The sequence below is a fragment of the Halichoeres trimaculatus genome, unplaced genomic scaffold (genome assembly GCF_033239565.1).
Source record: "Halichoeres trimaculatus isolate MK-OKI-2021-1 unplaced genomic scaffold, fHalTri1.1 fHalTri1_scaffold_9, whole genome shotgun sequence".
Classification (NCBI taxonomy): Eukaryota; Metazoa; Chordata; class Actinopteri; order Labriformes; family Labridae; genus Halichoeres; species Halichoeres trimaculatus.
The window spans coordinates 13,539,809-13,683,987 of record NW_027437188.1 but is presented as its reverse complement, the minus strand read 5'-3'; the positions used below and the strand labels follow the sequence as shown (position 1 = coordinate 13,683,987).

The 144,179-nt window shown below is 40.3% G+C and overlaps 6 protein-coding genes across 7 annotated transcripts; 3 read left to right on the top strand and 3 right to left on the bottom strand.

Annotated features, from left to right (window-relative positions):
* Nucleotides 1–42,300: 42,300 nt before the first annotated feature.
* snx19b (sorting nexin 19b) lies at nucleotides 42,301–96,166 on the bottom strand. Its single transcript, XM_074678934.1, has 14 exons — nucleotides 96,085–96,166; nucleotides 94,521–94,803; nucleotides 94,246–94,440; nucleotides 92,495–93,712; nucleotides 90,532–90,727; nucleotides 90,170–90,270; nucleotides 89,947–90,066; nucleotides 89,613–89,737; nucleotides 87,553–87,646; nucleotides 87,290–87,434; nucleotides 81,653–81,782; nucleotides 50,361–50,545; nucleotides 50,157–50,244; nucleotides 42,301–47,395 (listed from the first exon to the last, which is right to left on the bottom strand). The coding sequence occupies exons 2-14, from the start codon at nucleotides 94,779–94,781 to the stop codon at nucleotides 47,272–47,274; spliced, it is 2,982 nt and encodes a 993-aa protein (XP_074535035.1). The 5' UTR covers nucleotides 94,782–94,803; nucleotides 96,085–96,166; the 3' UTR covers nucleotides 42,301–47,271.
* Nucleotides 96,167–98,227: 2,061 nt separating this feature from the next.
* On the top strand, nucleotides 98,228–103,605 carry il4i1 (interleukin 4 induced 1). The gene is made up of 8 exons (XM_074679517.1): nucleotides 98,228–98,272; nucleotides 98,925–99,027; nucleotides 100,265–100,479; nucleotides 100,561–100,673; nucleotides 100,775–100,976; nucleotides 101,077–101,145; nucleotides 101,231–101,367; nucleotides 102,356–103,605. Exons 1-8 carry the CDS (start codon nucleotides 98,228–98,230, stop codon nucleotides 103,122–103,124), a joined length of 1,653 nt encoding a protein of 550 aa, XP_074535618.1. The 3' UTR covers nucleotides 103,125–103,605.
* Nucleotides 103,606–105,223: 1,618 nt separating this feature from the next.
* On the bottom strand, nucleotides 105,224–107,323 carry timm8b (translocase of inner mitochondrial membrane 8 homolog B (yeast)). Its single transcript, XM_074678936.1, has 2 exons — nucleotides 107,077–107,323; nucleotides 105,224–105,693 (listed from the first exon to the last, which is right to left on the bottom strand). Exons 1-2 carry the CDS (start codon nucleotides 107,176–107,178, stop codon nucleotides 105,526–105,528), a joined length of 270 nt encoding a protein of 89 aa, XP_074535037.1. The 5' UTR covers nucleotides 107,179–107,323; the 3' UTR covers nucleotides 105,224–105,525.
* Nucleotides 107,324–107,861: 538 nt separating this feature from the next.
* On the top strand, nucleotides 107,862–116,539 carry sdhdb (succinate dehydrogenase complex, subunit D, integral membrane protein b). Its single transcript, XM_074680015.1, has 4 exons — nucleotides 107,862–107,971; nucleotides 109,870–109,980; nucleotides 113,007–113,157; nucleotides 114,825–116,539. The coding sequence occupies exons 1-4, from the start codon at nucleotides 107,923–107,925 to the stop codon at nucleotides 114,988–114,990; spliced, it is 477 nt and encodes a 158-aa protein (XP_074536116.1). The 5' UTR covers nucleotides 107,862–107,922; the 3' UTR covers nucleotides 114,991–116,539.
* A 340-nt stretch (nucleotides 116,540–116,879) lies between these two features.
* LOC141798190 (interleukin-18-like) lies at nucleotides 116,880–121,683 on the bottom strand. 2 transcript variants are annotated; one of them, XM_074680013.1, is made up of 7 exons: nucleotides 121,607–121,683; nucleotides 121,374–121,417; nucleotides 118,956–119,034; nucleotides 118,803–118,817; nucleotides 118,477–118,611; nucleotides 117,606–117,748; nucleotides 116,880–117,504 (listed from the first exon to the last, which is right to left on the bottom strand). In XM_074680013.1, the coding sequence occupies exons 3-7, from the start codon at nucleotides 119,020–119,022 to the stop codon at nucleotides 117,286–117,288; spliced, it is 579 nt and encodes a 192-aa protein (XP_074536114.1). In that variant the 5' UTR covers nucleotides 119,023–119,034; nucleotides 121,374–121,417; nucleotides 121,607–121,683; the 3' UTR covers nucleotides 116,880–117,285. The 2 variants fall into 2 exon arrangements, with proteins under 2 accessions (XP_074536114.1, XP_074536115.1); XM_074680014.1 differs by having other exon boundaries at nucleotides 118,956–119,031.
* Nucleotides 121,684–137,733: 16,050 nt separating this feature from the next.
* LOC141798085 (carotenoid-cleaving dioxygenase, mitochondrial-like) lies at nucleotides 137,734–141,344 on the top strand. The gene is made up of 12 exons (XM_074679868.1): nucleotides 137,734–137,852; nucleotides 137,997–138,195; nucleotides 138,434–138,645; nucleotides 139,150–139,265; nucleotides 139,352–139,454; nucleotides 139,529–139,657; nucleotides 139,773–139,933; nucleotides 140,112–140,279; nucleotides 140,413–140,550; nucleotides 140,640–140,822; nucleotides 140,948–141,058; nucleotides 141,208–141,344. Exons 1-12 carry the CDS (start codon nucleotides 137,816–137,818, stop codon nucleotides 141,322–141,324), a joined length of 1,674 nt encoding a protein of 557 aa, XP_074535969.1. The 5' UTR covers nucleotides 137,734–137,815; the 3' UTR covers nucleotides 141,325–141,344.
* Nucleotides 141,345–144,179: the final 2,835 nt, after the last annotated feature.

The following is a 144,179-nucleotide window of genomic DNA, read 5'->3' as shown; positions in this document are numbered from 1 at the left end:
AATTTGCACAAATGCCTCTACTTTGTGAACAGACCAGTGATGATGATTAGGAAGTGATTTAAAGAGGGAAATATTCTTCTGTCCCATATTGTAAACATAGATATTAAGTACCAATGCTGGATGTTCAGACTAAACGTGCAGTTTTCAAACCTCTACGTAACAATATGCTGTAGAAATCCCTGAATCTGTCTGTAAACAGACTAAAAAAAACGGCTCTTGCCAGATCATCATGAGATTTTCATGAGGCTTGATAAAATGATGAGGTCACCACATGAGGATCTCCTTATACCAGTGTTTCCCAATCCTGGTCCTGGGGTACCCCTGCCCTGCATGTTTTGGATGTTACCCCACTCCAGTCCACCTGATTCAAATGAATGGCTCGTTATCAGGCTCGAGCAGAGCTTGATAACGAGCCATTCATTTGAATCAGGTGTGTTGGAGTCGGGAACATAAAAAACATGCAGGGCAAGGGTACCCCAGGACCAGGATTGGGAAACTGCCTTATACGACTGGTTCATGACACTTTGGAGGGGTGGGCCTCAAACACTTAGGTGTGCACGTAACTCTGCCCTATTAGACGTCCAGAGGGCTGACCAATCAGAGGGCAGGGGGTTTGTGGAGCATAAAGCCTTAAAGAAACAACGTTCCAGACAGAGGAGATAAGGTTTTTTTCTCAAACACTGGAGAGAGGATTCTAAATCTATAAATCATTTAAAGCTACTTAAGGGGCACCGGGGACAGAATTGTGAACACCTTTTGATGGAACAAATGATTTAACTGAGGAAGAGTCCAGAATCAGGTGGGTATCAGCAAGCTCTGAGACTGCAACACAGTCTTTCATATTATTGTAAAGTGATGATAGGCCATTCTGAATCAGTCCCTCTGTCTGTGGACTGAGATGTACCTATGTTTGAATTCAGTGAAAAAGAATAACTTCATGCATGTTGAACTGCTGAATTCAGGAAAAAAAAACAGAGTATTTGTTTCTGGGGCTTGAATTTATTGCAGAACAGCTGAGGCTGCAAAGTTGATATAGAAGAGACCTCTAAATCCTCATGTTCTAAAAACTGAAGCTTCTGCCTGAGCTGTTGAACCACAATGTGTTCAAGGCGACAGGTCAAAGGTCATAGTCACGTGTTCTCTTACAGCATTGTTCAAAACGTTTCATGTTGGGTAAAAATGAGCATGCACGGCTATGCACTTAATCATCAATCACATGATGTCAGGAGGACAGAGAGAGGTGTCTAAATTGAGTCAGCTGTCTAAATACGGGCTAATGGTGTGGTCTATATCTCATCCACATGGTACTGATGGAGAAACATGAACCTTCTACACCACCCTCTATTAAAAACACATCAGATACATGCATGCAGCTGTAGGCACACACACACACACACACACACACATATACACACACACAGCTTGTAGCATGAGCATGTGCTTCAAAAGCCCCTGACACAAAAGGACACCTAATTTCTAAAATATTCACCCTGGGAATGAGGTATAGTGTGAAATATTTACATTACAATCAGCCGCTCTGAATCTCATTCACACGCCCTGATCAAACAAACAGACTGTGTTTCACACGAAGGGAACATTGTTTGCAGTTGTCAAGGCTTTGTCTTAGGAAACATGTGTGTCATGTTACAAACACACAAAAACAAGCAGTACCGAAAGATATAAGATATGAAACATTTCTTCTTTTATTTAAAATGAAGAATGGTAAGCCAAAAAAAAGATGAAAAGCTCAACAAAGAGACACAAATCCTAACAGAGGGACAAAAATAATCAGGCATTAAATGTGTGACCATACAACCCAACCTAACGTCCTGCTTACCAGTCTGTACTGAACTCTTGTCTCATGTCAGATGTAATGAAGTTTGATTGATGGCGTTTACCTCCGTTAAACTCTGTCTTCTACCTCAAGATGTTTTGGCAGGAGGCTATCTGAAAAATGTTCAGCCGGCCTATCTTTGAATGTTGTTTTATGTGGAAAGCCTCCGTGCTCATAGTTTGGGAATGAAATACGGCTTCACCTTTGAAGGCTACGACAAAGTCTTGCCTGTTTCTGGAAATACCCTCCAGCTAACTGCTAACAGTTGCCTCCCGTCACTCTGGCTCTTGTAAGGCTTTCTGCTCACATGACCACGAGTCTCTGGGGGATCGGGGATCTGGAGCAGGTTGTTACTGGACACTGTCCATGCCTCTGTCCCCGTACAGCTGTGAAAACCTGCAGCAGCCTCACATCTGGCGGTGACCGGGATCCAGCCACCGCTGTGACGTCACTGAAGCTGAGGTCATCACTGCTGACTCGGAGCATCACCCTCCGCCCAGATGTCCATCACGCTCCAGGTGCAGACGAGGAGGAGGAGGGAAACTATGGGTGGGGATGATGTACTGGAACTGGAAATATGGATTTAGTTGAATTATGAACTCCAGCTGAGGATCATTAAGACTAATTTATCACTGTTTCATTAAAACCTGAATTTATCAACATTTTTATGTCAACACTGAACAGAGGCTGAGTGTAATGTTTAAAGGTTGTTATGGCAAATTTCCCAAGAACACCCTGCCTCCTGTGCTTCCTGTTAGAGCTCCTGAAACACTTCTTTAATTTACATTTTATGGTTTTGAACAGGTCCAACGGAGCAGAAAAATGTGCACAATGTGTATGGCCTTTGGTAATTTATATGTCTATAAGTTAAATTACTTTGCCTCTGGTTGTCATAATGACATGGTCACTGACTTTCTTTGATTTGATGTAAAATAAAAGCAATATTTTCTCAGACAACAAATGAATTTTACAATACATAAATAAATAAAACCCAATTTATTTCTCATAATGAGAGAAATAGCAGATCAAAGCATGTAAACCTGCTGAGGGGGAACATTTCCTGTGAAACTCTTTGAAGACCATAGTTTGATTCCACGAAGAAAAATAGTTTTGGCAAAAGAAAGGAAATTGAAAAAAATATGAGCCTCATTCACCTGACAAATCCAGAAAAACATTTTATTTCAAGATATTAACCCTTTAACACGACTATATATAAATACATATTGTAGACATAAAGCATAAAGGCTTAAAAGACACCTGAATTGCTTGAAGTAATTAAAGAAATCTGCCTATAAAGTATGCTTGTTTTTCACATTTCTTGAAATATAAGTAGTTTCAGGGCGCAGATGACCTGGCAGTCTAGGTTGCGCCCTGTGAGGTTTGCCCGCACACAGGTGGCCTGGGCACAAATCCAGCCTGTGGCCTCTTTCCTGCATGTTACTCCCCACTCTCATCCTGTTTCCTACTTTATCCATTGTCCTCCTCTATTGATTTAAATTCTTAAACCACCTGCCTTAATTTCTTAATTTTATTTCCAGAAACTAAGCCAATCCACTATTTTACTAACTTTAAGCAACTCTGCCTCTATTTTTGTAAACAGTACATCTCCCTGTACTTGTCAGTTGAGTGGAGCTCAGAATAAGACAGACTTGCTTAGATTTTAGTTTTTGCAGTGCTTTCTTCACCGTCATACTACATTACACTCAGAGGAATTGTGGGCATTTGTGGTTCAATGGCGGAGTCGTTGTCCCTCGATCATAAGGTCTACGGTTTGATCCCAGCTTCTGTAGAATTGACGTTGTTACCTTGTGCAAGAAGACTAACGGCCAAAATACACCAGATGCATCTGCAGTGCGTCTGCGTTCTGTTACGGCAAACAGATCAACTAGGTTTCATTTACATCAATCTGTCAACTTACAGGATCCATTCTGTTGCAGTGCGTCTGCATGGTTGGTCCATCGTGTTGCAGGTAGTATGCAGCCATCCTATTTTTGACGGAGGCTGAGCTGTGATGCATAAATTCAGCTTAGGGAAGATCGAGCGGAACAGGAAGCCGTTACCAGAAACTACCTAAAAACACCCAGTGATTTTCAAAATGAAACCGACTGTGTCAAAATCAGTTTGTATTTATCTTGACTAAGATGATAAACAGACATAATGAGCAGAGCCAGACCAGGAGCCAACATGTTTGAGGTTCTATAGCCCAACATGAATGAAGAGAGACTTATTAATGGCATGGGAAGTGGGAACTCCTCAGTCTGTGACATCAGTTGTCTGTCAGTCATGCACTGGGGTGTAAAATGGTTTGTCAACCGATGTGGAGGAGTTAACCCCCCAAAAAACACATTTTTTAACTTAATGTCATCACTTTGACGGACAGCAAAATGCTCCCAGGTTTGTGAAATAGCAGTGAGTGGACAGAAGAGATCAGCAGGTGGACAGGTATTAGGTGAACAGATGTTTTTAGCAGAGAAACCTAGCGTGTACCCAGAGAGGAAACACAACTGTCACTCGATGCTCATGACTGCTTTTTCCGTGCACACTTATTAGACTGTGACAGACCAGGATGTAAACATCATTTCATAATATTCCCTAATTTTACTTTGGTCATAAAATCTGTTTCTGTTGATCATAATTTATCGGTTCACTCATTATTTACTGTCCATATTGAGTCAATTTTTGGTCAGAACCTCAGCCCCAAACCAACTTTTTCATTAAATAAAGTCAAATCTGTATTTTGAGTATCAGCAGTTATTATTTCTTGTTTGCAGTCAAATCTGGTTAACTGAGGTTGGATAAAGAATACTCATTTAATTACACACGCAGACGTTGCTGGTGTAAAGTGTGACCTTGTTAACTGGTGACTCTCTGCCGTTAATCATGACTGCCGTCAGCTGAAAGTCACCAGTTAGCATGGTCGCTATTAATGCCGAAACACCAGTTGCGCTGTAATGGTTGAAACTTGACAGACGTTGCCTCTATCGTGAAGTATTGTTTTTGACAGCTGTCCATGAAAAAAACATACATTTTGATGTTGATAACAGGTTGAATTTAGTGTTTAAAAAAAGCTAACTCGTCTGAATGAATAAAGCTAAATGCTGCTTCTGCGGTCGAGATGTGTGCGCATCTTTATGATGACATGGACTGATAATCTCTCTACAATTCCATATATAGAAAGTCAGTGAAGGAGTAGTTTTTTTCAGTTCCAGGAGGATTTTTCTTGAGTTGCAGGCACTTATTGGCATCTTTGATACACAGACAAATGTTTCTGAGTAAAGCCTCGTGCGTCTTGAAATCTCAACGGTTTGATGACGATCCAGAAAAATAAACTGAATGTCCAGTATTAGCTGTACTGATTAGATAGTTTGTACATTCATAACATTTTACTGGCTCTCTGTAACCATTACATCACTCAGTGGACAGCTTGTGTTGGGCCAGAGACAGAAAACACCATGATGTATGACTTCCAGTTTCTGATTATTAACAGACGTACGTTAAAGAAGTCTCCTCAGAGGCGTAAGAGCCGCTTTGAATTCATTACACAAACATTTAAGTCTAATGAGCATACTGAGGCTGATGTGCTTTAAACTTAATCTACCTTTCTATTACACATTATTGATTGTGTGTGTGTGTGTGTGTGTGTGTGTGTGTGTGTGTGTGTGTGTGTGTGTGTGTGTGTGTGTGTGTGTGTGTGTGTGTGTGTGTGTGTGTGTGTGTCAGAGAGAGAAATGAGTGAGATGGGAGAGGGTAAGAAATCTCCCCTGGGGGCCAGACCCACCACATTAGTTAGTAACCACACAGCATGTTGGCCAACACTAACAGCTGAAACGCCTCACTGAGTTTAATGCTCAGTTAGACACCATCATCCAACCACCACACCCCGAGCCAGAGCAGACCCAAAATCCCCTTCCTCTCTCCCTCCTCTCCCCCGCTGCCTGCACGTTCCAGGTAACACTACACTAACAAGGCACACATGGGTCCAGCGTGCTTGTTTTTATGCTGCATTGTCTCTCAGCGCTAACAGCATCATCCACATCCGTCCTGACAGGTCTGAGCTGTCCGGCTCTCCAAATATAGATGCACCACTCACACTGCATTTGCACGCTTTTTGCTGTGGTGAAGTCAATTACGTCATTATGTTGTTGCCAGTGTTTGGGACCTAAGTACAAGCAGATGTTCTGAATTAGCATCTGAGCTAGCTTGCAATCCTGGTGGAGGAAACTTATAACCAGGGTCTGCATGATTGAATGCACTTTAAATAGAAATGTGTTGCTTTTTTGGAACCTGTTTTTGTTGCTCTCTAGGACACAGAAAGAGACTTATATTCATGCAATGGTTAAAATTAACTGAAAACAAGTGCACAAGAAACATGTCTGCATCAGCGTGTGGCACAGATCTGTGCATTCCTGCTCAGTCCAGCATGAAACAAAGCATGTCAGCCTTCATTTTAATCCTTATAACACACTATGGCAAAATTCTGTAAACTCACATTCCAGCAGTTTACACAAGCTTTAACTCCTGTACCACCTTTGAAGCCAACAGCTTGCTGCAACACTTTGTGCAGGATAACTCAGCTTAAAACCATAAACAACCAAGGCTGCTTTTCATAGTTTTTTACTCTTGTATGTGTCTTGTACACAAAAAAGCTATTTTTAAACTATGAGCTGTTTTGGAAACACAGACAGAAGCTCATCACTATGATCTCCACGTCTAGAAAACCACATTGGTCTGCAAAGCAAACCGTTTTTTGACTCACAGTCTGACCTAGGGGTGGCCAACCTGTGGCCCGTGAGCTGCATGTGGCTCTTTGCCTTTCAGTGAGTGGCTCTTCGATCCATTCCTAAAAATTATATATAGAGAGAGAGAGATTTATATATAGTTATGAGTAGTGGTGTGCTGATCAATCTAAAATATAGATGTCTTGATGCCTACGTTCGGATCAGTATTGATCAATACTTGGGTGATGAGATTGATACTGAAGTTTCAGTTTCTCTTCTCTACATGTGCTCCTCGTAATCGCTGAAGTGCTCATAGATAGATAGATAGATAGATAGATAGATAGATAGATAGATAGATAGATAGATAGATAGATAGATAGATAGATAGATAGATAGATAGATAGATAGATAGCAGTGGCGGTTTTTCACAGAGGCCAAGGGAAGCCTGGCTTCCCCAAAAAATATTGCAAGAAGGAAAAAAAATAGCCTATAAACAAGCTTAACCACAATGTATTTTATATTGTCATTTCCTTGTCAAAACACTACATTGGCGCACTTCTGCTTTGGCTGAGCGTGAGAAGCAAAACAGCGCCCTCCTGTCAAGCTCTCATTGTGTATTACACTACGTGTCTCATGCCCTCTGCCCTGTCAGTCAGCTCGGAGGCCCGCTTCACTTTGCCTCCCTTTGAAAAAAAACTAGCCTGTATTAGCCAATCAGGTTGAAGCAAGGCTCATCGCTTACTGGTTGATGCTTCATTAGAAAAAATGTGAGGGAGGCCAGATCGAATCTGGCTTCAGCCACAAGAAAGAAAGAAAGGAGTCAAGAGCCGACTGCGCATGCGCAGTACTCTCTGGAGAGCCGACTGCACATGCGCAGTACTTTCTGAAGCGCTGACTCCTTTGAGGGGCAAGCGTAAACAAAGTCTTCGTGAGTTCAGAGGTCAGTACAGCCGCACAGCGCTGTCTGGAGTGACACAGACTGACGCAGAGGACTATCTTGGAGCGGACCATGAAAGAATATTGGTGAAAAACACGAGTTTTCGGACGATAAATGCAGTTTTAGGAGCGGTGCTGTCTATGCCCCGATGGATCCCATTATACAGACGTCCGCTGCACGATTTTGGATCTAAATATCTCCCGAAGTACTGCTTGGATCAGGAAAACCTTCTGGGTGAGTATTTTGTTCTGCTTCATTCTATAAACAATGTAAAAGCTGTGTAAACCAAACTTATCCTTCAACGAAGGGTAGAGCCGATGGAAAATTCCGCTCTGAACACTGAATTAAATTTGTTGTCTAAGCTGGCTTCCTCGGTAATTTTTATCACGGGCCACCACTGATAGATAGATAGATAGATAGATAGATAGATAGATAGATAGATAGATAGATAGATAGATAGATAGATAGATAGATAGATAGATAGATAGATAGATAGATAGATAGAAATGTATTGCTTTTCATTTTATGTCATTTCTTTTATGTGTGAGAGGAAGTGTGTTCTTAGACCATGTGTGTGATGTAGCTCTTTCTAGTACCACGGTCATTTTTGTGGCTCTGGGTCTCTAACCATTAGCCTGCACAGAAGAAGTTGGTCAGCCCAGCAGCTTCCTGAAAGTGAAGCTGAAACTTCAAGAGCTTCCTTTCTTACAAGCTGCAATAGAGGCCATTACACCCACCCTTTTCTGACAGATGGGACACAAATAAAACTGAAATTACACATCAAATGTGTTTTTTCAAACTTGATTTATGTTATTCAAGTTAGTTCTTTTTGCTTATGTTTCAGAGAAGTTTAGATGAAATTCCTCATTCAATGCTAAAAAGAAGCAGATGTGTCATTAAATTTGGCAGCTCTTTGTCAAAATCTTTACCTGATTCGCAGAAAGGAGAGGAAATGTTTAGTGCCGTCACTAACACTAGTGTCCATTTTGCTGTGGATCAGTGACACTTTAACAGTCTCTCTATGCGTCCTTTCTTTTCTTCTTTGAAATACTTAATGTATCAGCACGCATGATCCCCAATTTATCAATACACTCAGAGTCGCTGTGAAAAAACGAGTAGAAAACTTAGAGGACTGGAAACAGGCGTTTCCTTATCCTCTCATTGTCAGACTGGTGTTCAAAGAGTCATCACCTTGACATGATTTGACAGCTGACCTGCTGCAGTCTTCCACTAAAGAGTCACGTGATGTTGCTGTGACGTGTCATCAGCTTTGTACCGAGACAAGGGGGCTTAAAAACCTCTTCACACTTGGGATGCAGTCCTGGGGAGGCTGACAGACAGCAGGGGGAGTGGTCATCCTGGCAAACCAGATAGGATGACCAGGTGTAAAACTGCATAGGATCAGCTGATAACACATCACAGAAACATGACACTTCTGAGGAGGAATGTGGCAGGTCAGCAGTCAAAACATGTTATGGTAATAATACTTAAACCACCTGCCAGGTGATAAGAATATAAGTTATATGTTCCAGTGAAGACAGTACCAACTTTTCTGGACTCTGGAAACAGGTCAGCTGAAAATCAAAAAGAACACAGTCCTGTCAGAGTACTTCAGAATGATACACACACACACACACACGCACACACACACACACACACACACACACACACACACACACACACACACACACACACACACATGCACACACACACACAAACACACACACACACACACACACACATACACACACACACACACACACACACACACACACACACACACACACACACACAACAAAGCACTGGTATTTAGAGCTTAAGATGGCCTCGACTGGGTTAACACAAAAGTATAGACCAGGCTTTGCTTCAAAATATCACCAGCCTAAGATTTTGGCCTTGCCTTTTCTATAAGAAAAGATGAAGGCACATTTTCAATGCTTTTTACAAGCAGTGTTCTCAACCTAGGATTAAGAAACAGCTTCTGCAACAAGTAATCAGACTGCAGAATTCTCCACCAAGAACTAGAAAAAGACAGATACAGTTTTTCCAGGGCCAATACTGAGGCCGATAAAAAACATTTTTAGCAGATATTCATTTGCAGTAAAAGTGAAAATATTGGAGTCAAACTATACAATAACACAAACTTCAACACTTAAGCACATGTTTATTAAACAGCTCCTGGGCTCAACAAGATGTCTTATAAAGGGAAATGAAAACTTAACAAAATAAATAAATAAATAAATAAATAATGGACTTGGGTGTAAATTACAATTTCGGGAAAGTTTGCTGCCTGAACTTGCTTTAAAAACATGTATCTGCTCTACAGAGCTTCTCCACTTGGCAAAAACTTTGCTCCTCTCTGCTGTGTGTGTGTGAGCACTGTGCACAGCTTTCACTGCTGATTGGCTGTTGTCAGAGCCTCGGCTCTGCATGTAACCAATCAGAAAATACTATGGGTGCGACAATGCTGAAAAGTGTTGTGCCTATAGACTGTAAAAACAAATGGACATCCACTTGCTCGGCTCGAAGTGAGGTCTCCACAAAAACTGCTCCCCCTGGTGGCTGGCTGCAGTATAGGTTAAAAAATCTTTCCAGCAGCTCCAGATGGGCTGTGATCAAACTTTAAAAAATTAATACACCTCGTAGAAATGTTTCTCATGTCCGATTGTTGTGGTGATTTGAAGATGTCATTTGGCTGTCTTGTATTCAAGTCCTCTTTTTTCTGCAAAGTTTTGTTTGCATTAGTTATAAGATGTTAAAAACAAGGCCTTACGTAACGTTTTATGATGATTGACAGCTGCCATTCTTGTGTATTTTTTTTCGGGGTTAGTAAAATATGTCGAGAGGGAGAGTCAAGAAGTGATTAGACTCTTGAAAGAAAAATAAAAAATAATAATTTTGTCACCCAGCTCCCCTCAGATTCTCTCAGAGTCCCTTATCGTTGTTACTGCGCAGACTATGTCTCCACAACTGCTGCCAATGGCTGCTCCTGTGACGCGGGCATCTTGGCTTCAAAACCGCACAATGAGAAATGGCGGAGCCACGCTGTCCACTCTATGGTTGTGTCTTGAAAAAATAACCCAGTTTTAAATCGAATCAGTCATCAGAATTTTAAAAATGTCAGATGCCAATATGCCCCAAATTGCTCAATATAGACACCAATAATTGATCTATCCCAACTAACAACCCCCCAAAACACAGATACTACTCCATCTAAAGATGTGCACACAGTCCATTATCCTCTCTAGAAGCAATGACTCAAACACATCTGCTGCTCCTGCACTGCTGCCAGGTTATAGTCTAATAAATAATTGCACTGTTCTCTTTTTGTTGCTGTTTTTCATCTCATGTGCATGCTTCAGTGACGTTTTTGTCCTTCTCTTGCTGAACTGTTGTTTGTTTTTGTTCTGTTGCACTGAGGACTTAGGAAAAACAAGGTTACCAACCTGTTTTCCTGCACCAATGGGAAGCTGACAAAGAAGTTGCATGCAGGGAACAGACATGGATAAAATCAAGACCAAATAGTTGGTCCAAGATGATGAAAACACAGCTCATCATTTGAGGTTTTATTTGTTCATGTATGTGCTAAGCACAGCAGCAATTCCCACACTTGTTTGCATCGCATTATGTAACCAAAGAGATGATCCATTAGATTTGATCTGTCAGTTTGATCATAGTTTGATCAACGAGGCGTAAAGTGAACACAGTACCCTTCCAGGACAATGTGATGTATCAGAATCACTGACTGCACATATAGATATGTGGTTATGCAATGATAATATTCAGATCTATATGCATGTATAGGTTTTGGGTATTGAGCTGGAAATGGCTCGCTCTGTGAGCCAAACAACAACACACCCTCCTCTCCCTCTCGGGACATTTCCCTGTCATTGTGAGAAATTTCTCAGCACTTTGCCCAATGTATTGACCAGAATCTGTGGTGACAATCAAGTCAAACAGAAGAGGAATGTTAATCTCATGAGAGAAATACTACAATGACCAATCAGATAATCGGATTAATAGGGGGCAGGAAAGTGCTGCCCCGCATTAGCCCCCTCAGTCTGAGCATGAACAAACGCACAACTGTTTAGAGACGTTATCATCAAAATCATATGCCCCCTCTATTCCTCCTCGCTGGATTGTTGTCATGAGGCCTAAGCCCAAGCAAAGCAGAGCATTCAGATCGGGAATCTGTCATTAACCTTGACAGTTATCAGCGTGAGGGTATTTAAAAAATACCAACAAATAGTTAGAATATATGGTATGCACGTCAGCTATGTCATGCATGTGTTGAAATGGGGCTGAAGCAGGATTGGAGCGCTAACGTCTTCCAAATGTGCTGTCACACGCTGCAGGATGACATCATGAATGCATAAACCATTTCGAGTTGGAGCTCTGAGCACTGGAAAGTCCCTCTGTTTCTGAATGCAGCGATCACAACACTGCGTAACGCTCGCCTCCGACCTCAGCCACCTCCAGAGAGGCAGTCCAATCACACAGGCATGTTCTCACCAACCTCTGGAGGTGTGCGTGTGTGTGTGTGTGTGTGTGTGTGTGTGTGTGTGTGTGTGTGTGTGTGTGTGTGTGTGTGTGTGTCTGCTGTTCCTACATGCATTTGTGAATATAAATGTGTGTGTGAATGCCGGTGTGTGTGTGTGTTCCCACCAAGCGGTCCCAGAGTCTGCAACAGGTGCAGCTGATTAACTAATCCCCCTCTCTCTAAGAGGAATTTTGCAAGAGGAAAAACTGCACTCCGCTGCTCTCCCAGTGGGAACATTTGCTTCTCGTCCATTTGGCGTCACTCCAGATAAGACACAGAGACAGAGAGATCTCAGCTGCTCCCTAGAAAGACGCTCCCTGTCCATCAGCCTCTCAACTCCAGGCTGCAGAGATGGAGTCTGCAAATTGGTCTAAGTGAAGCTGTCGCGATGAGTAAATCAAAGCCTCTGAAATAACTTGAGCGGTACGATATTTCAACAAGGTATGCTTTATTAGTGTCCTAAAACACAGGGACCCAGGCTATGAAGAGCTTTGGCTGACAGGGTAAACCAGCCTGTGACAGCATTTATAAAATAACATGCAGCAAAATAAGGGAAGACACAATTCTTAAACACACTAACATGTCTGAAAGTAATGCAACAATGGAAAGTAACAGCAATCCAGAGACACGGAAAAGAGACACCTAAAGAGAGAAATAAAAAAAATACAACATCAGGGGGGAATCCCTTGGAAAATACCAGACTTCCCAAGCCAACTTCCCTCAAAGAATACAAGAGAGGGGGTCCAGAGTGCAGAGTTTGTCTGCAGCCTACAAACTAGCGTGGGTCCTGCACGGTCTAACAGAGAAGTGACCCACAGCAGCTTCCCTCTCTGGGTCATGAATTCTGGCTAAAAGGAGCAGCGAATCACAGACTCGGAGAATGCATTCTGGCTTTTGAGGATAGAGAAAATCCATGCAATGATAGACAACATACTGGTTCCATTTTGCACTTTAATGAGCCTCTGCCAGATATGTAGTCAAAAGTGTTTTATTCTAAATGTGAACAAAAAAGAAATACATTTCTGTACATAATTTGATTTATTTGCATTTATTGTAAGTTTACTTTACTTTATCCTTATCTTCAAATCTTTGTGAGTATGATAAATAAAAAATAAAGATAGAATTTAAAAAAAAACTGCTTTAGGTTGTAAACATAAAACCAAGATCAAAAGGTCAAAAAATTGCAGTTCCTGATATGGCCACTTGAGGTTGGTCCTTAAAGCGGGTCAATCACTATTAGTCTCCAAAATAAGATAAGATTCTTTTCATTGAGCCTACAGTAGGGATATTTACATACTAAAATGTCCAATAGAAGGATTTGACATTCTTTAACATAGTACAAATGGTTTTTGACTCAATTTAAAAAAAAAAAAATTCTCCATGCTTATTATGTAACTCACCTATTTAAAGCTACAATTGTGCAAAATAAGGAGTGTGGCCTTCTACTTTGATGGACAGATGGTGGCTGACACAGGTCTTCTGAGAATCACCCAAGTTTCAGTTACTGAACCTAACCATCTAAGCCATATTTAAGGTCCCATATTATGCTCCTTTTCTGCAGTTTAATATGGATCATTGATGTCTTTGTGAAATGGTAGTAACATGTTTTGGTCCTTGCTGATTAAGTGGGTGTGACCTTCATATGTAAATGAGCCACAGATGATACAGCCCCGCTCTTCCACGTCACTGAGAGCAGCGCCAAGAGCTCCAAGTGCACAATGTTTAGAAAACAGCAAAGCTCGTTTACCGTAACATTACAGGCTAAAACAACAGGCTAACCGCAGGTAGAGTTAGCATCCTGAAGCTAACACAGAGACAGTGGGGACACTGAGGAAAAGCTCTTACATCTGCTCCACGTTACACAGCATTTAAAATACTCACATTTCCAGGGTCTGAGGTTTGTTGGTGGATGGTTGGTAATGTGCCTGGATTCAGGACCAGTCTATTCGCTAGCCCTCTGTTGAACTGTCCAAAGTTAGAAAAGCAGTCGGCCGTGAAGTGACTAGCACACACATGCACAGTTTTACTGAGTGTAGGTGGCACATTTCCCTCATAAATGAACTCTAGCCACTTAGTCTTGTCTTCTTCCGAGACGGGAAGCAAGTGCATGGAACTATGTGGCTTTTTACAGCCAAAAACAAAGCAGCCCCTCAACTTAGGCATTCTGAACAGCAGGAGTGGGCAGAGGGGTATCTGCTCTGGTGGACCAGTCAGGTCAGACTTGCTACTGATTGTTCAAAAAAAAGGGAATCACTGACTTCGGCAAATCCCGGAAATTCCAAAAAGCTCATTTTAGTTCAGGATTTTACATTCACAAGCCCTAATAAGTACAGGTTTTGTCATTAAATATCACATTTTGCTGACCCACAAATTACTGAAAGACTTAGTAAAGGGATTTTTGCACGATATGGGACCTTCAATACTGTTGGTGCCTTTAAGCAAATATCAGACAAATAATATGGCTGACTCTGTGGTTTGTCTCCAGGGTCCCTCTCTTATACAATAAAGTCCCTTTTTTTCCTCTTAATACGAAGATAACGGTGAATAAATGCTGAACTTATGGCATAAAAATGTACACTACAAAAAAATGGTCTGGTTTGATGTGAGAGAACACCCCATCTTCTTTATGGCTCTCATCTCATGAAGTAAGTGATGAAAGCCCGTAGCAAAATAAAACCCAGGGTCATCTCCTGAGGTCAGCTAATGAGGAGAAAACCAGAGGCCATTGTTTTACATTCAGTGGCTTTAAACATTTATTCTTTAGTGTTTGACAAAGGCCTTAAATCAGAGCCCAGCAGAGCCTCAGCCAACAATGCACTTACACATGTGAGAGTTCCTGGAAGTTCTTTCACTCTGAGATTACAGAAGGAAAACAAAGGTAAGATGATATATGGGGAAATTAATGACTTTGCTGATAATCCTGGGCCTGGGACTGACCAGACAAGCCGGGTGATTAAACATACAAATAGCTGTTAAATTAACCCTAAGCCCCGTCATTCATCACAGAGGACATGAGGAGGAGTGTTTCACTGAATACTTTCCTCCTTCAGGCTGCGCTCCTCTTCCCCTCTTCTTCTCCTGCCAAAATAAGGCCTCTTTTTGTTCCCTGCTCCCACTGCTTCCTCCTCCTACGTCTGCCCTGCTTGTTTTAGTACAAGTGGTGGTGAAAGTATTACCTGAAACCAGCTGCAGCTGATGAACACTCCCTCTATGACTGATATAAACACACTCTTCTGACTGAAGCAGACCACAGGGAGGAAAACACAAGGTCTCCATGGAGATGAGCTAGATGAAGTGGTTGTGTTGGTGAGGTATTCAGTGTTGATGTGTGTGATAAGTCTGTAAACTGATGAGATGATGTGACTTTCCCATGTGAAACCATGCGATGAAGTTTCAGTGGCTCATTCACCAAAAAATGACATCAAGAGCTGCATCTGTTCAGTCCCATCAGCACCGATGATTTCAAATGCCACATGAAGAGAAGCATATCATCAGCGTATCATCAGACAACTTTATATATAAACATGATGGCAGAGATAAACAGCAGTCCTCAAGGTTTTTGGATTTCTTCACATGAGAAAGAGACTGGTAGAAGTTAAATCATCTGTTCCCAGAGTAAAACCTCTCAAAGCTCATGCAAGTGCTCAGAGTTATGTTTCTTTAAAAAAAAAAAAGACTTATCATTTAAATCATGGTTTGTTTCAAGGATCAGCCTCTTGATACAACATGGTCCATTTTGTTTTTCAAAAGTCATTTTTGGGGCATTTTCTCCCTTAATGGATAGGCTAGGCGCTACCCAAGTAGCTGCCTGTTGCAGCAGCTCTCTCTTCTTTGTCCGTGTCTTGTAATTTTTTTTGTCTCTTTTTCGTCATCTTTGTATTTGGAGTGGATCATCACTTTGTATGGTTCATTGTCGGTCACGGACACCAAACGTTTTGTGTCCTCAGTGATATTTTTTACTACTTTTCTCCTGTGTTTGTCTGGAGATCCTACATGTAACCATGGCTGCATTGTTTACATGTGAAATTAGCTGTTAGCAGCCTGTAGCATGTCAATGCTAACTAGTGTAGGGCTTGATGATTTCCCTCGAGCTGAGGAGGAGGAGGTGAGGACGACGTGCTGGTTCTCGGATGTGAGCTGGGAGGTGATGACGTGGACCTGTCCTTCCATCCATCGTTGTTGGGAACGTGGGATCTAGCCCCGGGGGATGGACGAGCTAGCTGTGCTAACCCAGCGGCATCGTGCTGTTCATGGACGTGGCTGACGGAGCTGACATCGGACGCCGGTGCCACATTGGAGGAGCTTCGCCTGCTGTGAGCAGACAGGATCCAGGAGACAGAGACTGAACAGACTGCTGGGGAGGCTCAGTCCTGGACCCTGTGGAGGTGGAGACTGGCTGGGCTGGAGAGTGGTGGACGAGTGGTGGACGGGATGTCGTCATCTATTTTCTTATGGACTTTTTTGCACTTTCTATACACTTTCTTACTTTTGTTTTCTTAAATGCTGCGGTGACTCCTGAATTTCCCCTCTGGGATAAATAAAGTATTTTCTATTCTATTCTATTCTATTCTATTCTAATGAGACAGGGAATGTGGGACATAGAGAGTGGAGGGTGACATGCAGTAAATGGTCAAAAGGGGTGTGCCATATCATACTGCCTCTGATAATACCAGTGTAAATTTTTTGACGATATAAATTTGTCATTTTGCAATATTTACAGTGCAGATACGCAATGACATATGATGCTCCCCGCTGCATACAAACCAACAATGTCCAAGAGCGAAAGTAGCACGGCAGCATCAACTTCGTCCTCACATGAGGAGAGCCTAAAAGAGGAGCTACCTCAGTGATGTGGAGGTGGTTTGGCTGAACAAAGATCAGACACACAGCAAAACACATTAAATGAAAAATGTGCAGGAGAACTATTACCGCGAAGGGTGGAAACACCACAAACATGTTCCACCACCTAAAGCTAAAACACACGGACAAACACAACCAGGCTCTGAAGACATGTAAGGAGGACGTGAAAGCTTTGTGTTCATCAGTGGATATTCTTGCCTCTACGACAAATATGTGGTCGAGCCAAACGTCCAAACTCTTGATCAGAATGACCTCTAAATCACACATAAAGTGTGAGCACCACATAGTGCAGTTACATGGATTTTGGACGCACACAGCACAGCATCCATAGCAGCTGGATCCCCGAGATTACAAGATCACAGGGGAACCAAATGTTTCTGCGGGAATTCCACTCATGACAACATACTTTTATGGTAATTAATTAGTATAGTTGTGTTGTAAAGAATTATGAAGTTTCTCACTGCCAAGATTAACTTTTCCTCCTCCATATGTCAGATATCTACTGGATCTGACCTACTTACTATGTTCACATTTCAAGCTTGTGTAGTAGTAAATTATTGGAAAAGTGACTTCCATACTGTGTGTGCAATAAAAATGCTGTTATTCAGAAGCAGCAACCACTAATAAGTTGTGATGATGTGTTTTTTTCCTCCCCATATCATCATAAATAAATATCGTTTTCACAAATTTCCTTAAAATATCTTGATATAATTTTAGGCTAAATCACCCACCCTTAATGGTCAAAGCTGGGTGTCACACCAAATGAGAACCATAGCCCTGTACATGGGGCGCATGCTCAAAATGCTTGGCTAACAGCACCCCAATGTGGTCACCTCTAGCTCTCCAAACCAATATGGGAAAAGACAACATGTCTACCTCCATAATGCAAACATGCAGCCCAGAAAAAGGTGAAATCAAGTGGTAGAAAAAGCTGTCAGAAGCTGCATTCACACATACACAAAACTCCTGCATGTGTGGTCGCAAACAGCAGAAATTCTCCATGACATAACAAAAAATTCTCTCACTGGCCCTTTGGACAAGCAAGACTGTGCTGATGTAAGAAAGCTGCAAGAAATTAACAGAAAAATGCAAACAACAAGGCCAGGGTGATATTTATATGGTGCAACAGGGAAAAGGGAAAGCATGTGCAATAAGATGATACACACGCACAAAAAAAAAAAAAGAGGTTGATAGAGAAACATTTTTGAGGAGTGAAGCGCCAAACAAATCTGTCAGTTTTCAGGTTTGTAAGTGCAAAAACTGTAGTGATAGTGTTGCTTTATAAACATCACACTGTGGCTCTCTCAGCATGCTGATGATGTCTCATCCTGGTGTTAGAGAAGACTCTTTCATTTAAGGGACATGTCCGAACAAGCAACTTTGGAAAGTTTTCAGAAATGGATCCCATAAAGAGGCTGCACCCACCTTCACATGATAGTTAAAACAAGTTTGTTTGTTTGTTTTTTATTGGGATAATAGAAGTTCTCTGCGGCTGGAGGTTGAAATCAACCCTACGTATCACTGTGGTGTGTGACTGCTCCATACCTTCTCTGCTCTTGCACCAAGAAAGGAAACTTTGGAAAACCTATTGTGCTTTTTCATTATCTTTCATCTGCTTTAGTGCTTGAATGACAGAGCGGTTGGCTCTGCTCGCAGCCAGGACACATGCTGCAAATATCAAGAGTGATAACTCAGAGTATTTCTCCTATCTTTGAACACTGGACCAACCAGGTGTCTTTGTTTCACGGAGGAAAAGTCATCTTCATCATTGACCAACAAACTGTAAAATACTTGGCAGTGCCCACTTTACCATTTTCCACATTTGTCTTAACCGGTTAATCAGGTCTGAGATTAGCATGATGAAACATCTGATAAATAGATGTTTTATTTACCAAAAACCAGAAGCGTAAATATCCATGTTTTAACCTTTGAAAAACTGTGTTTACAAATCAAATAAGCTTTGATTTATTTGTTTCTGTCACTGTTCTTGTTTGTTTGTTTTTTTAGTTTTTGTTTTTCTCTTAACACAAATCAAATCAGCCATTGTGACAGCTTTCTCTGCTACCCTGGTACAGAAAAACCTCCACTCCTATCTGGTCTAAATCCAACAGTTTAGAAATAGAAAATACTTTATTTTTCCCCGAGGGGAAATTCAGGAGTCACCGCAGCATTTAAGAAAACAAAAGTAAGAAAGAGTTTAGAAAGTGCAAAAAGATCCATAAGAAATTAGATGATGACATCCCGTCCACCACTCGTCCACCACTCTCCAGCCCAGCCAGTCTCCACCTCCACAGGGTCCAGGACTGAGCCTCCCCAGCAGTCTGTTCAGTCTCTGTCTCCTGGATCCTGTCTGCTCACAGTAGGTGAAGCTCCTCCAATGTGGGGCCGGCGTCCGATGTCAGCTCCATCAGCCACGTCCATGAACAGCATGATGCCGCTGGGTTAGCACGGATAGCTCGTCCATCCCCGGGAGATAGATCCCACGTTCCCAACAACGATGGATGGAAGGACAGGTCCACGTCGTCACCTCCCAGCTCACATCCGAGAACCAGCACGTCGTCCTCACCTCCTTCTCATCAGCTCGAGGGAAATCATTAAGCCCTACACTAGTTAGCATTGACATGCTACAGGCTGCTAACAGCTAATTTCACATACAACAATGCAGCCATGGTTACATGTAGGATCTCCGGACAAACACAGGAGAAAAGTAGTAAAAATATCACAGAAGCCACAAAAAGTTTGGTGTCTGTGATCAACAATGAACCATACAAAGTAATGATCCACTCCAAATACAAAGATTACGAAAAAGACACGAAAAAAATGACAAGAAACGGACAAAGACGAGAGAGCTGCTATTCAGTTTGTTTACACGTTTCTGTGACTCAGTGACTCCAACATTTCTTTATACCTCTATATCAAAAAAGCGGACTATGACAACAGGTGAAAAGTGAAGAAACATAACGAGTTATGCGTTCATAAAACTCATTATGTTTATATGAAAGACAATGGTATAGCGGTTAGCTAGCCAGTCCTGTTGTTGGCTCAAATGATGTCTAAATTATATCTGTCATTTCTTGCAAGTATCTTTGAATCATGCCAGCCTTGTCTAGCCTGTTACACCTGAAATATACCATATACGTCTGCAGTGCGACACCGTTGAGCTGCGTCTTGACTGTGTTTGTCAACTTACACCAGCTGCATGTTTAGTCCAACAAGCCATATGACTGACAGACAGCTGGAGTCACAGACCGAAGAGTTCCTGCACTTCCCTCTCCATTGATGAGTTTCTCTTCATTCATGTTGGGCCATAAAACCTCAAATCTGTTGATTCCTGGTCTGGCTCTGCTCATTATGTCTGTTTGTTGTTGTAGTCAAGCTGAATATGAACTGTTCGTTTTATTTTGAAAGTCACTGGGTGTTTTGGGTAGTTTCTGGTCACAACTTCCTGTCCCACTCCATCTTTCCGACGCTGAATTTATGCATCACAGCTCCATGTCTGTCAAAAATAGGATGGCTGCGTATTTCCTGCAACACAATGGACCAGCAACGCAGATGTACACCAACAGAACACATACTGTGTACGTTGACGGATTGAGTTGATCTGGATCTGTTTGCCATAATGGAACAGGGATGCACTGCAGACAGATCCGGTGTATTTAAGTCGTTAGCCTTGTGGCAGACAGCTCAAGCCAGGATGTTTACATCTATTTACTGCAGTTCTGATCATTTGTATGATGACAGCTCTGTCAGATTTTTCATTTTGTTGTTAGTAAAATACAGAAACATATGAGTGAAATCACATGACAACAGTCCAATTGAGTTTGACACTGGCTGCAAATCTCAACACAAGCATTTGATTCAAATTCATTTGCAAAACTCAAAAAGTTGAGCCAGTTGAAGAAACATGCTTGAAAGCCAAAACACATGCAGCAACATCACATGCACTGCATTTATATTAACACTACAAACAACATTTGCGAAGAATAATTCTTCAAAATCATGACAATAGAAGAGCTGCAATTGATCAGTTTTTATTTAGAGCACTGAATCACAACAAGTTCAGGGGTCGAACCTGCTAATGTTTATTTACCAACATCAAGACAAGATCACCTCACACAACGCCGTGGCTCCGCTCTGCTACGAGATCTGTCCTTTGATCTGTTCCGACTGCCTCGCTTGTCTGCATGCTTTATCCAGGGTTAAATCCGACATCATTTGCAACCTCTGGGACAAGTCTTTATCTAGGATGCCTATCACAAGTCTGTCCCTTATATTCTCGTTTTTCACGGCCCCGAAATCACATTTCTCGGCCAGTTCGTGCAGACAGCGTATATATTCCTCCACACTTTCTCCATGTTTCTGTGCTCGTTGGTGAAACCTTGCTCTCTCGTGGATTACATTCACTTTAGGCACAAAATAGTGGTCCAATTTATCCATAACGGCTTCATACTTTTCCGCATCCGCAGCGTTATCGCAGACGAAAGTCTTAACTATTTGTTCGACCTCACCTCCAAGGGAATACAACAGAGTCGAGACCTGCACGTCTTCATCCTCTTTGTCGAGCTTGGTAGCTTTTCTGTACCTGCGGAACCTCTGCTTCCATTCAGGCCACAGCTCCGGGTGGGTGAAGTCAAAGTTGTCTGGCGGTGGGAACTTTGCCATGGTCGACTTCTGACACCATGTAATGTTCAATAAACAGTCCGGGTGTCCGAGTTTATGAACTTTAATGTGTGACTTCGGTCAGGAACACAAAACAGGAGTTTCCCTCCTTCTCGGTTGTAAACAGTACTCCTGCGCATGCCTGTACTACGGCTCTCATAGCCTACAATCCAAGATCACTGCGCAGCCTTAACTAGTCCCTACTTCTGGACATTACACACCGGATATCCGTCATCCAGATCTGCTGTACTACGAAGCTCATTATCAACTCAATAAGTGAATCCAGCTGGGATCTGTGCGCGCACATATAAAATGGGCGTGGTTAGTGGCCCCAGAGCATTTTCCACAATGGAGAGGAGAGCAGCCTACTTTACGGCGGAGGAGCAGCAAATAATCCTGTAAAAAATACGAGGAGTACCGCGGTATAATCCAGGCCAGGAGCAACATGACTCTGGCCGCGAGAAGCCGGAGAGATTGCTGGCAAAAAAATTGAGACTGTGTGAACGCGTAAATTTCCAAAATGCTGATATTAATAGACCTATCTCATCATGTGACGACACGGGCAGTTAGGTCCTTATTCATTCATGTTGTCAGCCAGTGTGTGTGTGATCAGCATCATATCTGACCTCATAATTAAAAAGAGTCCACTTTCCTACAAATCCCAGGGAAAATGCTCATTATAGGCAATTTGTATTGCAGATGCAATAGCAGTGGAGAAAAAAGGAAGTGGGAGCAAATAAGAAATAAATATAAAAACATCCTTCAGAGTGGTCAGTATGAAAGATTCCATTTGCACACATTTCTACTTTTCCCTGACGATGTCTCAGTTATGATGATCAGTAAGATATTGTTTGTTCACAGCCCATAAGAAAAAATATTGGGCCAAAAAGACAGGGGGCGGTCCCGCGCTGGAGGACTTTACTCCGGCTGAGCAAATTGGTGACTGAGCGGCCTTTCATGCCCGCCCGAGAGAACCGATTGGTCAGCGGGGGGTCTGTCACACCCCGTGAGCTCTTATCCTGGAACTTATCCTGCTCCAGACCAGGTTTGGCGTTCAGCATCAGTTACCGGGGCAACGTGTCTGGATAAAAAGAGATCCACATTCGTAGTACGGACAACCCGAAACTTATCCAGGAAGTTATCTCTCTAAGAGCTAATCCAGCTTCGCAGTACAGGCCCCAGGAGTCTGATCTCATCTAAAAGCGCATACTCTCATATGAAAACGTTAACATTCTTTTTAAGCAATTTTACCATCACTGCTTACTCACTTCCATGCATCCTTTATGTTGGCGTTGCTGTTAACCAAGACATCCACCAGGGGGTGGCAGCCCAGGGTCAAAAGTTTATGACAACAAGAAACTCAAAACCAAGCATGGCGGCCGTGGAGGAGGCATTGCTTTCGTAAAAGACAAAAATGGACGCAGGTGTTTCTCACCAACTCTTTCTTCAAAAGTTACATCATTGTTATTTCTTCTTTATGTCTCACTAGAGCATACGAATCATGTGGTAACAGCAACACTGCCCCAAAGGGTTCCAGTGGTACTGCGGTACTGGGAATTTTGGTATTGATCCGATACCAAGTAGATACAGGGCTAATATCGCTGATACTGACACTGATACCAATACTTTTAACATGAAATGTAATGATCATTGAATAATTTTGTGATTTTTCCATTGAGTTGGTTGATTTTGATTATGATTATGGTAAAACACAGCACAAAGATTTTAGGCAATAAAAATGCTTTTTATTAACTAACCCCAACAATAGAAGAAAATTATAACTGTATAAAAATAAAAAAATAATTATTCTACCACCACAATTGTTTTAGGGAAAATAATCACAAGTGCAAAATAACAAAAAGGTCCCTCCAATTTGCATAGAGAAGCGCCAGATGGAGGAAAGTAAAGTAAATTGCTGGACGACATAAGCAAACCTGGAGTATCGATCTCATCACGCTAGTATTGATCCGATACCAATACTGGTCTTCTTATCGATACTATCGATATTTAGATTGATATGCAACAGGCTCTGTCTGTATAAGAATCCATATTTAATGTTGGGCATAAATGTCCTTTAACCCACCATGAGAAGAAAACTTTGCAGCATTTAGGTTCATTTTAGTTACTACGGTAAAAACAAACTTCCCTCAGCAGACAGAAACCATGAGCAGAACCAGACTCATGTTAGACATCCACTGAGACCGTGTTGGAGTTTGAGAGATGAGGGGCCTCATCGTGTTTCCTCCCAGAGAATTTCAGAACAGTTGTATCTGTGTGTTGCCTCAGTTAAACCTCCTGGCATTAACAGTGAAAACTAAGTCACAGTTTAATCATGAAAATTTTGGATTTGATCCTAAACAGAATCAAACATTCATACAAACCATTGAAGGTTAAAAACACAGGATCACATTTGACAAATAACTCAAAGAGCTCATTGCTGAATATTTGTTTTGTGTGTGTCTTACTGTCATAGCTGTCCTTCTTTGACAGGTCAAAACACCCTCTGTGAAAGCCTTAACTGTAGTCTTAAAAACAATCACCGTCTTCTGTCTTTCAAAGACCACTCATGCTTCAACTGAGGCCGTTTCACTTCACGTCCTCCCAGCGATCAATCTAACTGAATGTTATTGCACCATAAATTTTCTGTTCAGCATTAAAGCCGCAGCTCCTCTGACTGTAATCTTCACAGTGCCGGCCTTGTTCATTTAATGATCCTAACACTAACATTTTAGAGTCACTCTGGCAGTGATTTACTGACGCCAGGAGGTCATAAATGATGCTCCTGTCTGTGTGACCTCTGTGTGTGTTGCAGCAGCGTTGCCCTCGGGTCCTGCAGCTGATTTTATCTCCAGGAGCAGAAGAATGTGAGATGGCTTTACAATGAAGGGATTTGTTAAGTAACAGCTGTCAAAGAGAAGGAAGTGAGGAAGAGCAGCGATGAAGAAACACAGCAATACTGAGCGGTCATCAAGCCCTGGAGGCTGCATTGGATAAAACTTGTGAAATCACCCTTTAATGTGCTCAGGTTCAGACTCTAAAAGAGAAATCTTTGTCAATAAGGATGAATTTAGATCTTATATTTGTGTGACTACTATGATGCATTCACCTTTACTCTGACAGCAGATGATAAATGTGCTGGAAAGAGAAAATCATTGCATCATTTTGAGCGTGCAATAAGAAATACAGCAGACTAACATCAGCCCACGACACTGCAGGTGTGCCAGCGACAATGAGAAAACACTCAGTGATGAATTCAACATCTGATGGAGCTCGTTATCCACCCACACAGGCAATAAAATCTCTGTGACGCTGCAACATTTAAAAAAAGTTGCTCGTCATTGATGGCAGGTTCGAAGCCGACGTGTGTTTGACGCTGGCCTCTGCAGATTTGATCTCTGCCAGATTTATCTTCATTCTTTCCACAACAATCATAAATCAAATCATAAATCATATCATCTCCTACTTTTCGTTCAGAAATCAATCAACCCTCAGGTATAACAGTCTGATCAGGTTGAAGAGTTCACACTTTGATGAGAACAAACTTAATAAATCCAACAAACAGTCGTGTGACCGTGAAGCTGTCGACCTGTTTTTCCTCTTAGGAAAACCAAGAACATCATGGCTTCAGCAGATGCAGCCTTAAAGTCTGCTTCAAAAGAGAGGCTTGTTGGATCGTTTTACTTTATTAAAAGCTTCCTCTTCTGAAGGTGGATTTGGTGGAAGCTGCTTCCGACATTTTTGTAGCTTGAAAACTTTGCCAAGATATCTTACAGAGTGTATGCTTCAGCTGCTGTTGTTTTTTTACAGGTATAACTGAGTACAACATGCCTGTGAGGAAAGACTGAAGCTTTGTGTGTTTAAACAGAGTTTTATGGTTGTTGCATCCTCTTTGGATCAGTTCCTTTACTACAGGTGCAGGCGAGTTCACCTCTGTGTATAAATCTGAGTTTTTATGTGTGTTTTGAAGGTGTGACATGCTAATTGACTGATGACTGACAGCTGTACACATTAGAGAGACTGTGATGAGTCAAAGTTGGTCTGTTTTGTTTGTTTTTTTTCAGTGATGTATTAAAGTGAAGCACAGACTGGGAAAGTTTGATACACATTTAACAGTAGAGGGTGGAACGACCCTTAAACCGAATCCACTGTGACAAAGATGACGACACAACCACAGGTGGCTGAACTACATGAAGTTTTTGTTACGCCGACTCATCTCTGTTGGCTGCTCAGACTCTCTGCTCTTGAGGAGATTGTCAGTGAAGTATCCCACACTCCCAAGACAAATAATCTTAATGATTGATTGAAAAACAGTGCCTCAACAAAATGTCATGTGTTGGCCTGTTGTGTGTGTTCTTTGTGTTTATGTGTCTTGTGAATATTATCACTAATCCTCTGAACTTTTTGTTCCCTGTGTCTGGTTTAGTTTTACCCTATAGACTCTATAATTGATAGAGATGGTCTCCCTGATGTCACCCGTCTGTTTCTGGAATAGATTTCTGAAGACACTTGGCTGTAGTGGCCATATTGATTGATTGATTGAAAACATTAATTTAGAAAAACTGTAAAAAAAAAAAAAAAAATTAAAATAAATAAATAAATAATAATAATAATGTTAAAAAAAAATATAGGTAAGAAGCAAGAAAAAAACTTGTCAGAAGTGATGTGAGCTTCGAGTCTCCACGGTAACAGCTATAGAGCACCCGTCAGCCACATGAGCTGTGCCTCTGATTGGGCAACTCACGTTCTCTATATCTTCTAAACTACAGAGTTAGAAACACACACACGACACACACACCCCATACAGTGGTCACATACCATACAGTATGTGCTAATAGTAAAAATTGCTATACAATACTGTTTGTCTTGTCTCCCTGTCATATTCTTCACCCCTGTTTAAGAAAGAGTTTTTGTGCCTGTTAGATTTTGTTTGATTTTTTGGACTTCTTGTTTGTTTATTTGCTTGTTTTTTTGACTTGTAGATTTTGGTTTAATAAATGTTTTCGTGTATCTGCACCATGGTTCTTCCTATTTTGGTGTTCTCTGCTAAACTTTATACTTACCACTATTTTCACTGTCCTTACCTTTTGTTTTTGTTTTTTGTTTTTTTTTTCATTGTTTTTTAAATTTCATGAAGAAAGATCTACAATAACATCTATAATTAAAGAGTATTTTATCATTTATGCTCTTGTAAAAAAAAAATAATTAATAAAAAAAAATAAATAAATAAATTTGGCCCAATAGGTAAGAACATTTGTAAGATGTTTCTCTGTTCCAAAAAATGACAATAAATCTTGAATGCTTGTTTATTTTAAGGAAAATGAATTTGAGGGATGAGTAGCAGAGCTGAGTGTGTGGGTCACAGCCATGTGAAACTTAAAGAATCTCCTCTGCCAATGCCAAACAGCTTGCTCTTCTGTTGTTACTGACCCTTGTGCTGTGTTCCCAATCACACACTTCTATAGACTTACAGTTAATACACTGTGTACACACTGCACTAACTGAAACGGTACAGGAAATCTTACAGGATGTGTGTTGTCCCAAATAAAATGCTGTGGCCTCACACATACTGGAAATTACGATTGCATTCCACAGCCGTTCCAGGTGTTCATCTGCTTTTCACTGATTACATTCATCGACTGTGTTTGATCCGTTTCCGCCCCTTTCTCCAAATGGTCAATATGGCGATCATTGAGTGTGAGAAGTGGTCCACTGTTCCACACTCAACTTTCTGACCATTTTGAATGCGCCAGCCAAGAAATCAAGTTGCCCCTGTGTTTTTCCATACTGTCAGTGTGAACGCACTTATGCACTCCAAATGGTAAGCTTAAGTACAAACTGAACTGGAGAGGACCGTGTGATAGAGCAAAGCAAGCCAAACCATGTTGCAGCAATATCATAATTTGGAGTAGTGGTTCTCAAAAAGGGGTAGATGTACCCCAGGGGGTACGCCAGATTCAAAAATGTTTATTCAAAAAACAGCAACCAAGCAAAATCCCTTAAACACAATTTATTCAATCAATGTTTGAATTCTATATAAGTAGGGATGGATACCTTTCACATTTGAAACGATACAGTACCGATGCCTGATACCTGGCAATCGGTACCAATACTCCACGGTACCAAGTTTCGGTACTTTGTTGTGTTTATGTGGGAAAAAAATTTCAATTTGGTTAATTATGAAATTTATTTTTTTCTTAATTTAACAAATTTATTCTTCAGTATATAACCTTTCAATGCTGTGTTCCTTTCTAGCATGGAAAATCAGCTACTTTCCCCCCGCCCCTCACAGTCACAAGAATACATTTAGGTACCTAAACATGGTACCTTTTGGTTGTACGTCTACCTATAAAAGAACCTTATTCGGTACCCATCCCTATATATAAGTTTACGTTCATGAACTGAGTACTGTATCCGATTAACGCTTATAGTACAGCACTGAGTGTTACGTCCTTTTTGCCAACCAAAATGCTTTGCACTTGTTAGGGGGTACTTGGCAGGAAAAAAAAAACATTTTATAGAAGGTACATCACTGAAAAAAGTTTGAGAACCACTGATTTGAAGCATGATGTTGAGGGGTCTTTGGTCCTCTTACACCCCATTGTGCTTTTTATTTAATCGTATCTTTTTATTTTATTGTAACATTGTGTACCACAATCTATCTTGTGGTTTAAAATCATATCTGTTGAACTTTTTGTACAAATACTGAAATGATCTGTGACTTTGAATCCTTTAAAGGTTGTGACTCTTGTCAGAAATTGAAGATAAAAATCTCCTTGGTTTTAACAGCCTCTTTGTTTTCTGCTGCATCATCCTCACAGCAGCAGCCTCTTATTCCTCCAGAAGATGAGATGAGATTTCACTTCATCTCTTGCTTAGAGATCAAACAGACGGGACTCCTTGTGTCAGAACAAAAACCTCTAATGTTTTGCATAAATATCTTCCCCAGAGATGATTGAAGAGAGGTCTCACAAACTGCTTTTCTATTAGTGATTATGACGGAGAGATGAAAACAACAGCAGCCTCTCCCTCTCGTTGCCTCCTGCTGTGGATGAAAGATGGATAGATGGAGAGGTAGATTGTTAGCAGAGTTGGTGGTCTGGTCTTTCTCCACAGGCTGTCTTTCACTATCTCATCTGCACATTTTAAATTGGGTCTTCGACATGTTCCTTCCATTCCCCTTTGAATGATTAGATCTCAGAGAGCAGCTGAGGCCTGACAGAGGGTTTACGGACACAAGCTGAAATGAGAGGGTTTCTGGTAATGAGAGACAGAGACAGAGAGCAGGGAGACATGGAGAAGCAATGCAGTGAAATAAAGAAAGAAACAGGCAGATTTACAAAGCGTTAAACCACTTCAAAACCTCTTGGGTTGCTAAAGTTTCCCCCCTCTTTGTTGATGAATTAGCTGTGGAAATCTGCACTTTTCCAAACAGCTTAGACTAATTTATGATCTTATCCATCTGATACAGGGTAATGAGCTGGAAACAGTCATGTGATGAGACTGTTGTCCACCCTGAATTGATTCTATTTCAAGTATCTGCTCTCTCATCATCCCTTACATTAAAAACAAAGACAGCATACAGGAAGCGTGCTACTGCAGGGTTACAGCTGAGAGCTTGAGCCGTCTTGTTAGTCCTGATCAGCTTTATCCACATCAGTGAGAGTCAGTGCTGAACAGTCGGATCAGCTTCATGCCTTTTGTTCTGAGCTCTGCAGCTGACACAGACTAACACATCCAGTGTTCAAAGACTTCAGATCGACTTTCACAGAACAAATTGTTTTCACTGGCCTCTCAAATGAGGCAGAAGCTTAAAACAAAGTCCTCTTGTGATTTGTAGCTACAATAAATCCAAGAGCCAAGGAAATATTTTACACTCCTAAGATGATCTGAATGTAGATTTTATTCTCTTGAGAAGACACGGAAAAAACTATGAGAAGAGAAAAAACAAAGGTGTGTCTCAAACTGCAGTTCCTCAAGTGTCCTCTTGAGGCTGACTCCAAAGTTATTAATGTCCCATAAGGCCTTATGTAAAAATGACTGATTATAAGACGGGATTAAAAAGTTGGGTACAAACAACCTGATTAGTCTTTAAAGCTTATTTTCCATTCATGAAAATTCTGCAGGATTAATGTCTGTGATAACTCTACTTACAAAGGTTTGATGTTTGCATGATTCAAGGTGTTGACAGTGAAAGTTTGACAATCTGTCTGATGGGTATTACCGAAGCTAACTTTGTCATTAACCTCTCAGCTGAGGTGATAACTTGTAGGGTGTTTTTTTTATTATTTAACTTGAGACAATCTTATTTTCTGTGTGGTTAATTGTTAGTTGTTAGCTCTTACTGTTAGCATAATGCTATATAAAGCCTGCATTAGTTCTTGTAGGACATGGATGTTATACCCAAACACACCACTCAATCAATCAATAAATCTCTTTCTCGATTCTTGGCTAAGATAAATATAGCTGTAATGTTAACATTTTGACTGATTTATAAAGCTAGATACAAGATAACATGTTTTTTCCAGTAAATAAAGGAAATATAAGTGCTATGAAAGATGTCACAACACCAATATGAAGTTACATTCATCATAGATGGAGTTAAAAAAAAGAAAATCGTTTACTTACTTTCACAACTTTCCTGTGTCCAATGGGATAAATAACCTCTTTCAACTCCTGTTGTGTTGTGGCATTTGCGTTTGTGTTGTTGCTTTTGAAAATCGTCTGACACCTACTGGCCACCGTACAAGAAAGTTCCTGAATGGTATTTTCACAGATGTTAGCGGGCAGAAGAGTCAGGTTTTACCACATGTTGCTTAAAAGCTCATTAAGTGATCGTCACTATTTTTCATTGCATGTATGGAATCGGCAAAACGTCTTGTGAGTCAGGATTTATGATGGGATTTCTTCCTGACTGCTAGTAATAAAAAGGCTGCTTCATTGTGGTATCCTTGTTGATTCATTTTCCCCCTCCTTGTTTTTCCACTGAAGATGTGAACCAGTTTGTGTACTTCAGTCCTATAACAACTTTCTATTTGCATTCATTAACTTTTCCTTCAATCATAAAAATGATTATCAAAACCTTCAACTTGTGTTTAAATCAGCTCTCTTTTACAGCATTTTCTGAACACCTCATTTGACAGCGAGGACAATCTTGCGTGGCAGTAAGCATCTGCGCTAAGCTGAGGAGTAGTCTGCTGAAAGATCACCTGGATCACCTCAAGGTTTCTCAAAGAAACCAAAATCCCATCATTAGAAGCATTTATACTGAGGGTGTTATCCTGAGGGAATGAAAAATCCAAACTCGATCAGTCTTTGTAGCCCTGAGGCAATCCATGGATCTTTATGTGTGTTTGTATTAAAGCTTTAACTGGAATTGGATCGAGGTCTTTGCAGCAAAAAGGCAGGTACACTGGTGGCCTTTTAAAACATTTTATTGTTGCTGAATTTTAATGGATAAACTGTCACTGAAGTTAATGATTGACTGTTAATTTTTTTTTAAGTGTGCTCACCTCTGCCTGAAAATGAATCTACTTTAATGAATAGCCTTTAGCATCTCCTGTAGATTTTTAGCATCAAAGCAGCTTCAGCTTTTCATCCAAAACTGATCAACTCTGTCGTCATTTATCAGAAATATCAATGTCAAAATCGTCAAACTCCAAATTTAAGTCAATAATCCCTAAACCAGAGGTTGAAATCGCAGAAGTCAACACTTATGAGCATTGAGATAACATTTTCACTAAGAAAGTCTAAAGAAAGAACACCACTGATGGATTATATCTTTGTAAATCCTGGTCAGATTAATTCACATTAGTCAGCGTGATACTGTTACAGATTAACTCAATCCCTCTCTATACACAGCAGCTGACACAGACTAACACCATGGAGTGTTCAAAGAGGCCTAATCTGAAATTAAAGTTGTGTTATTTCTGCAGAAACACGCTGCTTTAATAAATCCTCAGAGTTGGAAAAACATTGTTAATCCTTTGTTGTGCATTTTTCAGGTAAAGATACAAAAATAAAGTCTCACCTGTCCAAACTTGTTCCAGTAACCTGTCAGGTGCTGACCTGCAGAAAGCCTCTCATGCACCTGTGGTTTAGATTTACAACACTCCTGTCTGTTCACACGTTTAGCCTCATGTTTCTTTCATTCCCTCAGTTTTCTGCTCTGATCAGATTTAACTGAAGACCAACATCCTGTTTTCCTGACAGACACGTTTGAGTAAAGAAAGAGAATAAACGTGTGTCTGTATCTCTGATTTATTGTTGTTGAACTGTCCGACCCTCGGGCTCTCAGAAGCATCAGGTCAGATCACCGCGCGACCTCGAGGTGGACTCTGCCCGTTAACCTTCAGTTCACCTCTTCCTCCAACCTCTCTCCTCAGTTAAGTGTTTTTCGGAAGTGATGCTAACGGCCCCTGGAGGTGTGTGTGCATGTTTTTGCGACAAGGAACAAGGGAAATGAAGTGTGTGTTGCCTTTTTTCTGCAGATTTCCCCTGTGATGAGCACTTTGTGCTCATGTAAGGTTCACGTAGCGAGCAATCAGCCAAAGTGCATGTTTCTGCTGCAGGATCAGAGCCCTGTTGGTGTGTACGCCTGAGTGTTAGGGTGTGTCATACCAGCCCCGTGTGTGAGGTTTCATTGCCTGCATTGTTTAGAGGTCTGTGAAACAGATTCATGTTGTGTTTATTCTCCTCCTGGCAGCGCCAACGTTAGATTTCCTCTCGTCTTCATAAAATCAACAGCTCTGCTAACAAAGAGGCGTCTGTTGGCGTGATGGAGGCAAACAGAGCGTCCTGCTGCTGGGGACAGCTGCACATTCAGCCTCACATCTGATACAGGAACAGAAAGAGGAGACGAGCAGGAAAGGGTCTTTAGTGTGGGAACGAAGGCAGCACAAACATTTTGTATAAGATTAAATTTTGCAACAATGATTTGCAATAATTACATTTTTTCTTAACTTTTACTTATTTTACAATCTCAACTATCCCCCACAAGACTCTTAGAGGTGGTATTACAAAGTTGTGTCTCATTTGCTCAGGGCTCTCATTGGCTGATCCGTCTGAGTCAGAATCATAAATAGCTTCAAATGTAGGCTGAGAGATTCTTAGAGTTTACGGTCTGAGATATTAAGGCTGTATTCAGACCAGAAAAGTCCTTTGGTCCACTTGTTTGGTCCGGACCAAAAGCGGACTTTTTTTTCCGTTTGGTGCGGTTCGTATTCAGATTGTACTTTTTGTAATTGGACTATATTCTGTAAACACATCCACGTGTGTGACTATCGGTGCTCTCATTGGACAGCACTGACAAAGGTGACACACAGAATACAGACCAGGACATATGGTAAACGTGTGTTTGTGCTCTTATTAGAGCTGCAAAATCATTTTCAGTTTCAAGAGCAGCTCCTTCAAAGCAGGCTTAACAACACCGTTTACAATTTTGGAACAGCGGAGACGAATGCGTGCAGCAAGGAGACGCTATGCTCTGCGTGTCCTGACCCACAACATGCCAGCAACAGCGTGGCTAAACAGAAGACGGGGGATCAGGTATGAACCAAAGACGGTCAGGTTACAGTGGCTTTATAGGCCCAAAAGGCACATGTATCCTGTAGTTCGGATGGACCTTGGTTTGTATTCAGACCTGCACCGAAGAACCACGAACCGCACCAGAATTCGTTTGGAAGCGGACCAAGACCACCTCAAAAAGTGGGTCTCGGTCCGGTTGTTTGGTCCGCACCAGGGTTCGTTTGAGTCTATTCACACCTGCATGGAAAGTCCGCACCAGCGTGGGAAACGAACCCTGGTCCGTTTAAAGTGGACCAAACAGTCCAGGTCTGAATACGCCCTAAGTCTCCTGATTTATGATCGTATAAAACACTGTTCTCTATTACAATTCTCTATTTCCTATATCTGTAGATCCGGATCCTAAGCTTGAGGAGAGAACTGATTTCTGTATGTAGGTATTTCTCACCATGACGTAACAGCAGGCCCATGTGGAGAGCAAAAGCAGGCAGCACACACTGCCCTGTTATGACATTCAGGCTCCAATCTGTGGTAATCTGACCATTTATTCTTATTTCTTGTTGGTTATGTTAAGTTTACACTTTTTACTTCAGTTTTCTTTCATTTTTGTCATGTCTGCTTTTATTTTTTATTTTTTTTAGATATGTCTCTCTTCTCTTTCCGGTCACTTCACTCCCTGCCTTGGTGATTGTGATCCCTGCCCTTGTTGTTTTAAGCTGTGCCTCGTTACCTCATGTATTAATGTCTGTGTCTCCCCTGTTTGGATTTTTTTTCTTTTTTTTTTTTTCCAGTTAGTGCTTTTTTTGTTGCTTGCTAAGCTGGCATTTTTTGTGTTTGTGTTACTTCTTTCTTTCTTTTAGGCTGTGATTTTGTGACACCCAGAGAGATGTGTGTTTGGCTTTTTCTATATCATCTTTTTTATTTATTTCTCTCAATAAACACATATCCTCGTGGAAGTGCAGCCAACATTACATCAAAGTGTCAAATGAAATGGGCCTGCTCAATTTTTTTCAAATCAGCACAGAGCTTGACTCTTTTAGTTATTTTGAAATTTTAAAAATTATTTAAATATTCCTGCAAACTTTAGACCCATCAATTGTGACTTAAGCACCAAAATGTCTGTTTTTTTTTCCTGTAGCATCCCACTAAAATAAGCCAGAGTGAAGCCTCTGTGTAATTTACTGTCTATGCAAAGCAAACTCCTCCTTGAAACTGATTAAAAGTTACTACTTGGGATTTATCAGATCAAGAAATGACTGGGCAAATGTTGCACATGGGAGAAGAAGGTCTTAGCTAAAGCTGAAAAAAAAACAGATTTACAGATAATTGGCATTTATTGCCAGGTGATGAAAGGTGATTGTTGCTGATTGGTTGAGGTTTTTAAGAAAATATAAATAAAAACCTTATTCTTCAGTTAGTTTAATCTGTTTTAGTTACAAAATAAATGTACTGCAGTAAACTTGTGCTTTAGGAATGTATTTCCAGTTTAACCTGCGAGGCTAACTGGTTAATTTTACTTTTATTTCATCATAGAGGATTCAAACAGATAATGTTTAAATACTCATGACAGACACACATGTGCACATATATTCTTTTATTTATGTCTGTATATTGCATCACTTTACTGGTGACACACTGCAGACCCACTGGCATACATCAGGCTCACTCTTTAGCCTGTCACAGGACACGTTTTAGTCCCCCTGTCACTCCACACTCTGACATGTGCAACATCCTGACCTCTGAACTCAAACCTCCTCACAGGAGCTTTAAACCTGCAGCTTTTCAGCCTTTGAGGGAAAACAGTTTAATTATTTTTTCCTAGAAATGATAAAATGATGATTCATGTTTTTGAAGGGTCGTGTGTGCAGCCAGGATGTCATTTTTTCCTTTTTATCCTCACCATGAGCTCACCGTCTGTAGCTCAGAGCTGTTAAACTCTTCGTTTCATGGGGTTTGGTGGTTTGACAGATGCAGGCTGATTTCTCCTCTTTCTCTGAAACAATAACAAACACAGAGTCAGATTCACAGGCGGGACCTTCATTAGGTGTAGGAGGAGGAAGATTCTGGTTACAGCTGTGGGAGATGTTGCGATGGCTCAGCGGTTTAGCTACATTGCGACAGCGAGGTGGAGAAGACATGAACAACCAGATAGATGGGGGGGGTTAGTCCTCTCTTCTTTATTTGTTTTTCCTCCTCCAGACAGACTAGAGTTAATAAATGTTAGCCATACTGAACCACACCTCCTTGTTAATGTTTCTTTATCCAGTGATTTTCTTTAAGAGGCTTCAATATGTGCTAATAATAATAATAATAATTTAAAAAAAAAACTCTTTTATCAAACATTTTCACCTCAGTGTTCCTGTTTTAAGTTCATCAACAGATTGTTTTTATTTCCTATGATATAATAAAGGTGTGTATGATCCTGGAGAGACACCTGAGCTCCTTCTCTCTGCTCATCCCTTCCTCTCCCTGGCTGGTAACAGGTGGATCCCTGTGAGTTTGACATGCGGCGCCTCCTTGTGGCCTCTGCATGAACTGACATTTTTTCATCACTTAGGTTATGTTGCCATCTGCAGGTGAAGGATTCACCAATTTTACAAGTTTCCTGAAATATTCCAAATCAGGTGTTGATAAAGAGGTTAAATATGGTGAAATATTTTGTCTGAGGGGAGACGAGTCAGAGGTTAAAATGAAACAACTGAGCACAAAACGAAAGACACTTTTGGGCTCCTGGTTTTTACGTATATACATAAGACATAAGCATGTGTCTTTAAATAGTAATGTAAACAAGGTGTCTGGGGCGAATGTAACTATTAAAGGGATGACTCCTGAACTGTATCTCACATCAGCTGTGAACCTTTGAGTGCAAATTCTCTAACCATCAGTGGATGTTTCTCACAAAATATTTTGTGAAAAGTTGTTTATTTGTTGACAAAAAGCTGTCTTTTGTCAATTTTAATGCCTGAAACTCAGATTCTCACTGTAAGACTCAGTCAGGACACTTAATCAAAAGTGGTTTTTCTCATCTTCAGACTTATCTCATGGTTTAATTATGATTTAAATGACGAAATGAGGCTGTTTAATGCTATTTTTTTTATTATTTAGAATTAATTCATTAAATGATTTTGAATTAGCACAATGCTTCTGAAACTGCACTTGTGTTTAAAAGTTGCTTAAAAAATACAGTCCTTTTCACTCTGCACCACTAGAGGGCGCGGTAGAGAAGCACAGAGACACTGATGTGGATCTTTGTTACCTTAAGACTTTATCTAATTCATTTTTCTGAATTAAAATTATCATCTGTGTGTTTTTAAAAAGCAGATACTTCATGGGCAGCATTTCTATTCTCAAACAGCCTCAGAGTGAGGGGTATTTAAGCTCATGAATCAACCTTTAGACATTTTTCTTCTTGGTTTTTCTCTGGTTTTGGCAGAGATTTCACAAACTGATTTCATTATCTTGGAGATGATTTTAAAAAGAGACCACACTCTGTCAGGCTGCGTGTTTCCTCTGATCCCAGATATAATTCTTCATTTTTGCTGTGTTTACTTATTTGAGTAACTCCAAATGAACACTAATGCACTGATGGAATAAAGATGAGCTTGATTTAAAAAAAAAAACAGACTTCCAAAAATTCTCTGAAACTATCAGACGAGGGGGAAAAAAAAGTTCGGTTCTGGAGTTTTGTCCTTTAAAGGGCAGTCTGCTCCAACATGTATGTCCTCAGAGCTGCAGGCTTGTGTGTGTCGGTGTGTGTGTTGGTGTGTGTCTGTCTGTATTTTATTATGTAAGACAGAAAAGAAAACAAGAGTCAGACAGGGAACAGTACCGTGTGCCTCCAGTAAACGACCGGAGACTGAAGACTGTCAACAGGCCTGGAGAATGTGTGTGTGTGTGTGTGTGTGTGTGTGTGTGTGTGTGTGTGTGTGTGTGTAAGGATTGCATAACCAGCTGAGGATGGAGAACATGTGGTTTCTATGTAAATCAGATGCAGACTGATGCTAATGTGAAACTTGCTTTTATTCATTTAGTGCCTGAAATCCCCGGAGGCTGCTCGTCAGGAGGACGTGAGGGAGCTGCAGGAACTCCCTCTGTCATGGCAGAGTGATGAAAATAATGATGATGATGATGCAGCTCTTTTCAATTTTCTAGATGTCGCATCAACAAGTGCAGAACATTGACTGTACATGGAGATGGATGATGTGTCTCTAACTCCTCTTGTTGTTCTAAAGTCTCTCTAAAGACTCACTGATAATCTTGGTCTCCCCCTCAGGTGGGTCCAGTCCATAGCAGAGCAGTTTCTTGTGTGGATTTGAAGCTTATGGTGATGTAAGGTTCACTCTAATGTTAGTGTTCCTCCACTGCTCTGATCATCTGGTGCCCACAGCGATGCAGAGCCTCAATGGTTAACATTTATCAGCGCCAATATTACAGATTACAGGTTATTTCAAAAGGCTACTTCTTAGCTTTCCTACCAGGTCAAGCAGGACCCGATTGAATTACAGCACGTCTAAGTCTCTATGACAACACCACACCAGCTGACAAAGTTTAGAAGGGAGAAGACAGATCTGTGTTTTTATCAGCTGAAACTGATTTCTGTGATTAATTTTGTAGTGATGGTGGACACAGGAGCCTAACAGTCAGACAGAAAAAGGAGAGAAGAGCAGAAGAAAGCTAAACTGGAGAGTGATAGAGCTCAAGCTAAAGGCTAACAGGGTTAAGCTGTACGTGATAATGCTCATTCCAACCCATAGTCAGCAGTTATTCTGCAGTGGTCTGTTCAAACTTGAGAGTCTATCAATAAAATAAAGAGTTACGTTATCTCTGATTGGTAGATGACTGGTAGGACATCACCAGGATTCACTAACGTTACACATTACCGACATATCTTAGAGCACCGGGCTGTTTGCTGCAGTGAATAAAGCCAGCTACCACGATGTTTGCTTGTTTTCATGTTTAAACCGTAGCGTTATGTAACTGTAGTGATAAATACCTCACCTCAGCTCGTAGTATCCAGTAAAAAGTTGTCATAAACAAAGAAAATTTGTTTTGATCTGATCTTCTTTCAATTCCAAAACAAACACACACTTCACTTAAAGTAAGTTACGACAGCATGCGTGAGACTCCAGACCAGACGGTGGCGAGGCAGTCCAATTAAAACAGCCCCTCCTCATAGCATCTTTAAGCATTACTTTGTGCAGCACTTCAGTTGCTTTCAAATGTGCTTCATAAATAAACTTTGACTTCAAAATTTAACCCACGTCCTATCTGTTAACACTGACGATGTTGGCTTTAAGACTCATACTGCAGCCGGCCAGCAGGGGGAACACCAAATGTTTTGGCTTTACTTATGATCAAAATGAGCGCTTTTCTTATCAGCTGGTATGGGCTGCTCATCCTCGGAAACAGGAACAGGTTGCAGCATTCATTAAAGTGTGTAGCAGAATTGCTGACACCACACTCAGTGACCTGACTGTGTTGTACCAGAGGCGGATACAGTGTTCCTAAAAGTAGGATCAATAAGATGAGAAATTATTTGCTTTCAGCAGCCATTGTTCCGCCGAATAACTCTTTGTAATGTTGTTGCTGTATTTACTGTCTTAAATGGACTATTTATGGTATTAACTGTTTTCTTGTTGACCGTGTGACACTGCTGACTGCAGAACAAATTGCTCCTCGGGGATGGATAGTAAAGTTTACCTTGACCTTGACCTGTAGCTGCCAGCATGGCTGGAGTTAGCGCCTGCCTTAAGATCAGAGTTGTTGAATTTGATTACCAGGTGTGGATCGTCCTCACTCATATGATGTCGCTCAAAAGATGTCTGTTGGGAAGAAATTGAGGCAATTTCTTCAGGAAACTTGTTTCACCGCCGCCCAGACTCCTATAGAGCTTTAGGAGTCAGCTGCCAATGTCATCCAACCAGCTGAGAAACAGCTACACCAAAGACACACTCAGCAGACTATAAAAAAGTGTTTCTTGTTTCCATTAAGTTAAACTGTTAGTTTAAAATTTTGTTTTAGGCTCATAAGTGATGGAGAGTGGTCTAAAGTAATTGGGAATTTGTTTGTAAATAAAAGAAATGTGAAGCAGAAATAAAGTTATGTCTCCACCCGAGATCAAGATCAGTTTTTGTGTGTCTGTTCCCTGCCTTGGATTTCTCTGGAAGAGCTCAGAGACAAAGGAAGCTGAGGAGGGATGGGTCCTCTCCATGGTGACTCACTCTTTCTGTGGAATATGTGTCCTCAGCAGCAGGAGACCACAGCCCACCTCTCTCCTCCCTGTGGGAGCAGTTACGATGGTGACACAGAGGGTCTGTCTGCTTATCTGTGTGGGACAGCAGCAGAGCAAACCTGTCAGGATTCTGCACTCCCTGGATGAAACATTCACTGATTTAATGTCTGGTAATCTTTGATGAATCTTCAGAGTTCCTCACGTCACAGACAGTTTCAGATTCTGGAGAAGCTCTCTTCTGTTTCTTCATGATGTTCTTCCAAACCTGCAGAGTAATAACTCTCCTCAGAGTTTAACACTGTGATAAAATGCAGAAAGAACACAGCACAGCTCTGATTTCTGCTCATAACATTTGTTCAGTGTGAGGTCAGCGCGGTTCATCTGGAGGTTCATCAGGAGGTTCATCAGGAGGTTTGCATCTTTCTCACAGATATGATGATTGTTCTGCAGAGACGCACTCAGCACTCAAACTCAGGACAGAGCTCTGAATAGACTTCCAGGAAAGAGCCCCCTCAACACACACACACACACACCACACACACACACACACACACACACACACACACACACACACACACACACACACACACACACACACACACACACACACACACACACACACACACACACAGTGGCTGTTACTGGCATGGAGGAACTGTTTGGCACTTTGTTCTCTGAACTGTGAGGACTTTCCAAAGTCTGAACACATCACACAGGGTGATAGGATTTACAGGATTACACTGTAGAAAAAATCCTAATTTGTGGTTTATAAACCTACATTTTTAATGTATTTTTTTTAAGTATTATGACAATAATTACATACTTTATTTGTTTCTCATTTTTTAATGGAAAAATAATACTGTTTTATCTTCCTGCTCTCTTAAATCACAGTCAGATTGTTGTAAAATATGTAGCTGGTTTTATAAGGGTTTATACCCATACTGATAATCTAATGTTTTAACTGGAATTTGCAGGTAAATCTTTTTTATTTTTATGTAGCGTATGCAGCTGCTCACCGTTCCCTCCTCACTCATGGTTGCAATAATGGCTACACTTCAACAATAAACATTTCTTTGATTAATGACAGATAATTAAAACCAAAAAACCTCAAAACAGACCACATCGTTCCTCTCCTGAAAACACTTCCCTCTCATGCTACACTGGTCACTTCGTCCTCCACCAGTCTGTGTCCTAAATATCCTTTTTCCTGTTCTTTTACAACAAAGTCATTTTTGTTGTGACAGTGCTTTGTAACCATGAGTGAGGAGGGAACACTGTGGATATGAGACCCCGCTGCACAGAGGGCACAGTTTGTCTGTGCTCCATGGCACGGAAGATGTATCTCGTGATTTTCACAGTGTTTTGTCTCGATAAACAAACTTAGTTGATGGACTGTGCCATGTTGGTCACTTTCAAAATGCAGTGTAAAAAAGATCACACAGCAGGCCCATGCAGTGTTACACAGACAGCCTGTTCCCCCAACGGAACACCTGAATGTACAGCAGGGTCTAATATTCACTTTATTCCCTCCTCATACATGGTTACAAAACGCCATCACAATAAAAAATGTTTTGCTGTAAAATAATAGTATTTTTTTAAGAACTCTTTGCATTGTCACTACATTAAAGGTGTTTGATCGCAATAATTTAGGAAAAATCTGTTAAATAATGGTACTTTTCTGCAGAACTCTTGATCAAAATTCCTGTAAATGTAATGTATTTGCAGTTCATTTGAATTGGGATATTAGTTTATTTACTGGTGACCTTATGCTGCAAGGCTACAGCGCTAACCACTGCACCACTGTGCAATTTGGTCTCATTCATGTGAAAAAATATATGCTGCTCATAACAATGACATTTTTATATAGCATTCCTAAAAACTAGCATTTAAAAAGTGCTTTGACTGACAAAGACGGGGACAATAAGGGAGAAAAAAAGACAAATGAAGTCAGTTAAATTTAAGTACTATCAAAAAGGTAACATCACCGCATTTTTAAGTTGCCTCTCAAGTTTTTCTTGGTATAATTCCATGTGGTCTTGCCCCTGTAGATATTTCTGTTTAATTTCTTATTGAAGACTTAAGTCAAGGTTTGGATAGATGACCAACTTCAGATTTGAGCACCTACTTTGGAACGACCAGAAGAGCCCGTACTGAGGATTTAAGGTCACAGAATCATTCATATGGTGTCCGCAATTCTACTATGTAACCTCAGACCAGGTCCAGAGGAGCTTTAAAAGTGATCAGTTCAAAAAAAGAAAATTTTCTGCTTTTATTCAGAGGAGAGGACAGGACAGCAGCTAGAGCAGAAAACAAGTGAGAACAAGTGAGTAGTGAGGGAAAGGTCACAGGTAGGAGTCAAACTTGGACCAACTGATTGAGGGATAACCTCAAGGGGCACAACCCCAGGCTGCAAGGCTATACCAGCATCCTGATATGTAAACACTTAAAACCAATCCTGAAGAGTGCAGGAAGCCAGTGACGAGAAGAGAGGACTGGAGTGATGTGATGTCATCTGCTGAAACCAGTTAGAAGCCAAGCTGTTGCACTCTGGACCAGCTGCAGGTGAGAGTGGGTTATGGCTATGCAGAAGGGTTTGGATTGTCACCTTCAGAGCTGATTTTATTTCAGATTGGTGTATGTATAAAAAAATGACTATGCACCTTTGTTTCCTTCCACTGGTAAAAGAGAAGCCAAGATATTACCGTGATGGGTGCTCATGTTGCAGCATTGGATGTGAGCATGCACCATAATGAAAGCTCTGCAGGCTGCAGCACATTCTTTGTGAACTTATCATAAAGAGGTAAAAATCACGTTTGGAGGTAAAAATAACAGTTTTTGTGCATAAATGAGGCTGGATGCTGGCGGACCTCCCAACAGTTAAAAAACACATCTCTGTTACATTTAAAGAAAATCTCATAAAAGATAAGCGAGCAGCTCAGCAGCCTCACATAAAACCTCTGAGCTGCTTCAGGCTAAGAAAATAATGAGAGAGAACAACAGTTAGAGATTTAATAACTCATGTTTGCTACCTTTATTGTTTTTTAAATATGCACAGGAACAACCAGCAGAGGTTTTAAAGGACAGCTTCACAACGTTTGACATGCACATCACGTGTTTACGTTCACAGGAGAAACTGCAGACACATGAGGTGAGAAAGAGTGCGAAGAGGACAGAAAACTGGGTTTAAATTAGCAACAAGGCTGTACAAAATCAATTCCTACAGAGTTAACCTTTACTGTCTGTAAAACGTTGGCTTCTTTTGTTACAGTTTGGCATAAATAGAGAAAAATGACAGTGCAATATGGACACAAACAGCTGCTAGTTAATGCCACCATCACAAACCTCTGCCTCTTTAAAAAGAACATGTTATCGTTACATGAAGCCAAATCTCTGGAGTTATTACGACTTGACTGTTTTTTATAACCGTTAAAATGTGCTGAACATCATGTCCTTCGTGTTCAGTTTCAGAGGAGCCTGAAAGAATTAAACGTCTCATTAAAGCTGAAATGTTTCTGACTTTCATGTCAGGGTGACGGGGTAAAATCCAGTCAGTCTTTAAGATTCTGCTGCATCCATGAAGATTTTACAGGAGTTTGAAAACACTATTTTCATCTGGTTTTTATTTATTATATTGTAAATTTTAGTTTTTGTTTTTGGAATGCTGTTAAAGAGTCACAACATCAAAAAGAAAACAGACTAAACTGCAACTAAAACACATGCAGTGTATGAACAACAGCTTGCTGAGGCTGACACTGCTGAACGGAAGAAAATGAGTTTTTGTGAGAAAAGTCATAAATTCATTGAATAAACTCACAGTCTATGAGATTAAAGACGTATATACACGATTATAAAGTGATAATAAAAGCTTTGTTCGCTCATATGTTGTTTGAGCCAACAGATAAACTAAAGTCTGAAGTTAGAGTTACTTCTGCACAGAATTAAAACTTTGTTCTATGAGATTTAAGCTTTTTATTGTCACAACTTTCTTCCTGTAAGTTTAAAACTTTTTTCTTCAAACTGGTTGTTTTAATATGTTTTAATATATATCGTAAATAACTTAAACTTCAAACCCAAAGTTAGCCCTGTTGAACATAACTTTGCTTCAACAAATTGAGTTGTTACAGATCAACAAATCATCTACTGAATGTCGTTTTTCTTTTAAAATCTCTCTGAAGCTTTTGGCCATTTTGTTTTTTTTTTAAACTCCTAATGATTTCTCTTCAAGACGTGTAAACTCTGAAGCTTAAAAAGTGGTCCATCATTGATGAGGAAGATTTTCAACAACAAAAGTTAAAACAAAAAGCTGTTGCAGAGAGTGAACGATCAGATCAAAACACTGCAGCATGAAGAGGCTCTTTAGCAGATGTTTGTTGTAACAGTGGCACTAACAGGCAGCAGAGAGGAGTCTTGGCATATAACTCACAACTTCCCCAAAACAAGAAACTAAATGAGCTTCATCATTAAAGTGTAATCTTTAACAGAGAACTGGAAATGTGTGCTTACATTAACTAACTAAGGCATAATCAGCTGATCACAGAACAGACGATCAAACTTCATCAATACGTCACCTCTTAAGGCAAATCAAGTAAAAAGCACTTCATTAAAGAGAGGGCGCTCCTCTCTGTCAGCACCTCACTCACTCTTCAACGGACGGAGGTCACAATTAAGGAAATCAAACAATAAATAGCTGAATAAATAAGATGACTTAGGAGGAAACAAAGGCGTTTAAGACAAAGGTGAGACGAGTGCAAAACACAGGAATGGCTTCAATGTTAGGAAATGACTTCATTTGGGAATGTAACATTTCTCAGCTTTGACAGAGACAATTTCAGAAACATTTTTTAAGTCTTTGAAATGAAGGAATTCTGTTTTTTTCGTCTCAGTGCAATCAATTATGAGCTTTGTTGTTTTACAGTTCACACTACGACTTTTTCTCAACTGGATGCTCGACATATCTCAACCTCAAAAGGCCGCCAGGAAAAAAAAAGCAGGTCACACACATCTATGAGGAATGAATATTTATGTGTGATGTAAAGTATTTTACAATGATAAAAAATATTTAATATCCTCTGACTTCATCTGGCTGTTGAGCAGATTTTGATTTTTTTTTAGGCGTTAAGGCGAATATGCAAAGTGCAAAAACATCTTTAACTACATGTTTGAGAGACAAGGCCCCTTGAAACTCTCCTCAGATGGTTTCAGAGCTGATCAGAGGTGATCAGACCTCACTGAGAAAAGGAAAGACAGGACAGGACAGAGGGAGATGAATGAGCCAACGTGTAATTGAGAAATCAGAGAAGCAGGAGGAGCTTTTGAAGAGTATTTGAGGGAAAGTTATTCCACTGATTCATGTGACGTCAGAGCCTCCTTGATCAGGAATCATGAACATCAGAAATGCTTTATATTTCTGATTCCTGGTCAGACTGCTTCTGCCTGAATACCTGCAATAACCAACGAGAGGAGCAGAGTGGCGAGTGTCACTAACATCATTGGCCCAAATGTTAAGACAGTCAGAGGATTGTCACGTTAAAAATCATTCTGAGCTTTCCTTATGAGTGTTTTCAAACCAGTTATAATCCGAAAGTCCGAAGGCCTTGGTTTATTCATAAAGGTCAATGCGCTGATCAGGTTTTATGCTCTCTTTGACACAATTCAACAGTCACAGCTGAAGATGCTCTGATGCACTCCACTCATTCAGAAAAGACACATCCAGGTTTGATTTGAGCTTCCAGATCTGCATTCTGGTTCACACTTGAAGAAAACTGAACAGAAATATTCAAACCACATCTCAGTGTGGTCTGGATTTTATTTTATTTTATTATCATTTGTTTTTGGTGGTGGTTTTCAGTCAATGAGTCTTTCTTTAATCAATATAGATAAAATCTGGGAGCACTTAAAAAACAGATTTGGTATTTAAGCAGGAACATGGACTTCTATTAGTCACATAATGTGCTGTGAAGAGTGTAAACAAGGTCCAGAAAACACAGACTTCAATTTTCATCAAATTTTCAAAGGAGTTTTTTTTTTCTTCTTTTTTTTTTAAATCAGATGTAGAAGGAAAAACTAAAGCTGCACAATAAAACCCATTTTTGATGTTGTTGTGATGTTTGCATGAGTAACAAATATGTGTGAGGGACTGCATGAAAAGCTCTGGACCGGGACAAAATGCACAACTACTGGTGGGCATTTAGAAAGGCATGCAACCAATCCACCAATCAGATGCAGACTCAGCTACATGCTGATCGATGGGGAGAGGGTGGTCAACTAGCATGACAGATGATGAACAAGAGCTTAAAGGAAAGAATAAGACCTCTGCAACTTAAAATTTGTGAATAAAAAAAAAGTGACAACATGTAAATACTTTGGTGAAGACTTTGAAGATACATCAGGAACACAAGTAAAGCCCAAAACGTACACTTGGTGCCTAAAGTTGAACCATGTTGTCACCAATCTCCAGTTTTCCTCACAGCGTGCAGGCTTCAATCTGTGCTTTAACTGCTAAGAGAGACTAATTACCCTGAAAATTAACACAAATAACATATGGCTATGAATTTTCCAAGCTTTATCACAGCTTCTTCCCCTGCCTCTCGCAGATAACTGATCTTTAAGACACACACACACGCACACTCCTGAAACTGTTTTACAGACACCAACAAAACCTCTCCTGGATGGACCCAAGCCAAAACCTTCCTACAGCCTTCATAGAGCTGTTTTTGTGGAGCCAGCTTCCTATAAAATGCAGACATTAACTGCACAGATAATTCTCTGAGGGACCTGTTAAAGAAAACGTGACGTTTCTGTGAAACCAGTAAAACATCACATGGACAGCTCTTCACTGCGCTGCGCTGCAGGATGTACTTTTACTACACCTGGATCTATAGGTTCAAATCACTACCAGAGCCATGTGATCCCCAGGACGGCTCAGGTTTAGGAAGTAAAGCTCACTTTGTATCAGATTCACATGTGTGGGATGCTGAGGAACAGCTCAGGAGAGAGCAGAAACAGTGACACCAAATCCCGACAGAGCGTCCTGAGAGTGGAGAGGAGAGTAAAGCAACAGGTGTGTGTGTTTGGGACAGAGTGTGAGGACCATCTGAAGTGAGTTCAGAGGAAGCCGGGGATTTTAGGAGGCAGGAAGAAGCTGGATGTGGAGATCAGGTGAGGATTTGCCACATGTTTAGACGTGAACAGCACGTCAGATGAGATCTAACACAAACCAGGTGCTCTCATGTCAGCAAAGCTGCTTCCAATGAAGGCTGTGTTAGAGCGTTTGTGTTTACAGGACACCGTGTTCAAGAGCAGCGTGTTTGAACACATCAGCAAAAAGATGAAGACTGAGGAAACCCAGCTGACCAGCGGTAATCTAATCAGAGTGAAGCTATTGAGAAGGATCAAACCCTAAACTGGATAATCCAGTCTTTATCTGAATAACACGTCATGTTGTGTTTCTCAAAACTTTTGAGCAGAAGTGGGACATCTTTGGTGTGAAAAATCAGGATTATCCTGATCCTGTTGGAGAGGTGGAATCATTTTTAAGTAGGTCAGACAATACAGCACGGGAACGATGATGCTGATACCTGAACATAATCAGTGAAACAGACATGACTGTTGTCAAAAAAGGATTTTTACACTATATTTAAATCCACACAATTAATCTAAAGTCAAATGTTAATTTTTATCGAACCATATGTAGAGATTTTTCTTGCTGTGTGACTTTAGCGCCTCCTGTGGACAAAGTATATAATGCAGACTCTTATTTGTAGTACTGGTCAACTGGATTTGGTTATTTTCAAACATGGAATGGATTATCAGATCCTGGAAAGCAAATAAAACTGTCAATCTAATCTGGATTAAACCTTTTGAATGATACAGACCATCCTGTCTGTCACAAATCACACCGATGAGTTAACACAAAGGTTTATTGGAGATGGACCTGCAGGTCTCCTCAGACGAGAGTTGGGCATCCTCTCCTCATGCCAGCATCTTCTCAGGGTTCTTGGAGAGGGTCTGTAACAGGCTCCTCTGGAAGTCATCCTCTGGGATTTCAGGAACCAGGAACTCCAGCAGGAGATCAAAGATGCAGTAGACCAGATGTCTGTTGGAGCACATGAGCAGCAATCAGCACAGTTTCTTCAGGGTTCAAACAAATTCAAGAAACTTAAAGGTAGAGTCTGCAGGAATTTTTGTTACTTTTTTATTAAACACAACATTCAAACTGGGCTCATCCTCCTTGGATCAGTGCCAGTGGCAGCGCACACCCACAGCCTCCGACCATGACTATGTGAACACACTCACTAACCCAGAAACTACCTGCTGCATCACGTTTCTACGTGAAAGACTCAAGAGCCGTGCACCTGACTTGGCATGTTAGCGCAAGTTAATCACAAGTATTTGACACACACCTGCGCAGTGGAAAGCCAACTCACGTTGCTCTTTGCCCTGTGCTGCTCCCCATGTGCACAAAAGTGAGTGAAAGGTGAGCCAAGCTTCACCCTTGTTTAGTAAAACGACTTTCTTCCCCCGTGTTACATCCTCTCACTTGCCCACTGGGCACTCTGAGGTTGGCTGATGTAACCATGCTAACTCCCCGCCCAGAAACATCCTAACACAGCCCAAACATCAACATACAGGATGAGAAGAGGGTTGAGACAGACACAGACACTGACACACATGTATAGAGGTCTGTAGGAGATGATTGAGCAGGAATGTTCCTGTAAAAGTTGACATTTTTTAGAGGAAAATCCTGCAGACTTCACCTTTAAAGATGAGGTAATCTGCTTTCCCATATATTGAACATGGATACAAAGTAGTAACGCTGGATGTTCAGACTGAATGTGTATAGATTTTCGAACCTCTACATATTCATATGTTGTAGAAATCCTTGTATCTGTCTGTAAACTGATCAAAACACTCTGTTCTAAAAATAGCACCAGGTCTTCACGAGATCATCACAAAACTTGCTGAAGGATCAGCTAACTTGTTCATGAAATGTAAGGGACAGGTCTCAAACGCCAAGGTCTGCCAGTAGCTTTGCCCTTAACAAGCCTCCAGAAGGCCAGCCAATCTAAACAAAGGGAGTTTTGAGGGTGGGAAGCCTTAAAGAGACAGCAGCTCCAACAAAGTGTTTTTGACAGAAGCTGAAATAAGGGTTGTCTAAAACACCAGTGCGTTAAGTGTTTTTTTTCTTTTTGAGCTGTAAATCACACATTATCAAATCACTGGTGCCAGAGAGACAAAACAAAAACTAAAAGAAGCACAGTTCCCCCTCTTTAACGGTTGGGCATGCAGTTTTTTAGTGAAACAGACTTGGTAGAAATTGAACGTAATCTCCATAATAGTCATTTTGTTCAGTTAAAATGAGCCTTTTTCTCTAGATATAGTGGGGCCACTTTCTTTCAGAGGTTTTGAAGAATCCAGTCTTGATTTCTACCAAATACGGAAGAAGAAAAGTGTTCTGTATTCCTTAGTCGATCTCAATTTCTGTCTGGATCTGTGTTTATAAAGTCTAAACACTTCATTATAATACACAGACCTTCAAACTCTTGTTTACTGTGACCTTGTTTGGTGAAGGAATCAGCCCACACTCCATGAGTCCAGGTGAGCTGCTTTTCCGTGTCTAAGTGCAATTGAGCACGAACCCTCCCTGACATTTGATTGGACACACCTGCTGCTTAAAAAAAAGAGCAAAAAAAAGAAAGCAGCACACCATGTGAACCTGAGCAGACAACACGCAGCAGATTTAACGGTACCATCAGGTAACGTTTAACCATCAGGGTCGACGTGACCGGTGAGCTCTGGCCGGTGACATCATCGTGCTGGAGGTGCTTTTCCAACAGAAACATTCCTTCAGATTTTTGACCTACATTGAGCAGCGTGTCCTGAGAGTGAGGTGATGAGCAGAAACACATGCAGCTGAAGGTATTTCAGAGGAGAATATAGGCCAGAGGAGGACAGCTACACTCATTAAAATGAAGAAGGAATCCATCTTGAATGAACTTTGAGGATGATTTGTGACTGCATACGAAAATGTTGGCTGGTTTGATTTCTGCAAGCGAGGAACAAACACAGAAATCACCGAACTTTGAGACCTGAACGTAGGAATCGACATGGTTCAAGCTTTCTGAAGCGATTTGTCTGTTGTTCAATGACGTACACAGTCCACAATAATTAATAATAGAGACAACTTTTGGCAGAACAAAATCAATTTTTCTGATGTTCTTTTAAGACTTTCCTTGAATGTGACGGATGTTAAGAGTGAAATCACTTCTCCTGATCTACTTGGACGACAATCATGGCCACACTGATTGAAACTGTAAACATTAAGCGTTTAATCAGACATCCTGTTGTGTGAGTGAAACCTGAAGGACAGCTGAGCGTGCAGTCTGTGAATTTTATGCAGAACAGATACAAATCGAGACACAAGCTGGATGAAGAAGGCAGCACAGCAAACACAGCCATGGTGACACCAGTGTGGCTACTGCTGGACGCTCTGACAAAGTGGCCACGACGCAAGACTCACATCAGATCTGAGTCTGTTCTGTTGTGTGCTCTCTTATCAATCAACTCACATCCTTGGCATGTTCAGATCGGCCTGTTCATGTTGAGCTGTAAAACCTCAAACCTGTTGACTTGGGCCTGGCTCCTCTCAGTACGTTAAATACGATCTACCATCAACACGGTGTATTTTATTTTGAAACTCACTGTATGTTTTACAGTGGTTTCAGTGCCTGACTTCCTGACTTCCTGTCCCACTTGATCTGCTTTGAGATACAGCTGAAATGCATCAGAGCGGAGTCAGTGTGAGTTCACATGGTGACTTTACCTAATCAGATCCTATCAGTGGAGTGAACACTCACCTGTTTATAAACGGATCTTGAAGAGAGTCCAGCGCAGTTTGCCAGCTGAGTTTGTATTTGTCTGAGCCCAGCATGTCTGAGACCAGGTCTAGAGACAAAAACACATGAAAACTTATATTACAGTTTTTTTTTTAGGATTTTGAGACACCACAATCTTTAAAACCTGACTGAAGTTTCTCCTTGCTGGGAGTCAAGTTTTAGTACCTGGTAGGAGTCTCATCAGACAGTTTAAAGCTTGTTGCCTCGTGTCGTCCTTCTCCTGCTGGCTGCGCTCCAGTCGAGGCTCTCGGGGCAGAGCTCCTCCAGGCCACACGGCCTCCTGGATGACCTGCAGGTACGCCACCCAGTACGTGGTGCAGGTCAGGTTGGCCACGCTCACATCCAGCCATCTGAAATTCACAAAGAAGGAACAGAGATCTGAGTTTAGCACAGATGATGAAGAGATGCTGAAAGTGGTCCCTGCTGTGGAAGTTATTGCTGAGTGGAGTGGATTAATCCTCCTCATAAAGCTTCGTCAAACCAGGACTTATAAAGTCTTAATCTGCAGGATTTAGTTGTGGGAGCTGAGTCTGGATGACTGAGTGCAAACTAATAGTATCAAGCAGCAGAAGTCTTAATTGGAGTAATCTATCATAGCTCAGCTGGTTTGTTGCACCATTTGCTTTAATCCAACCACTTCAGAGAGAGATGTTTGAGACTAAGTGTGGTTTCAAACCAGGACATGAGAAGTGAACAGGCTCTCTTAGTTTAAAAAGTCAAAGGAATACAAAGAGTCATAAATCTGGAGTATTTCTAATGGCAAACATGCAAGGACCCCCTGCTATTAAATAGATTTATGACTTCAGTAAAAGTTCCTTTAAGGAGTTTATGGTCTCAGTCTCTACTTTCCAGTCTCCTAAAAAGCAGCATGATGTTTGTTTGTTAAATTTTTGAGACATTTAGAGTAAAAGAAGGTAACGAAGAAGGAACAAAGGAGCAAAAATGAAGCTCTTCAGGCAGAGGCCGCTTGGAGCTGAAATGAAGGATTTCAAAGACGGCAGTGTAAGATGGAGAAAGAGTTTCCTGAGCTGTAAATCAAGCAAAGCTGACAGACAGTGCTGTTTGCCATTTTATCTCTTGTTAAAGTCAATGAGGATCAACTAGTTATGATCCTTTTTTCCCCACTTTGTCTACAGCATAAACAAATAACCAAAGAATCAATCCAAATAAATCTAATATGAGCTCATATTTGGTGGCATTTTGTTCTGGGAGCTCACTGCTCCTCCATGTGAAGACTAAAGCCCCGTTTCCACCGAGCAGTCCGGTTTACATCAGTAAAGATTGTTACTATGCCTTTTTCACGATTCGATTCTAAAACAGCCTTTGGGGTGTCGATTTGATCCCAAATGCAATTTTTCAATATTTACGATTTCTGGTTTGCTTTTTTAAAACCAGACCATGAGAAAAAGTTAAATGACAATGATGTCTACAGTCTCTATCAGGAGCCATATTTTCCCATAAAATGTACATCACATGAGTCAGAGAGAAACATTTCACCCTCTGCTGAAGAAAAGTGGTAACTTTTTCCAATCCAGTTTATAAACAAAGACTGAAATAAAGAATTTTAATTTGAAAAAGAAAACTTAAAAAAAAAAAATCCCAATTTTGATATTGTCAAACAAAAAATCCTGAAATATTGATTTTTTGATTTTTTTTTCCCCACCCCTAATTGGTGCAGGTTGGATTGGTAAAGCCTGATCTTGTTTGTGGTTCCACAGCCAACTTCGCCTCCTTGTGGTAGGCGGCATGTAAGCCAGATGCTGGTGGACGCATCAGCATGACGCCACAGCAGTGGGACATAATGTACCTTGCTAACAAATTCATTGAAGAAGGAAAATGCGACACAACAACAATAGAAGACATTCAGTAATTCAACTTCTTTGTGATTTTCACGTGGCTCTTTGTTACAAAGCACAATCAACCTTTCAGAGAAGACTGTGTGCCGCAAGGAGAAACACAGCCGCTGTCCCACAGGAAGTGACGATTCTGTCAACCAATCAAAGGTCTGCAGTGCTGTAGCTCCACCTTCTAGGATCAGCTCAGTTAAGTTTGGCACCCCAACAGAAGGGTCCCAAAAAGTGGGGATTGTTCATCTGAGTTATTTGGGGTCTGTCCCGAAATCAGTCAGTGGAAACACCACAAAATGTGTGCCGTACCAAGACAAACCAGACTAAACCACTTGGTGGAAACAGGGTTTATGACTCCCCTTTCTTTTATGTGCTTACATGAAAGCAAAGGCAGGGAGAGCAGCAGCACTTTCAGGGCACAGAACAGAGCGAGAATCAGCGAGGATAGGTATGACACTGATAAAATCAGACATAGCATGAAAGGAGGAGCTGAGGTAGAGGTGGGCTGGAAAGAGGTTTGCAGGTGAAACAGGAAACACATCAATAGAATCTTGTCCTCATGCTTGGCCTGATCAGAGGTGATCCTGATCTCAGACAAACCTCCAAACGTGCTCACGCCTCACTGATTTCTGAACTGGTCTCAAACTGAGCCCTCCAGACTCCCTCCTAATGGCTGGATTTAAGGTCTTGTGATGAGTAAATTCAATCAGCTGAGTGAAGCTCCGAGACGTTGACCCTCTTTCCTGACCTGACCTTTTTTCACACAAAGATTTACCGTCTGAGGGCTGGAAACACAGCCAGTCGCCACCCAGACTGGAGGAGTGAGGGTTATTTAAAGCACAAAGTGAAGCTAAAAACAACATCTCAGTGAAGCTCAAGTGTTCGAGCATTGTGCAGGTCAGGCTCATAAAGCCGGAGGTGATTCAAGCTGGAGGAAAGGTTGCACAGACATATTACTTAAGATTCAAGATTATTTAAGGCCTTGAAGATATAAATTTAAGTTTGGTAAGAGTTTCCCAGAGGTTGCAGACACCCTGAAATGTTTAACACCATGCAGATGCTGTTATGCAACGTTGTTCAAAACCTCAGAGGTCTGTTAAAGAGAAGCAGGGACCTCCCTCTGGGCCTAATGTTCTGCTTCTTTTGCTCGCTTCATGTGGCTCCTAATGAAGTTATTTCATTAGCTGCTCTGGACTCTTACCACATCGCTCAGCTGCAGTCGTGTAAGCTATGGATAGACGTGAAGTGCCAGCCACGTTACATTCTCTTTCCTTTAGGATTTCATAACAGAGCACCAGAAGCCAAATCCTTAATAAAGATGGTATTTTAGATCTCTTGAGTTGTACAACTGTGGACGGAAAACAGGAACCGTAGTGCATCGGATCACTGGTTGGTAGGTAGAATCAAGAACTTTCCAAGGAATGGGAAACTAACAGTTGGATGAGCTGAGGCCCAAAAGTCTCAGACTGTTTTAAAAATCCTAAATTCTTGTAATGCAGCTCCTAAAATAATCTTAAAATGTTTAACAGAAAGAGAAGATACTGATGTGTGATCTGTTGAAGCAGCATTTTAAGGTTAGACATAATTCAAATATTAAAATTTAAGAGGATCGGCTGCACTGACAGACGCGACTCCTTTGAACTTTTTACTTGAGCCGCAGCCGTACCTCTTGGGCCTTGTCCACACATGGCCGGGTATTTGGGAAACCACATATAGTTCAATGCGTTTACGACTGTCATCCACATGAAACCACACTTTTATGTCACTAAAAACAATGTTTTCTAAAAACTCCGGCCAAAGTGAAGATTTTGGAAAGCACGTGTTACGTGTGGATGCCAGTAAACAGAGTTTTTGGTTTTCAAACGTCACAGCTAAATGACGGGAGCTCATTCCGATTGGCTGGCATGGGTTTTACGCAATGAAAACACTGCTTATTATGGGTTTGGCATGCCAAGAGCCGCACTCACCAGTGGATTTACCCGCTGTGTGTGGACGAAAGCATTTTTTTAAACAAAGGGGGGGGATACTTGTTTTTGAAAATACCCGGCTATGTGTGGACATGGCCTTAGTCATTCATTTAAAAACACACAGGTCAATTCAGCATTCAGAGACTCATTAAAAAAAAGTTAACCTGCAACACGTTTTAACCTGATATAGATTAGGCTGTGGCTCAAGCTTCAACCTGATCATTTCTTACTAACTCAATTCAGACGTCAAATTCTGAGAAAAGCACGAAGCTCTGGCTGGCCTCAAAGTTTCTGAGGGACGGTTCATCAGACTTGAAAATGATTTCCAGACACTGAATCAGAATCCTGAATCAGCTCAGTGTTTCCCACACACACACACACACAATACATGGGTAGGCCATTCATACACATTTTCAGATGTCATGGTGACATTGCTGAGCGATTTCAATTTCTATTTTTCACATCTTTATAAGACCACCAAGAAATACTGAGTGATTTATCACACACTTTGAGCTAAAATAAACATAAGATGTATGCCCTCCACCAGGTTGAGTTGAGTATGTTGCATTGCTCTCACTGCATTGGTTTGCTAAGTTTTGTTGCGTTTGCTGCCTTGCATACGTTGAGTCTGGATAGCTGAGTTGTGTTTGTTAAATTGTGCAGCCATTGTAAAGTTGCGCTGTCATTGTTGAATCACATTGTGTTTGTTGAGCTGTGTTGCATTTTTTGAGCTGGACTCTTTGTGTTTGCTGTATTTGTTGCTTTGCTTTATTTGAGATGCTGCCATGTTTATCGTGTTATTTATTGCATTGCGTTGCATTGCTTTAGTTGAGATGGATTTGTTGCCCTCAATTCATTGCATTTCATTTTTTTGTGTTGCAGACATAATGTTGCACTGATAGTGATGCATTTGTTGTGTTTGTTGCTTTGTGTTTTTTGTGGTAGCTGCATTGCATTAAGTTCCATTGGGTTGCATTAAGTTGTGTTCTGTTGCATGAAGGTTGCATTGCATTATATTACGATGCATTACACTGCATTGAGCACCGTGATGCATTGCATTGTGATGTGTTGAGTTTAAAATTTTCACGCCATTGTTTTAAAGCTAATGTAATCTTACACTGCCTTTGTTTATAGTTATAGCTATAGTTAGTAAATAGTTCTCTGTTTGGTCATCAAACTCTGAAAGGAACGTATATTTATCTCATGTTTGTGGTTTGTTGAAAATAGCAGCAGCTTTCGGAATATCCTGAAATTATTAAAAGGCAATAATGATGGTCCTGGATAAAATCAGCGTGTTGACGTTCAGTGCAGCCAAAGCAGGAACCCGATACAGTAAATAATGTCTGAAATGAGGCTGAGTCCTTAAATTTATGGCTTTACTTTAGTGACCCAGAATGGAGAAAATCTTCTTTGAGAAATGAACGTTATTAAGGAATTTTCTGCCTGTTGAAATATCAGTAATGACACATAAACTAATTATGGACAATCATGATGATTAATGAGCTGCAGCTGTGCACAGAGTGAGAAAACAAACTCAGATTTCAGTTTGAGCTCCTGTGAGGAGTTTGTAGGTGGCTGTGATTCAGACTGGAGTTAATACCGAGACAGTATTAGTGAAGAAAAAACACTTCTTTACGGATAAATATAAATCCTTTAAGGTTTGTAAGAGCACAAACACCACCACAGAGTTTGAACACTCAGATAAGAAGAAGGGATGTATTCAGTCTCCCTCCAGCTGGAGCTCACAGGGTTTCCACATTATAGCAAGCGCTGATTTCTACTGACAGTGCAAAAATATAAACAAAATCACTTACACCAAACCCCAGCTGGAAAACGACTTGGCCTAATTAACAATCGTTCTGGAAAAAGTGACAGAGCCAGAGGAGTCAGGTTAGGTGGCTGTTTGAAAAAAGACGAGGGACGCCAACCTTCATTTGGACAATTAATGAAGTGTCCACACGCTGGCATGGGAGGCTGAAGGCTGCTGAGCGGCTGCAGCGTAATGCTGTCCATTCAAAATAAACATCAGGTTTAATGGATGTGTGTTGGCTCAGGTTTTGTCACACTTAGATGAAAGAAAGATCTAGCATTGAGCGACACACACACAACCCAGAGAGACACGGGGGCACTAACTTGCTGTATAAAGGTGTTTTTCGATCCCAGGAACTAGGGTCTAAATTTAGTTCTGGGGTAAGTGATCTACCACTTTCAAAAGCACTGTCAGGGGGGTTGTACTTTCCAGAGTCCCACTTTAAGAAAAATCATTTGATCTCTGCTGTCTTCATGCTTTTGACCACAGAAATCCACTGTTGCTTTGCCAAAAGAAACAGTTTGAAAAAACAATCCTGCAATTGGCTTTTTAGAAATGTTTTTGCCACTCACGCTCCTCTCCTCTCAAGTGTTGATTCAACAAATCCATCTCCAGTGCAATAAAGCCAAATCAAAACCAGCACCGGCTGAACCTCCCCCATGCTAACAGGCTAACTGTGTTTCTACACGAAAAGATGCCGAACTTGGCTTCGCCTTCTATGGTGTCACTTTGGAGTGGCCTCTGTCTCTTTCTGACTGCCCTCTACTGGTCTGGAGGTGCAATGCAATGACTTTAATTTTTTCTTCACACATCCTTGAACTGGTTTGCATAAGTTTACCAGTCTTAAGGCCTTGGTGGAAACCAAGACAACAGGAACCATGTTGTTTCTGGAGGAGTATAGAGCAGTTTCTGGTCAAAAATAGGACCAAAGTGCGGCAGGGTGTCATTTTTATGATACACTCTAACACAACTATTTAAAATGTGCAGCAACACTGGTTGTTGTAAATGCTTCTGTATAATACTGATTGAAGCATTCAGGCCCTCTTAGTTAGAGATATTATGAGGAGGATCTGTTTTAGTTGCACTGCACTTTGGAATTTAATGGAGATCGGATCTAAACAAATTTTCTTTGTTCAAGACAACTTTTTACTGGATACAACTCACCGGGGTAAGGTACTTATCAGTACAGTTACATTGCGTAGGCTAATTAGCCTTTAGTTCGTGTTGTTTCACTCTCCCGTTCAGCTTTCTTCTGCTCTTCTGTCCTTTTTCTGTTTGACAATTAGGCTCCTGTGTTCACCATCACAACAAAATTAATCCCAGAAATAATTTTCAGGAAATAAAAACACAGATCTCGGTGTTTTTTCTCTTCTCACTACTAAACATTGTCAGTCGGCATGGTGTTGTCATAGAGACCTAGACGTGCCGTAAATCAGTCCAGTCTTGGGTGGCCTGATAGGGAAGCTAACAAGTAGCAATTTAAAATAACCTGTAACCAGCAATATAGGCCCTGATAATCTCATTTAAAAGTGTGGATTAAGGTCAGGTATATATCTAGAAGAGAGACTTTTTCAACCTCACTATCAAACTCCTCACAGCCCCTTTAATGTGAACTGGTGGTTTCTTGTCTTTCTTTACCATATTATTAACAGGATCGCAAAAAAACAACAACTACAACAACAACAAAAAAAAAAACTTAAACACCTTACCCACCTTGGGTAAAGCCATCCTCATAAAATTCCCAAAGCTATTGTAAACCCTTCTGCCTGCTTGATGCAACCAAATTTAACATTTCTATCTGATTAACTAAAAGCTACAGCTGTTAAAGTTATGGGATACATAGTTTTTACAGATTAAAAGTCTGAAATGGAGCTTGAAAATGATTGGGTTTGATTTTACGTCCTGTGTGTTCATTTAAAAAATGGGAGCTCCAGGTTACAGGTTATAATACTTCTAATAAGCTGCATGTTCGATGACTTCATGTGAAAACAGACACAGATAATAAATAAAACCAAAGAACATTAAGACTGGAAGAAAGACAGAAGGCTAAACGCTGCCTGTTTTATCTCAGAATAATGAAGTTTCAGTTTGGAGGTCCAGAGAAAAACCTCCTCGGGATCTAAAAAGACAAACTCAGACCCTCAGACCAAAGTGATCCATGCAGGATGTGAAGTAAAACACAGCAGATAAACAACTTTTTAATGGCTGTGGTCTTTGTGAATGCATCACATGGACAGGTCGGCCTGTTATCTGAAATCACCTCCACATGTTCGAGCTGCAGGCGGAGGCTTTGTAGTGCAGAGCGCTCCTACAAACCAAAAACTCCTTCTTAGATCTGAACACGTGACAGAAAACAGGATGAACAAATAAAACCTCCTCTCTGCTTTCATCTTTGATCACTGCTTCTTCTGCTCATGTAAGCGCTGATGCTGCAGGACAAATTTCCCCCGACGTGCCGGTGGTCTGAAGTCGACGTAACCAGATAACATATGTTGTGAAAATACAGAGTTCTTGGAAAAAGGATTATTTCCAAAAATGTAGCACCACTTGATTTGATTTACACCTTTTGATTTCCAGGTCTGAGAGTTACATAAGAGACCTTTGGGTAAGAAGTGGTGTGCCTTTCAGGAATACATGTGAGGGAGTTTTCCTGTCTGACATTTTGGATTAGTGCAGATAGAGACAGTCACGAGGCTTTTAGGTAATTTGCGGTTTTACGCTCTTTTAATCTCAGGAATTTAAACCAAAACTTTTAAAGATTAAACATCTCATGTTTGGGAAAATATATCCTGACTTCTGGTCTCTTTTAGCAAGCGCACACTCCCGCACACGTCAGTGCATTACCCAGACACAGCTGATTTGCTAAGTTCACGTAGTATTGGTTCAAATAATAAAACATTCATCATTACAAACACGTCACTCTCCTCCTGCTCTCAATGCTCTACCCATCACCTAACAAAAGCTGAAAATTCCCAGAAGTTGCTGGTGTCAGAGATGGAAAATCTCCCACCTTGTGCAACATGTGAAGGATGATGATGTCGGGACCTGATCATCCAAACATAGTCAGGAATTCATTTACAAACACAGCAACACACTGAGGCTGTGAATCAGTTTCATGAGACAGGGATGTAATAGCATCAGAAATGTTTCAGTCTCTGTATGGAAGGTGTTAGATGAAATCCCACATTATTTTAATACCCCACCTGCACCTGTACACCTTTTCCCAGCATGCTGTCCTTTCAGTCATCTGGAAAAATAACGAGTCAGCACTTCTCCTCATGACTGTATTTCTGAGTGTCTCACTAGACTGAGAGATACAGACTTTACTCTCACTGTCTACTTTATTAGGTTCATCTGCTCGTTAACTAAATATCTAATCAGCCAATCACATGGCAGCAACTCAAACTGAGCATTAGAATGGAGAAGAAAGGCGATTTAAGAGACTTTGAACATGGCCTTGTTGTTGGTCCAAGTTTTTGACAAACTGCTGTTCTACTGGGATTTTAACCAACAACCATCTCTAGGGTTTACAGAGAATGGTCCCAAAGAGAGCAAATATCTAGTGAGCGGCAGTTCTGTGGGACTAAATGCCTTGTTGATGCCAGAGGTCAGAGGAGAATGGACAGACTGGTTGGAGATTATACAAAGAGTTAGGGTTAGGTCTGCAGTAGACCGTCTCTGAACACACAACACGTCCAACCTTGAAGCAGACTGGCTACAGCAGAAGAGGGGACCATGTAAGGTGACCTTTCAGTCAGCTAAGATCAGAAAAATGAGGTTATGATTCACGCAGGCTCACCAAAACTGGACCATAGAAGACTGAAAAATGCTGCCTGGTCTGGTGAGTTCCCTCATTCAGAGGCACAGCTCAGCTCACATGACTGAAAGGCACCCTATAGCTGTTAGAGTGGAGACCTGAAGCCAGCGCCACTTCCAATATGACTGTGCCAGCCGATCTGCTTCAAAAATCTTTTCCAGAAACAGACAGGTGACATCGCAGAGGCTACACCCATTAGTTACAGTCTATGGAAGAGACAGACGACCATTCTCAGACTTACATCTACAAGTCTTAATAAACTTGCTGAGGATGATTTTGGACTGTGAGTGGAAGCTGCAGAAAACCCATGAGGAACATGCAAACTTCACACAGAAAGGCTTCTGTCTAGCCAGAAACACAAACCAGGAACCCTCTTTTTTGAGAGGCAACAACGCAAACCACTCCAGCACCCTGCAGCTCATCTTTTTCATGATTTTCTCATTTTTAAGACACACCTGTACTTTCTGAGAAACCCGCTTTACCGTGACCTACATCCTGAGGTGGGCACTGAACTGTAGCATCTGTTAATTATCTCTGTTTATACTGGTTCCCATTAAGAGTACCACTGTCCTTAAATGGTCTTACATTAGAGAGAACCTCAGCAGGAGACCTGGGTATCATGAAGACTGTTTACATGCCCACAGATGAGATCATTTATCTGCAGCCTGTGAGCAATAAGGAGGAATCACCACCATGATATGGACACGGTGTGAGGGCAGACTGGAGTCATGAGGAGACAAGCTTCGTGCTCCATGTACGAAGAATTCAAGAGTTCAAGAACACCCTGCTGGGTCTCTTGAAACAAACACGCCATGATATCTCCTCAGTCGAGAAGCTACAAGTGAATGAGAGCGCAGCTGATATAAAAAGTGTCTGCTACTGATGAGACGATTTCTTCTTACTTGCAACATGAGATCATCTTGATGATCGGTTTCCTGTGTTTGTCTGAATCCATGCACAAGCTGACATAATGCAAATTTCTGCTTGTGTTAACATCCTGAACAACTTATGATAGTGCTATAAGAGAGCATTAATTCTACAGAAAACCAAAGTTGGAGCCTTGCAGTTCAATCCCTTACCCAACAAGTCAAGGTACAGTTTCCATCATTCATGAGGTGGGTTTTCATGTCCACTGTGGGTGCCATCTTGAAAAGCTTGACTCAACCAACTTTTTCAAGTTAGGATCAGGAAAAAAAAGGCAGAACTTAACACAGTTTTTGGACCAGGCAGTAAACATTAGTAGGTTGCAGCTTGACTGTCAGTAGAGTGACAGTAGCATGTCTGTTATTTAGATTAGACGCTTTCATCATAGTCTTGTTTTTGATGATGAATGATCAAAATAGCTCATTATATTTGTCTGAGCAAATCCAGAGAAAAGGACAACAAGCTTTATTTTTCTTTTGCCCAACAAGCTCAGCAACCATCCATGTGTAGTACTTCTAAAATGTCTAAAAGGGCCATCTTTCTTTCATTCTCAGACCAGTTTTGCGCCATCATGTGGACTTGAAGTGCTGTTGAGCAACTCCAGAAACCAGAAGCAGGCACAAAAACATCTTCCATTGGAACTTAATGAATGCATGCATGGGTGTTTACTAAACATGCACCGATCGATCGGCTGGCCGACCGATCGGTGCCAATTTCTTAAATTTAGGGTGATCAGTGATGGGTGATTGGTAATTGGCCCATTCTTGCGTATGAAACTGATCTTATTTACCTCTGGGAAGGTCTGACAGCCAGCCATTGTTGCTTTTTGATCTGAGACCTAAAACTCAGGACACTTTATTGGTTCCTAAGGCTAAAACATAAAGATTTTATTGTTTCACAAGTATTGTATGATGATTTTCAATGGAATAAGATTGGAACATTGAACCTTTATTCTGTCAGATATAAAAAATAAAAAATAAAAATCAGTATCAGCCCAAATCGGTATTGGCAGTTCGGGCTTTTTAAAGATCGGTGATTGTGATCAGCCAAAAAACTGTGATCAGTGCACCCCTAGTGTTTACCTATAAAACAAAAGGAATACATCAACCCTTGTATTCAGATAAAAAAAAAAAAAAAACTAAATAAGGGGTACCATTGACAAAGTGGTATGAGCATGTGCCTGATGTGCAGTGGTTATAATCCAAGTCACAGTGGTCGCTGGTTTAGCTTCTCATTCACTCCTATGAAGGCAAAAATGTCCAATGAAAACATGAGCCATTTTATTCTGACTGTGCCACTGTCCAGTTATAACCTCATTATAAGTGGTTTTATAGTTTCCTAATAATTCCCTGTAACTCTTTCATATTGGGAATATATTGAAAGTAACATATTTTCCTTAAAATCAAACCAATGACATGAGTAGAACTGTATTTAACAAGTGAAGCTGCACCACATTTTTTCACAAAAGAGACATCACCAGACAAAATTCCCTGAATTTGAATGAATTTCAGCAGATCTTTCTCAAGAAAGCAGGCAGAACCAATAAACCATGGCAAAGCAGGGGTAGACTGTTGACTAATCTGTCACAGAAAATTCCCAGATTAAAAAAAAAAATGATTAAAATAAAACCAGATGCAAAAAGCTTCTGGGCTGCTGTTGCTGTATTTTTTCAGCTTAAGAGGATGGAAGCGGTGTGGGACCAGTAACCTTTGACCTCTGGCTATTCAATGCTGTGAGTTGATCCCCAAGTCAAACTGAGACTGATATATGTAGTGTCCAGTTTGAGCTTTAAAAACAGCCATCCAGAAGTTATTATCCAAGAGTTTTGGAAAGATTGGACACAAATGTCTTGTGAACAGGATCAAAACCAGCACACATAAAATCAGATGATCCAATTTATTCTGAGCGCTGAATCTTTCCAAATAGGGTAGAAAAATATGGCTCCCATTCAGAGAAAGATTTACTCATGGATCCCAAATTTAATTGCATAAACTGTATCAAATTTACCCAGCTCTCAATATATCTCTGATATCATCGTACAGCTCTAAAAGCAGAGCAGCGCTTTCCTTTTTTTCTTTTACGAGAAACGCCACGGCGGTAAAAATAAAGCCAGAGCCAGGTGCTCACCAAAACCAGCTCTGTTTGGTTTAAGGAGCAGGATAAAATTAGAGGTCAGTGGATATTATGAAGTGTTAATTGTGCGGCATTAACAGCCCAGCCTTGCTCAGAATAGTCCCCGGCTGTGGTCAGACTGTGATTAATGCTGCATCTGCTTATACATTTCACACTATTTGTGGCTGCAACACCACAGGGTTAAAACAACATGGTTCCTAAAAGCATACAGTCACTGGGAATCCTCCTACATCATTTTCCACAGCCAGAAAGATTCTTATGAATAGCTTTTTACGACAGCTCAAGCACCCTTAGGTATTTCACATCAGAGTTATTCTCTCCAAGCTTCTTTGATTTAAATGGGAAACAGAGGGGAAAGGGAGAAGTCAGAACTGAGCAACATTTATCTAGAAGTGTGACGATAGTTGAGGCGTTAAGACACTTAAAAAAAGTCTTGAAGCTGAATATTTCTGATGCATTTGGTAGTTGTAATCAAATCGTGCTTCCAAATACATACAAAGGAACTAGAAGTTTAACTTCCAAAAAACGCCTGCTCTGAAGCCTTTCCTTTATTCAGAGTTTCTCTAGAACTTTCAGTCCAAGAACACAGTCTTACACCAAGCCAATAGGGTTTGTTCCCTTGGTCAAAGAGAAGCACGACAGTGTCTGAAACACTGGGGTCAACACTGGCACAGCATGTAATTCAACCAATTGGATAATGTGAGCCTATTCATGCTGACCAGAGGCCAAAGTGATTGCTGCTGTGCACAGAAGATTTGAACGGATCGGATTCTTACAAAACACCAGGCACATGAACATAGCTCAGATATTACTAGCTAGCTAACCGGTGGATCTTTTTTTGATAAGCAGTTATTTTGTGGCTTTTTCTGAATTTATTGTCAGGTCAGTGGATAGAGTTAGAAACAGTGTGAGAGTGGGGAGTAATTTGTGGCAAAGAACCACAGGTTGAATTTCAATCTGGGCCACCTGGTCAAAGGCTATCCTCACAGGAGTGTATTTCATCCGCTAAAAGGCCCCTTACCATGGCACTTTAATATTTCTAAAATTGAAAACCAAGACGTCAGGGAATAAAATATTTTGTTGTTTGCTTCTAAAAACTGGCTCCCTGTCATGCTTGCTCTTAGTTTTTGCTCAGCGCTGAATGCAGTGTCAACTTTAGGGTTACTTACAGCAGCACATGTGCATAAACTGTTGCACTGTTTAAAGGTCCTATATTATGCAAAAATCTTTCTTGAGTGAAATTTGTGGATCTTCCTTTCCTCCCAGCCCACAAAATGTGATATTTAATGACAAAACCTGTTGTTAGTAGTGCTTGTGAATGTAGAATCCTGACCTAAAACGAGCTGTTTGGATTTTAGGGATTTGTCGACATCAGCAATTCCCTTTTTTGACCAATCAGGAGCAAGTCTGACCTGATTGATCCACCAGAGCAGATACCCCCGAAACCCCCTCCCCGCCTACTCTCCTTCCCGCTGCTGGAGAGATAGGAGAATGCCAAAGTTGAAGAGCCATCACTGCTCTGTTTTTGGCTGTAAACAGCCACATAGTTCCATGCACAAGCTTCCCATCTCGGAAGAAGACAAGACTAAGTGGCCATAGTTCATTTATCAAGGAAATGTACCAGCTACACTCAGTAAAACTGTGCATGTGTGTGCTAGTCACTTCACAGCCGACTGCTTTTCTAACTTTGGACAGTACAACAGAGGGCTAGCGAATAGACTGGTCCTGAATCCAGGTGCATCACCAACCATCCACCAACAAACCTCAGACCCTGGAAATGTGAGTATTTTAAATGCTGTGTGCTGTGGAGCAGATGTAAGAGCTTTTCCTCAGTGTCCCCCTGTCTCTGTGTTAACTTCAGGATGCTAACTGTAGCTGTGGTTAACCTGTTGTTTTAGCCGGTAATGTTTCAGTAAACGAGCTTCGCTGTTTTCTAAACATTGTGCACTCGGAGCTTGTGGCGCCGCTCCCAGTGACGCGAAAGAGCAGGGCAGTATCAGTGATGGCTTATTTACATATGAAGGTCACGCCCACTAAATCAGACCGTTCTGAACAGAGCGGCTATGAGAGCCTGGAAACAATGCTGCTGCTCTTGATTTATTGGCTTTTTGGACCAAAACATGTTACTACCATTTCATGAAGACATCAAAGATCCATATTAAACTGCAGAAAAGTAGCATAATATGGGACCTTTAAGCGGGGAGATGCACAGACACCAGCATACTGAGACAATGAGGGTCCTGATGCTGTAGACTGGAGTTGAGCTATGGCCTGATGACAACTATGAACATGTGTAGCTCTGGTTTATGTATGTCCCAGAGAGTCGGCATGGTTTGAAGATGATCTGAACTTTTTTGGTATTTCTGGCTTGTTGATTCTGTAGTTTAGAGTTTTGATCGGGGAAACCACCATGATGGCCACCTTCAATGAAGTAATCAGAAATGAAACATAAAAACAGAAGAGAGAAAAGCTAACTCTTGGTCTGTGTAACATCTAAATTCAAAAGACCGAGGGCTGATGACACCAGAGTCAAATGCAAACTTTATCAGACTTTATCTTTATATGACAACTCCTCCATTTGTTGGAAATTTAAATCCTTAATCGCAACTGTAGAAGCTCACTATCTGCTTATCTTATATAATTTTTCCCCATGAAAAGGTTAAAGTGATGGGAATATTGGTCTGGAATATGTCGTTTCAGGATATACCTTAAAAAAATATAAACTGTTAGTGCTGCAGGTTGAGCCTATGGCATGACACATGGGTTTCCCAATACTAATACCAGAGGCAGTTTTGTCTTCACGTGTTTAGAGGAATCATCTGTCGTCTGTCATATTTGCCATCTGTTAGGTGCACAACTAAAAGGATGCAACTGTTGGTCTTTGAATGCCATATCTGTAATGTGATGTCTTCAGTTTTGGCAGCAGTTCTGGGGGCAAAAAGACAACTTGGTGCCATAAATTTAATTTTATTATCATCAGATTTTAAACTGAGAAGAAATAAAGACAAACTTCAACAACAGAGGAGGAAAGAGACCAACTAGAATTTGAATCTTTGCAGTTTAAAGCACCACAGATGTCAGCACTGAGTTTTCACCGAACTGTGATGAGTCTGCTCTAAGTCAGGCGTATGCTTCAGTCCAAGCCTCTGACTCGGGTCTCATCACATCAGCACCTCCAGTCCGGCCAAGGTGCAGACTTTCAGCCGTCTGCTCGGCTGTCTACGGTCACTCCTCCTCCTCTGTGTATGTTTGAGTGTGTGCACATGGTCCAGTTTTATTAGTCCTGCCGTGGCGCCTTGTTCCCCATGGCTGGTCAAAACACAGACATGTGACGTTACAGAGCCGGGCCAGATTTTAATCACATATGGTCCACAGAGGTTTGACACTGTCTTGGTTCTGTACGGGTCACATCAATGCACAAACTTGCAAAAGTAGCACAGAGGGAAAAAAAAAACACGCAAACACAGAAAACACACAGGAACAAAAGGTCAAGGTTCCTGCGTTTGCTAGAATAACATCCATTGAACTTAGTCTCTGCTGTCATCACCATCGCAGACTTATGGCAATCACCAGAGAGATTACTTTTCCCTTTGGATCACTCAACCACACACAGATTTAGACCCTCCATGCACACACACACACAGAGCAGAGTGCTTCTAACCAATTAGAGCTGACAAATGCCAAGTAATTCTATATGAGAGATTGTGGTCTGGTAAAGTATTAAGACTGTGCAGCATTATTGCTACCATGAAAACCACCAGAGCTGTTTTCCAGGCCGACTCTGTCAGAAAGATATTTTTCAAGCAGGAGGAGAGCGACCAATAAATGTTCTGCTTTTCTGCCTGTGGGCTAATTGTGGCTTAAAGTCAGCAAAACATGGAGTGTAACTTTATTAAAGTCGTATTAAAACACAAGTGTGGGTCACCTCAGGAGAAGCATGCAGAGTGTGTCACCAGTGTCTTCTATCAGCCTGCTAATTTTACAAACCTCTTCCAGATGTTTGTGCAGCACATTCAAATCTGCACTGATCATAAAGAAAAGGGCACATGCAAGCACAAAGACAGTGACTATGAGCAGTCCAGCAGGCCTGTGCAAGAGGAGAAGAAGATGGGTTCTCCTCACCCAGGAGGTGAAAAACACACAGCTCTCACGAGAGAACACAGGGACCTGGCCTGCTTTCCTCTGTGGTTGTGATTACTCAAACTCCTCTGTCGGGTCTGCCAGGAAGGAGATGTTTACAGTGCAGGTGACATACTTAAACCCTTGGAGGAAAATCCTCCTGAGCCTTGCCCTTGAGTTTCCAAAGATACACAAGAAGCAGGTGTAGAAAGCAGACAGTGTTCGAGACAGAGGAAAGATCCACACAGGAGATTTTTCTCCCACTCTTATTCTTCTAGGCTGGATGGGATCCAATGGTCCTTGAAGCCAGACATTTCCAGCAAACAAAAGGTAGCTGTAATGTAAGTTTAAAAACTGAAAATTTACTTCTTTCCTCGGGTCAGAACACATAAACCCAGACTGTGATTCTGCTGAATTCATCTGCTTGTTTTTTGGCAAACCTTGGTGTGTTGCTGTGATATGTATTCCTTTTTATTTATTTATTTATTTTTTGGACTTTTTAAACAAATTCCCTTCTCAGCCTACAATCATCACCTGCTTTAGCTGTAGGATGCTACAATAGCAGAGGTTTGCACAAGCACCCAAACCTCTGCATAACCACGCAGTGAGCCACATGCTACTGGTACTGGCACAGGCTCTCCTGGAGCGCTCACCATATGAGTTTTGGTGTTTTTCCACCTCTGCATCTGTCTGCACCAGCATCTCTAACACACATAACTACATCAGAAACCGAGAGGCTGCAGATCCTTCAAAGAGGCTCGATTTGTGATGTTTCTGCCAGGACATGTTGTACACGTCTAAAGCGGCCTCATACGGAAGCTTTGAGTCCCGACAAGGGAACTGTTGGCTGTAAGCACCACGCTTCAGTGACTCCAGTGATTGACACACTCAAATGTCCCGTACACAGCCACATGATGAGAAAATCAGAGAATACAGACAGAGGGCAGATTGTTGGCAGATACAAACACCACCACACACTTAAACTGGATTATATGTGATGACAGAGAGGGAATATTTTAATATGAGTCTAGACATTTTTTTTATAAGGAAAATTGTTTAGTTCAGCCTTTCTTTATCGTCAACTGTACGTTGGAGGTTGATCTGTGTTTAGTGACTTTAGTGACTCAAATTTTGTCGCAGTGAGGAAGTACAAGCTCAAATTTCTGGTTTCATGACAACCCTAAGCTAGACACTCAGATATTTAACCAAGGAGTTCTTTATTGGAGTTTTAGTCACACCAACAACATTTCAGAGGATGAAGGACATTAGCTTGAGCTAAAGTTGTCTCACAGCCCATGCAGGCACTTTAACATGCTTCACTGTTTTTTAACCTGCTCATATAACAAGTTTTAAAAGCAATTGTGTCGTGCAACTGTCACTTGATTGTTTTGTAGAGATGCAGCTAAAAAACAGAAATTCAGAGATTTGAAAAACAGTATTGAAGTCAGATTTGATTCAAATCTCTAACACTGAAGGGTCAGCAATTATATTTAAAGAAATTAATTGGCATTTTAAAAATCCAGACTCATCATCATATTGATCTTAGTGCAATTCTGACTCCCAAAATACCAAACCCAAACCCATAAGACATGTCTGTTACTTTCTCTTTTTCAAAGACTGACTTTAATTTCTCACTTGAGAACAACACATGGCACCTTTAACCTCCACAGGATACTCACTGAGACAGAAGGAGAGGTCCAGCTCCACTCACAAGCTCAGGGGCAGAAACAGCTGATTAAATGAACAAGCACTGGGCTGCACTCCAACAATCAACCGCACACGACCATCTAGATGAAGCAGAGATGCTTCGAATACTTGGCAGCAAATCAATTATCAGTGACGCAACAGAATCCAAATACACGCAAAATACCTGCTGACCTGAGAAAAGCACAAGTTGGACTCGGCTGGGATTTATCTTGAGTTTCCTTTTAAGGTAAACACACACAAGTGTAACCAGGTTGGACTAAAATAAGCCTTCAGGCGGTTTTCAGCAGACAGGATGTCACTGCTCGAGTATGTCTCTGGAGACAGAAAACCAGCTATGACTCTAGAGGCACATCTCAGGCCCAGAGGTTCAGGTGAGCATAGAAAACAGACACCAGAGATGTGCAGAGGCCAGAGGGTCACTTCATCAAAGTCATTTTGCAAACATGCAAACAGCTTTTTAGGACACATCACTTGTCTCACTTTGTCAAGAATGGGGACAATAATGAGCCGTGTTATCTTTCATGTGCTGCCAGGGGAGGACTTCTATGTCCCTACAACTCGCTAACACTAAATAAGGATAACTGGACTCCCAGGCTGGCAGGCTGCGATGGCACTATGGAGCTGGGATAAGTGTGTTTCATAACCTTCCCAAGAAGTGACCTAGGTATTTGACCCATAATGTCCCCAAGAGACGATTACATAGAGCTGCAGGAATTGGAAGCAACTGCAGACTACTATTAGACTGTAATAGAAGACAATATTTATATTTCAGAAGTCTGTAGATGTAAAAAAGGAATAATGCCTCGGGCGAACGTGATGGTGACATGATGTGGGGCAGACTTCCAAGCAAAACACGGAGGGTGAGATATAAACCACTCAGACAGCCTGATCCCACCACGAGGAGTGCGTCTGAATCCGTCTCTTCGAGGGAACAGCCTGTCCATGGATGTCACACCTCCTCCACTCTGCAGAGGGTGATAGATAGCCGGCATCGTTACATAACAAGCATCTTTTCCATCCAACACTCCCCTCCTCTTCTTCCCACCAATACCAGATCTGTCATGTACAGCCCACCCATCCGACCACCGGCACACTCACAGCCTCACAGAGAGTAAATTCCCGCTGACAGAAGAAGCCTAGAGCTTCCAAGCTTGGTCTCCTGTTTGTAACCCCCACGCCTGGCCCCCAGGACCCATATGTCAAAGAACCGCACCAGTGCAGAAAAACAACCCGCGATGTCAAAAATCCTCCTGAGCAGCAGAAGCTGGATCTACATTTTTGGCCAGTCATCTACGGGAGAAAGACTTAAGCCCCTGGATTTGCCACATTGCTGTCACTGACAATCACTGAGACAGCTTCACAGGATGAGGTCTTCTGTTATTTTAAGTGGTGATAAAAAATGAACTCTGACACTTGCAGAGTCAGGACGTGGTGCCAAAAGAAACACGATGTCCAAAAGAATCAATTTTGGGAGCAGCAGCGTCTCAAGTCACCACTAAATGAGTAGAAATAGCCTTTCCTTCAAGCCAGACACACATGACTCCTCTACTATAATATCTCAACCTAAATATCTGCTGATACATGTTGTAATGTTAGCCCAGACTGCCTGAACACATTAATTTGAACTGCATTTCTCTGTCTTTGGAGGAGATGGCGGCAGGCCTGCAGCAGTAGACTATAGAATTAATGAGCCGTTTGACATGAGTAAACATGGCTGCATATGGATCTGCTCAACACATGACAGCAGCGTGCAGCTAACCGCTGTCCTAACCTAAACGGTACAATGTAAAATGTGATTTTGCACATTTGTTCTAGCATATTATTCTCTGTCAGTATGAAGAAGATTTCTGAAGTTGTTGTGATAACTCTTAATAATAAATTTGCATCATCTCAACCACAACAAATATTTCAATTTCAAAATCTTTTTCCAAATGAATAGTTGTCGATATGACAGTGAAGGAATTCAGGTGGGTGTGAGATTAAAAACACCTATGTCAACATGTTTCTGCAACTGTTACCAAGGTGCATTGCGGTAATGAGTGACTTAAAAAAAACTTGTATTTTTCTTGTAAGCAGTTTTCGTTGGTAGTTCACTCTTTTTTTAAATAAACTTTTTTGTTAACACTCGCCTATGGTCCTAATGGCCAAATACTACAGCTGAGAATCACTGTCAGGGGTCTGCTGCTGCACTTTGTTTGCTAACTTCCTGCACACCTTAGCCCCTCCAAGCTGTTTAGTAAAGCTACAGCTTTCAAGTTATTACCCAGAATGCCTATGTGACTTGTGAGCTAAAAGTTATTGTCACCGTGAGTGAGGAGGGAGCACTCAAACTGTTTCGTCAAGCAACAGCCCCCAAGGTAATACCCAGCTTTAGTGAATTACAATTTTTTTTGTCACCATAAATATGGAGGGTACGCTATGAGTATGAGACCTGACCACAAACCCTTTGAGTTCCTAGTTCTTCCAGACTTCCTGAGCTACATGTTACAAATGTTTAATACCACTGATTTCCTATCCAATCCAATACTGAGTAAAATTCAGGCTGTTATCGGCGATACCAATCCTGTATCAGCCTTGGTGTGAATACACCTAATGTGTCTAGAAAATCAAGAAAAAAAAGAAAGAAAAGTACATTTCAAATAATACCACTAAATTAAAACTGCCAGAACAAAATTTAATTAAATAAATAAATGCCACAAAAATTGCACAAGTTTGTCAAGGCCTAAATTTTGCATTATTTATTTGACAGTTAAAGCAAATTGGACGGGTTGTAAAAAAAATGGATATATTTCATAGATAAAAAGTAATTTTGCTTTTTATTGATTTGTTACAGTATACATTTTTCTTAACTCACCATGATTTTTTATTTCAATTGTTCTGTGTAATATACTGACTCCTGGTGTTTGTAATCCACTTTAAGTGATCATTTCTTTAGGGAACCTTACCTGTATCAATCTAGGCTTTTTTGCCTGTGAGATTATCTCCTTGATACTCAGATTATTACTCCAAGTGAACTCATGCAGCTATTTTATTTGAGCATGTATTTATTTTGTTACTTATTTTATAGGCATATCTATTAACTAGAACGATAGCAACACTGTTTAGCAACTCCTTCAGCACCAAAGGACACAGCCAGAGACGTCTGTGTCGTCCTAGCAGCACCTGAAGCTCAGCTCTCCTCCTCCTCTGTCCCCCTCATCATAAATGCTGTGTGTCATGTGCGCAGCTAAAATAGCTCCACACATGACTTGTTTTGCGCTCTGTCATTCTGTCCTGTACAAACAGCAGTCTATAGGCTGAGACTAAGTGAGTGGGTGAGTGACAGACTGAGCAGCATGCAGCTGCACTTATGCATTACGCACTTGCCCAGGCGTAAGGAAAGTAGTTCCTACCAAACGGCGTATCATTCAGATACGTTGTCAACAGTTCGGTTACTTTTCACTATGTTTCTGAAAATGATCAAAAGTATCAATATTTTGGTTTAAGAATCAATTTCCATGCAGTGAGAGCCAGCATGGACATATTTTGATTGGCTGTCTTGACAGACAACCAATGGCAGTCTTATTGGCAGTGTCTTATTGTCTCACTGTCTACTTTAGCAATGATGACACATTGCAAGAGGCCTTGATTATGCAAGTCAACAATCTGACCGCATTCAAAGAGAGAAAGGGTTTTTTTTGCCTTTACCATCAGGTCATGACAGAGTGAATACCTGGCATAAAATAACACTGAATCCACAGTGTTGCACAGATTTTGTCTTTTAAAGGCTGTGGTCTTAAACTCCTTACCTGCTGATAAACAAACTATTTCACTTGAATCTTTTTTTCTTTTTTTTGCAATATTTCTTCTTCTTCTTTTTTTTTTTTTGGTCTGACTCTCATTTCTCCTCTTTGCATTTTGAAACTCCACTTGTAACCTTCTTCAGATCCAACAGTGCAAAATGTAAATTCTTGCAATTTTTCAACTGGTTGTTAATTTTTAATCAGGTGTGTATTTTGTATATTTACACTTTTATAATTCATTTTTCAATCCTTAGTTGTTCACTCAAATTGGCTCACTGAAACTGGACAATAGAAGACTGAAAAAAGTTGCCTGGTCTGGTGAGTCTGGATTTCTGCTCCACATTCAGATGGTAGGGTCAGAATTTGATATTTCCAAAATAAAAGCATGGATCCATCCTGCATTGTATCAACAGTTCAGGCTGCTGCTGCTGGTGTAATGGTGTGGGGGATATTTCCTTGGCTCACTTTGGGCCCCTTAGTACCAACTGAGCATGGTTGAAATTCCACAGCCTACCTGAGTATTGTTGCTGACCATGTCCATCATTATATGACTACAGTGTACCCATCTTCTGATGGAGACTTTCAGCAGAATAATGCTTCAGGTCACAACGCTCAGATCGTCTCAAAATTCTTTCTTAAACATGATAATGCGTTTCCTGTACTCCAGTGGCTTCAAATTTACCGGGTCTCAGTTTAAAAGAGCTGCTCTGGGATGTGGAGGAGTGGGAAGTTTTCAATATGGATGTTCAGCTCACAAATCTGCAGCAGCTTTGTGATGCTATCAGGACAATGTGGAGCAAAATCTCTGAGAAATGTTTCCAACACCTTGTTGAATCCATGCCATCAAGTAAAGCAGTTCTGAAGGCTAAAGGGGGTACAACCTGCTACTAGCAAGATGGCCAGTGAATGTATGTGATCCTTCCAGCAAGCTCTTGGTCTGCCCTGCGTGTTCTCTCATGTGTAACCTGTTATCAGTGCACTCTGAGGACTAAATAGTTTGTAGTTCTCTCAGTGCAGTCTGAAAAGAAAAGCTGCAAACAGGGGACCAGGGGACCAGGGGACCAGGGGACCAGGGGACCAGGGGACCAGGGGACCATTAGAAGTGTTCAATTTACAGTGAAGTCACATAAAATAAGGTGATGAAAACTTCTTTTTTGGATATTTGAGTATGAACCATAGACTGTAAAAAAAAATGGATGCCATCTTGCTCAGCTCGAAGTGACGTCCCCACAAAAACCGCTCCTCCTGGTGACTGGCTGCAGTATAGGTAAAAAAAACAGACTCTCCAGTCATTCCAGATGGGCTGTGGTCAAAATTTAGTAAGTTAATACACTTCTTAGAAATGTTTCTCATGTCTGATTGCTAAGGTGATTTAAAGATATCATTTGGCTGCCTGTATTCATGTCCTCTTTTTTCTAATGAGTTTTGTTTTCATTAGTTATATGAGGTAAATATGTGGTTTTACGAAACGTTTAACGCTGATTGACAGCTGCCATTGTTGTGTATTTTCAGGGATCGTATAATATGTCAAGAGGTAGAGTCAAGAAGTGATCGGACAGTCGAAAGAAAAAAAAAATTCTGGGAGAATCTGGCTCCACTCAGATTGTCCCAGAATCCCTCACAGTCTTTACTGCGCAGACTCTGGCTGCACAACTGCTTCCAATGGCTGCGCCTGTGACAGGGGTATTTTGGCTTCAAAACCGTACAATGATAAATGGCGGAGCCAAGCTATCCACTCTATATACAGTCTATGGTATGGACACAAGAGCACAAAATCCACGCAGCTAAAACCTTACTAAGCCAATTTTATTTCATCCCATAATTTCTGTACGACACTCCCCATAATTGAGTATTTGTGAATATTTCACCTCACAGTTAGGTCTCAAAAATGCTGTTTTGGGTCCAGCTCTACAAAAACATCACATTAGGAGAGCCTGCAGTAACCGCATTAACATTCAAGGCTGTTGTTCTTGGACACAGCGTGCTCCAGCCCTCAGAAGCAAATCACCTGCCTGTCTGTCGTGTGCAAACTCTCTGCATCCAGAGGCGACCAGCCAACTCTCAAACTTGAAAAACAATTATGAAACAGCATGCAAGTGGACTAACGCTGAATAAAACACACTACTTAGAGGAGTCACTGAGCTTTATTTTGTTAGAGTTGTAGTTCTGACCACATCTTCACGGTCTTCTCCAAGCGCCACAATGTGGTCACAAGCTAAATAGCCAAGCAGTGAGACAGAAACCGCTTTCTCTGAAGCCAAACAACTTGTTGCTCACCGCCACTGAAACCTGAGCAGGCCGGTGTGTGTCAGATGAGAGATCCCTGGGTGTTAATTAGCCATGTAGAGAGAGACAGAGTGAGACACACACTGCGACGGCTGCTGACAGGCTCTAAACCCTCTGTGCTGCCCTTCATCCTCACCTCCATCATCAAGCTGTCAACGAGGCCTTGTGGTAACATTTGAACTGTTTATGAAAGTATTAATATGCTGTTTTAGAGAGTAAAAATAAAAGAATCATGTCATTATTCAACAGGTGCAGGAGGGGACTGGAGGAGCAGAGGTGCCACATGAAGTCTGATGTTATGAGACATGTTTTTAACCATAACAAAAAAAAACAGAGAACCACTTCAGAGAGTCTGCTCAGGCATACAGGTGCAGTTACAAAACACACTTGTCCTCTCTGTCAGTCTGTGCGGAAAACCGTCGCTTCATCTGCAGTTACGAGGCATCATTTGGACTGTAAGTGGAAATTCTCCACACTCACACCGTGTTACTGCCTGACGTCAGGCCAAGACAATCTGAAAACACTTGATGCAATTTGATGAATTACGATCATTAAACTGTATCATCGACACCACTGACCTACTTTCTCCACCCCATGATCACAGCCCAAATTATCTGGTGTGTAACCGAGTCTCAAAGGATGCATTTCAATCTGTTTTAATGCAAGAAAAAAAAACACTTGTCTGCATTTCTGAAGTTATTTTTATACATTTTAACACTGGTATCGATAACAGCACACTTTCCTGGAGCGTAAGTGATAAACAAACTATTCATATAGCACTTTAATATACTCATGTTACAAAGTAGTTTATTAAAATAAAACAAGGCAAACAAGGCCAATAAAAGTTGAATAGAGAAATCAGTTTGGATGTTTACAAACTAAGACAGAAACAAAAACGCTTTTTGCCATAAAAGTGGAGATTTAGAAGTGATCACTGTGTCTGCAGCTCTCCTCATTCCTCTTCAAGGACACATACAGACCTCTATTTGAGGATCTCAGCTGTGCACTGGCTTGTATGTGACTACAGGGTCATACTAAACTAAGGGAAAACACAATTCAACTTGAAGGTCAACTATAATTTCTTCAAAATTTCAGCACAAAAAAATCTCTATTTTAATCCCTCTGGTGTTTTGGAAAACCTTTATTCAACCTCTGTCTGAATAATTTGCTTTAGCTGCTGTTGCTTTAAGGCTCCCTGCTCCATAAACCCCCTTCCCTCTGATTGGCCAGCCCTCTAGAGGCCTGTGTGGAGCAGGCTATGAGCAGACCTTGGTGTTTGAGGCCTCCTCTTCAACGTGTCATAAACCAGTTAGGGACTCCCTGTGTGACACCCTCAGCTTTTCAGCAGGTCTCGTGAAGATCTTGCGCCATTTTGATAACAGGGTGTTTTGATCAGTTTACTGACAGATCTGGGGATTTCTAAAATATATAAATATGTAGAGGTTTGAAAATCTACACACATTGACTATGAACATCCTGTAATGTCACTTTGTATCTATTTTCACAATATGAGAAAGCAGGATACTCCTTCTTTAAAGGAAACTGGATGCTTATAAAAGTTTCAAGTATGGATGAATATCTGCATCACGATTAAAATCACCATCTGGTTTTGTCTCAAACAGGTTTTTTTTTTAAAAGTCTTTAAAAGTCTAAAAATTAATTCAACGCAGATGCATGACGCCTGAGTTTTGTTGAACAAGCAGCAGGGGGTGACTTTTCTTGTGAGCATGTGAGGAAGTTATACTAGTTGTGTGTGCAGGAAGTTTGCATTATAAGTGTTACTGGGTATATTGTCTTTAAGGACAGGATAATTAATGAGAAAAGGAGAAAACACTGGAAGAGGGAAGCAAAGAGCCGAGGTTGGAGTCGAAACAACAGCTGCTGCGATGAGGACAAAAGCCGCTGAATCTGAGGGACCTGAAAATGTTTAGTTTAGTTTGGTGAACGATATCCAGCATTGCCTGCTTTTAGCATCTTAGTTTAGCTCATGGTGACTTCAGCTCTTAAAAAACATAATGACCCCATCCTTTGTAAACTGAAAGCTCCAGCACCGTGGTCCAGAAACCAACATGTGAACTCATCTAATCTACCCTCTCTTATTTTAAACACCCTGTGAGTTCATTAAGCTCTTTATTAAGAGACGCATTGTGTTTATAGACTCATCTTTCTAAAAGGAACATGGAAAATCTCTACAAACACTCGTGATGTTGGCATAAAAAGACATCCCTCACTTCTAACCTACACTACATGTAGACTCTGACAATGATCTGGCTCTAGATGGATTTTCCGTACAGACTGCAGAGAAAGAGACTATATTCATTTTAAACTGTCCCACTTTCCAGTCCATAAAAATCAGACATCTCCCAAACCAGCGCTGCCTCGCCTTGGACCCCATTTATAGGAGCAGAGAGCCGGCTTTTCCAGCCAGACCTGACACACACTCACTGACACTCTCTCACACACACACAAACACAGAGTCAACACACTCACTCTCCAAATTAAACCCTGACAGACCTGCATCCACCAGAGCTGTGGACGGGCATGGGTTAGGTTTCTTCTGCTGGCTGCTCCTCGTGCCTCTGACTAAAGAGCTGTCAGATTATTAGAAAATACTACACAGCGCCTGATTCAAGCTGCTTGTTCCTTTAAAAATAAGACTAAAAGGGATTTCTTTGTGGATCAATTCATCAGTAAGAATAACTGACTAAAGCTGGGAACAAATTAATTCTGAGTATACGGGGTACAGCTCCTGTTAATTCAGTAGTTTAAAGCACTTCCATGGAAGGAGTTGGATGGATGACTGATGGGTGCTAGAATAAACGGGAGGTGGACAGAAAAATCAGTCCAGGGATGTGTCCTGCTTTAATACAATGAAAGAAAAGTGAGAGCTAAGGCATTCATTATAAACAGATATAAACTTCATGTGTTCTGCCTGTTACATGTCTGAGTGTCTTTTTTGTTGTTGTTGTTGTAACCCATAGCTGGGTTATTTTCAGTTTGACAATCGTCTTTTCTACACCCAACCAACAAACTGTCATATTGCTGCTTGAGTGTGTGATTTTCACAGCGTCCCAGTGTTTCAGGAGCAGGAAAAAGCATGACATCTGCATGTAAGATATTGCAATTGTTTAAGGCTCTGCAGTCTATCCGGCCTTGCACTTTAAACAAAAAACAATGTCATTGAATAGAAGCTGAACAGTCCTGCATTAACCTGGTGTGAAAAGATGCTATTTAAAAGTTTCTGTATTGTTGCTTGAGGCATCGCAAGTGTATTGCACATGGGATTTAACCTTAGCATACCAAGTCTGCCAGGGCATATCTGTTCATTTTTAAAGGTCGCATATTGTGCAAAAATCACTTTATTAAGTCTTTTAGTGAAAATTGTGGGTCTTTGGCTTTCCTCCCAGCCCACAAAATGAGATATTTAATGACAAAACCTGTACTTAGTAGTGCTTGTGAATGTAAAATCCTGACCTAAAACCACCTGTTTGGATTTCGGGGATTTGCCAACGCCAGCGATTCCCTTAGTTGACCAATCAGGAGCAAGTCTGGCCTGATTGGTCCACTAGAGCAGATACCACCTCCTCCCCGCCCACTGCCGAAGTTGAAGAGCCATCACTGCTCTGTTTTAGGCTGTAAACAGCCACATAGTTCCCTGCACAAGCTTCCCATCTCGGAAAAAGACAAGACTAATGAACTAGAGTTCATTTATCAAGGAAATGTGCTAGCAACACTCAGTATGTATGTGTGTGCTAGTCACTTCAAGGCCGACTGCTTTTCCAACTTTGGACAGTACAACAGAGGGCTAGCGAATAGACTGGTCCTGAATCCAGGCACATTACCAACCATCCGTCAACAAACCTCTGACCCTGGAAATGTGAGTATTTTAAATGCTGTGTGCTGTGGAGCAGATGTAAGAGCTTTTCCTCAGTGTCCCCCCTGTCTCTGTGTTAGCTTCAGGATGCTAACTTTAGCTGCGACTAACCTGTTGTTTTAGCCTGTATTGTTACAGTACACAATTTGCTGTTTTCTTAACATTGTGCACTCGGAGCTCAGTAGTCATGGTCACATGGCCCTGGTCTCAGTGACGCACAAGAGAGCGGGGTGGTATCAGCGGTGGCTGAAAATATGGATCATAATGATTTTGTTCTTTACACTTTATACTGAATATCTGCAAACACATTAGTGGAAGGCAACAGTACCCTGGGACTTGCTGAAAATATGAAGGTGTCATTACCCAGTTTCAATCTGCAAAAAGTATGATCCATTAATCATAGCTGGTTTCAAATCTACCGCCAATCCAAACTTAACACTGGGTTCTGCAGGGTTAAAGCAATGGTTCTGGTATTGATGTAGATACTTTTGTGGGATCTCCCAACCTGACTTTGAAGACAGTAGAAAACTTTAAATACATGCTAAATTAAAGATAGTGTCATAGGAGGCAAAAAGCAAGCAACAGATTAGCAAACCAGGTATGAATGAGTATGGGAAACATCAGACAACATAGACCGCAGAGATTTAAACATTGTTTTACTCGATATTAAAGCAAAGAATGAGTTGACAGACATCAGCCAAAATATTTCGACTGCCCACAGGGGAAGTGGATATCATTGATTATCTTGTTAGCTCTGCACCTGTCGGTGGGTGATAGGTGAAAATTTAGCATTGTCCCCAAAGATGATGTGTGAAGGCAGGAAACATCTGCAAGAGTAAGGATGTGAGCGACTTTGACAAAAGCCAAACTTTGATGACAAAAAGGCAGTGTCAGAGAGTTTTCAAAGCTGCAGCTCCTGAGGGCTGAATGCAGTCTGCAGAGGTCATTGTTATTATAAGAGGTCCAAGAAAGACACGTGCAACAAGCACATTTATGTTTGGGGGTGAAGGCTATTGTGTGTGTGTGTGCCAATCCAAAACAAAAGCTTCTGCAGCTCAAACTGCTGAAGAGGTTAAAGTTAGCTCCAGAGATTTGTGTGCAGGGCTGCAGACAGTTTTAGGCAGGTGATGTTGTGGCTGATCAGTGCATGACCTGGAAAACTTAAGCTGCACAGCTCTGCAGCGTTTATTTTACATGAGCCTGGGAATGCTCGCAGCGATTTCACTTCAAGAGACTGATTTTGCATAAGATAAATTAACGTTTCTCATGACTATTCTCCCTTTCTGCAGATATTCAAACTTAAGTTCAAGAGGTCACACCTGATGGAAAGTCCGGAGATCTTCAAAGTCATTATGAATTATCCTCTGGTGCTGGGTCTGTTCTAAATTTTATTGTGATGCATCAATATTTCAGTTTGGACCACAGTGGTCTGCCAGAGAGGCTAAAAATATTATCCAGAGGAGCTTTAGGGCTTGGCTGGGAATGCAAACTAAAGTTGGTACATCTTTGTCTTTTGTATCTCTTAATAAGATGGAGTCCATCCCAAAATACTTAAGCATACTTCTGGTAACCATCAGTAAATCCTGGCTCAGGCCCAAAGGTCGAGGCTGGGACGGTTTGAAGCACACAGGGACAGTTTTAACTCATCGTTAACATCAAGAATCAGACACTTTTTTCCTTTAAGTGAAGACTTTTTTCTAAAGACGATGCAGATTTAATGCATGCTTTTGCAGATTTCTTCAATGCAACTTTTTTGACTTTAAAGCACTTTGCATTGGTTTTACCCCTATTCAAATTGTACAAGACTTCAGCTATCTCAAGTACAAAGTGTCTCAATCAGCAGCTTCTCAAAGACAGAGCATTTTGTCTCTCCTGCACAGAGAAACCAGCCGATAGGAGGAGATACCTGACACACTGAGAGCCGTCTTTGCAATGTTGACAGCCTGCTCCCTTAGATAGTTGAGGCCAAACAAAAGCACAAGGTCTGTCGTGCTCAGGCTGGTGGAGCTTCTTAAAATAGATGGCCCTGGTATCAATATGAACAAACGATATTCTGGTACCGACACCCCGGGGAACGTGAGGTCGTGGCACCAACAACAGAACCTGAGAACATTGTCTGCAGGTGGAGTTTACTGGCAGCCGGAGCTATACCTATCTGTGACAAATGTTTGGAGAGTTGATGTCAGCCGAGCATTCTCCTATGAGCCAAACAGTGCAGGCATGCGTGTTTGCACGTAGACTTTTAACAACATACGTGTGTAATAGTGAAAGACTTGATACCGCTCTGAAGAAATACTTTCCTGCACAGATATTTCTCACAGTTTGTGTTACCAGGGTGGATTTATGGGGGAGAATCAGTGATAGAAAAATGCTCTTACACAACACGGATTCCTCTCATGTCACGCAGGCTTCATAATAAACTGGACCTGAGTGATAAAGTGATGTAAAGGTACACTGCACTGCGAGGGATGCTCCTGTCTTTGTAAAACACGGACCACTGCAAAGGCACACAGTCAACCCTTGTCCAAAATATCAACTCTCATGATTAACGGCTGTACATGACTCTCCTCTGCAGCTCATAAACCGCTCTCTCTGAGGAATCTACACCAGGAACCATGTGTCTTCATGTCCCAACCCAACTGAGTGTACACACTCTGCCACAGAGTTTCCACCGCTTCTCTGCTGCAGAGACGCTCGTAAAAGCACATTGAAAAGTCATCCAAAGGCAACAGTTATTAAAGGGAGAGGACATTTATCTGCATTGTTGTGGCAGCATCAGCGGTACATCCTGCTCCGCTTGTTTTAAAATACCCATGCGCCAAGGATGGGGGTGAGTGAATGACAAGGGACACATGTCTCTGTATCCTCTGTCAACAACTCCTTCAGAAACACAAAAGGCACTAAGCTCCCTGCCGCTCTGATCAGGCCAAGCTGCTGAGAAACAACAGGACTGTGCTGCTTTGACCTGTGCAGATGAGGAATAAAGCCTCACTCACACACAAAAGAGAGAGCAAGAAGCAACAATCTTTTACTCAAAATTTTGATAATGGCAATAATTTAATTCCTGAATAAGCTGAATGAAAACTTTTCACCACTTCTCTTGCAGTTGAAGCTAAATAGCCTCTCTTGAGACAGCATTAGCTGTTTGAACAGTACTTGATGCAGTTTTCAAAGACTGTTAGGTGTGTCACCTGTTGATGAGAGTCCCAAACAGCAGCCTAATGGTCCTCTGAATGTTCTCGGTGCACAGCCAGCTCCACTGCTCCCTCATCAGCAGACACAGGATGTTCAGAGCCACCTCAGCCAGCGCCGTCTCAGATGCTGTATACAAAACACACAAGAAACACTTAGAGACAACTCACAATCATCAAACACAGGAAAATCAAAGCAGATATTAGACGCAGCAATCCGAGCATACTCGATGTTATGTCAGATTTTCATGTCTGAACAGCTTTCATGGAACAATGAAAAGCTGGATCTGTTGATGTATATAAATCTGTAACAAAACACTTTAATCTGTCATAAAGTTATACATTACCTCGAGGTGCAACAAATCAAAAGCAGGTTGAGGACTCGAGTCAGAGGGTTACCTCTTTCACACGATAATACTGCCCCCATGTGGTTCAAACTTAACAACACCAGTGGACTTGTTTGTTTTGCCCTTGGCACAGTAAACCATTCTCTAAATCTATATTACAGAATTTTTTATAGTTTGAGTCGTTCATTTTTACATAATGCAGTGGTTTCTATGGTACAACTTTATATCAGCCTGTTCCAAGATTTTTCCTTTAGTGTTTTTATTTTTCCTAGGACAGGGAAAAATGTATTTTTCAAATATATGATTTTTTTTTCTGAAAGTTACAGATGTGCATCGGAGGGCTGGACAGTTTATTAACAATCAAACACAAAAAGTTTAAAAAAGCAAAACAAATTAATGGAATAACCAAAAAAATGTTGAAAGATTTAACACTGAGTTCATACTGATTGATGTTGACTGCTCAGTGGTTATGTCTGTAACTTAGTTAAGCTTTTAGTAACTAAAAAAAATCAAGTATTGGAAAAATAAAATGATTTTTTTTTTTCATGCCTCAAGAAGAATGAAATACTGACAGAAAAAAATATGTACACAGGGTTCTACATTTCTTGCATCAAAGGGTTAAGTTTCTTATAAGGACATTGTGCATATTCCAAGAAACTAAACTATCAAATTTTCTTACCGCAGTGGCAGAGGTTTTTTTGTTTGTTTGTTTGTTTGTTTGTTTGTTTGTTTGTTTTTTAGAAATTCAGGCATGAGTTTTTTCTTTTAATATCTTAAAATGAGACATTTTTCTGGACCTGTCAGGTAAGTATGACTCACAGGACATAAACACTTAGATTTCAGTTTTTCAGTGTCCATTTCTATTAAGAGAGCGGAGAAGAGGAGTCTGTGTGGATGAAGGGATAAAGCTTTATCTCCTTCATTTTCATGAGGAAAGTGAGAGAACAGGTTTCATCGTTTTCTTCTTCTTTTTAAAGGAATACCTACTGGGATAGACTGTAGAAGGAGCAAACTCTGGGATAGATACACACAATATAAAAATATATGTGACTAATCAGATGAAGTGGCACTTCTTTTTGAAGTTTTACAAGCAGTTAGATAAATAATGGTGAAATAAACTGATTTTGACATTGAAATGTAAGCACCACTGATGACACAAGCTGTGAATGTTTATCAGAAATCTTTGCCTGCTTTGATGTGGTCAGGAGTTCCCTTCTTTGTGATTTTCAGGAGGTGATGTTCAGGTTCTCAAAAGCAGGATGTTTCTCTCACTCTGACATTTACAATCAAACAGTCTGAGGATTTTCCACCTCTCATCTGTACTTCTCCTCCTGAGATCAAAACACTGATGAAACTTTAACCGGTAATCAGGCTGGAATATCTGCACAAAAAGGATCCCCCTAACTGATTTTTAAAGAGTATAAATTTATCTGTGATCACGTAGTTATAGACTTTATCAGTCAGGTCTGTGTGTGTCAGTACTAGTCATAACTCTGCTGTGATAAATTATTGATTCTGATTGGTCTAAACCCTCTCTAAATTAAGATTTATCCTCAACCAAAGAGACTCCACTGATAACCTGATCACATCACATCAAATAATTCCAGGCGTCACTGTGGCAGAAAGGATCCTGCTCACCTTGTCAGGATTCTAAATTGCATAACCAACCCTACACTATACATTATCCTGTCTTTAAGCAGTGAGTCTGGAGTTTTCTCTGGTGGAACATTTCTGTATCTGGTCTGAAAAAGCTTCCTCATTCACCCCTCATTCACCCTGACAGTCTGGAGTCCTTCAGGAAGACAACAACCAGACGCCTGACAGAGAAAAATGCAGTTTGGATTCAATTAAAGCGGGAATGTCTCATTCCAACGTCTAACAAATCCAGAGATAGTTTCCATGTGATGTTAATGAGATCATCCGTTTTTCCTACGGTGATTCCCTGCGATGGAGCAAAGATGGAGCGTTATGCAACACAGTTGATGATGGGAGGAATACGTGCAGGTAAAGCTCGGAAACAGGGCCAGTACGAGGTGTGAGTTTCCATATCAGAGTGAAGTTTGGAGAAATATAACAAACTGTTCCTGACAGTGAGCTCTGCAGAAAAACAAACATTAACACACCTGATTTGGAATTTAATCAACTATCACAGAATAAATCAAAAAGAGGTTTTTATGGTTGGATTGAGGAGAGCACAACGCTGCTGACACAATTGTGCAAAGGTGGCTTCCTCCCTGTACAGACTTGCAGGTGTTAGCACAATCAGCATAATGTGGCGCTGATTAAACCGAGCTCGCAAACCAAACCTGGGTTGGAACGAACACCACCACGCTAACAGCCGATCACACTCATTCTGGTTGTTTGAGGAAGCTGATTATAAACACAGGCTGCAGCTGTAATTTGTGTTTACCATTTCATTATGTTTGGTTGCCATGACATGAAAAAGAGTTGTTTGCTTTCCCTCCGCTCATCTCCCTCCAGCATCGACATCGGGCTCAGGAGGCTCGTATCAAAATGTTTGCAGATTTCTTTCTGTTTTGTTGTTGACATTAAACTACAACTGGTAAGCTCATTTGGTTTCATGAAGTGTTTTTTTTAAGTGATTCATCCTTAAACATTGATGCTTGTTGCTTTTTATCCTGTAACATTATAAGAACAAGACAGGTGGTGAGATCAGCTGGTGGACCCATTCCACAAAAAGCTGATAGCTTATAGGAGGCTGCAGCAGGCTAATTGTGCTGCTTTTGAGCTCATTGAGAAAGATCAGGAGCCACTTAAGTGATGGATTAGCTTAAACAACACATCATAAAATTTGTTTTTTTGGCATCTGGAGCCTAAAAGGGAATTTCCTAGTTTAAGATAACTAAGGGAAATATGGCAGCATATGTAATATAAACTGCAAAGAGTCGCTTGTGGTTTTAGAGGAAGCTTAAGTTCCCAAAATGAGTCATCATCCGTCTGAAATTTAGTTAAAAAAAACTCTGCTGAGGTTTCCAAAAACCAAAGGACAATGAGATTTATTTTTGATTCTGTCTCTGCAACCACACATTATCTCCTCTCCCATACTGTCCTTCTTTCTGTTTCCCATCCATACAACAACTGAACATCACTATTACCAGAGAAAAGCCTGTGGTTTGCATTACTTGATGTGTAAACAGTCCCTTTCTACAGAGGACCAGTGCAATAGGTCAGTTCAACCCCATCTAGACTATACCCAGGAGTTAAAGTGGTCCGGTCCTAAATACACCAAGGAGGGTAAGACAGACTAGGCCAGACTGTACCCATCCAGACCAGACCAGGGTTTGGTGTTTACAAAGTGTTTGATTCAAGGAAGAATAATCACTGTGAATGCAAACAGAGCATAAAACATTTTTTTCATTGTTCCACATAATATAAAGAATTAAAAAGGTGCATATTTGTCAACAATCTGAGAAAAACAGGTACATCTGACTGTTTGAACCTGAAAATAGCCTGATTTGTTGAACAAAACTATTGAAGAGTAAATACTTTAATAGTTTAAGAACTGCTCAAAATTATTTTTTTCTTAATTTGAATAAATCAATTTCAATTCGGCAGTTGTATTTTTTTTTCAAAGAATAAATGTCCTTCAACACTGAAAACTGCTCCATATGCACACAAGTTGTACTTCAATTATCAGCTATCTTAACATGACACATCCTTTGATTTGAACTGTTCCTTTAAAAAACTGACAGCCATTACTTAACGAACCGCAATGACCCTTAAGTATCTAGGTTAACCTGTCTAACACCACAGCAATTAAGTTTTTTCAAATAAAAATGTGATTCTACATATAAACGGTGCATTGAAATCTGCACAACAAATTAATTTTATGTTGAACCATGGAAGACCAACTGCTTCACCAGCTTTGATGCTCTGCACCGCCACATGGGAAACAGTCTGCACATGGAGCCAAAGGTGCAGTCTTGACTGGAAGGAAGTGTTTTATCACTAACTGCTGGCTTCACCAGAAGCCCAGAAGGCTGACCCACAATACCAAAAGTTGTGTAACTGTTGAATCATAGTCAAGGGGTTTCAAGATTCGTGTGTAAATGAGCATTTGGTTAAAAACTTTTGGACACATTTCAGTAATTAGACCAGGTGGGAAGCTGTGAAACAGATTTCGGGGGGGGGGGGGGGGGGGCAACACAGTCCTAGAGCGTAAATGTGCCAAATCCAAAGGCTTTAATTTTAAGAGTCTGAAAACAACAGACAGAAGGAAAGGATTCTGTATGATACACTTTCTTGTTTAGGCGTTGAGTTTTTTATGCGATAAACCGTTGTTGAACCTCTCTTCCAGAGGAAGTATGATCTTGATGTATGGAAAAGAATCACTTTTACCATGAAGAAAATGAGAACTGCCGTTTCAAATGAAATTTGATTGGTTTCTTCTACTCATTTTGGGGAGACTTCAGTGTTTTTAACAGTTAAAAACACTGAAGTCTCCCCAAAATGAGTAGGTGGGATTTTTTACAGTTACAGTCAAGCATGAATTTAAGTCTTTTGAACTCAGAAGAGGAGTTGTGGGCAAATGTCTCAGAGGATTATGTTGCATCCTGTGCCGCCCGTCCGTCTTGCTGTTATTGTGTAAAATATAAGTGTACTGAAAAGCAGGGATTCACAAGTTTTCTGTAAACCAAATTATATAATGCATTACATCTAGGTGCACCCTGACCTACTAATTTTTACCGCCAGACTCATGTCAGCAGCTTTCAGGTCACAACAGGTCATACTCTTGTGTTTTGGTCCCTTCAGCTGCAGCCAGGTGCCAAATTATGAATCCAGTCTGATGAGTGACTGGAATATGGGGCAAGCTGTTTTCCATCTGATAACCCTGCTGTGATCAGGGAGACACACTGGATGGAAAGAGATAAAGGGAAGTGGACAGGAAAGGAGGAAGACACAACAAGACGAAGAGGAAAACGAAAGCAGCCAAAGCCAGAGTGAGTCAGACCCTCAGACGTGATGAGTGCAGAGATAATGACGAGAGGAAGAACACGATTCTAGGTCAAGTATGGATTTGCTTGAACAAATTGTTTTTAGATTATCCTGTTTGTAAAGTGTTTACGCTCCTGTGATGAATCTTCTATTAACTCTTAAAACAAGTTCTTTAGAAGCGCTTTAGTGCAGAGCTGTGACCCCCCCTGTTGGTTTCCTAGCTTCAGTTTCAACGATGGGCCGTTACAGTTTTGTTTTCTTGAGTTATTAGCGTTAAACACTCCAGCGTTTGTTTTATTTAAACTAAGGATAACTTATAACTTCCTGTACTCACCTGGCTCTTGACTGATGACATTCAAATGACCTCTGAACTCTCTGATCACTGGACTCTCCTTCCTTTCGTGATTCTCTCCATCATCCAGTTTCTCTTGCTCGGTGATGAAGCCTTGTAAATCTCCCAAAGTCATCCTGTTGAACACCTTAAAGAGCAAAAAAAAGAGAGAATTCTCCCATTTCAGTAACCTTTAATGTTCTGAAAACACAGGTCATTAGTTTACTGATATAAAACATGATTGTTTAAAATGTAATAAAACTTACTTTGCTGGTTTTCTCCCAGCTGAACAAGACAGGTGGTCGAATGTCTGAGCCGTTCAAGAGGGGGATGTTTTTACTGGAGAACTTCATACGAGATCTGCAAAACACAAACAAAGAGATGTAAACAAGTACTGAAATTAACTCACATCTGGTTGTTTTGCATCACTTATTATACAAGGGAATAAAGGAAATGTTGGCGGAGGAAGCACGAAAAGAAATCTGCAGATCTGGATGTGGAGAAATAATGTCAGCTGGAGGCCAAAACTTCATGAAAACCAGAAGCTACAATGATGAGCTGCTATATGTCGTCTTGCACCATAAATAAACTAAAAATTCTGAACTTTGAGTTTCATTTGTTAAAACAAGCACAGAGCTTAGCAGGAGAAGACTGAGGCTGAAAGCCATCCATCAGGAGGATGTGTTTGGTCACCTCAGGGATCCAAAAGCCAGACATTTGTGTTTGCAATAATGAACACGACGTTCATTCAGTGCTGGAACCTTATTCACCTCCCGGAGGTCACACACACATAACAGCCAATTAGTCTCCTGCACCTCACATCATGCCCCTGAAAAAAGTGTTTACCGTAAGTACCATAATAAGGGAGAAATACAAGTTAACAATTTGTATGTCTATTAGGGGTGGAAATCGACAATCGATATATCAGGATTTTTTGTCAAAGAAATCTTTTTTTTTTTTTCAAATTCAAATTTTTTATTTCAGTCTTTGTTTATAAACTGGACTGGAAAAAAGTTACCACTTTTCTCAAGCAAAGGGTGAAATGCTTCCCTCTGACTCACGTGATGTGCATTTTATGGGAAAATATGGCTCCTGATATAGTCTGTAGACATTATCATCATCATTTAACTTTCTCCCATGGTCTGGTTTTAAAAAAGCAAACTAAAGTTCCCAAAGATCGTAAATATCAAAGAATCACAATTTATATCAAATCGGCACCCCAAAATTAGTAAAAATGTACCTCATCCAGGCAGTGTATGAATTTTTCCAGAGGCAACATCAAAAGTTAAAAGGCAACAGAAATACAACCCCAATTTTTAAGGTTGCTCTGTGTGTAAATCCTGTGTTAAAGAGCTCATTTTTGATCACGGTATTCATCAGGTTCAGGAATTGTGCATGATGGCTGAATTTTGTTGTACCTTCACAGTGTAATGACAATAAAGGCTATTCTAGTATGTTCTTTATGAAATTATATCAAAAGCAAATGTGTTACTGTCTCCGACCAGACGATTCAGGCAGGTAGTTTATGTTATCCGTGGGATCTGGAAGTTGGGCTATTCTCCCAGTGTTTTCTCAATTATAGATAACAATCTGATAATATTCTGTTCAATTTTGACATGTCTTATTCTTTTTTTCATTGTCAGTAATTACTCAGTAAAGGATGTAACAGCTTCTTCAGGTTAGGAGTCAGCGGTTAAAATCTACAGGTGTGTAGGCAGGAGGAAAGGATTGTTTCCTCCTGTGAGACGCCTCGCCTTGAGCTATAAAGCTATGCAGACTGCATCCATAACTTTAATATGCTGCTCATCCTGGCTCCGCCTTCCCTCCTAACATCTCTTTGCAAACTTTTCTGTTTTTCTTTTTGTCTCCAATTCTGGTATGAGGGTATGATGGGAGATGAGAGCTCGCATGGAGCTGGCATAGCCCTCCTAAATTTTCAGTGTTGCCTCTTTTAACCTCTGTTGCACCAACATGGAGAGGAAGTCTTTAAAAACACTGTGTAAAAATGGAAACTTGGAACATCTACATTTCCAAAACAGCTGTCCAAACTCAATCTGCCAGAAAAGCTCATGTTAAATTATCTGAATTCCTCAACAGCAACTAAATGTTCCTTGAGGTTTGTTAAAATGCCAGTATTGTTTGTGAAAACACACAAAACCAAACTGGCACACAGCTTCAGAGGACTTAGACTGACTCACAGAGCTGGACTCCTGCTGGAGGTCAGACAAGGACAGCCCTGCACCACAACTCCTCTGTGTGGAGGGATACTGTGTTTCTGTTAAATAAAATTATATAAATAGTTTGGTTTCAAACTCCCAAGTCTTACTTGCTTTTCTTGTCCATACTGATTTTCAACCCATCCACCTCGCCCTCATTGTCCTCTGTGGGGCTCTGGGGCTCTGAACGAGGGAACGCCGTCTTCAGGGTGTCCACGATGGCATTCACCACAATCTAACAAACAAAAATACACAACAACTGCATCACACCCTCAAAAACGGACGAAATATGTTGCCCTAAACATAAGGATATCAAAAGACTGTTTCATATTTAAGGTTTGTTAACAATGTATGTAACTCTGATCAGAGTTTCAGCTCTGCAGCATGCTTATCATCATGAAAAGTGTGACGCATTTTGCATGATGAAAAAAGTCAATATGAAACCTTGTCAATGCGTGACACAATGAAAGGTTTCTTGACGAAGGCAATCCTGGCGTCCGTATTGAGAGCCAGAAACTCCTGCATTTCCTCACTGTTGGCAATTTCACAGATGGCACAAAGTTGCTGAAAAAGAGGACAAAACGCTTGTTTACAACTTCAGAGCTGAAAAACAACATAACATGTTTCATAAATATTAAATAAGTGTGATAGACACTGATGTTTTTACCTTGAGGAAGGTCTCCAGGAGTCCTTTCCTGGCCTCTATCTTGTCACTGTCCATGTTTCCAAACGGCATGTCTGGAAATATTTTCTTTGGACCTTTTACACCTGAGGCACAACATAAATCAGATTAAATAAATCCTGGCTGTTGGCTCAGGTAGCAAACAGCAATCAATCTGGATCTTTTAATCAAAAGCCAAGAATTCAACTACAAATCCAGGTCTGTTTGTAGGCCATGCATGAGTTTCTCAAAGCCAGACCAAAGCAAACTATGCCACCAGGCACAGCGGTGCCTCTAACCAGCAGCTCTGGATTTCAGATTTTGACTCCAATATACAAATAATTCATAAACTGATCCAGCCTTCAAACCTTTGATGAGTTTCCGTAGGTCATTTTTTTCTTCCAGTCGTGTCTGCAGGTTCAGGAATTCACTGTATCGTCTGTTGACCATGTGATAGGCGACGGGTTGGACGGACGGATTCTCACATGCTGACGGTAAAACTTCTCCCTCCTCAGAGCTGGACTGGAGGCCTCCTGGATGCTCATAACCCATTGCCGTCTCATACTGTAATTAACAAAGCGTAAATAACTTTCATGCATCTTCATGTAACTGTGTGACGAAGTTGAAGAAAATCTGTTTGGTTGCTCTGGTCCTAATATGTTTGTATCTTAACTGCAACTCCCTCCCTTTTCAAGTGGGAACTATTTTTTGTCTGTATTTTGTAAAAGTAGAGGGACAATTCAGCACTTTTTAGGCCTCTTTGGCAAATTTTAAAGGCTTAATTCAAAGGCTTGTTTCTTTTCTGCTGCTGGGCTTCAAGTTTTTCACCATTTAAATGAATCCATTTAGATAGGCCTGAAGTAGAGAGTTAAATTCATTGTTTTACAAATCATAAACATAAATAATTGTGCTCTGATCATTCTTTCCACCAGATCCTGTTGACAAAACAGTGCTTACACTCAAATCAGCATTTTTGTCTTTTTTCATCCACTACAAAACTGCAAAGCAGTGCAGAAAATCTAGTTGGAGAACCAAGAGCTGAGATTCTGGGAAGGTTAAAGTAGAGTCTTGTCAGTACTTGATTTGTGTTTTTTTTGGATCAAAATGTCATTAATAAGCTTTTAAAAGTTTAAACCTGCATTTGGAAATTCACTTTTTTCCGTCAAGAACCATCAAATCCTGTTTTCTTTTCTTCTGAACTGTCACAGAAAAACAGATTCAATAAACTTGATCCTGATATAAATAAAGTCACAGGATTTCATAATGCTCAATATTTAAAAAAAAAAAAACTATTGGGGATTAATAAATCTGGATCAGTGGGGCTTCAAATGGGACTTTATACTACTTACTTGTCCATAGAGGGTTCAGAAAAGCTACACAAACAAAAGATCCTGACAGTTGCTCAAAAATTACATTACATTTAACCAATCGCTCTGCACTTAATCTAAATCTAACCAGGGAGAGGTTTTGCTAGACACCTTGATGCACAACATCTACAATTTTGCTCTATGAAACAATGTTTTCATGTAGTCAAATAAATGAATAAATAAAATAAATACCAACACTTTCTGGTGGTTGATTTGTTTTCATTTATGTAAATTCAAAGGTTCATTTTTGGTCATTTTTTCTTTATTAAAAGGGCAGCTGAAAAGAGATGGAAAATGTGGGGAGAACAGGGTGAGGAAAGACAGAAACGGTCATGACTGAGAGACAGACAAGCAACCAATTCAAGGAGGACTCTATAAAAACCACTCAGCCAACTGGTGACCCTGACAGATGTAAAGTCTGATGGATTATTTGACACCTCCACTGTGAACACACTCTGCTATGTCAAGGTTGCAACACAACATTAAAGAAATCAAAAAATGTCAAAATTATCACACACTAAAAATAATGGCGAGTCTAAATTTAGTCTGATTCTAGTCTGCTGGCTTGGCTTGGATACTCATGAATTTACTGACCAAACATTTCTCAATCTTCAGTAAAAATTATGATTTTAAAGAAAAAAAATGGCGATGCACTGACCAGATTTTGTCTGACGAAATGATCCTATTTCTTTAAAACGTTCAAACTTCAAAAGTTGATCCAATGCTTTTAACTTATGTCACTTTGAGAGACAGGAGCAGTTTGTTCCTACATCCTCACTTCAAAGTATCCTTTAAAATATTGTTTTGAGTTAAATTTTTTGGTCTTACATGACCACGTGGAGCTAGAAGTGCCCACCACAGAACAGCTGACTCACTAAGAAAATAGCTCCATCATGTATGAAGAATGAGGGAATGAATGATGAACAGTGGAAGCAGAGACAGATCCATGTTTTCATCTTCTTACCTTGATGGTGTAAAGGGTGTAAGGATGTGAGCCAGTGCCGCGGTGCTCCTTAGCAGTGATGGTGCCGGTGATGCGGAGGTTCTGAATGATGACTGGTCCATCAGGGCTGCTGAGGGGCTCGAAACTGAATGACGGCATGGGGGACGAGGCCTGCAGAGGACTCACTTCAGTCACCTCTGTCGAGTTCCCCAAGCCCCCCTGTTCCACACTCAGGAGGAGATCTCTGGCCAGGCTCGCTGAGGGAGCTTCTCTCTCCACATCCTGGATGCTGCTGTTGCTCACCGCCCCATCTCTTGTTCTAACCGGTGAGGGGGTACAGCTGTTCGACTGATCTACTGGCTGTGAATTCAGCAGGACTTTGGGGTAGGTTAGATCCACAGGGCTCGGGCAGACGTCCTCCTGGTCCACGCTGTTCTCAGCAGATGAGACAGAGTCTTTCTGAGTGTGATACAGACCCTCTTCATGGCCAATCATAACCAGGGAATCTATGGAGCTTTGTTTGTACTCCACTGATGGAGAATCCAGATCAGAGTCGTTTTCTTGGTAGAACGGGTTCGACTTACTTCCTCTCATGTAACGCCTCAAAAAGGGTCGAGTGGGCTCTTCTTCTTCAGCAATGCTCTGTGCGCATTCAACCTCCTCTGAGTCGACCACATCATATGCAATCTCAGTGGCACCTGTGTCTGTGTGGTTAAAGATTTCTGCCACAGCTCTAACTGGAGGAAGCTCATTATTCCTCTGAGGAGCCTCTTGTTGTGAAGGGAGCTCTGACTCAGCAGGGGGTGGTAACAGTTTTGGCGATGATGGAGTCTGAGGCTCAGGTTTTATCGCCTCCTGTGATTTGCTTGACCTGCTGAATATTTCAATTATCAGACAGTTTAGCCAATCAGGGTCTGACAGTTTGTCAATAAGAGGGAGAACAACATTACAGGTGATGAGCTCTCCTACAACAAAGCGCCCGGTACGGGTCTCCAAATGTGGCTGGGGTACCAAAACATGCAGCAACAAATCTACAACCGCTCTGGCATGGTTCACTTCCACTGTTTCGCTGGTCATGGCGAGGTGAGGCGTGGTGACTTTGGAGTAAGCTTTCCACAGCTCAGTCTCATTGCTCCACTTTGATGTCAGAGGTTTCTGCTGCTCAGACACCAGCTCTTTGGCTCGGATGTAGTCCTGCAGGTGGCAGCCGAACAGATCCAGGATCCTCTGGGTCAGCTCCTGCAGAGATTAGAAATATCAAGCCAGAGACTGCAATGCAAAGACACATTTTGATATGCATGAATCCTATTGCAGCTGCCTAAGACCTCCCCCTGTGCAGAGCTTGGCTGCTCGGATTACCACTGACCTCCTATAATTTCCGAAAATGCATGTTTCAGAAAATGCATGACTGAAAAAAGTAGATGACATGAAAGTTCCCAATAAGTGATGCCCAAACATTTTGCGTTCCTACAACTGACAAGCTACAGCTCATGTCTTTAAGCCCACCTCCTAAATTTCAACAGGTGAGACATAAGTCAAATGATAATACCAAAATGCACATTAGAAAAAAAAAGTTACAGTCATTGTATCTCACTGAAGTTAATCCTTATCAAGCTAATTTATTCCTAATTGTTGTTGTGTGAGCTTTAACTTAAATAAGTATCTAAATGCCAAAAACAAGTGGAGTAAGGAATTAAGGCGTGCAGGCAAGCAGTAAGCAATAACACAGCATCAAACCCTCTCAACATGAATGTTTTTGAGGTTTTATTTACCTTCCTGTCGACCTGCCTTGCGCGCATTTTCAGCCCCATGGCCATAGAGATCATGGCATCCTGAACCTCAGTTTCAAACCTGCTCTCTGAGGAAACAGTGGAGTACCAGGAGGACACAAAGTCCCTGATGATTTTCCTCACTGTGTTGTGGATTTCATGATCCAGATTATGCTCGTCCTCCACAGAGGTAGGAATCTGAAACATAGCGGTTTTGAAATTAGAGCAAGGCTGAGAGAGAAAATAACTGGGATAAGAGTGAAAACATATAAATTTACCTGTTCCAGTTTGATGAACCTCTCCAGGTGAACCACGCTGTCAGACTCCAGGACAGCCTGTGAGCCGAGCCAGCCGCCGAGCACCACCAACAGACTGGTGAAGACACACAGCAGCCAGATGTTGACCAGCAGGTGGAACAGCACCAACCAAGCCAACAGCACCCCAAAGCCCAAGAGGCTCCTCTGTCCCAGCACCTCAGACATGGCACCGGGGGGCTTGGTCTGTGGCTGGACTCCCTCAGGATGCAATGTAGAAATCATGGGTACCAGATCTACATCACACCTTTAAAAACACAAAAAAAAACATTAGAGTGCGAGCTGAGGATTGAAAAAAATTGATGAAAAAAATTGATGACCACTATAAAGCAACCAAAATATGAGCCAATAACAATTATTTTGGAAAGAAAGTGCTGCTTTAGGCCAGGAAACAAAGTGTGAACCAAGAAATGTGCAATGTCTCACATTGTTGGTAGATAATTTTATTATCATTCAATCCTGTTGTTAAATCCAATTGTTTGAATCCACTTTAAGTGTTTTTTTTTTTAAGAACATTTCTCATATGGACACGAATGTCTCAAATCTCAAGGCACCAGTAGTACTTCAATACAGAATGAATACTAATACTACTACTAATATACAGAAATACATTAATATTTTGTGTTGGTAGGTAGTTTAAGAAAGATAGATAGATAGATAGATAGATAGATAGATAGATAGATAGATAGATAGATAGATAGATAGATAGATAGATAGATAGATAGATTGACCTCATTGTCGTCAGGAAATACGGTACAAAGAATATTACTGTTGTGCTTTTGTATTATTACTATAAATCTGACGTCAGTGCGCGACGTCTCGGTAGTAAATATTTGTCCACAAGATTGACCATCCACCGAGTGTTTTTTCATCTTATCATCTGTTTTTATCAGTTCTGTTAGCCTGGGGCTGCAGGGTAGCATCTGTGACTAATGTTAGCCCTCATACGCACCGTTATCTCCAGCTGAGGAAACGCCCAACCAAACCTCTTGTGTAACTCCCACACTTTCCTCTTTTCTTCTAATCTGACAACCCAATGAATATCAAGTATTGCTTTAAGAATCCCACAACCCCATTTAAAGCCAAAATAGACATTTCGGCTAACAGACTACACCACCTCACATATCGTATTTCAGCATTAATCCTACTTTATGGTGTGCCACCCTGAGCTGCTCTCTCTCATCCTCCATGTTACACAGAAACATCAGCAGGAGGAAACTCATTCAATGATCCCTATATGACACATTTTTAAGTGCTACATTAAAGCCGAAGGAAGTGTAAGATCAAATCTATCTATTTGAAGTGTTCCTCAATCTCAAATTTTGGTCATTTGTTTAAAAAAGACGCGTTTCGAGTCTGAAGTGAGGAACGTTAGCATTAGGCTACATCAAAAACAATTTAGCATCATTAGCTAGCTGCTAACATATTACGGAGCACCAAACAACAGAAGCACAGCATGTTACGCGGCATGTTATCCCACGTTCATTTTAAAAACAGGTAAGTAAAATAAAAGACACAGATATTCAACCTGCACGAGCTGTCATGGCACTCAATGAAAGGTCTCGTGAGTGTCTTGATGTCAGCTGTTTGGTCCGGTTTGTTTACTTCCGGTGTTGACGTAAGCTCAAAAGAGAAGATTTCCAGCTGCTCCTGTGCAGCCTCTGGGAAATCTAGTTTTCCGCTAGAAAATTAAAAAAAATATATTACATCAAACAAATAAATGAGTCAGAGGGAAGTTTGAAGTTTTAAAGGATGTTTTAAGGGACATGGTGACGTGTCTAACAGTGAAAGTATTACTGCGACCCTTCCCTGTACAAATATTTTGTGACTAAAATTAGTGCTTAAAAATATACTGATAAATAAAGTTTAAAATAAATAAATAAATAAATAAATAAATAAATAAATATTATTCCAATTGACATCGTTTTTTAGTCCTGGGCTGCATTATTACCACTATAACTTTTTCCACACTGATTCAACATCATTTTGTTTCATCTTATACATATATTCTTTTATTATACATTTTAAGATATTTGGTTGAATCGGCCTAATGGTATCATTTTGTTATTATTTATTTAGAGGATGTCTACCTACCCTTGCTGTTTCTTTCTGTCCATGCTCTTTTGTGAAGCTCTTTGGGCTTTCTGATGCTGTGTTGCTATCTGAGATGACTACCAAGACTACCATGCAGTTTTATTTTTTTCTATTAAAGCAAAATGACCACTCAGTTAAGGTAAACATTTTCTTATGTGAATATCTACTAGCATTTACTGCTGCATGTAAAATGTCACTTGTTTTATGTACAATTCTACATGGCTGATATATGGCTAGTACATATGTATTTAAAAAAAAAAAAACACTGTATTTTACTTAAGTAATGTAAATAAAGAAAAATTGAAACCTCAGTACAACAACAATAAAAAGTAATATCTTCAAAAATGTTACCAGGAGAAAAAAGTGGGAGAATTTTTGAGTAAATAATATGAGGGTTTTTTTGTTTTGTTCGTTTTGTTTTGTTTAGTTTTCAGTGAAGAAAATCTATCTCTCTAACTCTTAATTTAACATGAAGCTTAGCGGAAGTTCAATCTGAAAGACAATCTTCCTGGCATGCCCCTTTTCTGTCTCTGTCTTTAATCGCTTCCTCATAACTCCACCTCTCATCTCTTTTTCTCCCAATCACAGTCAGCCACCTATTCTCTCTCAGCCAATCCGTTGTAGCTGTCATATTTAAATATGCTCTCTCTCTCTCTGCAGCCGGTCAGCTGTCATTCAGCGAAAAGGTCCTCAAACCCACCTCCACCCCTTCACCACCCCATCAGGCCTCGGTCATCCCTCAAGTCTCAACTCAAGCATCACACTTCTTCACCACCACCAGTGTCTAGGCTCCGGGGGGAAGTTTACGGGAGCATCAATCATTCCTCATGCTCCTGAAACGATCACTTCCTGCGGGGTCTAAGCGCCAAAGACTTTTTCACTCATCAATTCTTTATCTGTTTCATTAAAATTGGTCACTCATACTATTTGTCTTCTCTTCCTTATTAGTCTTTCCTGATTGAAATGGCTTTTCCATCCTCCAGTCACACACTATTCCCCCTATTTTCCCATCTCTTCTCTCTCTTCAGACCTGCAGTGACCTGACCGCACAGCTACAACCACCGTCAGCTTTCTCAGGGTGTTATGAGAGCTTTACCTTTCACATTATACATTTACATGGCTGACTTCACCTCTAAAGCCTCATTAGTTCACTGACCTCTGTGTTTTCACACATAATGTGAAATAAAACCTGACCTCTGACCTTTTAAAGATGCTGGATCAGCTTTGAATCATATATATATATTTCTGAACCGTTTTTTAACCTGTGATGTAAAAACTCACCTGATCCATAAATGCAGGGTCAGGTGAGCCCAACTAAGCTTTTACATAAGAGAGAATTCAGCTGTCCAGACAAATAGACATAAGTTACACTTTTTTCAAAACCAAAATAATCGATACATTTCCTTAATTCATCACTTCCAGTTACTCCAAACATAAAACAGCATTTAAGTTTGGAAACAAAAGATTCTGCCACTTTTGATGTCAGGAAAATGAAACTTATTTTATCCCCTTTTGGTTTCATTTCCAGCAGCCTATAAAAACTGAGAGCTAGTGGCAGATGTGCACAGAGCAGTCAAATGAGCCAGGGCTACTTTTTTGCCACAGACTCTTCATCCTTACAGGTAGGTAGATTTCCTTTTTATAATGAAAGAAAAAAGGCCTTTAAATCCACTGTTGTAATATATTTGATGTTAATGCCGAGCAGCTTTAAGTTTCACTGAGCCTGACATTTCTGGATGCTATGAGCACTTTCAGGTCAGATATTGAAATGAGTGCAGATGGAGGAAATGAGCTATGCAGATGACTAGTATAACCTCACTAATCTGATTTGTTCAGTGTGGTTGACTCTCGAGCCGGTGTGGGAAAATATTTCTGGAAGACCTGAGGAGCCACACAGTCAGTCCCCTCATTAAAATTAAACGTTGTGTGCAATTTCACACATCCCACACTTCCAGGTTTTCCAGCCTGCTCTTGAGAGACAGCGATGAAAGTTTAGCTCTAACAAAGACTGGCTCATTTCTCCTCAGTCATGCATAGACTCACATCAACCGATGAGACATTACCTTTACTACAGGTGAGTGCAGTGCAGGAGCAGTCCACTCTGAGCTCTCTTATTTCAGAGCTCTCTTATTTGTCTGTTGGGATCTTTAGGCTCATTTTTTTGTGATTACCTTCAATTTTGAGGTAAAACTTTGACAAAAGAGAAATATATCTCAGCATGTTTAATTTCTGTAAATTCCATCTCTTTAAACGTAATTTTCCTGTGTTTTGTAGGTTTCTTTTTCCTCCCAGATTGTCAGTAACAGCAGAAAGAAGACGTCCAATCTGTGGGGCTCCATCCTCAAAATGTTCCCACACATGGCTCTGTGCAAATTCTGTAAGTACCCAATAACTTCTTCCACATAATGTCTTTAAATAAAAGCTATAAGACAATGTGTCTAGATTATAATCCAGTGTTTGGAAACAAATGCATGAGAACAAACGTGAAAATGCACAAGGACTTCAGCGTGGCATGTCAAGATAGCGAGCTCTGCAGATGATGTGGTTTTGGTTGGTTCAAAGATGTATTGTTTGTGACATTTGTGCAGGAGGTTGGTGGTTTTTCTGAGAAGGGGTTGCTAGTGTCAGGCAAACATGCATTTCATGTGACAAACTTTATATAAGTGTTTCAGTGGCTTGTGTTCATATTTGGATCATGACGCATGTAGTAAAATGCCTATTTGCATCATCATTCAGATAAGGGCTCAACCTTCCACTCCAATCAAATGTAAAATGTTCTTTTTAGTTACAATAATTAATTTCATTCTCATCAAGTATGTTTTCAAAAGCACTAGTTTCTTTAATGTTCTATAAACATGTTTTATTTTTATGCACCCAAAACAGTTTGAAGTTTGTTTAAACTGGAGCTCTGTGACTTAACTCCAGTCTGTCAAGCTCCAGCCTTCTACCATCTTTCAGACAGAAAAATAAGATTAGATATAACACAGAGATGTAAGTTAATTACAAAAGTAAGGGAGCTTCATTTCCTGGCAGTGAAATGTAAAACCAAATTAAAAATCCCTGTCTGACTCATCTTATAGACACTGTTCACAAAACAGAAACTAAAAACCTGGATACTTTCCTGTGAGTCATCTGGTGTTTATCTCTGTGTGTAACGCATCAACAGCGAGCAAATCATGGTGTGTTTTTTTCCATTGTTTCTCAATTAGTTCAAATTTTGTGTGAAATAAAAGGTAAAAATGAAATTTTAGACAGCTCTGTTAAAACAATACTCGACAGCTTGCACTGACATCATGGATGGATGGATGGATGTCTTTGCAGATGGGTAGCCTGATGGATGGGCATACTAAAGGATGGATAAATGATTAAATGAGTCATCATCATCATTAAACCAAAGTGTGTCAGAATTAGAAATGTACACTGAGATTCCTGTAATGATATCAAGTAAAGAACACGTCACTTTGTTTCTGCAGTAACCTGTAGTTTTCAGGAAGTTTCCAGTCGTGCTGTATGGGGAAGTTTTCAGCTGTAGCTGGTAAAGTCAGTAAATCCTCCTCACTTCCTGACTCTCTGAAAGAATTAATCACTCTAGCCGTTTGATGTCCCTCTGTCAGTTCCTCTGGTCGTGGTTGGGGTGGTGGTGGTCGCTGTGAGTGGGATCTTTGGAGATCCTCTGTATGACTGCCTTCAGGACACAGACTACAGCGAGCTGCTCAACATCGTGGAAAAAGGCCTCCCTGCCACCAAGACGCCTCGACATGTTGCCATCATCGGAGGAGGCATTGCTGGACTGACCGCTGCAAAGTTTTTGGAGGATGCTGGACACAAGGTATAGAGGTGTACACTTCAAATGTAGATGCTAACATGCTCTGTGTAGCTAACATGAAGATATGTGTCCTGACTTGGGAAGGTGACCATAATCGAGGCCAGTGACCACATTGGAGGACGAGTGGAGACCTTCAGGAACAGAAGAGAAGGATGGTACGCAGAGCTGGGTGCCATGAGGATCCCAAGCTTCCATAAGTGAGTTCTCAAACAACCAGCTCATTTTAATTCTGCAACTCTTCGTGCACACCAACATGTTTAGCTATCATTATACAGCTACAATGTTTCTGCTCCGATAGGATTCTTCTCTCCTTTGCTTCCAAATTACAAATCCCCCTGAACCACTTCATCCAAGACGACATCAACACGTATTACTTTGTAAATGGAGTGCTGCAGAAAACCTACGCCGTGGAAAACAACCCTGATGTGCTCAACTACAACCTGGACAGCCGAGAGAGAGGGAAGTCAGCAGCTCAGCTCTTCAGTGAGACGCTCTGGAAGGTTTGTGCAAACATCACGCTCTGTGTCATTATTTATTCTGTGCTCATCAGTACTTCTACGTGTTTTTTTTGTTTTTTTAACTAGAGCCATCTTTTTACAGGTGAGGGAAGACCTGAAGGTGATGGGCTGCAGCGCCATGTTGGATAAGTACGATTCCTACACAGTGAAGGTAAGGACGCTCTCATCTAACATTGTCTGAAGCTGACTGAAAACTGTGACCTCAGATCAAACCGTGTGCTTTTAATGGATCACAGGAGTACCTGGTGAAGGAGGGGAACCTGAGCCGTGGGGCTCTGAGGATGGTTGGAGACCTCCTGAATGAAAACAGTCTGTTCTACACGTCACTGATTGAGATGCTGTACATTCAGTCAGACATAAACGACAACACAGAGTGAGAAATATTCAACATCTTTATCATGTAACATGATACAGACGGTAAGTCAGCAGATAGAAATATACATGGACACTCAGAGAAGTTACAACTCCCAGATTCCTTTATTTAAGAGGAGAATATGGTCATGTTAGGTATTTTATTTGTAACCTGACACACTCGCAGAGGCTCTAGTAAAAGTTCACCATGTTACACAGAAGAGGCCAATCCCAACGTGACACTAATGTAAATACATACTAACTGCAAGTAGTGGGCAACGAAAACGAAAGATGGCAAAGTGGAATCACTGACATTTGCACAAGATTATAACTTGTTTGCACATAATAAAAGCCATATGATTATGTGATCATTGATTGTGTGCAGTGGATAATTGCTCATTCACAAATAAAAGCTGTTGTTGGAAGTTAATTTGAAGGCAACCCGTGAGTGAAAAGCTAGAGGCATCTAAAATCAAGCAGCAACCTCTGGTCTAAAAATAAGAAGTCTATTCAGAAATGTTGGAAACTGCAGTTCATCAAGCCTCCACTTGAGGCTGTCTGCAGAAACACCTGAAACCCCAAACACACTCCTTCAAAAAGACACACACACACACACACACACACACACACACACACACATATATATATATATATATATATATATATATATATATATATATATATATATATAAATGACACCTGTTGAAGTGATGTGAGCAATAGTAGACATCCATTTGGCAACTCGAACCTCAGTTCGTTTCGCTTTCTTTAAATTTGCACCTTTTAAAAGTTAATGTTTGTTATAAAATATACAGAAGATGAACCTGCACCCCAGAGGAGCCTGGAGGAAATGAGAAAATGCAGCACAATATACCAAAAATAATTAAAAAGTGAGGCTAGTCCAAAGCTGCATTGTGCTAAGTTGGGAACAGATTTTAAGAAATTCTCTCAAGTGTTGACTCACATGATGACCTTTGATTCAGAGATTTGTGTTGTGTGTTTTCTTCCAGGTATTTTGAGGTGACAGATGGCTTCGACCACCTCCCACATGCTTTCTTCCAGCTGCTGAACGCCACAATCCTCCTTAATTCCAAAGTCAAACAGATAAACCAAACAGGAAGCAGCAATGTGACCATATCGTACCACGACTGGCGTAACTCTGGCTCCCTGGTCAACCTCACAGTGGATTTCGCTCTGGTTACTTCCTCAGCCAAAGCCACTGTCTTCATTGACTTCCTGCCTCCTCTGTCCGGAGACAAGATGGAGGCTCTGCGCTCGGTTCATTACGCCAGCTCCACCAAAGTGATCCTGAGCTTCAGTCAGAGATTCTGGGAGAAGGAGGGCATCAGGGGAGGTAAGAGCGTCACAGACCGGCCTTCTCGTTTTATCTACTATCCAAGCCACAGCTTTCCGAGTACAGACGCAGGCGCCCTCCTCGCCTCCTACACCTGCTCAGATGACTCCACCCTCTTCCAGGGTCTGAGTGACAATGAGCTGATGGATGTGGCTCTGGAGGACCTGGTGAAGATCCACGGAGAGCACATCCGGCCTCTGTGGACAGGGGGGCTGGTGAAGAAGTGGGGTTTGGATCCATACAGTCTGGGAGCTTTTGCTCTGTTCACCCCGTACCAGCAGGGACACTACGCCCGGGAACTGTTCCAGAGCGAGGGCCGGGTGCACTTTGCAGGAGAGCACACAGCAACACCACACGGTTGGATAGAGACTGCCATGAAGTCTGCACTGAGGGCAGCGAAGAATATAAACAGCCTCACACTTTAGCTTTGGTTATAGCAAACATGTTTTTACACACATGGTGTTCAGCCTTCAGTGGTCTGTATTTTAACACTATCTCGGGATAATATTTCATAAACAGTTTTTACTGTAAACAAAAAAATGGCCAGCACTGTGCAACTGTGCATGAAATTTAGAGTTTTGGACATCTCCATCTTCTTACCTTTAACCAGAAGCACACGTACTTCACAAGAGGCTGGATGTAAACTGTTAGATCTCTGTCCAGGTTAGCAAAGGTTGTTTCCTGTCAGTCACAGTAGACACACCTTAAAAAATTCCCTCTTTATCTTGTTCTTCACTCATCGAGATCACAATCTACAGAATAAATGCCATCCTGCAACTTGAATCCAGTACCAGGGACCATAAGACAAATTAAAGCCTGTTTAAAACAATCCAAGGTAGTCAAGCTTGCAAAGGTATTCAAAAGCGTAGGGCAAACACAAAGTCAAGAAACACAAGCTCACTTAAACCACACAAAAGTGAACGCAAAGGAAAACAGAGTTGACAAGACAAAAAAAAAGTAAAAGACAAAATGGTGGGGAGGTAAGAAAACAGGTGAGACACACAAAGGTGATCAGGGAAGTAGAAACACAGAGGAGCAGGAAGTCTGGGGATTAGTGTGAGCATCAAAATAAAATGGGAAACACAACAAAACCCGGATACAGATAATGTTTTCTGAAGTGCAAGTTGGCTCTTTTGAACTATTTGTAAAAAGAGATGATGCATCTCCACCTCCTCCATGAAAGGCTCTGACGTGTGTTTACTTCCAGACTAACCTGGTGATAAAGATCAGAGATCCTTTTTGTTGGTGCAGCCTGCTGCAGGGCATATTCTTGTGATGATCTGAAGCTGAAGCCAGTTTAATGGCTCTTATCTCAGACTTTATTATGCTTCCTCTCATTGTCCCTTGATGTAGAGGGAGCTTAGCTGTCGATCAAAGCGACACATCTCCTTTTATAGCTCCAGCTTTTAAAGAATTAGCTGCCAAGCAATCACTTGTTTTCTTGTTTAGTCATATTTATTTCCCGTTTGGCCTGCAGTTGGCTAAAATAGCTTATCAGTGTACTCCAGGAGGAGAAGCGTGTTGCATCCAAAAAATCAAATAAAAAGGCTGTTTGATGCCAAAGTGAAGCACTTATAACTTTCTGGCTTGTCCTGAATTCAGTATCTGGGTCAGACTTTCTTAAAGGTAGCTGAATTGCACGGCACAGTTGGTCCAGTCTGCAGTGGTTGATAGTTCAGCTTTCACCAGAAAACCTGAACTATCCATTTAATACAAACTGTTTTTGGGAACTTTGAATCTGTAGTCAGTAGATGAGGGTTAGTCTTATCAAACTAGTGTCTTCTACTGCTAATTAAAAACTGTATTCACTTTACATTTCCACATTTGAGGCTTTAAAGTCAAACTGTGTAAAGTATAGAGGTGGTAAAAACATCTCTGGAGTGGATCCTCTGATAATTAGCTGAGGTCTGAAGACTGTCAGGGGGTCAAGACTAGAAAAGGCCTTTTTACAAGAGGTCATGGTCACCACTGAGTTCATCTTTAACCAAGCACGGGGTCAAAGTTAGCAGCCGTCACCATGAAGATCTGAAAATGTCATTACTGATAGAGATAACCCTGCAAACTGACTCAGTCTTCATAAAACACAGACGCTCAGTCTTTGTAATGTAGAAGTTGATATTAACTTTTCTATTATTAATCTCCTGGGCGTTCAGTCAATTATTATGAGTTACAGATGAGAAAATCAGACCACTTCTGATTGCAATTGCTGATAACTTCACACCAGTTACTCTCTTGTGCAGATGAAAAAACAATCATAAGTCTGTCTTTAAATGGGGTTATTTTTTTGTTCTTCCTGGTTTGCGCACAACCTGTAAGGAAGTATTTTTTGCATTAATGGACCGACATTTGTCAGAAAAATCCAAAAGAGTGCCTTAAAATATTCTGTGATGCCTTTCAGATCTCTTGTATTGCTAAATATAATGAATAACTAACTTTATTAAATGTGGTATTATTAAAAAGTTTAGTTGTGATTTTTTTTGTCAAAATGACATTTTTATAAAGGTATGACACACAATTCACTGGATCTTTGTCCAGATGTATTTTCCATTTATTCTCCTCATGCATGAAAAACCACAGAGTAGAGAGCCTGGGCGTTCAGTCACTTTACCATCATCTCATCACATGACGCATCACTTCAAACAGCTTCCTCCTGCTGCTATAAGCAGCTACATCCATGCAGAGTTTAATTTAAATTGTTTAACACAGTGATTTTTATTTTAAAAAAATGTCCTCTTCATGTTAACTTCCACCAAACATCACAGAGATACAAAAGGTTTGATTCATGTGGTGTCACAGTCCTGTTGGTATCTTTAGTCCACTTCATCGTTAATGAGCTCCTTTCTGCACCATCTGTGTGAAGCGGTTGGTAATGGTCAGGGTGGTGTCGATGAAGCGCTCCACGCAGCTCTGCAGACATGTCTCCGTCCTGTAGTCCAGCTTTGAGCCCGGGCTGTCCACACACTTGTCCCAGCAGACATCAGTGAAAGTGTGAACCTGGGAGAAACAAACACAGATGATTATCAATGATACAAATCAGTGGTGAGAATAAACGGATGAACAGGTAAACATCTAAGTACAAGATCACACCCAACAACATCCCATATCATCAAAAAAATCAGACATGCACACTTTAAAGGTTGTTTAAGTTAACACATAAAGATTGTATTGTTTCACAGGTATTGTTCAATGATGTTCAATAACATAAGATTGGAACATTGAAGGTATATGCTGTCAGTTTAAAAAAATAAAAATCTGTATCAGCAGGTCAGGCTTTTTAAAGATTGGTGATCGGCCAGAAAATTGTGATCGATGCACCCCCTAGAAAAAATATCTGAAAGACAGGGTAGCAAAAATCTTAAAAAGGCTAAAGCTGCCAGATGATGGATTTGTAAATAGCTAAACTGCTTTATCCCCAAAGAAGTTCCTGGGTTCAACAGAAACTGTACAGTTTGGAGGGGATCAGTCAAAATCTCAGTCAGTTTACTGGTCACAAACAGCTCTCACTTCAAAGACTTTGTGTCTTTCATCTGCTTAAGTAAATCTGCTCCACCTCAGCAGCAGAAAGCATTTTGTTAAGCCACCTCCTGAAACACATGGTGCTGCAGACTTCCAGATAAGGAGTATTCCGTTTGAGCTTCCAACACTGGGAGACTGTTTTTTGATGTGACAGGGGACCCACTGCCAAATAACCAAGTGGCCTAATATTCATCAAAGTTTGGGAAACCAATTTACTGAGCCACCCATGGTATGTCTCAGTAATGGACAATGCCGAGGTAAATGTGATGGGGAAACCAGCTTAAGAAATCAATTGGTACACTAAAACTTGAAATGAAGGTAAGCTTTTAGTGTTTTTGTTTTGATTTTTTTTGTTAACCAGAGATAGACATAAGTCGTCAATCTTCAAGACCATGAGACTCCACTGCATTTTGATGAACAGAGCAAATTGAAAACTGTTAGTTTTGAAGTTTTTTGGGGGGTAATACAGCCCCTATCTCAATTCTCGATCAGGAACCCTTTCCTTTAACAGCTGAATCGGGAGCTGTCGACCACAACTACAACAACTAAAATAAACAATATGTTGGCCAACGTGAAATTTGGAGATCACATGTTTTTTACATCCTTAAAGGTGAACAGGTAACGTTTGAGACAGTTGGCAGGCTACTGGTAGCCTTGGAGTGTTACACAAATGGTAGTGAAATTGAGCACAGGTTATTTAAAGTGTCATATTCCACCAGTGTCATCTTTAAGGCTATATGATAAATAAAGGCATGAACCGTGCGATCTTCAGGTGGACTTTACAGTGAAGTCCCTGATATACTTGCAGCATGTGGCCTCTCACAGCCTATATAGCATGATTAGCATAGTTAGCATACAAACCTGGGCCTGGAACTGCGCTTTCTGCTGCTCGATGGCAATCATACGCTGAAGCTCAGACGCCTCTGCTTTCTCTGAAGCGTTGAGGTTGTCAAAATTATCCATTATTTAACTAAACAGAAGAAGAGACAAATTTAACTCTGGCAAGCTCTGTTACTGAGATGAGGTAAGGGGAGGTGACCTTCGATTCCGCTGCTGCTGTCTTAGAAACACCGCCGATCTACATTTCATATGGTGGGCTACACAAACGGAAGGTTTCGGCTTGGGTCATTTAGAAATCAGCGAGCGGAAATGACGCAATGAGACCCAAGATATTTCGTGTTTTAAAGAAGTTAACTAAAAAAAAAAAAGTGAGGTCAATGGAAAATACAGATGTTTGTTTTGTTTACAATGTGTATTAAATCATTAAAATATAGTCTATAGTAATAGTGTGCTGGTATGTCATGGAGTTTACCAATCATACACTTTTCAATTTTTCATACATTTTCAGTTGCTCAATGTATTGACTTACTACATTCAAAAATGAGGACCGAGATTTGCAGCAAAAAATATAAATTAACACACATTAAAACTGACATTTCTACAACAAAATACAAACATGCATAAGAAATAATGTTACAGAAACAAACATTGCTAATTTTATGTCTAAACCTGTTACTGAAAGATTAAAACATTCCTTTAAAGTTATTATTGTATTTATTATTATTTTGTATTTATTATTTTAGTGTGCGAGTGCGATACCTTAATGATCGCATTTATTGATCTCTTCAAGTGTCTAATATCTTTGTGAGACCAACGACGCAGCAACTACATCCGGGTACCTGTGGTGACCTTGGTTGGTTGTGAATCATGGCGGCTCTCGTGAGGTTGAGTCCTGTGTGTCTCAGAGGAGTCAAACGTGAGTTTTACCTTCTTATTCCTATATTTCTAGCTCCTTGTCGCGATATATATTTATTTTAATGTTGAAGTTTGATAGAGACTCGTCATAAGGCGGGTAGCATTGACTGTTAATGAGGAAATCACGACTGAGGAAGACTACTCTTTTCAAGTTCACGACTCTGAGTTACCGTTAGATAAGCCGACTGTTTGTGTTGCTATTGCAGAGTTTGATTTGTTTGAACGCCAGTTTATATCCTATAAACTGAATATTCATGATATCAGATGGTTTAGTGTTGGTTTCACTTAGGGAGGGTTGAGTATTACTGCCACAGTGACAGTCTATCCGACCGTGACGTTACTGCTCACACGATATGAGACTTGCTCACGAAATCTCATTCATAGAAATAATAATTCCAACTTTTACACACATTTACGTTTTAAACACGAAATTAGAGGTCACATTAGACACGTACTGAGCTGGAAAGACCCTATTTATATTTCGGTGTCCCTAATCCCCACCAAGGAGCAATAAAGCTCCTTCATTTAAAGTTCATGTAGGGTGAAGCTTGCTCGCCACCGCCCTCTATGACTGAATGTGTGGAGAATTTCTAAACCACAAGTTGGCTCAGTGGAAAACACAAGCTTTTCTGAGCTCTTTCCTTGACACAAGATTTTCTGTGCTTCTTCCTTATGAGATCCAACAATACATTCTTGTCCTATGTAGAGGACATCACTTTCAAAGCTTTATTAAAAGAAATAGCTTGCGAGGATAAAACCTGCTGTGCTCTGTAGAGGACATCCTGGGCTTCTCAGTGATATCTAATTTGTTAGGGTTTATCCATTAAAACAAAAGATCTGTCTTTCGAGAATGACCACCAAACCGACCTTTTTTGTTTTATGAGGGTACGAAAAGAAAGTTATCAGATTTATGTAAATGCTTTGCTTTTATAGGTAAATGCTGTGTGTAACTTAAAAAACAACTTTTAAAGCTAATTTTTTTTAAGTTTTAGTGTCATGCTTTTTTACTTACTTAAAACAACCTTTTTTCCCTCATGTCCTCCACAGTGGACATGGGAACTTGCTTGAACTATTTTTTTCCATGTAAGATGCTGAGCACTACAAGTGACAAAGGAGTGATATACTTCCTAATTAAGCTTCAAAATCACATCAATACTTGCATACATAAACATGCTCACTCATAAATACACATTCAGATACATAGATATGTACACACATACACCTAGACACAGGTGTAGTACCTCAGTTGCAGCAGATAAAACAGTGATAATAATATCATAAAACATATTTTAAAAATTAAACGTTGAATTAAATACACCACAACTCTAGCAGTTGCAGTGTTACCGCCACTTATCTGAGCAAGAGGAGCACTGTTTTTTACAGCTTAAAGGAAGGAGTTGTTTTTCAGTTTGTTTGTGTTTGATTTGATCAGTATCTCTTGCCAGAGGGGAGGGGGGACAACCGCTTGTGTGTTGAGGCTGATGCAGATGGCTTTTCGATGTTGTGGGCCAGCATAAATGTCACCAAGGTGGTCCAGATGCTAACCTCACAACCTATTTGAGGTTTCCCCCATCCTCTGTGTCACAGCTGCTGAACCACACTATGCAGCTGTAGGCCAGAGGTGAGAAGGCCAGGTGTGACAGGGTCAGATGTGAGAAAGCCAAGAAACAGGCCAAGTATTCCACCTCCTCTCCTTGAATGAAGAGAGGAGAGTGCTCTGTGCACTCTGACCCCCTAAAGTTCAGGATTATTTCTTTAGTTTTTGTGGTGTTGTATAAACAACAAATACAAACATTTAAAGCATTTGTCATTTATTCATCCGATGTTTTGTTTACAACTCATTCCATGTAATCTGTGGTAAAGTTTTAAATGCTGTGCCTTTTCGTCTTGTCTTTTCAGCTCTATTCTACCAAAGCACTTTGCTGGCCAGGCCGTTGGTCGTACCGTTCAAACACCGGGAGCAGCCCTACCAGCTGACAGCGAGTATTCATTCGTCACAGGCTCTGTATGGTCAGTGTTGACATGTGGAAACGAGAAGTTCTATGTATGCCGCGAGTACACCCATATGGAACAGGCACAAAAAAACAAAACAAAACCAGAAACTGATTCTTCACAGAAAAGGTGTTATGAGATATTTTTCTACGTTTCTTGTGGTAGTTTTCCAGGCTCTCTGTCCACTACACGAAATGTGCGCGCAAGTATTTATGGGTCTGTGAACACATCGTGCAGAACTCCGCCATGTGTGATTAAAAGTGCAAGAGGGGAAATGTGGATGATATACATACATGTAAATAAGATAAATGACATAAGGCTATGAAGTCTGTTAAATAAAAGAACCAGGGCCCGTATGCATGTTCAGTCATTAAACAAACGGGACCATTAGTCCTAACATTCTGTTATGGAACGACCGTTTGGCTGCAGCGTTAGCCACGTGCACGACTGCAAATAATCAGCCAGTTAACCAATTACACCATGAAAATGATGTAGGTGCAGATTACGTCATAGTTTACCTCCTGGAAAACCCTATCAAACAAAGTCAAAGTGCGCATGCCTGCCACTCCTAAACTGCAACAAACCTGGTGAGGGGTAACGGTGTGACTGAGAAAAGATCAAGAAAAACATTTTCAGCAGAAAAATTGAGATTTTATTACAAGAATACACATGGACCAACAGCTGTTATCCGTAAGTCAACCAGGTAAACAAAGAGAAAGAGAATCTTGAATAGAGTAAATGTGTTTAGTGTTCCGTGCGCACAGTAAAAAAAACCTCAATAATAAAATCAGCTGCTTTTAGGAACACGCACTGCAGCACTACCCCAGTGTCTTGATGAACTTGATGAACTCCAACATTTTACCACACGTCTTAGAAGCAAAGAGCAAATCAAATTTTGAACTAGAGCTGAAACGATTCCTTGAATGATTCGAGGTACTCGATTACAAAAAATACTCTAGTAATTTTCTCCGCCTCGAGGAATCGTTTAATTTGAAAAAAGATCAAATAGTGGTATTTCAAATAGAGCTGAGGCCATATTAAGAGAGTTTTCAGACCCCTCAAGCTACCTCTTATACAAAATAGCAACAAATCTAGCTTCTTTTCTGGAGTTTGGAGACTAATGGGTCCTACGAAACGGGTGCTATTTGGGTCCGCAGCATCTGATGAGATGTACAAGGCACAAAAAATTGTGTCAAAGTGTGTTTACAAATTTTGGAGCTACCAAAGCAAGTGCTCTTACTGACATGCTGTATCAGAAAATCCTATTTCTTAAAGAGAAAAATTTTCATTTGAAAAATAACTGCTCTTTATCCGATTTTCGATTAATCGATGGGATTTTCAGTAGAATACTGGAATACTAAAATATTCGATTGCTGCAGCCCTAGTTTGAACTAATGGCAGTGAGCCACTGCTCACTGGGAGCAGAACATGTAGATATCAACACCAATGAACAGGAACGCATGTTTAATTTGTCTTGATAACTTTCTTCCGTTCCCAGAGACCGATGTGTTGTTTAGAGGAGTGACGTGTTTGCGTACCTCCAGTTTTATTTGATAGCAAACAGCCCGATGCCTCGATGATTTATGACTGGCTGTTTGGTGCCCAGATTTAGTGCTCCAGATGCCAATAGTGGTGTCAGTATTCTGACACCGGTTCATGTCAGGCCTGACTAAAGCAGACGACCAAGAGTGTGACCTCCTATTTTCAGGTTAGTGGGTCTTACACACAGAGAGGAGGGTGGAGGAAAGCGCCTACTATAAAGAAATGACTCAAATTTCATTCAGTTTAGAAAGGCTCTTCACTAAAGTTCCTGTGGAAGGTTTGGTAGCTAGTAATGAAAGACTTTAACTTAAGTTAAGCATCTTAATGTTTTCATCTATCATACAAAAATAAAAAAACACATACAAACAGAAGCAGTAATGAGGGATAGAACGTGACCTGCTCACACCCAAACTCAGACATCCTTGTGAAAGTCTCCATTTCTAAACCACAGCTTTAAGTTTGTGTATTTTTTACTTGTTTCAAGAAATATAAACCTTTTCTCTTTCGGTCAGAAAACTGATAGACAAAAAAATCTACTAGACTCCCAATGCTTGGGCTCATTTTGTAAGAGAAAACTGCACTGCATGCAAGTTAGTGTTCAGATAAGCCTTTGTTTAGTTTGTTACAAGAATACTGAACCAATAATCTGTCTCAGAAATTCAATTCTCTGAATACTGCATCAAATTTAGTGTAACTGTTCCAGGAACCTGGTCTTTAGCCCCAGAAATGTGTCGTTTGAAAAGATTCCAAAAAAATAAAATCCTAGACCAATTTTGAGTATTTTTTGAAATCAGAAAAAGAGTCCCAGTTTACTTCCTACAGTTGCATGTGAAACCACATTGTTTACCTAAATACTTAAGCTTCTGCTTGCCTCAAACAAACAAGAAAAAAGCTGCAGAAGGAAACCTTACATCTTACGTCAGCTGTTTGGCAGTTTTAGTTCCCTTGGTTTAAAGCCAATGTGTTTTTTTTTTTTTTTGGGTACTTGTGTAAATTAGTTTTGAGGTCAACACCAGCTCGAAAAAATAATAGGAGCCCGTAAAGAGGAACTGAACTTTCTGCTGCTCTTAAACGATGACTGTGTCTCAACAGCATGGAAGTAGACATTTGGGGATATCGGCCCTGACCATAGAGACCAGACAACAAGCTAAAGATAGTGACACCTTTTTTAAAGCCTAACTATAGCTTCTCAACCTCTCCTTATTGTATCCTCAAAATGCATAAAACCACTCTTCATTGTGGAGTGACAGAGAACCAGGGTGGTGCTCATCTCCAAGTTTGATTTGAAGAAACATGTCTGTGTTGTACCTTCTCAAGTCTCTCTTTGTTTGGCATCAGGGTGTTCTGTCGCTCATTAGGAAAGCTTATGTCTTTAAATCTCATCATAGCCTTGAATCATAAATGTTAAAAATTGTTATCAGAATTTAGTTCATCCAGACAAGCATCTCTTTGTTTTTCACCTGTTAGCATGAAGTTGATGTGCTGTCTCTCTGTCTCCACAGCGGGTTCTGGCTCTAAAGCCGCCTCTCTGCACTGGACAGCAGAGCGAGTGCTGAGCATCCTGCTGCTGGCCATGGGACCTGTGGCGTATTTCAGTCCCTCTCCTGCCATAGATTACTCACTGGCTGCTGCCCTGACCCTGCATGGGCACTGGTAAGACCAACCTACATTTACACAGACTCTTTTAAAATCATCTCTCTTTACTCCACTTTATTTCCTCCTCAGCTTTTTCACCTTTCTTTATTTTTCCTCTAAAACTGATATCTCATAAACACAAAGAGGAAACTTCTTAAAATGTTTAAAAAGCTCTTGCTTTATTTCAAGGATGAATTGATTGTAATTAGGAGATCGAAGGTCACCATGGCTTCTGCAACAGGTTTTGACGATAACTCAAGATTTAGTTGAGGCGCAACGACATCAGGACAACTTCCACAAAATTTGTGGGGATAATCCACTGGAGTTCAGGATGTACAAGTGTTGCAGCCATCCTGGCTCTAATAAACCACATTTTATACATATCTGCTCTATGTTATTTGAAACTTCATACCAGGAATACTTTTTTTTTGAGGTGAAGCTTTTGTGAACCTGAGACTCACCAGAAACAAATGAACTGGCACCCTCCAGGAAATGAATCTGAATACTTTTCATCTGGTTGCTTCTCAAGTTTCTCATTTGGCTAAAATCTCTGCAGCACACAGAAAAGATATTCTGTCCTGGAATTTGTTCATCGTGGAAGCTGTCTACATCAGACACAGAGATTGGGTCTGGATCAATGAGAGACAAGCTTGTTCCTTGAACTTCTCTCCTCAGCATAAAAATTTAGTTTGTTCACTGACCCTGATGAGACAAAAGCCAAACTCTGTGACAGGGTGGTTCGGTGTGTGGGGGTTTAATCTAAGTCATCTCATCGTTGCTGTCAGCAGATATTCAGTCAGGCCCGGTTGGTTCCAGCTCTGTTTGCAGACTTCAGAGGGCAGCTTTAGCTTAGCGTCACGGCGGCGTGTTCGCCCATCAGTCAGAGCGCAGACTGAACTGCCTGGCAGGTGTGGGCCACAAATCCCAGTCATGAGTAGTGATAAGTCCGGTTAAGCAACAGCTCTCAGGGCAGGTATGTATCTCAAAGGGGTCAAGCCGTGTCCTCCGGGCCAAGACCACTTAGATAAATTCTCCTGTGTCATTTGGCATTGGAACAACCAAAGGTTGAAGCATGAGTAGGTTGGAAAGTTTCCTCTTTTCAGCAAGTCTCCTGGAGAATTGAAGTCTCCCTAATAGGATTTTATTTCTTTGAGGAATGTTGGAGCTGAATGTAAACCAGAAGAAGACGGCGCCAGAAAAACCCAATGGGACCTAAACCCATTATAGCCTTATTTCAGTCTCAGACATTCATGTTATATGCTGCTAAGTTTTAATAAAGTTTAGTGGGGTTTATGGTGTGGGAATGCACGGATTATGGTTTTTCAACATTGAATATTCAATTCTGAGATCCAGTCACAGAAAAAGTCATGTGACAGCTTTTGTAAAAGTTTTATTTCTTCATGTTCACTCCAAATTTTGTGAAAGGTGCCAAATGAGACTCCTGTCTTTGATGTTAAAAAGGACAGTTTATGAGAGGCAGGGAATGTGGGTAGAGAAAGAAGAAGTAATTTGTTAAACTCATTAATTTTTGGGTGTCAACAATCTGGAAAAAAACAATTTATGGGATGCTCGATCCAAAGAAAAAGACAGTTTGACCAAAGACCTGACTGATCTCAGTGTGGTCAACTTTGGTTAGATTTTCCTGCTTCTCAGCTCACCCACTGCTCCTCTTTTCTGTCTCACAGGGGGCTCGGGCAGGTGGTAACAGATTACGTCCATGGCGACGCAAAGATCAAGATGGCAAACACCGGCCTCTTCCTTCTCTCCACGGTCACCTTCGCCGGTCTCTGCTACTTCAACTACAACGACGTGGGCATCTGCAAAGCCATCGCCCTGCTGTGGAGCAAATAAACCTAACTGTGGACTGGGAAAGTTAGGAGGACCTAGATTACTGGGACGGGAGCGATGTGGTCCTGGCTGATTGTAAAAATTGAAGGTGTTTCATGTAAATTCTTATAAATATATCATTTTGACAATATTACAGCGATTCACTAAGTGTGAAATTGTAATTAATGTTGATCAATTCAGCCTGTCTGTGTGGTAACCCGTTGCTCAGTGTAGTTCAGGAATGGTTCGGCATCAGGTGTCCATGTTTTTACATCAATGGAGGAGGTTAGCTTCTGTTTGGGTTCAGTTAGGACCCACTTTAAGTTTTCTTCCTTAGCTCGTCCATTATTTAAAAATGTCACGACCAATTCTTCAAACAGGCACAAACCACGGCTTCAACGGAACATCAACGTTTGACTGCTAATTTATTGTTTTCTTGTGGCAGATTTGTTTAATGTTTTGATTCACGATGTGTACATACTATGTTTTCCTTTTAAACCCATCAGGAAGAACACGTCAGCACCACAGATCAGAGCAGTATTTGTGTCATAGTTCACCCTCCACTCTAACTCACCAAGACACTCATCATCATTTGAACTCATAATGTTTCCTGTTGTCACCCACAGCTTCAAAATGCTTCCTTTCACACAGCTGGCAGGTGCAGTCAGAAAGTCTGAGGCTGGGTAGTAGAGCCAGCCAGGAGAGTTACATGTGGTTTGTGCAGAGCAACAAGTTTGAGACACTCGTGCATTGAAGGAAACAGGTGAAGAGGGTCATCGCATCATTTGGTTTCTGTATTTGTGCCAATTTCCAAACAGAGTGGACTCCTTTTGATTCACGTTTGATTGAAAGATGCTTCCAAAGAATTGTTCAGAAACACAGAAAGGGATGCTGACTGATGTTTCAATCTGAATTAGATTTTTTTTGGTCTCAAATCAGACTCAAGTCAAAAACAAGTCGTTCCACTTCTGCTGTAAAGGAAATGTTTGAAGCTGACTACGTTTGTCATCAGGTATCAGGGAGGACAATAGCTGATTTGTTCCCCAGCTGGACATGTCTCTTCCTCTTTCAAATAGTTGCCTCCGTACAAAATGTGAAGCACATGTGTTTGAAAAAGAAAAGGTAAACTGTTTCAGTTGGATTTTCAGATTAATGAGGTAATTTGGATCAAAATCAGTCAGTGTCTCGTGTTTAGTATCTCAGGGAAGCATTTGTCAGTCAAATTTCAAACGGCACACCTCTGACATGCAGTGATCCTTCATGTTGTACTCTCCCTGGTGTAATCCAGTTAATAACCTGCCTGCTGCTCCGATAGTTTATTAAAAATTCTGTCTTAAATCTTAAACTGCGCCATCCAGCAAACACCAGCTCCTGAAGTCTGGCGTGCATTTGTAAGAAAGCTGTAATCTTTAGCAGAGTCTGCTGAAAATGCCGTCCTCTGCAGGATCACCTCACCTGAGACAGTCAAATAAAAACCTTAACATACCGGGTCATGCTGTACACTGTTTGACGTACAACTGCTTCCACTGTATGAGATTTAAAGATGATTAAAAATGAACTTTTGTTTTGAAAATGGGAGTAATCTTGGAGCTGTTTCTCAAGTTTACAAAAGCTTAAATAATAAAATCTTAACATGCAGTCTGTAAAAAAAAAATAGCTTCTGATGTTATAATCTGCTGATAAAGTAACCGCTTCACTCAATCTTTGCATGCAGCTAAAAACTAAACAGGCTGAGTTAAACTCTGAACCGTCTGTTGTCATTTGTCCATTCACCTCTTTGTCAGTCATCATTTGTAATAACTGTTCAGTTCATGTCCTTTCAGATAAAACGCACAAACTGAGATGTGGAAAGGACAATGTTCCGTTCCTGCCTCAGCAGAATAAAGTTGGCTTTACAGATTTCTTTTATATTTGATTTTTTATTACAAAAGCTGGAGAGTAAAAAAAGAAACATCATAGAAAACATTTATAACTCCCTTTTACATCCATAAGCACTTGGACACATTTACAATATACAACAACCTCAAACATAATATGTGGAGTTGTCACAAGAAGATGAAGTGAGTCATCTTGTACAATGTAGCGGTTAAAAGACAGAAAAGAAGCAGAGGATGGTGGTTGTGTAAAATAATTTTTAAAGATGTTTTTGATGTAAAAACTTGGCAAAAGCATCAAAGCAGCAAGCATAAGAACTCTGACTTATTTATACACGCTGATTGGTTCATTCCAAAGTTATTTTTCTGGCTCTACAGGAAGTTGTTGATGAGTTCATCATAACCAACAAACCCCGGGAAGTTTCGCTTTGTCAACAGAAGTCATTTAAATTAAGGAAAACTGGCACTGCTCGTTCACTTCACCTTGTGGTATTTTGAGCAGCACAAGTTTCTGCAGAAAGGTCTGGCTCTCATCAGACTTAAATCCCAGGTACTGACCCTGGAACAGAGACGACTGGAATGTGTATCTGTTAGACACTGATTGGAGTTTCTTCAGGTAGAACACAGCCTTGTGCGCGTCTTCCGGGATATTTTCTGGTGGCTCCTTTAAAAGACAAAAAAATTTTTTATATTACCTGTACAACAGAGATGATCAGAGAGGTCATAAAAGTGCATCCTCTTAGGCAAGGCAGGCTGTTTTCTTACCATGACCTCAGGATAAACATCGTTCTGGTTCTTGCAGCAGGCCACCATCTTCTTATTTTCTTTGGTGAAAAACAGCATGACGGGTTTGACTAGCTTCTCTTTCAGGCTGCCGTCATGATAAATCTGAATGTTGCATTTGCAGCCTAAAAAAACACAAACGAAGAGGAGAAAAATGTTTTCAGTCAAAAAAAGATATCGCTGGACCCCGGACCTCAGACTGGAGAATCTGTGGCTATGGGACAAGTCTGTGAAGGTCCTGCACTAGACCAGGGACCCTATGCACGTCGAGTCAAGACACAAAGGGGACCATAACATGCCATTATGGAATGGTACATTTGGCCATAGTGTTAGTTGCATGCATGACTGCCAAAAATTGTCCATGTAACTAATTACACCATGAAAGCGAGTCACATGCAGAACATCATATGTCTCGGGAACTTCCTGGAAAACTCCTTTTGAACAATTTCAAATAGCACATGCGTACCCCACATAACATGAAATATGATGCGTCTCCTTGAGCTAAATTTGCTGTATATCTGCCTTGTGCAGATGGGAGAAACTGCCAAACAAGGTGTGCCGAGCTTAAAACATTCAACCTGAGGCCTGGAGGCTGTAATGGCTGCCAAAAGTGTTTCAACAGAGAACAAAGCATTTATTCACAGGATAGTTTTTTTTACCATTTTATAGTCATAATAAGCAAAAAGGACCAGGCAGGCATTTTGAGGCTCAGGTGCTAAAGGATAAAGGCTTGCCCCTCCAACGTGTGTGGTGAAGATCTCAGGCTACTTTTTAGAGCCAAGCATTCAGTTTACAGACTGATTCAGTGACTCTGATGCATGAGTTACAACAAGTTGGATATAGTAACTCTTACCAGGCTGACTTTGCTGATGTTTGGAAAGGAATTGGATTTGGAACTGTTCGCCATCTAAAAGCAAACATTTGCTCTGGCTTTTGATCAAAAACCCAGGGCATTCCGGGGATTTCCCAAAGGAGTCTCCGTCCACATCTGTATTTAAAGGAGAAAAAAACATAACATATTGTTCAATAACCTCACACAGTTGTAATCCCTGTATTTCCACTCTGCTATAGACAGACCAGTGAATGAACCACATACTCCTAAGGAAGTCATTTTTCTTTGTGTATGCAAAACCTGGGGCAGTTGAATGCTTTTCAAAAAAGTATGAAGCACTGTCCTACCTGTTACTTCATGGGCTGTAATAAGAGCGATGGAGAGAATGTGACAAGAAATAAGAATTCGTATATAAACATTCAAAAAAGATGATGCCAATACATTATAATACCTTGTCCAGTAAATGAAAGAGGTAGAAAAACCTTTTTAAAAAGCTTCACCTTCAAAGTAGAAAGCGTTCTCATATTCGCTGACCCACTTTACAGGGATGCACTCATCAGAATCCATCAGGAAGAGCTGCTGAAAACAAAAGGCTTGTCATTTTGGATGTCGTACACATGTGGATCTGTGCTTTGTACAGCAAATTACCCAACACCCTTTGTTTTATGTTTGGATAGAGGCGGATGTGGGGCGAGGAAGCACTGTCCTAACCTGTCCCTCCAGCATTGGTGCTGGCTAAAATATTGTACACCTGTCAGGCAGCAGTGCACCTGCATTCCAGCGTTCCAACTTATATTTTGTTAATCTGTTCCATTAGTTCACACACCCACAAAGTGGTGACTCATTGACCGTTTTCTCCTGACAAGTCTCCCACAAGTTGAGGGAGCGCCAATTTAATCAGGGACTTTCCCTCTGAGGGTACCTGAGGTCCAAAACAAAAACCGGAAACACACTCTTTGTGTTGTTTCACAACAGCAGGCCTCTACTCGCACCAAGACACGGTGAAACAAACAGGAATCACACCTGTTTTTATTCTTGGGACATCAGATACTTACCGTTAAAAAAAAAAAAACACTCCCTCATTCTTCCAACCCCTGAGACGATCACTGACAGGATTTTAATTTCCTGTAGTATGACCATGTCTGTGTGTGCAAATCACAGTATTTGAGCATGTGCCTGTGCACAAATGTTCTGTTTTTCTCATCTTATTTGTGTTGGCTACACTCTGAATGATTGTAAAACACTTTGGCACAAACTTTTTTTAGCTATGACCCTGACCTTCCTCTCTTATTAAATCACTAACTGTAAGACTAAAATGTTTTGAGAGGACATAAGACAACATTTTGCCTTGACAGATGTCCCACAGAACATTTTATTCTTGTCCTGAAAAGCTGATGTCTTTAACTGTCATTATTGTGACATGATACGGTGCATCTGTTGCCAGGATAGAGTTAAAGTGAAATATGGACTCATTACTGGAATGGTAGTAAACTAATCATGTCTGTTGGTGAGACAGTTTTTGGTTTGGTTTTTCAATTTCATCTCACAACTGCTTCTATGAATCAACATAAAACCGTCTGTAATGCCTCAGTGAAGGGTAAGGGCCTGACATTGTATTATTTACAAAGTAATGACACTATGATATCAATAAAAATCAATCACACAAGTCAGATCTGCAAGTTGGCATTGACTTCTAATTTGTAAAGTAAAGGGATATTTAACTTTTCAAGTGGTATAAGTGTTTGTTGCGTTGCTTAGGCCACTGCAGTTTCAAAAGTGAAGACAGTTTTGAAACCCATTAAAAAAAAATAGCATAAAATCTAACATTTTAAGAAGCGTGTTCGGGAAAACATTTGGCAATTTTTTAAAGGATTTTGTTTAAAAATTTTTTTTGGATAGTTTAATAGAGTTTTGTATGATTATGGCAGCTTTTGGATAAATAGGTAAGGCTTTGTTTGAGTGTTGGGCTTTTTTAATCTGAATACTGAGATATCTGAAGGGACATTGCATAACCTCCTATCTTATCATGTTTACATCTTCTAACTAAAAACACCTCTATTTATAATCTTTCACCATCTCAAGTGGAAAAATGTTCACAATTATAAAGAATGAAAAAATAATTGTGCAATGTCTTTTAATGATATTTTAGAAAATGTGTTTAAAAATATACTTATTTCTTGATGCCAAACTATAATGTTGGACCCATCATACCACGGTCACAGGCCCTCTTATCTCCCATATCTTAATAAATATAAATGCACTCACATAAGTTGTAAACATGAACGAATGGACTTTAAGTGAACTTTTCAGCCAACATTATGTTGTTCTAAATGATATTTTTTCTTCAATAAAACTTGAGTCTGAAAGGGTCTAATGTTTTAGCCTGAGTTAAGTCAGAAAGTTAAAAGTTTGAAATTAAATAAAACTAAAATAAATAAATAAATAAATAAAAATAGCATTTAAAATAGTTTAAGTCAATAGAAATCACCAGCAAAGCTCAAGTGATCAGTGTCAGTTATGAGTAGATGCCCTGAAGATGCGTGAAACACTTAAAGCTGACAGGATTTATAAACAACTTCAGGTTTTCTGTCAAGCTATGTGAAGGAAAACAACTTAAATCATAACCAAAAATCTGAATTTCATATCAAAACTGCACATTATGCAGCTCTAGTTTCACATAAATCAGACTGCCGGTTATTTTGAGACACTGTTGGATCATTTAAGTTGTCTCATCGATGTAAGTGCTCCAGTAGATATAATGTAGGCTATTTTTCTGGTAAAGGTGGCCCAGTTTTTAAAAAACTAGCCCAAAGCAGTTGATCGGGAGTAACGTGAACTCTTTAGAGATAAAGTCACAGTTTTACGTCAGGCAGCTGTAAACGTGATGCAAGAAAGTTCAGATAAGGAGTTTGAAATACCTTCAGAAAGAGGTTGGCTTTGCTCTAACACGTTGGCTCTCCCCCTGTGAATGAAGCCAGCAGACAGACAGTGAGTAACCATCAGATCAGAGCGCCCTGCATCAACATCGAACTACAGCATTTCGCTTTTGTCATCACATTTTAACCAATCAGATGTGTAGAATGACTTCTTCCCTGGACGATTCGTCTTTGAACCAACGTGTTAAACGTGTTAATACAGTCTATGGTGTTACCTTGTTTCCAGATTTCTCTCTGACTGCGCTAAGGGCGGACTAGCACAGCGTCAGTAGAAAAATGCCCGCGCCGTGTGTGTGTGTGTGTGTGTGTGTGTGTGTGGGAGGTGGGAGGTGGGAGGGCGTGTGTGTCCCCGGCCAGTCATTTAAGCGGAAGTGATGGTACTGAAAGACGAAAGCGCAATTCCTGTTTCAAAAATAACTTCTTGTCCTGTTTCTTGTCTTCCTCGTACACCCTACAGTCACGTTTTAGCTCTATCATAATATTAAAGCACTTTAAAAACCAAACAACTATCACTCCTGGTTATTCCGGTATTCTGGTTATGTATTGGACAAACTTAAAGCGAGGTGAAAAGGTTTGGCAATAATTTCCTATCTTTCATAATGGCGTGTTTGCTTTTACTTTGAAGTCCCCACCAGGCTGACACATGCAGCTGTGCGCCAGCAGAGGGCCAACAGCTGGATGTGAAATGCTGTAACAGACTCAGAAACTGTTGTGGTGTTACACAAGTTCACACTTTAAACAGGGCTTACTACTACTACTACTACTACTACTACTACTACTACTAGCAGAGATCTCACACAGATTATCAGATCAAGGTCATATTTATAGCTTTTCAGTTTAAAACTTAGTTCACTGTCCAGAAAATAAATATTAATTTTTCAATTTGGTTATATCTAGCTGCACTGAAGTTCATCTAGTTGTTACTGGTGACACTTTAATGGCTTTTTACTAACCTCATATTCAATGATTTTATTTTTGTCCTGATCTTATCAACCAGCAATCAATCCTATTTCCTTCCTGTCGTGTTTTTATTTTCCATCTTGTTTTTAATCTATGACGAATTGCTATTTTATGAGGGTGTTGACCTTTGCATGCTGTTTGTTAGTTATCTGTTAATACAAGCATGACTCAAAACAAATGTACCCAAAGGTACAAAAACCTCTCTGTTTCAGCCTCCCATGATTATGCACAGGACAAGTTTGACCAAATTAAGGTATTAAACTGAAGAGTACAGGCGTTGTTTGTTTTAATTTCACAGAGATATTTTAACTTAAAAAAAAAATGTTTTTACTGTTTAGCTCATTTTTGTCTGCGTCACAAAACTCTGAACTTTTATCTTGAAAGGACTAATCTTATACAGGGCAAGACAAAGGTGCTCACCCTCAACTGTAGATTTTAGGCTCCAATCTCATGGTATTTTTAGTTGTTGACAACTTTACGATCTGCAGCCTCTCTGTTGCACTGATCTGAGCAAGTGTGCTGTTATTTAATTGCTGCTCTAATTTCCTGCCTGGATGTTTTCTGAGACAGATTCACAGGTAGAAAAACTGCTGGCACTCCATAAAAAACCTGCTGCACTGTCTAGCCTGATGTTTTTGTAATAAATTGTAAGCATCATTCCAAAGAGCCAACACTAAGGTTTTTCTGTGTTATTTAGACCTCAGAAAGGCTTCGTTTGAAGTTCACCAACTTCAGAGAGGAAATGAAGCTGATCAGTGTGCAGGTCCACCTGGGTCTGTCTTTGGCAGTGATGCCGGGAACGTGTTACTCAAATATGATGAGTATTTCAGTAACAAGTAATAAATAATGAACATAATAATATACCATATAACCCTTTTTAAAGATACTCAGACGCTTAACGTAACAGATGCAAGTACATGACACAGATGACAATAAACAGAGAAAATAGTCCAGTCTTCAGCTTATAGAAGCATGGATAAGGGTTCCAGTGACAGAGAAGGAGAGGGTAGGGCGAAAGCGTGCAATGTTGTAGAGGTAGAAGATGTTTTGTTGTTCCTGATGTGTGATTTGAAGGAGAGAGTGGGATCAGGGATTTCGCCAAGGTCTTGGACAGAGAGGGAGGGGATAACTGTTTGACCATCAGTGATGAAAGAAAGTGAGATATAGTCCAAAGGTTTGAGGAGCTTGTTTATGGTGCGTGGATTGGGGAAGCTAGAGGGGATAATGCTAAAGTAGAAAGTGGAGCGAGCTTCGCTGAGCGCTGACTTGTAAACATGGTCCTTTTTTTTTTTTTTACAGGAGCAAGCTGGTTGAGGCAGGTGGAGGTTGAGGAAGGTTAAATTGCAGTTTTGTTTGGGTTGTGGGATGGGAATATTGACATCCATGGTGACCAGGTGGTCAGAAATGGTGAAATCAAATTGGGAGAGGTTGTCAGTATGGAGGCCAGTGGAAATAACCAGGTCCAGAATGTGTCCACAGCTGTGTGCAGGGAAGTTTAAATGTTGGGTGAACAGTCAATAATGTCCAAGAAGTTAGTTGTACTTTTACAATCTGGGGAGTCAATGTGAATGTTAATATCCCTCTGGAGAAGGATGGTAGGTGAGACTGGAGACAGTTGAGTGAAGAGTTCTGAAATATCTGACAGAAAGGATGGATTAGGTTAGACAATAGCAATGAGGAGGAGGTTTGAACCAGGGAGTGTAAATCCCAGGTGGTCAAAAGATGATAGGAATGGAGACTGGTCAAGGGTTGAGGTCTTGGTGGTGTATGATAGCAATTCCACTTCCTTAACCATGAGAGTGTGGGTTGTCTATTTATGAAAACCCAGCAGGGGTGGTTTGGTTTAAAGCGTAATAATTTAATAATAATTGTTATAGTAGTGCATTACTGTTTCCAAACCAATAATTAGACTAAAGTTACTTATCCATTTCACTGTTTGTTACTATTCTTTTTTTCCTTTGGTAAAAAATACATTTGTTTCCCTGACCAGGGCTCTTGGGATTATATGAGCAAGATACAGGATCCACAGACACCAGCTATATAAAAAAATGAAACTGATAAAAACCAAACTAAACTAAAACAAAGAGTTAAAAAATAATAGTTCAAAGCAAAATTTAAGTGCACCAAAAATCTGAAAAAAAAAAAAAAACTGTACAAGCTTTCTTTAGTTGTATTTTAGAATTAAAAATGTATAAAATGAACTTTTTTGGTTTTTAATTGTAAAGTACACATTTCACAACAACCAATTATCTCTTTATGTTGGGTTATAACAAAACTTGTACACTTATAATGACATTCATTATAATCACAATTGCATAATTTTGCCAAATCTTGCAGCTCTATGAGGTGATAAAGGGTGTTGTCGACAGCTGCTGAATGTAACTAAAAACATAACTTGTAATCTAGTTACTTAAAAATCAAGTAATCAGTAAGGTAACTGGGTTACTTTTTGAAAGAGTAATCAGTAATCAGATTACTTTTTCAAGGTAACTGTAGCAACACTGGTCTCTGGAAGTACTGAAACAACAAACACACCCATAAAGGGCCCATCTTTACAGCACAAATAAATTAATTTACTGTCTGGTTCAAACTAATCTTTAATGTTTTAATGGCTTGTTTTTGAATTTGCAAAGAGGGTGAATAATTTTTGATCACTAGCAGCTTTAAGTTTTGGTACACATATGGAATTTGAAACTCAAAGCTGAGGACCTCCACTTGGATTTTTTGCAGGGTTTAATGGATGCCAGTCCTGTTGCATTCATGTTTTTGGTGTTAAGGGTTTAAAGGAAGGTCACATTAGTTAGAATTGTTGCACCATCTCCAGACATAAGTTGTCAGACTTGTACAGCTTGTTCATCAGTAGCTACAGAAAACAGAGAAACTGCTGTACAAAAACATTCTTCAACCCCAAGATCACTGCCTCCTCCAGATGAAAGGTCAACAAACTTAGGTCTTTTTACCCCTGCCATGCTGAAATGGAAAAATGCCTTTGGGTTGTGCTCTGTGCCATACAAAATTCAGGAGGTCAATCTAGCAGTTTGTCTCGCATAGCAGTCAGGGTTCAGTAGGCCATCCTGTGTTTCCCACTATTTTCCTACAACTGGGGCAACTGTAATAATCTGTCTGCCAACTCATAACATGAATACGTATGAGGGGAGGTGCCCTGCCTCACTCCTGAGGATATCACTGGGTCAGTGCATGATATGGAGCTGTAAGATTTCTTAAAACTGGTTGAACTTTTGGTCACAGTGGAGATGTGAGCATGTACTGTGAAAGACAATCAGTGAAAGAAACTTAATCTTTGGTGTTGTTGTGAAAGACCTGGCCCCAAAGTGAATTGTTGCTTACGTTCAGGGTTTTCTTATCATGAAACTTTATAATCTTAGGGTTTGTTTAACAGTAGTAAAGCCCTATCTGAAACTCTTCAAACTAGATAAAAACAGTAGGAGTGTCACTGCAAGGTAAAGGGGTCCTTCAATGTGCCGTTTAATAACAGTCCATAAGTTATATCCTATTTACAAACAGCAGGAGGCAGATTTGAGCTATCAAATAGAATTACATGCTTGTGTCTGAACTATTGTGGCCGAGCTGCATCTAACAAAGGTCTGTGGCTTGTTATCCCCTATGAGAAATACTATCACCCTTTTCTGTTCTTATCTATCAAACAGCAAAGTATGATTACTATAGTTTTCATTTTAAATTACTTTTTCTAACTTTCTGGCTGAGACTACCTTGCTTTCAGCCACCAGAGGGGGAAGCGAGCAAAGGGGAATGACTAAGATTCTAGAGAGGTCAGTCAGTGTGTGTTTGATAAATAGCCGACCTGTTTTAAGGTACCAGTAGTTTTAAAAATCCTCTTCTTCTGTTATTCAAATCTATCCTATCAGGCATACAATGCAAACCCTGCTCTTAGATATAAAACTGTGCAAACTCAATGAAATAACAGCAAAGAAAACATCCATCAAATGTTTTAAGCTTTGACATTTTGTGAGCTTTGTGAAAAAGCTGTCTCGTGTGGTACATCTGTGCCAAAATGTGGTCAATATAAACTTTGCTGTTCAGGGCTGCTGACCTGAGAAACAGTTTGTAACATCAGCATCATCAGACTGTCCTGACATATTTGTAATTAACCTAAACTGAGCTCATATGAGTTAGTTGTAAAAATAGGGTTGCAAAATTCAAGGACTTTTCAAACTTATAAACTTCCCATGGGAATTTATGGGGGGGAAAAAAACAGGAATTTCTAACAAGGAACTTAAATAGTTAGGGTAAAGTATATTGTAGCATAGTGTTGGCTCAAACTAACAGATTTAATGGAAGTTCACTTGAATATCTATGCTGTTCCTTGACCACATAGCGGCACTTTGCTGACTGCAGGGCTATTGAGGACACACTCCCTTCATGTACTGTGCATGATGTCCACAGCACAAGATCATCAGAGGTATCACCTGAGGACCATATAAAGTCAAATAAGTTTTAATAAAACAATGATAAGCTCCAATCCTTATGACAAAAAATCTTACTGAACGATAGACCATCTGAAAATTATTCTGAATCTGAAACGTTTCTGTTTTTTTATAACATGAATAGCTTTGACGTTAGTGCTGCCACAAATAGCAAAGTGTGGAAACTTGTTAGTAGCAGAGTTATGACTAAAACCAGAAGAAGAAAGAAAAAAGAAAAAAAAACATTAAACCTTTTGCCTTAATGTAAAAGCAATCTTACACCAGCCGGAAATATTGCTGCTGAGTAGTTTTTTTTTTCTTCTTACCATAAACATAATAATCTCTATAGGGCTGTTCAACAGTGTTCTTAGATACCAAACCACCTGTGAAAAACTTTTAAGTACAGTCACTGAAAAGTCACTGAAATTTACAGCCTGGTGTCCTGGGACCTGGGTGAACAGGTGAGAACGTCCTGTTACATGTTAACAGGTGAGAACATCCTGTATCAAGTAAACAGGGCACAACAACAAGCATTCTCAGTTCATTTGTATGTACACATGTACAAAAAGGACTTCCTTCTTCCTGTTATCATTTGGTGCCACGTGTGATAACATGTGTACCAGTGGAAACATTGTGTGTTGAAGAAGCTGGAGAGTTGTTTATAAGGTTTCCATGGCCTATTTAGTGCTGCTGAAAACATTGCCAAATCCTAACAAATCCTCTTTGTAGAAATTTAGCAGCGAGTAGATACAATTTAAAATTGTATTGTTTACTAGATAAATAAAACTGATAGAATTGCTTATTTTACTGAGAATTGTCCAAAGCAATTCATTTCAAGGCGGATCAGTTTTGACTGTTTTTATAGTTTAAAAGTAAGAAGGCTAACATTAGCAGAAATAGCACCACCAGTCTGTGGTCATCCTTGCAGGTAAACCTGTTCTTTCCTGAGCCTTTTTTTGAGGCTCCTGCTTGAAAATGTTCTCAAAATTAATAGAATATATCTCTGAAATTACAAACTCTGTGTGCATCATCTTGGTATCACAATAATGATAACACTTGTGAGATTTTATCAGAAGTGTATGGATGATATGTTATATATGATGGAACACAGCATAAATAAGGGAGTTCTTTCCTTGCGTAAAAAGTACTTTCATATTCCTTTTTAAAATATACAAAAAGCCTAAAGACTCAAGCAAACCATGGAACAACATCTGCACTTAAACTGTGACATGTTTTGGGCTGTTTAGGTAAGCAGGGTAAAATTACAGAGGTTTTAGTAAAGGAATGTCTATATGTCCTCAAGTTTGGCACATTTTGGCACAGTTGTGCCATTTAGGGTTTTTGAAGAATCAAGTTGCAAAATTCACTTTATTTTAATTGAACACCACGAAAGTATAAAAAAAAATCTAATTTAAAAAAATAAACAAAATAAAATTTAATCTGATTTCATTGTCACTGTCCAGCTGTGCCCAGGTCAGCCAGGCAGATCCTCTTAAGCCGCGTTTCCACCAAGTATAGTCTGGTTCGGTCCAGTACGGTTTGGCACGGTTTGGTACAGTTAAGCCTGATCCCGTTTGCGTTTTTACAGCAAACTGTGCCCTCTGGTGGTAGACGGCGTGTAAGCCGGATGCCGAAAGCTGGAGCTGTTACACAATAGCGTGACGCTGTAGCCGCGCGACACAGTGTACCCACTAATAAATCCAATGAAGAAGTTCACATGAACAAAGAGCACAGATGGAAGACATGCAGCATATTGTCCTCTCTGTGATTGGCATCTAGCGCTTTGATACAAAGTGCAATCAAGCTTTTGTTTCAGTGAAGACTGTGTGCCGCCAGGAGAAATGCAGCCACTGTCGGGGTAAGTGACGATTCTTCTGACCAATCAAAGGTCTGCAGTGTGTTGCTCCACCTTCTGAGAGCGGATCGGTTCAGTCTGGCACCCATACGAAAGTGTCCCAAAAAAGTAGGTCGGCTCGTCTTGGTTATTTGGGAATCTGTCCCAGGATAAGTCAGTAGAAACGCCACAAAATGTGTGCCGTACCAAGACGAACCGAACCGGTCTGCTTGGTGGAAATGCGGCTTTAGTCTGATGAAGAATCTAGAGGCAACACATCAGCTGCACAGTCCTCCATTGTCATGGCGCAAACTTTCTCCTGGTTGTAAACCCATTTTCCACTTGCTTTTCTACAGAAAACAATCCATTTTCTTACGTTGCACTTTTGTGCACTCTGACGCACAGCTATGCTAATTGATGGACAGTTGCCTTCCTCCTGTCATACCATTTGACCCGTGTTAAAAAGTGGTCGACAAAGAAACTTTTCTCATAGTATAGAAAATCTAAGGTACTTCTGTCAGTGTTTATTTAGAGGATTATTGCTTTGTGGTATTAGTCTTTCCTAATCCTTACAGTAAACCAGCATCGTAGACTATATAAAAAATTGACCTACATGACAGCTCTTAAAGGCTGAAGGCTAAATATCTGAACATGCCTTCCTCTGACATGTTAACAGACAGATCATGGATTAAACTGTAACGTTCAAAAACACAGTAACATTTTTCTCAAACATGATTCTTGTTTCTAAAGTTTTGTTCTATTTCCAATAGTTTTTTTGTTTTTAGATATTAGGTTTTAATTACTTACTTGATGCTATGGACAGAACCAGACTCTGAACCAAAAATGTCATCAGTGTAACCGTGGCACTGCATTTTGGAATCACTATTGTACAATAGGAGACAGTTGAGGTGCATTGTCCATCTTTATGGCTGAAATCAAACTACAACACAAACTATAATATTTAAGGTTTTTCCTTCAGTCTTTAAATATATGGCTAAATAATAATGAATGAAGTGAACTCTGCTGACAAAAAATCCCAACAGGGGCCCTGTAAGTGACACTTTATTTATCACCCATGCAATGGTGGGATGACGGCAGAGCTTACACAGCAAACTCAACTTTTAGATGGAACAAAGCAGGTCCCTATCATCTCTGTGGCTTGAAGTATTCATTTTCAGACCTCAGACCCATTTGGAAATATCTTTGTTCTGGGTTTTAGCTCATGGAACACTGATATCTCAGGGATATTAGGCACAGTAGTTGCTCTTACTCTGACAGGAGTTTCGGTATCAACTGACACGTCTACCTGAACATGGTCAATATAAACTGCAGTCAGGAAGCAATCAGATTATACATTAATACTTGACTGTTTTCTGTGAGCAGTTGCAGATGCATGACTAATGCCTAACTTGTGTGACAAGTTAAAATTTTGATCGGCTTGGGGCTGTTTGTTCTGATTTTAGTTTTTATGTAAGGCATATTTAGTCTGGTACCCTTTAGACCATTTATGGTCAAAACATGACCATGCTTGTTCCCTGCACGTGACCAATAAACACACATCTGCCCTGCCCTGCTGATAGCTTGTGGGCATGAATAAAGGAATCTCTTTATTCTACCCCCAAAGATATCTTATTCATAAAAAACAAAGCATAAAGCTTTTTCCTTTGTCAAATGAAGTAACAACAAAAGGGAAAAGCAGTTGAAACTCAACACTTGACCAAAAAGTAGATTGTTAAATGGTGACAGATTTTCAGCTGCTTTGTGGTGCAAACGTTTGATTCTACAAATGTTATCAAGCATTGACATAAGCCAAGAGAAAACATGTACATCTGCTTTAACAACAGCAAAGATACCATTGCTCTAACTCTCCTGATTGTGCTATAAGAGTTTTAAAGTGCCGTCTTGATAAGACCAAAGTGAGGATAATTCTAATCTTGTATGCCCTTTAACTGTACATCAATGGCTTACATCATCAGGTATCAGCATGTGTTAAATAGCCAATCAGCTGCTAAATGAAAGGGAATTTTATCACCAGATACAGTACACTTGCAGTGGACACATCTTAATTATCCTGTCTGTGCAGAATGCTTAACAAAGGAAAATCATATTCTCTCTGGCATAAAAATCGCAAATAGACAGTCTTTGTACTGGGCAGAGAGGCCTTTAGCAGTGTTGCATGAAGACAGTAATTCATGGACCAAGGGGCCATTTCCACGACAATGGTTTTAGGGTAAAACACACATATTGTTGCATTTCAACTTCCATTTTCAGCCAACCTAAAACGCAATCTTGTGAAGACAGAGTGGAATTTTTCTGAAACACTGCCCCCACCGCTGACTGGTAAACAGTAGGCCAGGGTTTTCAGTGGAAATGCTGACATCACACCCCACTTCGCGCATATAACAGTGCAACAGTACAGTTGTTATGATTGTTGCAGACTACCATTTGTGCTTGTGCTGCTCAATCTGCTGAATCTGCTGACTGTCTTTCAACCAGATGATCTGCCCAACTCTACTTCAGTAGCTCCCAAAAGCCACTTCTGTACAAGACAGTTACAGCACCGCCTACAGGCCTGGCATAGTTTCTACAGCGTTTTCAGCTCCTCAGTGTTTCCGTGTGAATGCAGCTTTTTTCCACTGCATTTTAGCGTTTTTGGATGAAACATTGTGTAAACAGGGACTTAAGCTGCAAATCAAAATCAGACTAAAATAAAATATTGATCCACTTTCACAGCCTGGTCCACTGAATTTCTTGTTGACTTCTGCATAAGCAGACATTTGTCCAGCAAATTGCCTCCAGCGCCAGAGAATATCAATGTTCCGAGACCAAATTTTTTGTACTTGACTTGGCGCGGAAACCAAAACAACCCATGAACTGAAACCTCTGTCCACAAAGCAGTGTATGTCAATCCAGTCTGACAATGCTGCAGCTGTTCAGACATAGTTTCAACCTAATAAAAAAAATAGGCTGAAAATCCCCATCATTTTATGTTTTGGAAAATATTTCAACATGTTTGGATGTTCCCATCAGCTTTTAAACATGAGCCTGTTTTCAAAGGCATTAATAGCGTTCTGTTTATTGTTTCATCAAATAGTTAAGCATAGATGTCGGGCTACGCATCCAAGAAGAACAAAAAGTTAACAAGCGAATCTTGTATTACTTGGTTATTCTAAAGCTGGTTTAACCTTTTGATCGGACATTTAGCAAAAGATATTAACATTGTTTTTACAATGGCTGAAAATGCCTTGAGTGCATTTTTGTTTTGCTGCGTGGTGACATACTCGGATCTAAATTCATCAGTGGTGCTTACTGTTCCCGATACACTGGGAAATTTCAGACTTTAATATAAGATAATATAAGTTAAGATAAGATAAGATACGCCTTTATTCATCCAACAACAGGGAAATTTACAGTTACAGTTGCAAACAGAATGTTTTTAATGAAAACATTTATTTATTTTTCTAATGCAAATATTGGGAATGAAACATGAAATGAACCATACATAATGATTTGGTAAAAGAACAAAACAAAACAAAACTGAACAAAGCAACAGACAGTAACATTAGGAGATGTGCATGAGGGGCCAATAAAACCACTGAAAAAAAAATGGACGTCATCTTGCTCGGCATCGAAGTGAGGTCACCACAAAAACTGCTTCCGCTCGTGGCTGGCTGCAGTATAGGATAAGAAATCGGACTCCCCAGTCATTCCAGATGGGCTGTGGTTAAACTTTAAAAAATTAATACACCTTGTAGAAATGTTTCTCATGTCCAATGTGGTGATTTGAAGATACCGTTTGGCTGCCTTGCATTCAAGTCCTCTTTTATCTGAAAAGTTTGTTTTCATTCGTCATGCGAGGTTAAAAACAAGGTTTTACATCACGTTACACAATGATTGACAGCGCGTTCTTGTGGGGTTTTTTTTCGGGGATTGTAAAATATGTCAGGAGGTAGAGTCAAGAAGTGATTAGACTCTCAAAAGAAAAAATATATATATTTTTGTCACCCGGCTCCACTCAGATTCTCCCAGAATCCCTCATTGTCTCTACTGTGCAGACTTTTTCTGCACAACTGCTCCAATGGCTGCGCCTGTGACAGGGGCATTTTGACTTCAAAACCATACAATGATAAATGGCAGAGTCATGCTGTCCACTCTATATACAGTCTATGAATGATACCTAGAGGGGCTTGTCCAGTGACCCTCCTGCAATATGAATAGGTCAAGAAGAGGAATATAGTAAGACTAACTTAAAAAAAACATATTAAGCAAAAAATAAAGATTAAAAGTCTTCTGAAAGGGATAAGACATGTTACCCATGAGAGATGACAGCTTGGTTATCACTCTTTTGTCAGTCTCCACCTCCACAGGGTCCAGAGGCTAGCCCAGGACTGGCATTCTTCACCAGTCAGTTCAGTCTAGCTATCTTTTGTCCTGTCTGCCCACAGCAAGTGAAATCCTTTCAGTGTTGCATTGGTGTCCAGATCTGTTTGCCATGTCTTGGTGATTAGCATGATAGTACTCTGACAGTATTCCCTCTGGTGCTGGATTAGCATAAATAGCTTGTCCATTATATTGGAGATAGATTTAGATTCTCAATAACGTGGGTTCGAAGGACAGGTCATCCTTGCCTCTTTCTCCTCAGCTCACAGGGAGCATGGGGTCTAGCACTGGTTAGCAATGACATGCTACAGGCTGCTACAGCTGATCTTGTATGTAGCTAATGCGACCATTGTTACATGAAGATAACTTAATGCACACAGGAACAAAAATAGAAAAAACACCACTGCATATGTAACAAGTTTAGTGTCCATGACCAACAAATGAGCCATAAAATTAATTAAAGACTCCAAATTGGACAATTAACAATAGACGAAAAATGTAGAAAATAAAAACAAGGAAGAGGGAAATGCTGCAACGAGTGGCCACTTGAGCAGCCTTTTGCAAAAAAATACTATATCAGTAATAAAATACATTTATGTAAGTGTAAAATGTACATAAATGTAAAAAGGCAAAAAAAGAGGCAAGCTGTAAAAAGCTGTGACATTCAATACCTGTTGCCATGTATTGGTCCTTTTTAAAAAAAAAAAACAAAAAAACAAAACAAAACAAAAAAACATTTCTTTCCTTTCCTCTGTCCGCGTACAAAGGCTGCGTTACCATAAGATAAACTATTTTAAGTAACTCTGTGGAAAAATAAAGTGTTATATATGTATGTGATTTTTTTTTTCCACAGGACACAGTGCTCCTTCCTTAGCTTAAAGGAAGAATTTTTTTCATATTGACAGTTCTTTGTTTAGCTCATGAAATAAATCTATTAATAAAAAAAAGGGTTGAAACCCACCACTGATACACCACACTGTTCAAAGCTGTATAAACAGCTTAGTTATGGCCCTGTTTTTATACCCAATGCATAATCAATGATGGCACTGCTGCAGGGCACAAGTTGTTTTTCTGGAAACTTCCAAATGAGTTGTGTATTGTTTGCAAGAGACTGGGAAAGAACCTTGTGACTTAAATCTGTATTTATCTGAGCTCTACTTTTATATGTTTTCAACAATTTCTATTCAAGTTTGCAAAGTTTGATCCTCCTCCACCTATGACTACTTCATTTATTGTGAAATATGCCTTTGGAAAATTTTTGGAAAATTTAGATGAAAAATGCAATTTGCTTGGAACTTTGCAACAAGTTTTCAAATGCAAAGACTGATATTGTTCTCGTAGCCTATGGTTAGGGTTGAGTTGAGTTGGGTTGAGTTGAGTTGAGTTGAGTTGAGTTGAGTTGAGTTGAGTTGTGTGGACTGCTGGCTGAAGTTGCATAAGATCTCTGAAGTAATCAAAGCTAAATCATCAACAGATGACCACCCTTCAGGTACAGGGTTGCATCACAGGGTTGCATTTCATTCCCGTCTCAAGCAGTCAAAGTCAGATGAATGGAGACTGTTGTACGAAGACCCCAAATAAAAACCTGAACATTTTCAACCCCAAGATCTGGTCCTCCACACTCTGCATTTCTGGTAGGGTCTCTGATAAGGCTGACGCCCAATTAGCTTGGCTCACCTTTCTACAAAAGATGAAGAGCATAATTAGCTAATCTAATCTAGTACTAGGGAAATTTACTCTTATTATACTATTCCTAGTTTTGATCAGCAATAGGAGAAAACGATGGATGATAATTAAAAAATTTACTTTATTTTAGGATTCAACTGTTACTGAATGCTGTTCAAATATGCAGGGCTTTAAACATGGGAATCATTGAGACAAGGTGATAAATGACTGAGATTTCCATGTTTCACCATTTCAGAAGCTAAATTTACTGCTTGTGGGTAGTTTCCTGAGTGAAAATAAGATGATCCTCTTCTCCCAAACACAAAACCAAAATTGATCAAATAAGGGCCAAATATTAATTTAATTTCTTAACTTCTGAGAGGAAAAATACGTTTTTGATTTTTGCTGATGTCCCTGATTTGGAGGTGTCTTTTTCAACTAATTTTTATTTCTTCCCCTACCAGTCCAAGGAAATTTAGAATCAATTAATCTTTATTTATGTGGTGCAAAATCATTCAGCAAGTTACAACCAAACTGTTTTTGCATGCAGAAGGAAAACATGTCACTTTTAACACATAGACTGACAACCATTCACGCTCACATTCACACCTACCGACAATTTACAGTGTTCATTAACCTGATGAGCATGTTTTGGACTGTGGGAGGAAGCCGGAGTACCTAGGGAAAAAATGCAAGCTGTGAGGCTGCAGTACTAACTGTTGCGCCACCATGCAGCCCATATAAAATATTACCAAAAGTAAAATTATGGTAAAACTGTTAACTTCTTAAAAGAAAAGATGATGGGAGATGAATGACCATGCCATACCTTTTAGTTTCAGTCTGTATCATAATCATTCAATAGTTGACTGTGCAAGACCATGTAAGCATGACTGCACCATCCCATATTCCACAGAGAAGAGTCATTTGTCAGTCTCTTTGTTTATGCATCATATGTTTCCTAGCTAATTTCTTTGTGTGAAGAGTCATCTTTCAAATCTCGTTTATCCATATCTTCTGTTGTAATCTTTGTTTTCCTGTTTTATTTTGTAATTATGACAACCTGTATGTCAAGTTGATTTTGACCTCCTGCCCTTGTGTTTGAGTGCACTCACACCTATGTAAATTTACCTTCTGTATTGAGTCTCTGAGTTCCTCCCTTTTTTCATGGTTTGCCGTGTCACTTCACCTTCAGATACCTGGGATTTTTCTCCTGTGCCTCTCTCTGTAAGTCTTCTTCTTCTTCTTATTATTATTTTTATTATTATTATTATTATCAAAATTAATAATAATAATAATAATAATAATAATAATAATAATAATAATAATAATAATAATAACAATAATAATAATAATAATAATAACTTCATTTATCTGAAATTGGGTCATCCTCCCTCTTTTGTTTTTGCCTGGATCATGGTAGACAGAGCACCTTGCTTACCCATGCCCTCTGTTTTACCCTACAAGGCACGTCAAGTTGGAGAAAGTTCAGTCCTGTTAGCATAGATAAGACACAGTGAGAAATGATTAAAGTTCATAGACTATGTTTAACAGCATGTTAAAACGATGAGCCCTGCTTACCTGTGCCCTCCATTTAACCCCACAGGACACATTAAGTTGGAGAAAGTTCAGTCCTGTTAATGCATACCTGATCAAAATTTCTTGATTTCTTGAGCTTTTAAAAATTCATTTTGGCATGCTTAATGCGAGTGTTTCCAGGAGGCTTGTGGGAATGTTGCTCCAAGTGGTGAAGATGACTTCACAGAGCACATCTACTGTCTGGAATTGATGTCCATTTTTGTAAACTTCCCTCACCATACATCTCCAAATCTATGTGATTTAAATCAGTGGAGCACGAAAGATGGTCCAAAGAGTGAGGTTATTCCTCTGGAAGAAGTCCTTTGTCAGGCGGCCATTGGCATTGTCCTGTCAAAACCCAGTCATTACCACACAGACCCGGGCCCTCAGTCATGAGGAAGAACCCCTGTAACATCTCCACAAAGCCAGCTGCCGTTTGACACCTTGGTACGACATAAGCACCATTGGTCCATTTAAGAAGAAGAAGAAAAAAGCCCCAAGATCATGATGGCGCCCCCTCCACTGTGACACGTAGAAAACATCTCCAGTGGGATCTCCTTGTTATGCTAGTAACGTTGGAAGCCATCAGGACCGTCAAGTCTTACTGCGTCCAACCTCAGCAGCCATGGCGCATTGTGAGAGACCTTGATTACGCACTCCCATTTTATTTTGACTCCACTTAGAATCTGCAAATAACCCTCCAAAAAAAAAAAAAAAAAAAAAGTTTTCTTTGTACATAAAATTTAAAGGAAATCTGGGAAACTGAAATGTCTGAAATATCTCCAGAGTGAGGTTTACTAATTAGTGACTAGGGTTAATGGGCAATTGAGATAGTGCAGTTCAACTGGCGTGCGACTGATAACTGGCTCACCTTTCAATGCCCCATCGGAAACCATAAAATGTGTCAGTTATCAGCTTTGTGTGTAATTTAAATGGGGGAGATACCAGACTGTTATTTTCACCATGTTTCACTGAAAAAAATTATAGGGAAAATCTAAATTTCTGGACAGATTTAGCAGTTGAAGCATGCAACCCACAATAAGAGGCTTTTGCCCTTATTCCAGCGGTTGTTTTATTGAAAACTTCAACACTTCGATGCGTGTCATTTCTAGTTTGGTATGAAAATCTTGTTGTTCTAATTACCTGAGAAATAAAGGTTTGCAATCATGAAAGCTGATCGTCTTTTTTATATGTTTTTAAAATCAAGCTTCTTAGGCCCCAAAATTCCTGTTTGCATATTGAACACCCAAACTACAGTATGAATAACTGTGCAAGAAAGACTGGTGTTTGAAGAAAGATGAATGCTGACACAGTAAATTCGTCATTTGTCTGTGAGTTGAAGTGATTACGCCTGTGAATAAGTTACCACTTGTATTATCTTGTGATCATGAAACACTTCCACTCTTTTAGAGGGTTACACAATTGTAAAACCACCGTCTAACGACAGCACGCTAATGGGGGCGTCACTGTCAGGAGGACAGTATAAAGCTGAGTGTCAGACAAAGAGAAAGCACACTACTCCAGAGTCAGTGTGCAAGAAAAACTTGAGATACAACTCCATAGCCATGACCAGCATCAAAATCCAGAAGAACGGTGCTACAGGTAAACTTTTAATCCTATAAGCTGTCAAAACTTAAAGATTTCAACACAATTTTTTTGGGATAAAGTTTCAATCTATTGATTTTTTATGTAGGAATCTGCTTGTGAGTGACACTCATGTAGAGGTTTACAATTCTTTTTCCTCAGCACTTAAAAAATCCAAATCCAGGACGAACATCAATCACTTCACAGATGTGCACGGGCTGCCTTGCATTGAGGGGATTGTGAGCTCTGTGGAGGAAACCCCTGAGCCAATCATCACCAAAATTACTGGCAAAGTCCCAGAATGGATCAATGGAAGCTTCTTGAGAAACGGACCAGGAAAATTTGAGATCGGGAACCAGACGTGAGTGATTTACCTATTTACACACCCACTGCTGGGACTACATCACAAAGCAGACACTGGAGATAACTCTCCACATTATTTGAAATTTAATGCCGACTGATTTAACTGAGCAGCTGTATCAAGTCTGTGGGCTTTTGTACACAAAGAAGGCATTCATGCTTCAGTCAATCAAACTTTTACTTTTTTTTTTTAAATCTACATCTGAGCCAAGTAAAATATATTTACTCCTCACTCTCAGGTTTAACCACTGGTTTGATGGTATGGCCCTTCTGCATCAGTTTAAAATATCCAATGGTCAGGTGACCTACAAAAGCCGCTTCCTGGAGAGTGACAGTTACCAAGCCAACAAGGAGCTCAACCGCATTGCTGTGTCAGAATTTGGTACTCTCATGATGCCCGACCCCTGCAAGAACTTCTTTCAGCGCTTCCTGTCACGATTCGAGTTACCCAGTGAGTTTTCTATTAAACTGCAAGGAAGACACACGACTTCATCCTCTGCAGCTTCTCTCAATGACTGCTACTCATGACTGATTTGCTTTAGGTTAAACTCAAGCTACAGTTGAGCTTTCTTTAAGTGAGGCTCCCTTTAAACCCTGGCAAGTATATTTGTCACAAGCTAATTTGACAATTTATCATAATCGATTTGTTTATGCCATGTTAGAGATTCTCAAAAAAAGTTTTGTTTTTTAACCCATTAATACATCAAACCTCAAGACTTACCAAATGCATTCAATCTATATTTTCCATGGTAAAAACAAAAACTTTACATCCTTTGTAATTTGTACCATTAAATGAACAGTTTATAAAATGAAGCAGATTGAACTAATGAGTTGAATTCTAAATATTAACTATTGTGCACACTCACGTTTGTGTCTAGGTGTGTAATACACCAAACAGAAGTCATTGTGGTTGTCATGGTTGGTGATGAGACACTTTGCTTGTTTTACACTTTAGAACCTACAGATAATGCCAATGTGAGCTTTGTGACCTACAAAGGGGATTATTTTGTCAGCACAGAGACCAACATGATGCACAGGGTGGATCCTGAGACCCTGGAGACGACTAAAAAGGTAACACATTTACTTTAGTTTAAGAGAAGTGGTTTCATAAAATAAATCAGGAAAAGGTGTCGACAAGTCTCTGTGATGTTTATAAGGTGGACTGGAGCAAATACATTGCTGTGAATGGAGCAACAGCACACCCTCACACTGATCCTGATGGAACTGCATACAACATGGGGAACTCCTACACCACTAAAGGTATTTTACAAACCCATTATTGAAAATCATAGATGTTTAATACAACAACTCACAAGTATTTATATTTCTCGTAGGAGCGTACTACAACATCATCTGTGTTCCACCAACCAAGGAAAAGGCTGACGATACACTGGAAGGAGCCAAGGTGCTGTGCTCCATTCCCTCAGTGGACAAGTCCAAACCATCATACTACCACAGCTTTGGTGGGCACAAGTTTCACCCAGATCACAGTTCACACTGTTCTCAGCCTTAAGCCTTGATTATCAATCTATTTAAAGTAGCTGTACTCCATTAATATAACCCTTTCAACAATTACAGGGATGTCTGAGAACTACGTGGTGTTCATTGAGCAGCCGATCAAGATGGACCTGTTGAAAATTGCGGCTGGTAAGCTGATAACAAAAAGCATCAGTGACAGCTTCTCTTGGGACCCAAAACTCAACACTATCTTCCACCTGATCCACAAGCAGACTGGGAAGGTGAGACACAAACATAGGCCTTCAGCTCTTTAAAGCCATAATGGCCACGCCTGTCCACATCTTGATGACCATCATTCTTTTATTATCCAGTACATTAAAGGGGTTAAGTCCTTGCCCCTTTGTTCACTATTCCTTTATCATTCAACAGACATAAGGTGGTTTCTTTATTCTTCAACAGGTTAGCTCCATCAAGTACCTTGCAAAGGCATTATCGACTTTCCACCAGATCAATGCATATGAGGAGGACGGCTTCTTGATCTTGGACATGTGTGCTTCAGACGATGGACAAGCAATCTCAAACTACAACATCCAGAACCTGCGCAAGTCTGGAGAGGCCCTTGATGAGGTACTCTTAAAGGCAGTTAAACAAAGACCAGGACTCAAGAATTTGTAGGCTCCAGAGGCCTAGTTAAAAGTTTGTAGATGTTTTGGTTGAGCTTTCTTGAAGCTGCTAAAGCCCCAACACATTGTCCCCTCAGGTCTATAACACCTTGTGCCGGGTATTTCCACGGCGCTTCGTTCTTCCTCTGAATGTGGACAACACTACACCTCTCAACCAGAATTTGAACAACCAGCTCAGCACCACAGCCACTGCTACACGAACCGACAAAAACAAGGTTGGCAGCTGATTTAATAAAGCAGTTTGAAAGTTGCTGTATAATCAGAGTTTTTTGAGTGCACATTTACATTTTGTTTTGTTGTGCAGGTCTTCTGTACACATGAGGACCTCCATGGGGAGGATCTCCATCAGTATGGAGGTCTGGAGTTCCCTCAGATTAACTATACGAAGTACAACACCAAACCCTACCGCTATTTCTACGGCTGTGGCTTCAGACATCTTGTGGGAGACACACTGATCAAGATGGACATCAAAGGGAAACAGATGAAGGTGAGTTTTGGCCTTTGATTATTATGGTCAACCAGCAGAATAACATCAATCACACTAAAAGTTGTATTTCACCTTGTTGTACTTTTAACACTCATAGTCATATTGATTCCTGCTCTTTCTGCCAGGTGTGGGAGCAACCTGGTCTTTATCCCTCTGAACCTGTCTTTGTGCCCTCCCCTAATGCAACTGAGGAGGACGATGGTGTTGTTCTGTCTGTGGTCATCACTCCCAACAAGGTGAGGAGGCTTCAGGGTTGTTGTTCTTTTTACACTTTTTACAACAACAAAAAAAACTTGTTGTGAAGTTCATCACGTTCATAATCATATTCATAAGATATTGTGATGTTAATCTGTTTTTTTTTCTCCTGTGTCCCCATCATTTGTAGGACAAGAGCACATTCCTCCTGGTTTTAGATGCCCAAACATTCGAGGAGCTGGGCAGGGCTGCAGTGCCTGTCAACATCCCCTACGGTTTCCACGGGACATTCAATAACTGTGCTTAGAGGTGTGAGGAAAAAATGAATGAATGAGTGAATGTATGTCTTGTTCCAGATGGACGCACAGAATTCAGGACTGAAGTGAAACACTATGTAAATATTTCTTTTGCTGTTTTTTTTCAAAGAGAAGTTTGTAAAAAAAAATAATTGAATGGTGTACTAAGTTCTTTTAAAAAATGAAGGACAAGCCCTTATTTGTGTTTTATACTGATGATGCACATATAAAACAATGTATTTTTCTGTACTCTTTACCATTTTTTTCTGGATTTTTTAATCTTGAATACTTATTCTGTCAAGTGTTTGAAACACATAGAATCATTAAGAGAGTTAAAAGATTACTGTTGTAGCTGTTATCTACACAATGAGTGCAAATAAAGGTTTGAGACAACAGAAAATGATGAATTTCAACACAATTCATAACAACCTTAACTCTTTTATGGCACCTGTTATGTAAGAACCACAAGAAACTGATAAACAAATGCAAGATATGGTCCAGGGTTCATATGGAGGACAAGGCTGCTGTAAATAATTTAATGCATGATTTTCCTGTTTTATCACGTGCATGTAAAAACTATTACTGCTCTGCAAATAAACAGATATTCTAAAACGAGTGAAATGATTGCATACGTTGTTTTTTCTTCTCATATTAAAAAAAAAAGAATTTAAAAAATCATTGAGACTGCTCCAATAGTAATTTTCTGAGTATACTTAAAAAATGCATATTTTAAGTCCAAGATTCATTTCATTGAACTCCAGAATAAACTCTGACTTCATATGGATTCAGGGACTGGCATACTAGCACCCTCCTCTGGACAGCTTTTGGTCTAACGCTGCCTTTATACTCACTAACTAAAAAGCTACATAAATTGGCTTTTTGTAAACAGAAATGGGACTGGTAAATTAAGTCATAGGTGAAGAATACTTAAGTTTGTTTTATTTTGTTTTATTCTTCCTTCCCTTTCCAGTGGGTGAAGATATCCCAGTACACCCTGCTTAATATTAGCCAACAACCATGACAGGATATTTAGCTAGATACTTGAAGCACTTTAATGCATAATGAACAGGTGTAAATAGACAGACTTTTTGGTGTCCTTTTCATTTTAAAAATGGCTACTACTCACTAACATTTAGTCAGACGGTTAAATTATGCCTAATGTAATGAGAACATTTGTGAGATTAAAGAACCAAAAGTGGAATTATATAGATAATAATCTATCTAAAGAATTCATTACATTCAAAAGCATTTTATTCATTTATTAATTTATTTTAACTTATATCTTTATACAAGCAATAGCACATACAGAGTGAAGTAACTTAATGACATTTTTCCAGAGCAAATAAAATCACTAATGAACTACAGAAGCACAAATACAGCATACTGACAGAAGAGTTATTGTTCTGAAAATAAATAAATAAATAAAATAAATAAAATAAATAAAAGGATAATCAGCAGCAAACCTAATCTTTCAGTTTGTCAGAAAGGAGAGACAGTGTTTGCCTCAAATGTTCTTTCTTCTCTTTCAGGAACGACTCAAGGTTTTGAGCTTCTCTCAAGATGTCGTCCAGCTGCTTTATCTGAGCAGTGTCAGCTGCAGCTCTGTCACTACAACAAAAACAGTGATTGATTTAGAATGAACTGCATTACTTTTATTTGTGTATTTATTTATTCATTCAAATTCTACATGTTTCATATTTCAAGAAAAAGGTGAAGCAGCTCTGGACCAAAGCTTTTAAAGGCTGGTGAGGTTGTACAAACAGTAACCTACCTCATAACTTCAGCAAATTCTGAAAACAGTATGCTGACATCTCTGCTTGTACCTGAGAGCAAGAGAAAATAAAGGATGTTATTTTGTACTATCTTAAGAATGAATTGTTATTTCATTTTGTCTATTTCTCAGCAAAAATGAGATGGAAGTGAGAGGTATGGACGTGAATAAATATTCACTTTCTCCCCTGAGAAAAAAAAGAAGCAAAGAACAATGAATAGAAGAAAATCTAGCAGAACAGCATCTATTCTGATTGTGTTATCTTGAGGCAGAGATACAAGAAAGTGAACAATGTTATTTATGGTAATACATGTTTAACAATTTTAACACATTTAGTGGTGGAGCGTGACAGTTATACTAAAATAACACAGGCACAGTGAAGCAGCTCATATTAAGACAAAAAGCCACAAAATACTTAAGTAAAGAATAAATCCACTGAAATGACAAAAATATAAAAAGACAAAGCTCCTCTGTTTCAAATATTTGACCTCATTTATTCAGTATTATCTTAGGTCAGGTGTGTGTCTCTAAAGGTCCAATTGGATGCAGTTTAAACCTTTAACTTAAATTTTCTGTTTACAAAACTGCAGTTAGGACACTTTCAGCCATATTTTTTATACTTCTACAGTATGTTGTGACTGACAGTTTGAGTATGCTCATACCTGCGGCTGTAGCATTCAGTAAATTTGCTGACTCCAGCACAGATGCTTTGGACAGAGGCTTTTTCTTCTTTGAGGGGGATTTCTCTGGATTGGCAGATGGCTGTTCTGTCTGCTGCAAAACAAACTAGTTGAACTGAAACAGACCTACCTCAGTTGCCTCACATGGTCTGTCAGAGGAAGGGTCAAAGTCTAGCCCCAAAACTAAGATAGGGAATTTTCTGTGCTGTTGGAGGACTATATTTTTAACTTTGATGAAAATATTTTTTCTATTTATATCAAAAGAATATAAAATAAGATACCACAGCTCCTACCTCATGTCGTGTTGTTTGGTTAGGGCCTTTGCTGTACATGTTCAGGGCTCTCTTGTTAAGCACTGGTAGATTTAGCTCTGGTGTTGTTTCTTCCATTTCTAGATAATGTCACTGGAAATCAG

Bases quoted from the DNA above. Each gene is read 5' to 3' on its own strand.
- il4i1 (XM_074679517.1), top strand. From the start codon at position 98,228: ATGAGCCAGGGCTACTTTTTTGCCACAGACTCTTCATCCTTACAG. The intron at 100,977-101,076 runs GTTTGTGCAAAC...ATCTTTTTACAG, and splicing joins TCAGTGAGACGCTCTGGAAG to GTGAGGGAAGACCTGAAGGT. The intron at 101,368-102,355 runs GTGAGAAATATT...GTTTTCTTCCAG, and splicing joins GACATAAACGACAACACAGA to GTATTTTGAGGTGACAGATG.
- snx19b (XM_074678934.1), bottom strand. From the start codon at position 94,781: ATGATTTCTACATTGCATCCTGAGGGAGTCCAGCCACAGACCAAGCCC. The intron at 90,067-90,169 runs GTAAAAACATCA...CCTCTTTTTCAG, and splicing joins TCCTGGAGACCTTCCTCAAG to CAACTTTGTGCCATCTGTGA. The intron at 89,738-89,946 runs GTTTCATATTGA...TTTGTTTGTTAG, and splicing joins TTGTGTCACGCATTGACAAG to ATTGTGGTGAATGCCATCGT.
- LOC141798085 (XM_074679868.1), top strand. From the start codon at position 137,816: ATGACCAGCATCAAAATCCAGAAGAACGGTGCTACAG. The intron at 138,196-138,433 runs GTGAGTGATTTA...CCTCACTCTCAG, and splicing joins TTTGAGATCGGGAACCAGAC to GTTTAACCACTGGTTTGATG. The intron at 140,823-140,947 runs GTGAGTTTTGGC...TCTTTCTGCCAG, and splicing joins TCAAAGGGAAACAGATGAAG to GTGTGGGAGCAACCTGGTCT.
- LOC141798190 (XM_074680013.1), bottom strand. From the start codon at position 119,022: ATGGATTCTGATGAGTGCATCCCTGTAAAGTGGGTCAGCGAATATGAG. The intron at 117,749-118,476 runs GTAAGAGTTACT...GTGTTTTTTTAG, and splicing joins ACATCAGCAAAGTCAGCCTG to GCTGCAAATGCAACATTCAG. The intron at 117,505-117,605 runs GTAAGAAAACAG...TGTCTTTTAAAG, and splicing joins ATGTTTATCCTGAGGTCATG to GAGCCACCAGAAAATATCCC.
- sdhdb (XM_074680015.1), top strand. From the start codon at position 107,923: ATGGCGGCTCTCGTGAGGTTGAGTCCTGTGTGTCTCAGAGGAGTCAAA. The intron at 107,972-109,869 runs GTGAGTTTTACC...TTGTCTTTTCAG, and splicing joins GTGTCTCAGAGGAGTCAAAC to CTCTATTCTACCAAAGCACT. The intron at 109,981-113,006 runs GTCAGTGTTGAC...CTGTCTCCACAG, and splicing joins TTCGTCACAGGCTCTGTATG to CGGGTTCTGGCTCTAAAGCC.
- timm8b (XM_074678936.1), bottom strand. From the start codon at position 107,178: ATGGATAATTTTGACAACCTCAACGCTTCAGAGAAAGCAGAGGCGTCT. The intron at 105,694-107,076 runs GTTTGTATGCTA...TGTTTCTCCCAG, and splicing joins AAGCGCAGTTCCAGGCCCAG to GTTCACACTTTCACTGATGT.